At 37.0% G+C, this 144,179-nt stretch overlaps 5 protein-coding genes across 5 annotated transcripts; 4 read left to right on the top strand and 1 right to left on the bottom strand.

Annotated features, from left to right (window-relative positions):
* The first annotated feature begins 37,777 nt into the window (after positions 1–37,777).
* hsf2 (heat shock transcription factor 2) lies at positions 37,778–51,260 on the top strand. Its single transcript, XM_067417956.1, has 12 exons — positions 37,778–38,009; positions 41,712–41,820; positions 41,927–42,054; positions 42,208–42,332; positions 44,227–44,302; positions 45,651–45,712; positions 46,440–46,518; positions 46,859–46,974; positions 47,060–47,311; positions 50,079–50,181; positions 50,355–50,409; positions 50,505–51,260. The coding sequence occupies exons 1-12, from the start codon at positions 37,917–37,919 to the stop codon at positions 50,789–50,791; spliced, it is 1,485 nt and encodes a 494-aa protein (XP_067274057.1). The 5' UTR covers positions 37,778–37,916; the 3' UTR covers positions 50,792–51,260.
* Positions 51,261–51,977: 717 nt separating this feature from the next.
* On the bottom strand, positions 51,978–60,539 carry serinc1 (serine incorporator 1). Its single transcript, XM_067417957.1, has 10 exons — positions 60,392–60,539; positions 57,952–58,113; positions 57,623–57,816; positions 57,374–57,453; positions 56,007–56,144; positions 55,236–55,405; positions 53,943–54,033; positions 53,715–53,856; positions 53,399–53,623; positions 51,978–52,899 (listed from the first exon to the last, which is right to left on the bottom strand). Exons 1-10 carry the CDS (start codon positions 60,428–60,430, stop codon positions 52,761–52,763), a joined length of 1,380 nt encoding a protein of 459 aa, XP_067274058.1. The 5' UTR covers positions 60,431–60,539; the 3' UTR covers positions 51,978–52,760.
* A 3,584-nt stretch (positions 60,540–64,123) lies between these two features.
* On the top strand, positions 64,124–111,622 carry pkib (protein kinase (cAMP-dependent, catalytic) inhibitor beta). Its single transcript, XM_067418681.1, has 3 exons — positions 64,124–64,284; positions 105,481–105,649; positions 110,564–111,622. The coding sequence occupies exons 2-3, from the start codon at positions 105,505–105,507 to the stop codon at positions 110,647–110,649; spliced, it is 231 nt and encodes a 76-aa protein (XP_067274782.1). The 5' UTR covers positions 64,124–64,284; positions 105,481–105,504; the 3' UTR covers positions 110,650–111,622.
* A 451-nt stretch (positions 111,623–112,073) lies between these two features.
* Positions 112,074–113,440, top strand: fabp7b (fatty acid binding protein 7, brain, b). The gene is made up of 4 exons (XM_067418680.1): positions 112,074–112,221; positions 112,628–112,800; positions 112,939–113,040; positions 113,166–113,440. Exons 1-4 carry the CDS (start codon positions 112,149–112,151, stop codon positions 113,214–113,216), a joined length of 399 nt encoding a protein of 132 aa, XP_067274781.1. The 5' UTR covers positions 112,074–112,148; the 3' UTR covers positions 113,217–113,440.
* A 1,393-nt stretch (positions 113,441–114,833) lies between these two features.
* On the top strand, positions 114,834–123,672 carry smpdl3a (sphingomyelin phosphodiesterase acid like 3A). The gene is made up of 8 exons (XM_067418679.1): positions 114,834–115,029; positions 116,687–116,900; positions 117,072–117,216; positions 118,440–118,536; positions 120,111–120,274; positions 120,464–120,644; positions 120,864–120,988; positions 122,592–123,672. Exons 1-8 carry the CDS (start codon positions 114,930–114,932, stop codon positions 122,904–122,906), a joined length of 1,341 nt encoding a protein of 446 aa, XP_067274780.1. The 5' UTR covers positions 114,834–114,929; the 3' UTR covers positions 122,907–123,672.
* Positions 123,673–144,179: the final 20,507 nt, after the last annotated feature.

Raw genomic sequence — 144,179 nt, 5'->3', positions numbered from 1 at the left:
CTTTAAATGCTTCTCAAAGTTGAAAAGAATTAAAAATATTACCACATAAATCTTTTACAACCAATCAAACTCTATTCTAAATACTATTACCAGGGATTTAATCTGGTTCTACATTTAGCATATGATCACAAAATCTTTGAAGTTCCTTACAATAAGCGTAATACTTCCATCTGATCAGTTCCAGAAACTGACAGCGTAACAATAGACCTAAACATGTCTTGTTGCCGACACCAGAATTACTACCTGACTTCCAAAATGCCAAGTAAACCCGAAGATAAGACAGGAACACTTTCATTATATTTAAATGCTGTCCAAAAAAATGTCAAAATTCCATGTCAGCAATAAAACTGTGTTGGTATTTATTATCCATGAGCCCTTTTGTTCCAACTCTCACCTGACCTGTACATGGTGTCATGAGGTTCAGTCAGGAAGGAATCATGTTGGAAACTTTACTTTGTGTTCCCAGGATGAATTTTCCATTTCAAACTGAATATGTGTTATTATTATTATTCAATTATATGCTGTATAAAATGTGAACCACCTGCCACAAAGCCTTCGGGTAGGAGAAGGGGAACGTCTGTTCTCAGTGAACGGATTGATGCCCGTTCCCTCCTCCAGCTCCCAACTAAAACCACATCTCCTTCTTCAGTAATCATTTGGAATCCATATTAATAAATACCTTATGTTTGCTACAGGGCCTGTCCAAAGGCATTAAGAGCTCTGTTTGTATGGCCTGATACAATTACAAAGATAGCCTCAAAAAAAAAAAGAGATAAACCTTCCTTTTCCCAAGAGTTGATGGCATCACACTGCACTTTGCTGCCGATTCTTGCCGCATTCAAGAAAAGATTCCTTATCATAAACTCCCATTTGTGAATAACACAATATCACTGAAATTAAAGTGTTAACAGACCACCTGAGCATCAGACATGCACTATATTGCCAAAAGTTTTGGGTTGCCTGCCTTTACATACACATGAACTTTAATGACATTTCATTCTTAACCTGTAGGGTTTAATATGGAGATGGCCCACTCTTTGTAGCTATACCAGCTTCAACTCTTCTGGGGAGGCTTTCCACAAGGTTTAGGAGTACTGGACGAGAAGGCCTGGCTCGCAGTCTCCACTCCAATTAATCTCAAAGGTGTTCTATCGGTGTAGGTCAGGCCAGACAAGTTCCTCCACAACAAACTCGCTCATCCATGTCTTTATGGGCCTTGCTTTGCACACTGGTGTGCAGTCATGATGGAACAGGAAGGGGCCCTTCCCAAACTGTTCCCAGTTGGGAGCATAAAATTGTCCAAAATGTCTTGATATGCTGAAGCATTAAGAATTTCTTTCACTGGAACTAAGGGGTCAAGCCACACCATAATCCCCCTCCACCAAACTTTACACTTGGCACAATGCAGTCAGGCAAGTACCGTTCTCCTTCCACTGCTCTAGAGGCGCTGCTATACACCACTGCATCTGACGCTTTGCACTGCACTTGGTGATGTAAGGCTTGGATGCAGCTGCTCAGCCACGGAAACCTATTCCATGAATCTCTCTACACCCTGTTCTTGAGCTAATCTGAAGGCCACTCAAAGTTTGGAGGTCTAGCTATTGATTCTGCAGAAAGTTGGCGACTTCTGCACCCCGCTCTGTGATCTTATGTGGCCTTGACCTTGAGATGCATTTCTTCCAAATTGCTTCCATTTTGTTATAATGCCACTAACAGTTGACCGTGGAATATTTAGTTGTGAGGAAAGTCGTCGCCCCTCTCTTTTTCCTTCCAATCTCCTCCATGAGAGGATTCAAGACCAGTGTGATGTGTAGGATGTGCGAGTTTGACAATCATCTTCAATCACGCTACCAAACTCCCACCACTGTCACAGCTCTCGCCTGTCTTGCTTGTCACAGACCCCTTTTTTCACAAATGTTTGTAGAAGCGTCTGTATGCCAAGGTGCTTGATTTCATATACCTGTGGCCATGGAAGTGATTGGAACATCTGAATTCAATGATTTGGAGGGGTGTCCCAATACTTCTGGAAATATAGTGTATATTAGTACTTAAACAACAACTCTACCACAGCCATTGTTTCCTGTTCACGTTTTACTGTGATCAATTTGGGTCTATATGCTGAATACTGCTCTGGAAGCAATTTGCTGAACTCACACATGACTAATGCTATTACACATCATCAGTGTCCATCAACTCAGTAGGCTAAAAAAACAATTTTATAAGCAGATGAAAGAATTGGTTCTATGCACTTACACATTACAGATTATAATATCTGATTATTGAGGTTTAGCTCAATGAATGAAAAGTGGAAAAAATGTGATGCATTTGCGATTACTAAGACAGCTTTCCAAAAAAAAAAAAACACCTTGTCTACATCAATAAAAGCAAATCTTTACAATTATTCTGGAATGGAAATCGTAATGTTATATCTCATATCTGATTTCTATGAAAGCAAACAATTTAAAAGCAGCAATTGCAAGTAAAAAGACGCTATTGTGCAATATGAAGTTGCAATTATGAGAAATAAAGTCAGAATTACAAGAAATAGTCACAATGGTGAGTTATAAAGTCCCAATTGTTAGAAAATAAGAATTTCTTAATTTATCAACTGTCCACTTTGATAAACAATAATACAAAAAAATGTCACGAGCAGCAAATCAGCATATCAGAATGATTTCTGAAGGATCATGTGACACTGGGGACTGGAATAATGATGTTGAAAATTCAGCATTGCATCACAGGAGTAAATTACATTTTCTAATACTAAAAACCCAAAATGTAATGTAATATAACAATTCACAATATTGCTGTTTTTACTGTAATTGCATCATATAGATTGAGCCTTAAAAGAAAAAGAGGCTTCTTTCAAAAACATTTTTAAAACATCTTACCGAACGGTAGTGTACATATAGCTATTCATATCAAGTAATCATCTTTATCCCTATGGCAAAACATTCCACCCACCACTGCCAAAGTAAGCTAAGGTGTTATTGCCAACTATTGGGAAATCCAGAGACCCTTGGCCTGACTTCACAGGGATTGTTGTTGTCAGATTTTCACCAAAGTAACTGGATATCTAGCTTCACAAATGTGCAAGACAAGACCAAATAACTTCAAAAAGCTCCTTAAAGACCTCTTCTGTTGTCAGACAAGGGTGTGAAGCTTTTCCTGTACCCCTTACTCCTAAAAGTTCACTACGTTCTGTTTTTAAAGATCTTTTCACATGACAAAACATAACAAACACAGCATAGACCAGTTATCTGATCTTATCGGATCTGAACAAAGGAACAAAAAAAAAACAAAAAAAAAACAGATCACCATAGAGGTCACTCTCTTTAAAACAGCCCAACAAAAAATTAATGTCTACATGATTAGTAAGCTTGCTGAATAGCAACGTTTACTTTAAATTAAAGTTTGGTATTGTGTTGGTTTAGACTTGTGTTTATCATGCGCATTCTATCCTAATCAAGATTATTTTATGAAGTAACCAACTGTCTTCTTCAAGTAACATCATTGCTTGATTTGTGTCCTGTGTGCTGCAGAGGTTTACACTTGAATACAGAATAAATACACACGTGTCTGATATTATCATAATTTAGTTCATTTAGACATTCGTTTATGCCTCAAAGCACAAAAAAGTCCTTAATTAGACATGCATCACCCACATTACTTCAGCTAATGATTGGATTTAATGCCCTGCGAGATGTTAAACACTATTCCTGTGGTTTTGCCTCAGTTCTGAGTAATCTCAATTTATCAGGTAAGATATTTCCACATGACTCATGATTATCCACATTGGGCTCAACAGATGAAGCCGAGGTGATGATGACTTGGGGGATTTTTAAGCAGATTTTGTTTAAGAAAAGGCCAGTTACTTCTGGCTTTATTTACACCTGAAATTAACATCTGTCTCAGGGGCCGTTTACAGGACACAGTTTTCAACAAAAAGCATAAAACTTTTTTAAATGCCGTTCATTTACATGACATTGGCTATTTGTGGCCCTGAAAATGCAAACGGGTTCCAAAGTCAACACACTCACACCCAACTCGTCACATATGGACGCTTGATCAGGACCCATTGTCGTCACTTTTCAACGAACTGGGCGTACCTTTATCGTCAATTTTCGACGCACTGGGTGCTCCATTCATTTCGATGAGAAACCTTTGGCGTCATACACAGACGCACTGGGAATGGGAATATTATCGTCATGGTGAAATTTATTAATCAGCAAGCATAATTTCATTTACATTTATTTTATTTACGCTATTTAGACACATTTTAACATGATTTAATTTTCCCTTTTTTTTTTACGCTATTTAGACACACTTTAACATGATTTCATTTACATTTATTTTATTTACGCTATTTAGACACATTTTAACATGTAACCCAACCCCACCCCATCCCTAAACCTACCTATTTGTGTGAACATGATATAAAACACAGGATATAACATACGACTGCATCCACGAGTTATTCCAAAAAGGTAATAATCCAAGTTTTCCGAGGCCAAACGACTGATTTGTTCGACGTTTCGGCTCTCACAGTAAGAATCAATGGGTGTGTTTACATGCACGTTCTTAAGCCAATTTTGCCTAATAAGCCGACAATGAACATGGTCATGCAAACGTGGTAACCCATTTTCTTTCATCGAGGTTGGTCATAAACGCTGTAAGAATAAACCGGTCAGGACAGGTAGTTTTTTGCCTCTTACCCTGATTTCACGCTGCATGTAAATGTATTACACTGCTTTCTGGTGGATTATTGAAGTGTGCATGTGTGATAGGTGAGAAAAATGCAAACTTAGAGCAGATTTAAATGCACTCAGACAGAGAGAGCGAGCGTTTTGCATGAAATAAGGACATATATCACAAGGACATATATATGTTTAAAACGCTGCATCTGTAACCAGATGAGAATAATTTGAGCCGTAAATCTCCCACTGACACAGTGCACGCTTTATTTAATATCACAACTGACATAACATTAGAAAAAGAGTCAAGTACAAACATTATTAGCCTGGATGCCAGCCGAACTTAGCCCCGTCCACAAATTGTTTAGGTCGGGCGGTTCGGTCTTGCCTCGATCCATAGAGGAGTAATTATCGCCGAACAGAAACTGTTTGGACCAATGAAATCATCAGGGCGGGCTTTAGACGATGACGGACAGATGATCAACAGTAACGTAATCATGCACGTCATCAAAGGGGCTTGGATTATATTTGTTCGAATCCTAAACGGAGAGCTTCTTTGTATATGCATTCACCTTCACAACTCTGTGTATCATTAAATTATTACATTTTTTTACAACACCGGCAAAGATCGTTTATTCCAGCACGCGTGCAAACAGGGTTGCCAAGTTTTTACAACAAAACCCGCCAACTACTAGCCCTAAACAATAGCTTCTCGGGGGGTTCTCCGGGGAAAAAAATGGCGTTTGGGGGGTAAAATGTGTGTTATTTTGGCAAGGTTGCCAGCTAAAATTCGCACTCATGGGTCTATATATCACATAATAGTCGCTTCAACCCGCAGACATAGAAAACAACCCGCGGAAAAAAAACGCAGACTTGGCAATACAGTGCAGTTGAACTCTGTTGACATTTGACAATGCGTCGCTTCGTTGCTCTGATTGGTTGTAGGTCTATCCAATTGAGGTCTTTCCTGGTTCGGTTGAAACACGCCCCATAATCACAGCCCAATGGAGCAGTTTCAGACTCATATTCTAACTGAATTGAGTATGACCACGTCAGGCTAAAACATTATTATTTTTGACGTCACTACAAGGAAATAACCCGGTTTATTAATAAAGGCATGTAAATGTGGTTTACTTTCATTGTCAGTTTACTGGTTTGCATGCAAATGGGGAAACCTGATTATTTCAATAAGCTATTTTTTTTGAGTTATGGTGTGCATGTAGACGCACCCATTGATGCCACAACATTGCATAGCTTTGGTTGTGGAATTGCCGAGATTTAAATTCCCGACGAAATGGGATAACTTTTCACAGGTGTGTTGGTTTGTGTTTTTATATGTATTCACTCAATATGACATGTTTTTACTATGGTACTTTTAATGTTTTTACTTTTAACTATGGTAACTTTTTAATGTTGTGTATTGTTAGTTTAGAAAAATCCTCTGCTGTAGTCTATTTCATGTATAGACTTCATACATGCGTCCAACTACGATTGTAGACGCTCATTCAACTTGCTCTCGAATTATCAAGGATCGGCTTTGACCGTTCCAATATGCCGGACGACTTACATATAGCAGCCCACTGAAACGGCCACTAATGAAGCATCTATGAATGCATGTGTATCTGCTCATGGCTACTTGAGCATGCTAACGTTAAACACCATATGGGACTGTGCAAAAAACCTGTGCTTGCCTGGGATATAAGAAGAATCCTGTGAATGCTGCTTTTGTTTCAATGACACTTTGATCCATTTGTGCCAACTCGGACCACCTTGATTGAAGAGAGGGGTCAAAACATAGTCACATGCTTGCTCCTCACATAGTTTGGATCCAGCTCCCCTTTTCTGCTTCTTTATCCATGGTCCACAGAGGCTTTAGTCCTCACAACACATAATGATGGTTTTCTAGCAACTGGCCAAAACAGTGTTATAAAGCTGGGCAGACCAGAGGTACGCTCTTGCATGTTGAGAGAGTCTCCAGTGGAGAGCCTGGGGAACAGTTTGCACATTTCTGTGTGGGTGAAGGCCTGAGCTTAGCAACAGCTTTGTCCTCCGCAAAAAAAAATCTACCAGTAAGAAACTTTTTCATGAATTAAACATGTGGAACACAAGGTGCTAGAAATGTCCAAACATTATTTACTGATGCTGTGTTATATAACCTGAGACAAAAAGCCACTCTAATGAAATTGAACTCCTGCCAGGGGCTCTGAAAAACAATGACAGAAAGTAAAGACCCTGAAAGATCAGTTTAACTATGTAATATCACATTGGATGCATAAACAGCACACTAATATACTAAGTTACATAATGGTCAAAATGTTATAATATAATAGATTTTATTAAATCAACATGATTTCAGAAGGATCATGTGACTCTGAAGACTGGAGTAATGTCTGCTGAAAATTCAGCTTTGTTATCACAGGAATAAATTACATTTTAAAATATATGAAACTGTAATATTTCCCAATGTAAGCGTATTTACTGTATTTTTGATCAAATAATTGCAGCCTTGGTTGGACCCTTTTGCCTTCAGAATTCTTCTTGGCATAGATTCAACAATGTGCCGGAAACATTCCTCAGAGATTTTGGTCATTATTGCATTATGCTTTTTCTGCAGATTTGTCATCTGCAAATCAATTATGCAAAAATCTTGTTCCCTCACATATAGGGTTAGGCATTGTTTTAATTTGAACGATTCTGATTCTGATTCTTACTTTCGATTCGGTCTGCTCTATTGGATTGAGATCTGGTGACTGTGGAGCGTTTGAGTAGTGAAGTCATTATCATGTTCAAGTAAGAAGTTTGAGATTATTTGAACTTTGAGACACAGCGTAGCCATGAGAAGATGGTCAGCAACAAAACTCTGTGGAGTGTGTATAAATGGCTGTGGAGCATAAATGATGCTTAGTTGGTATTAAGGGACCCAACGTGTGCCAATAAAAGATCCTCCACTTCATTACACCACCACCAGCCGGAACCATTGATACAGGGCAGGCTGAATCAATGCTTTCATGTTGTTTATGTCAAATTCTGACCCTACTATCTGAATGTCAAAGCAGAAATTGAGACTTATTAGACCATACAGGCAACATTTTTCTTCTAATCTTCTAATGTCCAATTTTGGTGATAATATGAGAATTGAAGCCTCTGTTTCCTGTTATTATCTAATAGGAGTGTCACCGGTGTGTCCTCTACTTCTGTAGCAGTAGTACCATCTGCTTCAAGGTTTGACGTGTTGAGCATTCAGGGATGCTCTTTTGTAGACCTTGGTTGTAACGAGTGGTTATTTACTGTTGCCTTTCTATCAGCTGGAACCAGTTTGTCCGTTCTACTCTAACCTCTTGCATCAACAAGGAATTTTCGCCCACAGAACTGCTGCTCACTGGATATTTGCTCTTTTTCAGACCATTCTCTGTAAAAACCCTAGAGATCGTGGTTTGTAAAAACCCAGTACATCACCAGTTTCTGAAATACTCAAATCATCCCATCTGGCACCAACAATCCACGTTAAAAGTCACTTATATCACCTTTGTTCCTTATTATGATGCTCAGTTTGAACTTTGAACTCAACCATGTCTACATGCCATAATGCATTGAGTTGCTGCCATGTGATGTCCAATTAGATAGTTGCGTTAACGAACAGTTGTATGTTTATCTAATAAAGTAGCTCAAACAGAAGGCTGCTTCCTACAAAGGCTGCCACATTATCAGATGTTGCCAAAGGCCATCACAATTTGAAGGATTCTTGGAAGGAAGCCTTCGTTTCGCGTCCTTCATTCGGCCTGTTTTTAAGGACGCATCAGATGTATCCTTCGCGGCCTTAAATCACTCACAATCAAACACATTCCAATTCATGAAAATAAACTGACAGAACAGTTGTTGGTACTAGAGTTTATTTATTATGAAATGTAAGACAAAAAATATTTTTGGACATAGATGTTATCTTTTGCTTTGCTGTAAATTAATCACTAAGACTAAACTGACAATAACACAACCCACTGGGAGACTGCAGACACTATTGTATTAATAGAAAGCCAGTTAATATAAAGATTTGTAATAAATAATTTTTCCAAAATTAAGTTCTAAAGACATCATGAACTGGCTTTTTTATTTTTTTATACCGTTGTCTGAGGTCAACTAATGACGTAAGTGTGGTTTTTACATTCAAAAACATCATAACCAATAAGTAATAGGCTATTTTCTCGATCACAGGGCTCGTAAACCTCTTTATCAAACAAACACAATGATTTATCTCTCACCAACCTACAATTGATTGGACTATTATTTTTATATTACACATAGCCCACAATATCGGTCAATATAAGCGCGAACCGCCCACACACACATACGTGCGCGTGCGCATGCACATGCACATGCGCCGGCCTTCAAATGTCAAGTCAAGACTCAAGAGACAACAGATCAAGAATGGCATATTATGAGATTCATTGGCCTGCCAGGCTTTGCAAGCCCTGGCCCATACATGTCTGCGTCCAGCGTGCTAAAGGTGTGCTCTGTTAGACACGTACACATAAGCAAATTGATCTATAACAATACAATACTATTACATATAAAACATGTTTTACTCACATAAGTGTGTTGCACCATTCCTGTCGGATCCAAATCCAGCATCAACTGGAGATTTGTTTACAAACGATCCCGCAGTGAAATGAACAGTGAACATGTCTACCCCACGTGAGCTGGAACTTCATTAAAAATAAAGTTCAACCACACATTCCTAATTTTAGGATCTGAAGGAAGGCTACTGGATTAGACACGCTGTAGAGGCGGTGTTTCGTCACGCGATGATATAAGGATGAAGCACATGACCGTCTGCTGGGCCTGGTTTCTATAAAAAGCTTTTCTTGGATTAATAAGGAAGTTTTCAGCTCTGAAACTTAGAGGGTATTCTTACATTACCATGACCTTTTATGTATCAAAAGCTCAAGGGAAAGTTGATTTCTCGATTCATCACCCCTTTAATAGTATTTTCGCTATGGCTGTGGCGGCAGGAACGTGTGTGATGTGTAGATGTGCACTTATAAGACTTATACTTTTAATTGCTGAGGAGGACACTAGACTCAAGCCTCAGAAGGACTGGACTAGGAAGGACACAGTCTTGGTAGGATGCAGCCTTCCGTTTGAAGAGCACCCATGGTATCATAGATCCTAGCAAATACCAACAGATAAAACAAATCGAAATTTGATTGCCTCTGCCAGAAATCTTATAATGGGCTATGGTTGGATCTTCCATCAGGACAATTATCCACAACAAACATCAAAATCAACACACAAATGTGTCGCTAAGCACAAAATGAAGCTTCTGCCATGACCATCCCAGTTCCTGACCTGAACCCTATAGAAAATGAGAGGAGTGGACTGAAGAGAAGAGCTGGGAATCTGAAGGATCTGGAGGGAGTAATAGGCTCTGATCTCTTGTCAGGTGTTCTCCAAACTCATCAGTCAGTCATTATAGGAGAAGACTATTATCTTGGCAAAAGTGGGTTGGAAAAAGTATTTCATAAAGGGTGCCAATAATTATGGCCAACGTGTTTGAGAAAAGCATTTATCTCATAATGTGATGTACCCCCCACTTCCAATTATTTTACTTCAATGAAAGGTTTAATGGGGGGGGGGGTCAAATTTAGTTAAATAAAAGATAAAAATATTTATTTTTACAGCCATATTTAATAATATTTACCAGGGGTGCCAATAATTCTGACCATGACTGTACTACTATATAATCATTAAAATACTGTACAACAAAAAACTGCTCTTCTTGTTGTTGAGGCATGCGAACCTACCCTCTGGTTTCATCCTATGGTCCTTCCTTTTAAAGTGTGGCAGCTTTGATGTTTATCACACAGGGTTATTTTGCTCTTATTGAATTTGTGAGGAATCCCAGCATGGTCCTCGACAGGAAATTAAAAAACAGGTACCCATCGGCTCAAACTTTTTGTAGAACATGGAAACTTGGCAGACCTGGAAGACATTGAAGAACATTAGAATGGATCATTTATTGATGAGTTTTTCTGTCATGGTTAAAGACAATAATACTGTTGTTTTGTCATGCAACATAATTGACTTGAGTGTTCAGCAAATCATTTATGAATAAAAAAGGATTCAGTGGGCCCCCTAGCAAAAATGCCTTTTTTATTACAAATATAATATAATAGCCATGTCATATTGCACCCGAAATGTAAGTTACTCAATAAAAACATTGTGTTTGTAAATCTCTTGTATAAAAGCCATATCAGCTCGCAAGTGTGCCTTTGCACTGAATAAAATATGTATTCCAGACAACATAAAACTTGTAATTCTCTCACCTTCTACTTAAAATGAACCACTGGAACAAAGCTTGAGGTCTGACATCGGAAAGCTAGGGTAGATCGATCTTCAGTGAGAAGTGTTGTCTGACATTTCAACTAATGTGAATGGCAGACAAAAAAAAAAGAAGTGTTAGAAAAAGTATTTGTAAGAAAAATCTGAAATCTGAAAATCACCACAAAGAAACAAAAGAGAAGAGTTTAAAATAAGTACAATGGTAAATTATTGTTACCTTGTTTTTCACTTTTCCGTGGCTGTTTTTAGACCAACTGTACAAATTTTGTGTTCCTGCTTTCTTAATAATTTCTAAGAGTTTTGCAGTCTTTTTCTTTTCATAAAGATCTTATAAAGGGCAGATGGGTAGAACATGTGTTTGTGCACTCTTATGTGGTATAAAAGATGTGCCGAAGTCCACAATAAAGCACTGAAGCAGTTTGTCCCAACACATGGTAACCTGTCACAATAAAACTGATAAAAGAAGGACCTCTGCTGGAAGCTCCTCATTTCTGTCCGCTTCTCGATGGACCTTTAAAACAAGGAAACAGGGAGTTGCTTCAGGACATTCTTGACTTGGACACCACAAACTAACAAAAGGGACACCAAGAAACGTGTGATAAATGGAAAACACGTGACAATGTCCACTGATGTTTGTGAGATCTCACATTTTGCTTTGCACCAGATCTCACTTAACTGTTCTCATATGAGATCAAAAAGTTAGCCCGTATACACAACAAGTTTTGGAAATTCAAATCAGTGACTTTCCAGTAAAAGCTTATTTTATCTTGAGAGCAGATGATAGTTACCATATTAATGTTTATCATACGAATATTAACACAAACTGTCTTCAACCCTAAATGCTGTTTTATGCCTCATTTGTCCCTCTGGCCATCATAAGGTGATGTTTTACTGTTGAAATTGTTCAAGACCTCCAAACACAACAGAGGAGCCAGATGTCTGTGTCTTTGAGTGTCAATCTTCTAACAGCACTGTTTTCAGTCATTTGTAGAGCTGTTTTGTCTTAGTTCTGCGCTCAAGATATTTCGATTTTGTCAGCAGTTCGGTTAATACAAGCGATGTGCGACAGCGGTAGAAACGTGGACCTTTAGAGATAAATATGGTCAAAGCTGTGACTGTATTTAAGGAAAACTACCTTGATTATAATCTCAAAGGATCTAAATTGCATAAGGAGACAATTCACTCTCCTAAATTACACCTTTGTCAACAGACACAACAGTGAGGAGGGCCAGCGTCTTATGCCATTGTCCAAAACATCACTTTACAGTGTAGACATGTCATTGGATGCAATGAAAACGTGGAATTTAGTGTGGTCCCACACAACCATGTGTGGGGTTTCTCCGCCGTTCAAAATTGCAAGTTAAATATGTTTTGTCCTCTAAGGATGCAGCCAGTGCATAATTAACATTCCCTGGCTGTTTACAGTTGATTATTTAACTCAGTGGTTTTCCCTGGGAGCTGGTGATTATGCTGCTGCTTGACTACTAATAAAGAAACCCCTTTGAAAGTCAAGGCTCATATCAGGGAGATTTGGTGAAGAGGAACCAGTTATTAAGACGGAGACCAAAAGATCTGCACCATCCTCACATTCAGCTTAGTGAACCAAGGCTAAACTAATAATTGGCACTGTAAGACAACATAAAAAAGACATTAAAGTACATCTTAAGTTTTTGTAAGCTCTTCAATTGTGGCAATGTGAAAGAGAAAATGATTTTATAGACAGAATCATAGACCGAATGATAGATGGACGGACAGACAGTTGGGCAGAACAATAGACAGAACGAAATATATACAGACAGACAGAACATTTAGAACGACGGATGTACAGACAGACAGACAGAATGACCGACAGAGAGTACAATAGACAAAATGACAGACAGAACGCTAGACAGAACGACAGATGGACAGACAGACAAAACAATAAACAGAACAATGGACGGATAGAATGATAGAAGGATGGACAGACAGAAAGACTGAACAATATATAGAATGGCAGATGAACAGACAGCGACAGATAGAACGACGGACAGACAGTACAATAGACAGAATGACAGACAGAATGATAGACAGAACGACAAATGGACAGGCAGACAAAACAATAAACAGAATGATGGACAGAAAGACAGACAGACAGACAGACAGACAGATAGAATGATAGAAGGACGGACAGAAGGATATATAGATAGACAGAAGCACAAAACTATATAGAATGATGGATGGACAGACAGAAAGAATGAAAAAATATAGAATGACAGATGAACAGTGACAGACAGAATGACTAACAGACAGTAGAATAAATAAAATGGCAGACAGAATGACAGACAGAACGACAGGTGGACAGACCGAACGACAGATAGACAGACAGACAAAACAATAAACAGAACGATGGAAAGACAAACATACAGATAGAATGATAGAAGGACAGACAGAATGACAAAACTAGAACGACGGATGGACAGACAGACAAACAGACTGAACAATATATAGAATGGCTGATGAACAGACAGTGACAGACAAAACAACGGACGGACAAAGACAGAACGATAAACAGAGCAATGGATGGATGGACAGAGCAACGGACGGACAGACAGACAGAATGACCGACAGACAGTACGATAGACAAAATGACAGATGGAATGACAGAGCGATAGACAGACAGACAGAACGACAGATGGACAGAGAGACAAAACAATAAACAGAATGATGGACAGAAAGACAGACGGACAGATAGAATGATAGAAGGACGGACAGACAGATAGACAGACAGACAGAAAGATGGATATGCTGCGCTCCATCTACCTATAGGATGTAGGAGCTGGGAATGACATTACAAACAGGTCAGGTCAGAACACTAAGATGAACGTGTCCAGGCAAACCTTAGTTGTGCTTGCTCTTTTGGAATGCAAACAAATAAAAAATAAGGTATTTTGCACAGATAATGACAAACAGAAGTGCTTATAATCACTATTTTCCTGTGGTTTCACTACGGTTGATGCTCAGAGCAGCCGTATTAGATTCGGAAATCTGAGTTCAAGTCAAATCCTACTGGAGGGTGCTGCAGTTAAAAGTTTCTCATGTTGGAGGACAAAAGGAATGCACCAATAGATAGATACAGACAAACAGACAGCGTCTCATAACACAATTTGGCCTCATATAAACACGGTTTACAGTTTGGTTGAAGTGTCTATATGTCAAAACATTATCACATCCAGATACAGAAATCTGGAGTTGGACAGCTTGTAGTCTCATGTTTGCTCTCCCCACAGTCTTGCCACATGAATATACAGGCTTGCTTGCCAGTGTTTACAATTCGATAAGTGCACACAAGTTAAAGGCTTGTGTGCATATCGGCTGGTTGGTATAAAACAAGCAAACCACACACAAAACTAAACAGGCACATAGTGCTACTTTTTGCCAGGAACATGCAATTACTTGTAGTTTTCAGATCCAAGCACTTCCTTTTTTTACACATTTTCTTTTCCTCTTTGAGAATTCCCATTCGGAGGAATAACCACATGTTGCACTGGATGTGTCTCAAATGTGGTGATGGGAACACAGTGGATGAACCATTAAAATTCCTCTGGGATCATATGGTTGTTATACACGAAAGCCGTAAGGATCAGTGTCAGTTTTCTTTAAGAAATACATGTTGTGTGGACTTCTGAACCCTGAGTGTTGAATACTTTATGCAATTTATATTTCAGCAACCAGTGTAACAAAAAGTCATAAATGGCCCTTTCAACAGTTCTTATTGTAGTCAAATAACTACTGCTATTTTAATTAGCCACTATTCCCATTATCACTATATTCACTGTTCTAACCTTCAAAAAATTGTGGTCAGAAAGTTTACATTTTTTAAAAGAATGGATGCATTAAACTGATCAAAAGTGACAGTAAATATTTGTTTTGAGAGGATTCTTAAGTGTGCAAAACTCAAGAGTCAGCACTGAACAAAAATTATAGCATTTTGAGTGATGAGTGGATTCTGATTAACTTAAACACCTCTAATTGGCCAATGTGTTCAAGAGATCAACAGACATGTTTGTGATTGGCTACAATTGTTCAACACTGCAAAAGCATGTTGCAAATACAAAACTTTGACACTCTCTGCAGAGCAAACAGCGTTTGCCAGATCTGTTTCTTAATTATTATTATTTATTTGTTTACCAGGGTAGTCACAGAAAGAGACAGTAGTCTCTTTTTCAAAGAGTTGTTTTTTTTTGTTTCACCAAAATACTAATTTCAAATGAGGTAGGGTAAGATAAAATTATCTTAAAATTATATAAAAAAGATTATCTTGCACTAAGATAAAACTCTTGCTTTCATTTGAGGGTGCTTAGCACCATAGAATTGGAGCTACAGAAACAGAAGTGCAATGTGCTACAAGCTTTTGATGGGAAATCGAAAAGCAACAAGTGTAAGAGTTTTCCTGTTGATTCTCACCAACTGAAATATATTATATTATATATATATATATATATATATATATATATATATATATATATATATATATATATATATATATATATATATATATATATATATACACACACACACACACAGTCAGAATTCATAGATATGAAGTCAGAATTGTGAGATATAAAGTCAGAATTGCAAGTTATAAAATCAGAATTGTGAGATAATCTGACTTGTTTTCTTGCAATACAGACTTCATAACTCGCAAATCTGACTTCTTTTCTCAGAATTGTGAGATATAAACTGGCAATTCTGAGTTATAAAGTCCAATTCGGGTTCCCACAATTCTGACTTTATATCTAGCAACTGCATGTTATAAAGTCAGAATTGCGAGATATAAACGTGCGACTTAATATCATGCAATTCTGAAAATTGCGAGAAAAAGTTAGAAATGTGAGATCAAAAGTTTTTTTTTTTTTTTTTTTTTTTTATTCTGCGGCGGAAAACAAGTTGGGGTCTACAACTGCTGAAATTAGCTCAAAACAAACCACATCATATCTACACAGCAACAGCTTTCGCTTCCAATATCTATGAAAGATTTTGATTAGCCTTGACCCTTTTTCAGGATATTTATAGAACAAATCACAATTATTTGACGTGCATCAGTGACATTTCAAAGCGTCAACAAGTTCACAGAAGGTGGTTGTAATTAACACAAGCTTGAGTTCAGATGCCACGGAATTAAAACCATTTATGAGAAATCACACTTGACATGGTTTATTTTTGCCATCTGGCAAACACAGCACGTTTGAAACAACCAACAAAGTAAAAATGCAGTGGGACTAATGGAAGCCATTGTGTCACATTGAGTTCATCATGAATTATATAACTTCCCCACTTATGGAAGATAAAAGACTTGAGAGTGAATTAAAAATCCTGTGACAAATTTATAGCGCTTATTTCCCGTTCATTTAATCCAGGAAATCTAACCTCTGCATCCATTTAATTCACTTAAGTTTTCTTTAGTCTCTCATCTCTTGCCTGACGTGTAAATGACTATTTTCTTAAAGCTAGTAAAACAATACAAAAAAAATATTTATGCCTAAATCTATGTATTTGGATACATATAATTTGAATATACAGTACATTTGAATTGCATATAATATATTTAACGAAAGCAATATTAAAAGTCATAGATAAACAGAACGGAACAACAAAAAAAAAAAGATTTCCCTTTCAGTCAGTCACATTCAACGTACACTCTAAAAACTTATACTATGATTTACTCAATTTTTTTGGTGAAACATTTTTACACTAAAAAAACTGAGTAAATTTTAAAGCAGTGAAATCAATTATAGACACCATATGAACTGAGTAAATGTAAGTAAAAAAATTAAGTAGATCTGAGTAACTGTATTTGTTACATTAACAAATTCAATTAAGTAGAAAAAAAATGGGTAAAAAGCATTTAAAAACCAATATTTATGACTAATATGAACAGCTTTTATTTATGAGTACTAACTTGTATAGTAAACCTTTGTAAAAAAAACTCCACAGTCCACACAAACACACTTATACATGACATGGCCTTTATTGTCGATGAGTACAGCAATAACATTGCAGCATATAACAGTTATTAGGCTACTGTTTTGACATGTAAAGAATAACAGTTATTTTACAACATTTAAACTCATGTAACAAACATTTTAGAAGTAAAAATTAAACATTTAAAAGTAATTCAAGTGTAATCAACCGGTCTGTTATCCCATTTCCACGGTATCAGCGCTGTTTCTCGAGCCTGAGATGGACTAACGTTAGCGGTCTGTGGGTGGACATTGAACTTGAGACCGCTGTCCTGCATTTCATTCGTAGCTGAAAGATGCTGCGAGGCGCCAGACTCCATAACCTGACAATAAACAAACAGTGCCCAGTTTTAATAAGATTTTATCATCCAAATTCATTATATTCATTATCTTTACGAATTAAAGTTGTGTGTTTTGAGCAACACAGCAGGCGTTTCAAAGACCAACGCCACACGCTAACTTAAGTTGACTCACACTGTCCCTGTATGTTGTTTTGAAATAAATAAAATGCCTTTTAGCACAGTAATGATTATATAGATAAAAAAAAACATACAAACCTGAATTTCACAGAGGAAATGCCCCAATTCTGCGACGCTGAGACGAAGAAACTGCTCTGGTGACTGAGGAGAATTCAAATATCCGCACTCACTCAACCGTGGAGCTGTCGTCGCGTCAGAGGGTGGGGGAGGGGCGCATTGTTTTAATCGAGTAAATTTACTCAATTTCTTCGTGTGTGTTAGATATTAATAATCTTGATTTTAATTAAGTAATATTTGTGGTTCTTGAAACAGATCGGTTTAATTCTCCATTCTCAAATATTTTGAAATAAATTTCACAAATGTATTAAGTATATTTAAAATAAATAATTGGTTATTTGAATACTAAATTATTTTAGTGAAAAAAACTTAAATATAACTATAAATTTTAGACAAAATTAACTGTTGGATTTTTAGTCAATTATTTTGGTATGTTTAACTAAAACCATCAAGTAAATGATATTGAGAGATTGTATTAAGTTAATAAAGTTAATTATTACTGTGATATTTACTAAGCCACTGAATTATTTTTTAGAGTGTATACGTCTCCGTTCCCTCTTTCAGGGAACGATACATAAACAAGACGGGAACCAATCACAGACTGGTTTATCCACCCGGCACACTATTGGCGGGTTTAACACAATGGCACCCTAAACCCTCACGGTGTCCGACGGCCAGGAAGAAGTCCGTTGCCTAACCAGTGTGGGCTTAGCAGAAGTGTGCATCGAGAGCGCATATCTACCTCAAAGGAGGCGCTATAGCAAGCACTCTTCTGAGACCTAAAATTACAAATGGGACACCATGCGGTCTTGTGGATTTAACGGACACGCCCACGCAGCGGCCATTGTAAGACCAATAGTGCTCATGAAGTGTGCTATTTGGGACAGGGCCAATGATGGATAAAGAAAGAATGGCTTGATGCCTGTTGCTCAGACCTCTTGTGGTCTGATTAGTTAAAGGACTATCCAAATGCATACAGAGTCATTTGAACTATGCTCATTGATCACGCTTCTTGTGCAGTTAAATTACAGAGCAGTCTCCCCAGACCAATGTTCAGTCTTATAAGATTGAGCTTGGTCAGGTGATAGCCAGACAACTTATTTATGCTGATTCGGAATAATGGAATAAATGCATTTGATTGCATAAAACACAAATACAGTGGATTTTCTTTTCTTTTTTCTTTTTGCATATGCATGACTGAAAAATATTCATTACATTAAGTGTATAAGTTCATGTTAAAACGGTGTAATCAAATGGATGGAAAATGTACTTGCAATTTAAATAAATTTAAAATTTAAAAACCATAGGCCTAAACAAATTGCAGAGATTGACCAATCACAGTCAAGTATTCAAGAGAGCCTCATTAAATTCATATTACAGTATATCCCCAAACACCATTATAACCGTGGATGGCACTTTAAATCAGGTAAATCAGTCAGGTGATCCTCACTGATTTTATTTTATTTATTTTTTAAACTTAAAGTAAGTGTTCATGCTGCCTTCAAATTTTAAGTTTAATCAACTTGAAATGTGAAATTGTCAAAACTTGGAGATTTGAGTTGCATAAACGTAACATTTTAAGGCAGTACAAACCTTTATTTTTTTTAAGCTGAACGGTCAGATCTTGGCCAGAAAAAGCTGCAAAGGATCAAACTTTTTCAAACATCTGGCTGAGTGAGACTCAGCTTGATTTAATATAGTAGGTCGTTGATTCAACATTTTTATAACTGATCAGCATTAGTCACCGCACTATAAAGAAAATAATGCGAGACAGAAGAAGGTGAGAATTAGACTATTTCAGTTTCAGTAAACAGTTGTGACAGTAAACACTCACTACCTAAATCCACATGCTTTGAAATACTTGACACCCTGCGATTAAGTGGTTGGCTCCAAAGCACATATCTTTAAATTTGGGAACAATTTTCTTTTCGTTCAAAACAGCATTGTTTGACATAAGCAGGCTTTTCTGACAAATACCAGATAATTGTCAAGAATTTTTAAAAATTTCTCCAAAAGCACAAAAACAAGTCATGAAGTCAGGGTGAATCATGGCTATTGACTCATAACCTCCACTTCACCACGATGTGAGCTAGAGGTTTAGTGTGTTGAATGCTTAACTATCTCCACAAGGGGGGAAGATGGGAAAGAACGTTGAGGGATTAGAGCACATCTTAAACCTAACTGCACCGGGGAACAAGGTCACTCTCCCCAGAGAGACATTCAGGGAGCTGATAAACAAGTATGTGGATAAGACCACCTGTGTGTTAAACAGTAAAAAGTATGAGATGTATTGCCAATTGTTCCTTTGCAAAGAGGCAGATGTGGTAATTATCGGCATTAACTCTCCGTAATACTTGATTCTGATTGATCAAATGCTTCATTACATTGAATTCCTCGGTCAGATGTTTTTGCATAATGATGCTATAACAATTATACATTTTAGAGTTCAACATAGCTGTGCTAGATTAATGTCTTGGGTATCACTCTGCAACCTCTTTGTGCTAAAATATGTATTTCTTGCCTATAAAGAAATAAGCAACTTATAAGAATGGTTTGCATTCATTTACTTCCCCCTCATGGCTCATGTTGTTCCAAATATGACTTTCCTGAAATAAAAGGAGATGTTTAGCCTAATGATGACACTGCCCTTTTCCATCAAAGAAAGTTGTTGCGCTCTTCAGTTGGAAAGATTCTCTTTTCTTTCAGGTGCGAGAAGGACAAGCAATTGAAAGCCATAAGCTTAATCCAATTATCACAATCATCAATTAACAGCAATCAAAATCGATTATCACGAGTGTCACAGCAAGAGTATTAAAGGCAACAAACACCCCAACTACATAAAATATACATTCAAAGAAATGAAAAAATCATTAAATGTAGATGACAAAAAAAAAAAAAAGTTCAAGTTCTTCATTCATCCATCAGGAAAGAAAGATTTGAGTTCAAAAATCCAAAATGCCTCCCTTTGCAGCAATTTCTTGTCTCTCAGTGAGACTAGGTACAAGCCTTTTGGACCATGGGACCAGTTGACTTATTTTTGGAAGAAAAAAAAACATGTTACAGTGTTGCAAAATTGATTCAGACCTGCTCTAAGCGCACATGTGCCATGCACTTCAGACCATGCGCTCAGATCCTTAAAATAGAGCCCTATATATCCTATACAACTCTTTTCAAGTCATATCATTTGTTGTTCACTAATCCTATATGGAAAGAGAAATTAAACTTTCTTTTGGTTTTATTCCATTAATGGTAATACATGTTTAATTTTGCCAATAAGATGTACTGGATTAAAAAGGTGTCTTCAGGCCTCTGAACTTTAGCCCATTTTTCAAACCAAATGTTTCAACAGTAATTTATCGCATTAGAAGAAACACTAACCTTGAGCTAATCAGTCTATGAAAATACTCCATCTGTGTATCTGTACTCACACAAAGAAGCCATACAGAACATATTCAGCTGTATCCATATCACCCTTTTTCAGAGATAATAGAAGGTAGCTACAAAGCAGATAACGACGGGACAAAGAACACTGTTTTTGAAATATCCAAATCAAATATTTTTGCATGTTCACCTGCTCAGAACCAAAATAACTGAACAACTGTGAGAAAATAAAGATAAACTGACAATGTCAATATCATGTTAAAACGTCATCATTAACATTTTTTTTTTAAATAATGTTGTGCTTTTGTTTAAATTTGTGTCCAATTACCGTGAAAAACTTCTGATGACATTCAATCAAACATTCTATTGTTCTCTGCAGGATGCAAGAAATCTGTGCAGAACAAAAGCATGATTCAGAGGCTTCTCCATCTGATCTGTAATCACACCAAGCTGTTTTGCAGTAGGATATAGTATACATTTGCTTAAGAAATGTAACTCTATAATAGGATACTATGATATAATCTAGACGCACCCTAGCGGCAGCAAATGTAATTTGCAGCCAGGGTCGTCTAGCAACTGTTTGAAAAAACAAACTCTAGTCAGGCTGATGAAGATGAAAATTCTTCTCTCAAGATGAAAACTATCCTGGTACCTGGTATGCAACTTCAAATATGCCATTATTGTTAATGGGCAGTCTCTGTACAATTACCCAAGCTATAAATGCTTAAAGACTAGCTTAAAATGATATCATGAAAGCACTGGCTGTCTAATTGCACCACAAAAACACGCACCCCCCCAAACCTGAGCCCTATAAAAATAATCTAACATAATATAATGAAATGGTTTGTGATATTGCACAGTAACATTTGAATAGCTGTCCATGTAGAAATATGCGTTTTGCTGCCAAATGATACAGCATCTACAACAATACACATTTTCAGCATTTGAACTAGACTAAAAATTGTTTAGGGAAGATATACACTACCATTCAAAAGTTTAAGCAGATGAAATTGTTCAAAAGTAAAGATATTTATAATGTTAAAATATTTATATTTGAAACAAATGCTGATCTTTTGAAGGGGGGTGAAACACTCAGTTTCAGTCAATCTCATGTCAATCTTGAGTACCTCTAGAGTAGCATTGCATCCTTCATATCTCCAAAAAGTCTTTAGTTTTATTATACTTATAAAAAGAAATAAAGGCTGTACCAAGTCTTTCAGTAAAAACCGAGCGGCTGGAGGCGTATAGTGTGGGCGGAGCTAAAGAATGATGAGCGCGCACAAAGCGGTGACGTCCTCAAGCGTGGAGAAGAAAACGGCTATCAATCCGATTCAACGAATACATATATGATCCAGAATCAGATCCGGAGGCTGAAATAAATTGAACAGGAGAAACAGCAACAGCAGGACGTCCGTCTCTGTGGTATGGACTGTATTTAGTGGCCTGTCAACATTTGTGAGTGTTTACTCGCAGTTTATGATGACATGATTCGGTTTATGGACTATTGTATGCGACTAAACCTTAGCAGTAGCAAGCAAAACGGTTTTGCACGTCAGACTAGTGTAACGTTATACATAGAACAGCAATGGAGTAACCGTTAGCGCATTTGAATGACGAAGCACGCTTTGTGAGAACGCTAGGTTTATGTTTGGGGGGTTTTACAATAAACAAACTGACACCTATATTGGTCAGCTAAACAAATGTATTTAAACACACACCATAGATCGCATGCTCCATTGATAAATTAACTAACATTATACACGATCGTGTTGTTTACTGATGTTTACTTACGCGATGATAGCCAACAACATAGACATTTAAAGCAGTTTTACTCATCGCTGGGACCGCTCCGTCAAAAACACACTTCTTTGGTAACATTGTTCTTTTCGTGAAGTCCTGACAGCAGTGACTGTGGTGATCCACTTTTGCGACGCGACTGAATCGTGATGTTATGAAGCTTCCCGTCATTTCTGCGTTCAAATTGGTTTAAATGCAGCGCTGCCTTCCCGGAATGCTGTGCGGACGCGTTGAAGTCGCATGATGTCACCCATAGGAATAAAGTGAGACCATAGGGTGTGTCAGAAGTGTTCACGGACAACTGGATTTGCACCTTGAGAGCAGTGTTTATGGGCGTGCATTTCCTCTCTCGCCTCTAGTCACGCGCGTGCGCACCCTTCCAGGAGAAGAGCCCATACGGCCTATACAAGGACCTTCCGCTCTATCGTCGTCAAGCCGGCCCATATTCGGAAAAAACTATCCGAAACTTGTGAGAAACCGGAAGGAGTATTTTTAACACAGAAATACTCCATCAAACGTCCAACATTAGTTTTTGAAACTTTGTCTATGTTTAGGATGGGAATCCAAGTCTTTAACAGTGTAAAAAGCTCAGTATGCATGAAACAGCATTTCACCCTCCCTTTAAACTTTTAATTCATCAAAGTATCCTGGGGAAAAAATAACTTTCATTCTTCTTTTTTTTACATATATCATTATATTTAGTTAGCAGCCAGCATCCGACTAATATTATAGTACTACATATACTAATGATTTTGGTTAGCCTAGAAATCTAGACGCACACTAGCGGCAGCAAATCTAATCTGCCGCGACTGTCGTCTAGCAACTCTCAATAAACTTCTGAGCTGTAAATGCCAAACTATGGTCGGGCCAATCACATTGTGTATAGAGTCGGTGGGCAGGGCTTAACATAATGACGGCCGAGTTGCGTTTGCGTGCTTCTATGCTTCTAGTAAACACAGAAACTGGCGAACGGAGGTCTTTCGAATCAGCTTTGACCGCGACTCTGGAAGACTTTGAGTTAAGCTTTTCTCTGAGAAAAGAACAAAGAACGGCACTGAAGTCATTCTTAAAAAGGGAAGATGTGTACTAAGTTTTGCCAACCGGATACGGCGAATGTTTAATCTATCAACACTCTGTTTCACCTTCATGGCTCTGGTTGGTTGTAGTGCTATCCTATCGCGTGCAGAGAGAGTTTGAAAGACAACCGTTTATCCCGCCCCTCGGATTGAGCCCTGTCAACGGTGAGTTTCCAGACCAAACATCTTGACGTGGGTCTGGCTTGTCAGGCTAAATATGGGTGGCACAAGATGACAAAAACTTTAAAAAATAATATAAAAAAAACACAAAATAAATGGATGATCACTGAAATAGATACTGTATCTGAATGGGTTAACAAATTCAAGGGTCTGGTAGCAAAAACTGGCTGGTTTTATATCTTCATGTTCAGCAGTGGCTGTATTTCTTGCAAACATAGAGGACACCCAAGTCGATGCCTCTAAAATGGTCACACTCAGTATCATATGCCAAAACAAGTCGTGGACCACGGGGGATAGAGTTGGATGTCAAATAGCCTGTATTAAAAACAGCTTTGCTCAGAAAGTAAATCCAGACAGTGGGTGGAGGACCAGACATGCCCAGATCAAGTGGCTGGAGCTTAACAACTCATTCCTGAACGAAAAGCATTAAACCTTCAAAAGCTTGAACAACGTGTTTAGTTCTTTATGTTGGATATGATAAGGGATGGTTGAGATGTTAGCGATGTGACTGTACACGTGTACCAGCGCCTGAGAGCTGACATTATATCCAAAAATGCAATGTGAAGATCAAACAGACAGCTAGTTTATTTCCATTTTAGGCCACAGATTGTTGAATTCCATTCTCAGTGGAACTGTTGTTAGTTCATTATAGCTACAATAAATATTATTCAATGTAACTGTTAGATTAGCAACAGCCAAGCAATAGTTTTTGGTCTCCACAGACCAAAACTATTGCTTGATTTTCTTTAGTTTTTTTTTTTTTTACATCTTATCAATTTTATTGCACCACTTTCATACACTTGCAAAATAAATGTTGTAACATATAAGAATCTCCTTAGTATTATTTAGCAGTAAGATGCAACCAAGTGGTCAGGGATTGACTAGTTAGCACGGCCCGTTTAGCCCCTTCTGGTAAATGCTGTAATTACACACTCTGCCCAGGAAAAAACATCTTTCTCCAATGACCATTCAATTGTAATTGCACTTTTTACCAGCAGCCATATAACCCTGTAGCCCACTGAAGCCAAGCAGGGTTGAGCCTGGTTAGTACCTGGATAAGACCACTTGGGAAGAGGTGTTAGTGAGGCTAGCAGGGGGTGCTCCTGTAGTCTGTGTGGGTCCTAACACCCCAGTACAGTGATGGGGACACTGTTAAAAAGAACCCTCCTTCAGATGAGACTTTAAAACAAGGTCCTGACTCTCTGAGGTCATTAAAACGGAGTTCTGCGAGTGTGTTTATTTGTTCCCGGTCAGGAGTCGAAACCGCAGGCGGTAAGTGTAACTGCATCAAATGTGTTTTGTTGGCAATCGGCACGCAAGTGCATATAATGTCAACAACACAAACGTAGAGTAAATTGAAAGTTATCCAGGGATAATGCCATGATGTAGTGTGTGTGTGCTCTTGACTCTTTAGCTCTGCCCCTGCACTCCAGCACAAGCTTGACTGTTTTTGGAAAGAATCGGAACAGCGTATCTATCTTTTATAAATATGATAAAACTAAAGACTCTTTTGGGATATAAAGGATGCAATAGTACTCTACAGATACTCAAGATTAACATGATATTGTAAGAAACTGTGTGTGTTATGTACCTTTTATGGGGTCTGAGGTGTTTCCTGGCCCTGGAGTTTTTTTGATATGCCCTGACAGTTTTGCTTATTTCCTTTACTTATAACATTTTCATGGCTAAAGTCTGATTACACAGTATTCAGAATTAAATCTGCTACAATAATATGTGAGCAACATGTATGTAAAAGTTTAATGTAAGCAAAAAATGTTTATGCATGGTTTGTGATATATACTTAAAATGTGTAATATTTAATATATAAAAATATATTTTATTAATCACTGAAATAAGGCCATAAAACCAATACTGATGCTTCCTCGCATTGGTTTAATACGGATTACAGAAATTATTTATTTTCAATATGATTTCATTTAAAATATACACTTTTCTCATATCTTTGTGGCAAGTATTTGCTGAGTTTCGATTCATTTTATGACCTGTTTCAGAAAGAAGTTCACAGAAATTGAGACTATGAGTGTATAACCATGTACAATTTTGAAATATGTATTCTGTATGACAAGATAAAACTTTTTTTTAGAGTATTTTAAGTATATTTTTCTGCTATGTGGGAAAAAAATCTACCAAAATGCGCCGGAACATTCGTCGACAACAGAGGGTTAAATCAAGACATTTCCTTAAAGGTGCACTATGCAACGTTTCCGTCTGCTAGAAGTCGCCTATTCAAAACAAAGAATCTTGAAACGTGGTTTTCACCTCACAGCCGGTGGAAAAGAATCGAGATAGGATTCGGGAAGAAATCAAGTTATTGGATGCAATTATTAATGTTACTGTAGTATGAAGCACAGCAGGACCGAGTGTTGAGGGAGCCGAGCAAGGCCACTGGAGTGATTGCTAGTAAGATGAACAACACATGCCTCGCGAGCAGTGGGACTTTTATTATGCCACAGTCCCTGGTGCCAGTCCTGTTTTTCCGGTCATGAGTACGAGATAACGCACCTCTGTTTATCATATTAGATTTACATTTTACATTTACATTTATGCATTTGGCAGACGCTATTATCCAAAGCGACTTACATTGCATTCAAGGTACACATTTTACATTTTGTCAGTTCTAGATAGATTAAAGTATGTTTAAAAATTATGTTATGATGTTACTCCGTGCGTTCGCTCAGTGGCTGCTGTGACACTTGTTCACACTGCTAAGAGTAAAGTATTTCTGCAAAATAAATCTGGAAACCAAGGATAATGCTGATATGATGCAATTGACAGGCGACTCCCTCACACATCCCGGCTCCTTGGTTAAAATAGCAATTGTCTAACGATTTAAGAAGCAATATCATTTAAGATATTATATCTTGTTTTCTGAAAACTGTGAAAAAAAACTGTCATTTACTTATTTGTTCTTACCCCATCGGCTGATATTTTTTCCTGGTTTAAACACAGCTAATTTTATTTATATATTTTTATAAAAAATATAGACATTTTATATATTACATACAATAGTTACTATTAAATGGATATTCTGAAAGACATGAGAACTTCGAACCTTCAGAAATCACACTCCCTCAGGCAAATCATTTTAAATTGTAATTCCCATGTAAAGTCATTCTCAGCACACACAGCTCGTCGAACCTCCTGGTTTGCGGTCTGCCAGGGATATTTTAGTGGTTACAACTTGTACACAGTTGGCTGTTCCTCCATATTTATTGCCTCTGTGTTTATGGGGAAGTGCTGAATATGCATATGAGACACAACGGGAGTCTTAAACCTGGCATCATCAAATACCTCCCTCTGAATCCACTCTTTGTACCAGGTCTTTCAATGAAGAGGGATTCACATTTCTTCACTATAACCAAAATGAGAAACACCTGGTAAGGTAAAGCCTCATAACTTGCTCTCTTGAGGGTAGTTAGCACTCCATCTGTCCAACATTTAAGCCTAGTGAGCTGACTCTCTCCCTACTGTATGTAGACAGTTGCATAGCAAGGCAGCATCATAGACACTGTGGAACGTTTTTCATAGACTGTGATGACATTTCCATTCTTGGGCCACTTTTATTCACCATTTATATAAACTGTATAGGGGAAAATGTCCAACATGCATTTTTCCATTTTTATGCGGATGATACAGTTATTTATTGTTTTGCAACTACCATTAAGAAGGCGTATGAATGCTTGCAAACTGCTTTCAATAGAGTGCAAGCTCAGCTTTATCAATTAAAGCTTGTGCTTAATGCAGAGAAGACCAAAGTAATGGTCTTTTCAAACGCAAGGAAATTGGAAAATGAGCCAGACCTGAATATTGTTACTGATCAGGGTAATAAACTTGAGGTAGTTTCATCTTATAAATATTTAGGATTTTTAATTGATGATGACCTTTCTTTTAAGCTTCATTTACAGAATCTAGTGAAAAAGTTGAAACTGAAGCTAGGTTTTTTCTTTAGAAACAAATCTTGTTTTACTTTTTCTGCCAGAAAAAGGCTAGTCCATGCCACATTTCTATCTATGATTGATTATGGTGATCTGCTGTATATGAATGCTCCATCAAAGTATCTTCAGATGTTGGATTCTGTGTTTCATGGCGCTTTAAGATTTATCTCGAATTGTAGACCCCTCACTCATCACTGTACACTTTACTCCTCGGTGAATTTGCCCTCTTTGTCAAGTCGCCGGCTTACTCACCTTTATATCTTTATATATAAGGGTATCATAGGCAGGCTACCAGGTTACATATCTGATTTACTTTCTTTTACACAGAGTACTTATGGTTTACGGTCCCAGAAAATTATTTCATTGAATGTACCTAAAGCCAGGACTGAGATGTTCAAAAAAGCTTTCATGTTTGTTGCACATTCAAATTGGAATGACCTACAGAAAATACTCAAACTACAGAGTCTAATTTCCTTAAATGAGTTTAAAGGTTATGTTAAATCTATAGAACATGACTCAATCCACACATGCAAATGTTTTACTTAATGTCATTTTTATTTAATTGAAATGCACTTGACTTTTGTGTTTTTGTGATTGTATGTTTTAATTTGTACTGCTATCTTGGCCAGGTCTCTCTTGAAAAAGAGATTCTATATCTCAATGAGACTAACCTGGTTAAATAAAGGTTAAATAAAATAAAAAAATTTCCACGGTTATTAATATCCTATGTCTAGCAATTTTCTTCTTTTTTAAATAATTATAAGTTATAAAACTATCCTTTTTGTTTTACTACCTTGGCATTAAATTAATGAAAACTACTACATGATTAACACTACACAGTGGGTGTTTGTTTATAATACAATCTTTTGACCAATATAATCAGTCATAATCAGATCTTTCAATATTTTTTCCCCCTTTTGGAAAGTCATATAAACGCTATTTTGGATTTCAAATGGGAATGCAAAAATTATAATTTGTTGTCATTTCCTTTTATAACTATAGAGGTTTACCCAACTGTGACGACTTAAACTTTGAAGAACCCCATTAATGTGAAAAGGATCTGTTTGAAATGCTACACATAGGTAGCTTGTCACAATGAATTATGGGATTGCTTTTGCAAGAAAGACGCATGTAATGCTGCTTTAGAATTTTTCTGAAACAATGCATTTTAGAATGCAACAAAATGAAGGCGCCTACATTTTGGAACTGCTTTTCACGTCAGAAATACACGCATGGTGCCTCGAAATGCTTCTGCAGGCAGCTACTAGGTTATGGAACAAAATATGTGTTTATCTGAACAGCTAGCAAATAAACCGCAATACCTGTCCTGTAGCGATATCCTCCTCTGCTCACAATGAAATTCCACCTGGGTCATGTGAAATGGCAGAATTCGGCCAATCACATCCCCATGGCCTAATGACACAGCGCTAAGTGTTTTCTGAGCAATAAAGCACAAAAAAATGTTAATACTGAAGCATATAAATGTACATGCCAGGTGGTTCAGAGAGCTTGGCTGCATTATTTATCTCTTTACTTTTATGACATTTGGCATGCTATGATACAAACCCCCGATGGAGTGAAAACAGAATACATGCTGACTAAATTGCTTCATTGCTTCATTATCATGGAGGTGAATCGGGAAAGAAGTTTTGAGAAAAGTGAAGTTATTTAAATGGAAACCAGGATTGTCAGGCGTACAAATTGTAAAAGCTTAAGGATTTCAAACAAAAGCCTGAAAGTCTTCAAGTTATGTAATAGGCTTACAAAAGTGAAGAAACAAAGGCCAGATGTTATCGTCTTTCCCCCTTTTTGATAGTGACTAATGCGTTAATGAGGTGGCAGAAGAGCTGAGTGCATTGGAAAAAAGCTAACATCATATTTATCATGAGATTTATCATGAGATCCTCCTTTTGGTATTCATGGACTAATATATCAAAGATAAAAATGACATATAACCAATGTTTGCGATATTGCATTTTTACACCCAGAGTCATAGTTTGTCAATGTTTTTTGCTACTAGCCTAATTATATTGTATTATTTGATGGAAATACTTGTGTCATTAAAACATTTTAACCTCCCTTATTAGAAAAAGAGAGAAAAATCATTTCTTCACCTAATTTAACCTTCTATTCTGAGCTTCGTGGGGTCATACGTTGCGACTCCTTGATGCTGAGGCTAAATGTGAAAACATATCTTTTTTTTTTTTTTGCCCCTGGCTAGCATCTCGTCTATAACCATTTCCAAGTCTCACCGGGCTGAAAGAAACAAAATGGATTTTATGTTCTCTTTAAAAAGAACTTCCTCAAAGTAAAGAAAAAAGCTTTTCTCCCTGACATCCAACTGCTAAGGTGTGTTTTATTGTTGCAGTTTAAAACATTGGCTCTAAAACAGGAACTAGTTCTATGATGAGATCATTTGATTTCAATTTGTGTGGTGGAATATGGAAATACTGCACCAATTAATACAGAGAGGCAAAACCATTCAGCTTCACTTAATCAAAGATGTTTCGAACAGCAATAAAAATGGTCTCCTTGGCAGCTCTGCGTGGCGTAATCCACACTTATTTATTCATTAGGTAAAAAATAAATCTGCTGAGCTCAGCACTAATATATTTTTCTGTTTCATTTCGGTTCTCTTAGACTTAAGGATTAATCAAATAATGAGAGGGAACAACAACTATAAAACAGAGGTCCAAGTTCTACATCCAATGGAAAATATCAATTCCTTCCAGGCTTTTTGGTCCAACTCTGTTGGAAAAAAAAGAAGAAAAAAAGAAAGAAAAGAAAATGAAAGACAAAAAGAGAGGGCAAGGGCAAGGGAAAGTGAGTGTACTGCTTCACAACCAGTGCCTACCTGAAGACATCAAGCCTGTCCACACGAACGGGTTCAATGATACAGTATGCCAGTCCACCTCGGATGACTCCGGCATCTGTTTTTTGTTTATGATTGTTTGTTTGTTTATATTATGAACCTTACCTTCGAGAAATTTGGCATCATTTTGCAATTATGCATGGCATGTCTTTGCACACAACACTCAAAATACAAAATATCTAACAAAATGTGCTCTTGTGTTTTTCAAGTGCGTCTGCTTTTTTGAAAATGACGTCTTCGTGCAGTGTTCAATATAGCTTCTTGTTAATGTAAAATGTCTGCAAAGTTTTAAAGATCAAAGTGCATGACAAATAAAGTTATTGTCTCCTAAAAGAAAGAATCGATTTTGAACTGCTGAAATTCATCAGCAATTCCAGTCTCACTTCCTGCTACATAACTACAAAAAAGTGTTACATTTGCATAAAGCCAGCTTTATTGGCTGCCAGCGAACATCGTCTACTTTGACCCGCCCTCAAACACTAGTTTAGCTGAGGCCTAGAAGAGGTTGGTGACATGTCGAGCGCTGCAAATCCACTTTGCATGCACTTCTAAAGGATGAGGATGAGCACTGGAATTGATGCGATAATACTGACGCTATCGTTATTGGGTCTCATTCATGAAACACGAGCAGAACGAATGTGTGTGTAAATCGTTCATAAAGCTGCTCTGACGTAAAATTTTCGGATTCACGAAAATGTGCGTATTTTCAAAATGTTGAAACTTACACCTGCTCTCTACCACGTGTAAATGTTGCGAAAAGATTTGAACGTTCTGTGTTCTAATTTAGGCAAACTGATAGATAGAATTGCATTTTGATGCACTATGTACCATAATAATATTTCAAGAGTTGATTTGCTTTTTTACTGTTCAACATTAGGTAATAGGCATAGACTGTTAAAAAATATGGATGTAGTGTCCATGACGTCACCCATAGGATTCCAAAGAGCAGTTCTGGACCATGTAGAGACGAGCTGGCCGTTGCTATCTTGCCAGCGAATCACGCCCGGATAACAGAAAACGGGCAAAGAGGCGGGGCTTAGGTGGAGCTGAGGTGACGCGATGACTAACAGACATCGCGTGTCTGTAGTGGCTATCCACCGGTCACTCAAAGTGGCCACGCCCCTTAACTATGCAGAACTTTAAGGCTTTATATAATGTAAACGAATGAGTTATAAAAAAAATTCACCCCCTCACAGTTGTCATGAAGGACAAAATTTGGCGTATAGACCAAAACTACAATTTGTTCCAGGCTGTAAATATGTATTTTTCTGCTGTAGGGAATTTTAACATGGGGCTCAATGAGATCTTGCGCCATTATTCAGCCTGTCACTAGTGGCCAGTCAATAAATTCCAGTTTAAGGTACTTCCGTATTGGCCCCGTAATTCCGTAATAGGCAACGCCTGTCACTGTAACTTTTTAACAGGCTGTCCAATCACAGTGGGGGAGGGGCGGGAAAAAAAACAGACACCGACCAATCATCCCACTTGTACACCAACTGTACAACAACAACAATAGTGGAGAAGTTAAAGGTGCCAAAAACCACTAGGCCAGGGTTATATATTTTGTTTAGTTGAGTACTTACAATATCTCAAATGAATCCAACTATTTGTAAATTGTGAGAAAATTGCTATTTTAACCAAGGAGCCGGGATGTCTTAGCATAGCGTCTGAGGGAGTCACCTCAATTGCGTCATATCTGCGTTACCCTCGGTTTCCGTTTTTATTTTACAGAAACCTTTACTCTTAGCATTGTTAAAAAGTGTCACAGCAGCTGCTGAGCGAACACACAGAGCAACGTCATAACAATTTTCAACACACTCAAATGTCTCTAATATGATAAACAGAGCTGTGTTACCTCATACTCGTGACCAGAAAAGCGGAAATAGCGCTGGCGCCTGGCAACTGTGTCCCGTCATAATAAAAGTCACGATGCTTGCTCTGCTTCATAATACAGTAACGTTAATAATTACATTCATGAACATGATTTCTGCCCGAGTCCTATTTTCCACCGGCTGTGAGCTGAAGACCACATGTCCCAAGTGTTGTTCTGCGCTCAAACCTGGCATCATCAAATTACGCCTTTGTTTTGAATAGGCGCCCTCTAGCGGATGTAAAAGTTGCATAGTGCACCTTAAATACTTCCTTTTTCTGCCTTTTTTACATTCAGTAATATTCTTCAAAATGAGATACTAGTAACACATTGCTCTCATGGATATTCTGTATTATAGCAACCAATAGTATCTCAGCTAGAAAAACGCTGCCCTTGCAAAGAGCTTTCTAGCGCTACTAGCTGGCCATTTTCAGAAGAGTACCAGGCGTTTTGTAGCTGGCTAAAAAAATTTTGGTGGACACACAATAACTGAATATGTATTGCTAGGCATATGTTCAGTTAGTCTCTTTAGCAGTTATGCAAAATACTGGAGCCAAACCTGAGAAAGAATTCCAGAAGGTTCCACAGCGTTCCTAGACACGCCATTTGCAGTTGTAACTCATGGGCAGGGATTATGCTAATTTTGAATGAGCGTGCACATATGTCTTATTTACAAATGTTTGGAATTCATTAATATACACACATTTAACTACTGAATCCTTGGTATAGGAAGCATTTATGAATCCGGAGGAGAGTTTTCGTAAAGGTTAATTTTACGCGCCAATTAATCTGAATATGCATATATTCACGAAAGTTTCATGAATGAAGCCCATTGTTCACTGTATCACTGTGTATCAAGTGTGGAGGAATCAGAGCTGAAATTCAGATATGGTAATAGGCGTTTAGTTTCTGACACACATTGTAAGTGGTAGACTAATCACAACAGACTGGGCCGTCTGACCAATCAGAGTGAAGTAGTATTGCTGAAAGGAAATGTGCAATGAATATTGTGAGGGAAAAACAAGTGTCCTCCAAAACAAAATTAGGAATCTTTAAAATAGTATAATACATTTAAATCTTTAACCCTCATCCTCAACTTGGGTCATTTTGACCAGATTTTTTTTGTTTTTTTTTATTTGTTTTTTTTTATTGAGTGTTCATCGGAGTGGTCTGAGAACCTAGGACTTTTGTTGCACTTGAGCCACGAATACACACAAAAATTAACTGACTGGATTTGAGGAGTTTTGTGTTTGAAATGTAAAAAATGTTTTAAAAAAATGGATAAATGAATGAATGGAATGTGAGCAATGATTCCAAAAGAAAAACCTAAAAATGCTGAAAATTCAAACTAAAAATGGGACACATGGAAACTGCTCATTTCCTCCATATAAGGCTATAGGGCCATCTTGTGGCAAGTGTCATTAAATATAATGTTATCTATAGCAAAGAAAGACACCCAATGTAAATTATTTTATGATGAATTAAAAGAGTTATGCGTGAAATGGATATATTTTGAATTTAAGTTAAAAAAAATGAAGAATGTGCTTAAATTACTATTTATTTATTTATTATTTATTGATAAAATTGTAATTAAAGGTAAATAAAATAACAAAAAAAATCTCTAGAAAAAAAATTGCATGAAAACATTATCAAACTGAAATGAAATATGCTTTCTGGACCAAAAAAGAAGAAGAAGAAGAAGAAGAAGAAGAAGAAGAAGAAGAAGAAGAAGAAGAAGAAGAAGAAGAAGAAGAAGAAGAAGAAGAAGAAGAAGAAGAAGAAGAAGAAGAAGAAGAAGAAGAAGAAGAAGAAGAAGAAGAAGAAGAAGAATTTTGACCCACGATAAGTATGTTGCTGCACTTTCAAAATGTTACTGTTTGAGTATCCTGATATAGCAACAATGGCTCAACCAATGGAGTTTGCTGATGGAATTACATTAGCCATTAAAAAAAAAACACTATAATAATTCTCATTTAAAATTCGACGTATTTATTTTTGCTAATCTGTTTGGTAGTGGCAATATAGCTTCAGCATTAATGTAAATCGCACCAATCTACAGTAGAGCTGCTAAACAGTTATTATCTAGAATTGGTCATATTTCATATCAGATAAATACATTTCTTCAAAATCATTTATCCAAATATTTACTTTTCCTTTATTATGATAACAGTTATACTTCCCTAGTCCTATCAAGAGATTGTCATAAAAGAAAGAAAGAAAGAAAGAAAGAAAGAAAGAAAGAAAGAAAGAAAGAAAGAAAGAAAGAAAGAAAGAAAGAAAGAAAGAAAGAAAGAAAGAAAGAAAGAAAGAAAGAAAGAAAGAAAGAAAGAAAGAAAGAAAGAAAGAGAGCAAAGTTCAAATGATATATTGCAATTTTCTATACAGTGACTTTCCTATCACCTGTCTAACAATAATTTGCACTGAATTTTGCCATCTCCATAATCTCTCTTGCCAAGAATCAAAGAATGTTCTAATTACGGCTATTAGGAAAGACTCTTTGATGTAACCGTTTGATGTGATATTACTGTCTGCTCTCATTAGTCAGGCTTGTCAAGTTCATTCTCTGTTACGCTCACCTTAATGTCCGTCTCATAGTGTTGTTAGTCCACTTACAGTTACTCATGTCCAACATCAGGTCTGGTTAATTAAATACAGACTTTTATTTCTCTCAGAAGGCAATTTGTTTTGCAGCTGGCTTGACAAATTAAATCAAGTGCTAAGCATTTAAAAAGCACAATATTCTTTTATTTATAACATCAGGTAAAACTGAAACTGCTGTCACATGTGTGTATGTGTAGGATAGAGAGCTAATCTTTGGAGGGCAGCATCTGAAGCAGCTGCATAGATCAAATCTTCTTCAGAGCAGACTAAAGGAGGAGGACAACAGTTGAATCTCAACATGGTTTTACCCACAGGTGATGATTAGGTTTGAAAAATGCTGCCCTTTTAACCCCTCAGTTATAACGTCTTACATTATGCTCTATATCAAGACATGTTTAGCATGCATTTGTTATTTAATGTACTATACTTGAACAATCTGAATGTCCTGGACAAGTGTACTGACACCAAATAATCACTGAACTGTTCAGACCAGGTTGATTTCAGAACACGCACTGTTATGTAATGCTGACCTCTAGTGTTAGATTATGGCACTGGCATTCTGATTAGGCATGAATAAGTGCCAACAGGCTCTTTATACTGTTCAATGCATTATAAATTTAATTCAATTCCCTAATAGTCATTCAAAATACTTTTCTGTGTACTCCACTGTTATACATGTTGATGGCAATTATTTTGACTTAACTTTGTTAACATAACAGTGGCTTTATATAATAGCAAAATGTAAACTAATGCCAAATGGTTTACTATAAGAACTTAAAAGTGACATCTAAAAATAATCATACTCACATGCTGCCTTTGTGCAAACGGTATGATCTGAAACTGCAATGTGTCAAACTGGATCTGCTGTAAAGATAAGAGACAGAGGTTAGTTGACACACTTTTGTTCCAATAGACATTTATCTGGATACACGTTTATTTTAAGTCCATTTTTTTTTTTTACAGGTACACATCATTAAGATGCACTTTTGTTTGTTTGTGTGTGTGTGTCCTTGTTTATATTACATTGTGGGGACCAAATGTCCCCATAAGGATAGTAAAACCTGAGATCACCTATATTGTGGAGACCAGCCAGCGGTCCCCACTTTTCAAAGGCTTATAAATCATACTGGATAAGATTTTTTGAAAATGTAAAAATGCAGAATGTTTCCCGTGATGGGTAGGTTTAGGGGCAGGGGCAGTGTAGGGGAGAGAATGTACAGTTTGTATGGTATAAAAACCATTACGTCTATGGAGAGTCCCCACAAAGATAGTGAATCAGACGTGTGTGTGTGTGTGTGTGTGTGTGTGTGTGTGTGTGTGTGTGTGTGTGTGTGTGTGTGTGTGTGTGTGTGTATGATAGGTCTACTTGGACTAGCCACATAGATTCAGAATCTTGCAAAAGCAAGATGCCATTGATGAAATAGCTTGCAATGTAAAATAAACTTGTATGCAACAAATATGACTTGTCTCATCTCATGAACATGTTTTTTTCTTCTTTTTTTCAGTTTTATTGTAAAGCACTGGTCATGTATACCTTCTCAATAAGGCAACATTTATGAATGCACATTTTAAGTCTTGGCTGGTGGCTTCAAGGAAGATGTTTATATACCATTATTGCCCTTCGTTGCCATTTTACTGAATATACACTACGATACATTTCGTGGGGAACTATAGGCACCTGGCAATGGCATTAAGTTGCCACAAACAGCATATTTACTAAAGAATTAGCAAATATAAAAACGATCAATATCACAAGCAAAAGTGGGTATCTGCTGCTATTTCTGCGCAGCACAGGTGTGATTCAGATGTTGCCATGAGGCCGCAAGCCGAAGCAAGTGTGTTCATGGACTGTATTTGCTATACATATGTAAATAATATAAAATAACTTACGTTGTAGACAAAAATGGCCATTTAAGTTTGTATGTTTCTTCTTCGTCAACAAAATTGGTTCCAAAACAAGTCAATGCATCAAGCTTTTTGAGCCTCAACAAGCAAACCACACACCAAAATACGTTATGGAAAATCGTCCACTAGTGGAACGGAGCGAGACTGATTTCTCTCACTGCGTTCTGTAATCACTCTCCTGCAGATGCACTCCGGGTTTTCCTATTCACGTTCCACGCAGACTCCAACAAATGTAGATCAGTTGGATCTACCTTAATTATAAACTTGAATACTCTGAATGTAATCTGGTTTTATTGTGCTTATTTAACTGAGAATTATTTCAAACAATTGTGATTTTGTTTGAAAAGCCATGTTTTCTGAGATTTAATATAGTGGTTTTTGCAAGACAGCCATAACAAACGAACACTACGCAGTTCATTTTTGAGCGCTGTTGTCGTTTTATTTATCTTTGGTGAAAATGTAGCCAATCAGACCCCTCTCCTCCTAGCGGAGGGTTTTCATTGGCTAACACCAACACACAGATGTCCATACACGTGAGTAAACTTACGTAAGGCCGCAACGGACCAATCAGCGCTCTCAAATCCTACAGGAAGTTGTGTAGCTGCGTCGCTATTTTTCACTGGTACTCGTGTTTTGTCTAACCCAAAGGGAAAAACATCTGACTGACTTTACAATATTTATACTTTGCAACGTTTTATTTTCATTCCTGCAAAATGAAACACAACTCCAACGTCCCCGCATTTCTCACCAAGCTTTGGACCCTCGTCGAGGATGCGGATACAAATGAATTTATTTGCTGGAGCCAGGTAAATAAAAGAAAACGACCTAACAGTAAACGTTAGCATTCTAGCTTAGCTTTCAGTGACACAGTTATTTGTTATCCGGGTCTTTTGTGAGCAGTTGTGTATTTTTATGATGCATGCGTGTCAGATCATAGTTTTGATATAGAGTGACAAATGTTTAGGATCGTACCATTTATTGGTTTCAGTCCATTTTTTTTCACTCATTGACCAGTCGTTCTTTAGACGATTGTCAATGTTATTTGCAATTAAATTAATCATATATTGCGTATATATGAAAACAGCAGTAGATCATCCTGGTAATGACAGACAGTTACGTTTCAATGGTAACGTTATGTAAACGTTACATTTTTTTAATATGGAGATTTGTATAAATTCTTGTGGAGTAACGTTATATGTAAACATCTATTATGTGAATAGCTTATTCAGGACAGTACTAAATAATAGTAACATGTCATTTGTATGTTTGAATTAAATAAGTTACATTAAAATTAAAAGTAATCACTTTGGAAATCTAAAATACCTTTCGGGGTGTAACAATAATTTTGTGATTACCATCGATTGTTTGATTACCACATAACTAATGAAACTCTGGTTACTCAAATTGAGTTTTAAATACAACTGAGTTACATGTATTTCATTACTCCCCAACCCTATATATATATATATATATATATATATATATATATATATATATATATATATATATATATATATATATAAAAGGGATGGTCATTTTCCCAAAATATTGAATTTGAATATTTGGTCTCATAGAAATCGAATATTCGTTTATTTGAACTAGGCATTTTGAAAGAATGAGAGGGACGTTTTTGTTTTGTTTTATCAACATGTCACAATTTCTGAGCAAACTTTTGATTAGGCAATGTACACAACACGCTTACGTTATATCTTAAATCTTGTTTTAAAACATTAACAGTATGTGTAATATATATGCCTAAAGAGCAAAAACATATCAAGCTCAAGCAGCGCAAGCGCTAAGAAAATCAGAGCGTGCCATGTTATTTTGCAGAACGTACACTTTTTTTTTTTACGGCCTATGGTACACACACACACACACACACACACACACACACACACACACACACACACACACACACACACGAGTCGGTATATGGTTGTCTTGTTTGTATTGTTTCTTATTTTCATGTTGAGAGAAACAATTATATTATTATTGGGTGAGAAAACGTGCCACTGACAGACGTTGCAGAGACAAAGATAGCGGTTACGTGAAGTTTAAAGGTGCACTATGCAGCTTTTGTCCACTGGAGGGCGCCTATGCAAAACAAATGCGTAGTTTGATGACGCAAAGTGTGAGCGCAGCATCTTGGGAGATGTGGTCTTCTCATCACAGCCGGTGAAAAATAGGACTCGGGCAGAAATCACTTTCATGCATGCGGTTATTAACGTTACTGTAGTCTAAAGCAGAGCAGGACTGAGTGTTGTGGACCTGAGCAAAGCTGCTGGAGCGATTGTTAAACAAATACCCGCCTCGCGAATACCGGGACTTTTATTATGACGGGATGAGACTCATTTGCCGGGCACCTGCACAGATCCGCTCTTCCGGTTATGATTTTGAGGTAATGGAGCTCTGTTTATCATATTAGATACATTTAAGTGTGTTTAAAACGATGTTATGACGTTACTCCGTGCGTTCAGTTGTTCACACTGCTAAGAGTAAAGCGCTCATGCCAAATAAAAGCCGAAATCGAGGGTAACGCAGATATGACGCAATTGACAGGCGACTCCCTCAAATGCAATGCTCAACGTCCTTGTCCTTAGTTAAAATAGCAATTTTCTCACAATTTACAAATAGTTGGAAACATTTGGGATATTGTAAGAACTCAACTGAACAAAATATATAACACTGGCCTAGTGGTTTTTGGATATTTTACTGCAAAAATACTACATAGTTCACCTTTAAGTGAAGCACTTTGTGTTTTCTGTTCTTAAACCCTTGACGAAACTTAAACGAAGCATTTGTCTCGAATATTTTTGCTATCATGTTTTCTCGCGCTCACTCGCACTTGTGATGCAGTGATGGACTCTTTCCTCATTCAGCTGCTGTTTGGATCGCATGTGATTCTCGTTGTTCTGGTGATATTATGATAACTGTTTCATTAACTGATTTTTATTAAAGGTAACTCCATTTTGTTAGATCATTTTCAGTTGTCATAGTAATTCCAAACATCGCGAGGCAGACGACGACATTGTGATCAAATACACTTAGCTTATTTACAACACAGTAAAATTTGATTATTTTTTTTTTAGCTTTGAATATTAATTACAGCTAGAATATTCGAATATTCATGCACACCCATATATATATATATTAGGGCTGTCAATCAATTAAAATATTTAAACAAGATTCATTTACATATTGAGTTGGCTCGCGATTAATCACACATTTTTATCAGTTCTAAATGTACTTTAAATTTATATGTTTTTAAGTTTTTAATACTCTAATCAACATGGGTATGAAGGACAAATATGCATGCTTTATGCAAATGTTAGTTTAGTGAAACCATACTAGACTGGACGTATCAAAGGTCATAGTTTTTTTTTTCAAAGAACTAGTTCATGTCTCTTAAGCCTAAACTTAAAAATTCAGAATAAGCAGTGATTTCTTTCATTTTAAGAATATAAAGGGAGTTTTTACACTGGCAGTTTAATTCAGAGCAGGGCACAGTTCGTATGAAAAATTGGTAATGTGAAAGCTGTCATGTGAACCTGAGAGCGCACCAGTACCACACTATACCTGGAGGAGGTCCATATTCCACGAGTAGGAATATAGTGTGGCCCCTTTAAGAGATGCGCATTATTGAACTGCAGGTATTGTGTGTGTGTGTGCCGAACTGTGCCGCGATTCACGAGAACAGTGTGAAGAACATGGACTGGGGAACGCTCTTGTTCAGAAAAGTAAGCTGCGTATTCGTTTAGGCCGATTGTAATGTATTTAGTTCAATAAAACACATGTACTGTAAGCGGTGATAATGTTTATGATTTATCCGAGCGAGAGGGAGCTTGCAGTACATCGCGCTCGGACTGCAGAGAATGTGCTCAGTGAAAAAACGCACTTTTCTTTCAACATGGAGTCTAATAAAAGTTAAAGGGATAGTTCAATTTAAAATGAAAATTCTGTCATCCTTTACTCACCCTCAAGTTGTTTCAAACCTGTATGAACCAAACAGTTAACTGGAGCCATTGACTTCCATAGGATTTTTTTTCTACTATGGAAGTCAATGGCTCCAGTTAACTGTTTGGTTACTGACATTCTTCAAAATATCTTCCCTTGTGTTCAGCTGAAGAAAGAAATTCATACAGGTTTGAAACAACTTGAGGATGAGTAAAGGATGACAGAATTTTCATTTTAAAGTGAACTATCCCTTTAAGCAGAAAATTTGGTAGCTTATGTAGGCTATAACTGCACTTGTTTCAGAGTAATGCTAATGTTAACCCTTTTCTTTCCCTCTTAATGTTTGCTGCTGTATCCTTTACGTCTATGGCTGATCTCAATTTCTCCAACTACGGGCCATGGATCAAACAAAAAATGCACGCTGCGTTAATAAAATTAGTGCCGTTAAATGAAGCACAAAGAAAAAGATAATAGCATAAACCTTAAATTATATTATATTTATGCAATTTTGATTTTCTTTGTAAAGTTTCCTTTATTTCTATTTCTATTCATAGGAAGGGAACAGTTTCCTTGTGCTGGATGAGCAAAGGTTTGCAAAAGAGATTCTCCCAAAGTTTTTTAAGCACAACAACATGGCCAGTTTTGTCCGACAGCTCAACATGTGTAAGTGATTTATCAAAAAAAATTATCCTCCTTCCTCCATTGTTTGTCTGAAATCTCATATCAATGGTCATTTCTTTGTCTCGTCGTTCATTTCCCTTACAAACAGATGGTTTTCGAAAAGTGATGCACATTGATACGGGCATAGTGAAGCAAGAGCGGGATGGACCAGTTGAATTCCAGCATCCATACTTCAAACATGGGCAAGATGACCTGCTAGAGAACATCAAAAGAAAGGCAAGGCATCTTTGTTGAAATAAATGAAGAAATTAAAAAATACCTCATTAGCAAATGTAAATATTTTAAGAGAATTTTGGTCGGCATGGTTTGATTAAAAAATGTATCGTTGGTTAAAAGGTTAATTGATGTACATTGTTATTTTTGATATAGGTGTCCAATGCACGGCCTGAAGAGGGCAAAATAAGACAAGATGATCTTTCTAAAATTCTGACGAGTGTTCAGAATGTCCATGAGCAGCAAGAAAACATGGATGCTCGACTTGCCACCCTGAAAAGGTAAAGAAATACTCTTTTAGAAGCATAATCTATCCTTATGCCTTAAAGGAACATATCCCCTAGAGTTAGATAAGTTCATACATATCATTCTCATCTCTGTGTGTGCCATTAAGCTGTAAAATGCACCCACAGCTAGCCTACTGCTCAATAAGTGACAAAAAAAAAACACCAATATTTTTCTATTTACATACATTACTAGTACTAAGGCTGACGAGAAATTTAAAGTTGCAATTTTCTAGACTGATATGGCTAGGAAATATACTCTCATTCCTGCGTAATAATCAAGGAACTTTGCTGCCGTACCATGGCAGCGGTCAGCACAATGATATTACACAGCGCTTGAAAATAGACTACCTTCCGTCAAAATAACAAACGTGACAACCTGTTTGCCCAGAGTGCATGCTGGGGACTAATGAAACTTTTAATTTTCCGTCAGTCTTCGTACACAATGTAACTATACACATCACAACATGTATATGGAAAAATGTTGGTGTTATTTTGTCACATATTGAGCAGTAGGCTAGATGGAGCCATTTACCTCCAGTCTTTGTGCTAAGCTAGGCTAGCGGTGGGTGCGTCAGACAGAGTTATAGCATGCACAGAGAGAAACGTTGTATGTATGGACTAGGGTTGGGTACTGAAATATAAGCACCGGTACCTATACAACTGGTATGTACCGGACCGAAACGTGCTTCCGCGCTTTGGCTGGCACTGAGCCAGAGAGAGACGCGCTCAGCACTCGTCACATATCACAGCGATTCATTGTTTTCACCAGATCATGTTCATTTTAGGTTTCAGACATTTAAATGCACATAAGTAGCAGCAAAAACATACTGATGTCTATGGAAGTGGCAATAACAATCCTTTCTCACACTTATAATTTGACTGTGTTTTATTCATATCAGAATATCAGACCCACATTATATAAGTTACTTTATAGTTTACTCTATTCTTCTCCGAGTTCACCGGTCAGTTACTTTCATGTATTTCTTGAGACGAGGATGAATTTATGTGTTCCGACAGATCTGTCGTTTTGTGGCTCTTTTTTTTATTTTTTATTTTTTTCTTTTCTTTTTTTTTAGTATCGGTTCAGGCACCAGTACCATTTTTAAAGTACCGTTTTGGCAACAGAATCATAAAAAATCCAAACGATACCCGACCCTAGTATGGACTTATCTAACTCTAGGGGATACAGTGAATAAGCTGAAGTCCCAAAAAGTCAGCGTGTTCCTTTAAATTATCCTGTATTATCTCATCTTATCAGTGTACATTTATCCAAAAGTTAAGGGAACAGACAAATGAATCACTAGTTGTGCTTGAAGGGTTAGTTCACCCAAAAATTAAATTGATGTCATTAATGACTCACCCTAATGTTGTTCCACATCCATAAGACCTCCGTTCATCTTCAGAACACAGTTTAAGATATTTTAGATTTAGTCAGAAAGTGGATGCACACTTTACTCTCCATGTCCAGAAAGTGAATAAAAACATCATCAGTAATCCATATGTGACATCAGTTAGTTCATTAGAATCTCTTGAAGCATCGGATTTTTGGACCAAAATGTATTTTCGATGCTTCAAGAGATTCTAATGAACTAACTGATGTCACATATGGACTACTCTGATGATGTTTTTATTCCCTTTCTGAACATGGAGAGTAAAGTGTGAATACACTTGGATACGCTCTCTGACTAAATACAAAATATCTTAAACTGTATTCCGAAGATGAACGGAGGACTTACATGTGTGGAACAACATTAGGGTGAGTCATTAATGACATTAATTTCATTTTTGGGGGAACTAACCCTTTAATAATGCCCTGGTCACATGCTACAACCTGCTAAACAAGACACTCTTAGCAACTGCAAAATCTTTTCTATTGCATTTTCCTCAGAGAGAATGAGGCTCTTTGGACGGAGCTGTCTGACCTCAGACAGAAACATGCACAGCAACAGCAGGTCATAAAGGAGGTACGTTCCACCTGTGCGCACCAGTTTTGCAACCAGTGCAATAGGCCCTTTTCACACGATGTCACGCAACTTCCATTTTGACACGAATCGTTGTATTCTCACTTCCGTCAGCATAGTGGAGCACTAGCACCACTCAAATGGAGTACACTCAGTATTTGTATATCTGTCACAAATACAGTGCGATGATGACGTCAGCTGCCTACTTTTGTCTACATTCAAGGCGAGGCGTTTGGCAGATCTCAAAAGAACTTACCGATCGCCAAGATTTGCCGCTTGAAGTCGAGGGAACAGTTGAAAATGGAGCACTGAATTCGTACAGCCAATTTTTCTTACACCATGTTTGCTGTCTTTATTTCAGATGAAGATGTATTTGTCAAATAAACTGACGTTTTAGATGTTTATATGCAGCAACAGAAATAGTTTTTATTCAAAACTTTATGTACTGCTTAATTCAGCACTTGTATGTACAAGAATACCATATAAGTCTATATTTTTTCAGTTTTATTATGATAAACATGACAACGTAATAAATCAATATTGATATATTTAGTGTTATGATATACATAAGGAACTTGCTATAACTAATGTTATAAAAACTGACTTGCTGAATAAGAAACACCATATACCATAGTGCAAAACGAACATAAAATATGAAGAGGACATGCATGTATATTTGAATTAAAAGGAGGGATTAAAGTAATTGTAGATGTCCATAGCACTATGGCTTGAAAGTCCTTGCATTGTTTCAAAATGAAGTTTAACTTTAGTCATCAATTGTATAATACTGGGTCAAACTACTTGCATTAATGGATGTAAAATGTTCTGTGTAAGCTTCCGTGTAACATGAGTATACTTAATGTAAATAAAATATGACTCCTGTCCAAGTCATTTTTCCCATATAAAAAACATATATATCTTTGACTTTTTATTGCAGAACAAGAATGTTGCATACACAGAAATATACAGAGGCTGTACACGCTGTTACATTCATAGCAGCATCAAATGAAATACTCCAAACAAATTATCCATGGAATAACATTAAATTAACTAACACGTATTCTATACTTTCATTTTGTCTTTTCTATTTCTTGGGTATGTAAAATTATCTAAAATCTTAAAGGGATAGTTCACCCAAAAATGTTAAATCTGTAATAATTTACTCGCCCTCAAGTTTTTCCTAACCTGTGTGAATTTCTTTCTTCTGCTCAAAAGAAGATATTTTTTAACAATTTGGGTAACCCATATGGGCCCCTTTGACTTCCATTATATGGAGATCGGGCACAGTATCAGCATGAAACTAATGTACAGGCTTGAATTCTAATGGCACTTTTTGCATTGCCCCTTCTAGCTGGTGCAGTTCATCTTCTCATTGGCTCAGAACAATCGTTTGTTAAATTTGAAACGCAAAAGGTAAGACCAAGAAGTATGTGCCTGCATCCAATAGAAGTATGCTACCACTGTTCAAAAGTCTGGGGTCAGGGAGAGAGAAATTAATACTTTTATTCAGCAAGGATGCAAGTATCCTGGAAAAAAAATCACGGTTTTACAAAAAATAAATAAAAAAAAACAGTATGTTATTAACACAATGTTAATAAAATGGTATATTCATATTACAATGATTTCTGTACGATCGTGTGGCATTGAAGACTGGGAAAAATGTAGCTTTTCCATCACTAATAAATTACATTTTAAAATATATTCAAATAGAAAGCTTTTATTTTATATGGTAATGACATTTTATAATTGAAAAAATCCCACAAACCCCAAACGTTTGAACAGTAATAGTGTAAATAAAAGGAATATTGTTGGCATTTGCTATTTTTCACACAGGGTTATTTTTAATATTTTAGTTTTGGACTATTTTTACTACATTAAAAACATGCTAATGTACTCTTTACCTTATTATTAATATGCACCTTTCTTGCTGTCTTATAAACATGTTTTTGTGTAATATTTTGGAATGTGTCCCCTGAATATATTTTTGGTTTTCTATCTTAAGTTGAAATGTTTTTTATAATTTTTTCCATTTTAGGGATTGTGATATTGACCTTGTGTTTGCCATGTAAATAACCTCGATAAGAACATGATGTTGAGAAAATTAAATAATCAAACAAACAAACTTGCTGTCTGATTACAGGCCGCTTGCTCTGAACAGTAATGGAAAGAAGTCCAAATTCATCCACCAGTTCTTTGATGAAACCATGGACCACAACAAAGTATGTGTAGAAGCATCCGGGAGTGATTAGCTTCCGTTCACTTTATCTTACTTGAAGGAACTCTTCTTACTTGAAGGAAACGTGGTGTTGTCGGTTATTTTGTTACCGTAATGTTGCCATTCATTATCTTGCGTTTTTCTCTCTTAATGAGATTTAAGGCAGGGTTCACTTTGTGTGAAAGTGTCCTGCCCCTGAATATGAACCTTAAATTGTGAGAGTCACCGTCAGTTAAATTCACATTGGTGGGGGACCGATTTATTTATATAAATATGATATTCCCATTAATATTGTAACTTGAAGATCTGTTTATCAGAGACTTATCCCGTGCCTTCTCTGTTAGTCCACAGTGAATGGACTAAAGAACAATTCCGACATTTCTGATGACGTCATAATCTGTGACATCACAGATGAAGATCCAGAATTTACAGATGGTGTATCTGTACCTGTTGACCAAGGGTAAGCATTTAGGGGCTGATTCAAACCTCTTTAGTCTTTTGCAGGAGGCAAAATAGAAACGAGTGCTCTTTTCGATTTCCTACAGGGATGCTGAAACCATGGAAGTCGCGAATGAAAGCAGCCCACCTATGCAAAATGACAGCACAAACGGCAGTGTAACAGATTCAACCACCCAGCAAGAAGCAGAACCCAAATGCAGCCCTGACATTTCACCGACTAACAGCGCCCTGCAACTGAACAAGCCTTCAGGTCTAAGTTTAGAAGATCCAGTAAAGCTGATGGACTCCATTCTCAGTGAAAATGGTGCCATTTCACAAAACATCAACCTTCTTGGCAAGTAAGTCGGCTTAAGTTACGCATATAAAATAAGAGGCAGCTAAGATTTAAAGTGTCCCTCTTATGCTTGTTCCAATATTCCCTTTAAAGGGTTAGTTCACCCAGAATTTAAAATTCTATCAATAATTGCTCACCCTAATGTCGTTCGACACCCGTAAGACCTCCGTTCATCTTTGAAAAACAAATGAAGATATTTTTGTTGAAATCCGATGGCTCAGACCGGCTCAGAAAGGCCTTCATTGACACCAATGTCATTTCCTCTCTCAAGACACATTTAAGGCACTAGAGACGTCGATACAAAGCCCATCTCACTACAGTGGCTCTACAATCATTTAACGAAGCCACAAGAATAGTTTTCGTGTGCAAAAAAAAACTAAATAATGACTAGTGATGGGCCGATTTCAAAACAAAGTTTTGAACGTTATGAATCAGCGTATCGATTGATGATTCGGATCGCCAATGTCACGTCATTTCAGCAGTTTGGCAGTTTAACACGCGATCCGATTTATGAATCCATATGCTGATTCATAACCGTTCAAAACTTTTTGAATTTGAAAAAACTATTCTTGTCGCTTCATAAAAGTATTGTAGAACCACTGTAGTGAGATGGAATTTTTACTTATCTTAAGTGCCTTTTATGGGTCCTGAGAGAGGAAATGACATTGGTGTCAATGAAGGCCTTTCTGAGCCATCGGATTTCAACAAAAATATTTTCAATTGTGTTCCGAAGATCTTACGGGTGTCGATCGACATTAGGGTAAGTAATTAATGGCTAAATTTTCATTTTTGGGTGAACTAACCCTTAATACAGTGTGTGATATTGCTGTCTATGAATGTGAAATCAAATTTCTGCAATGTTTAAAAAAATCAAAAATCAAAAGTTATCGTCTCCTAAAATAAATAATCTATTCTGAACTGCTGAAACGAATCATCAGCAATTCCAGTTGAATTTTCTGTCACATACCTATGTAACAATGTAAGAAATTTGCATTATGCCTGCCTATGGTCTTCACTGTCTGCCTGCAAACGTCTACTTTGACCCGCCCTCAAACACTGTATTTTAAACTGAGGCCTAGAAGAGGTTAGTGTCGACATGTCGAGAAAAATGCACTTCAACAAGATGACTTGAGGACTTGATACGGAAAAACCAATGCATTATTTGTTTCTGACATGCACTGTAAGCTGTAGATCTTTACAGCAATCTATGGCACATTTGTCAATGGCATTTTACAATAGCTAAAGAGGAGTATGGATTTAGTCCCTCAAACTTGCATATAGAAGTACATTCCTCATAGTCACACAGCCTGTTTTATTAAGTAAGGTGCTGTAAATACTAATAACGTCAGAGATTTTAACCTACGCTAGTGCCGAGATCTGACAAACCATTCGCATCATTGATTATCCGACCGCTGCCGTAGACCAATCACAACAGACTGGGCCATCTAACCAATCGGAGATAAAGAAGGCTTGCAGAAAGGAGAGGTTTAATTAGTGAAACCTCTCCTAAAAAAACTAAGTTAATTAGTTTTTTTTAGACTCTTTGAGAAGGTGATGTGCAATGTATATTAGTATATTTTGATCTTGGAAGCATGTAAACCTACTGCAGGAGACCTCCAAAACTAAATTAAGAAGCTTTAAAATGACATAGTTGGGACACTTTAAAGGGATAGTTCACCCAAAAATTTAAATTATCCCATGATTTACTCAAGCCATCCTAGGTGTAAATGACATTCTTCTTTCAGACGAATAAAATCAGAGTTATAATAAAAAATGTCCTGGCTCTTCCAAGCATTATAATTGCAGTGAATGGTTGTTTCTGTTTTGAAGTCCATAGAAGTGCATCTATCCGTTATAAAAGTACTCCACACGGCTCCAGGAGGTTAATAAAGGCAAATTATCCATATTTAAAACTTTATAGACTAAAATAACTAAAATCCGGCGGACATGCTTCAAGAGTTACTCTTTCGCCGTAAATCAATGCATACGGCGGTCCGCCGGAAGTTAGTTATTTTAATCTATGAAGTTTTAAATATGGATATTTTTCTCACACAAATGCATCACTTCTCTTCAGAAGGCCGGTTTTATTATAGATAGATGCACGTTTAGGGGCTTCAAAACAGAAACATCCATTCACTGCCCTTATAATGACTCGATTAGCCAGGACATTTTTAAATATAACTGTATATATTATATTATATATTATAAATTGTAATATAAATATATATCATATTTTAAATATGATTGTATTGGTCTGAAAGAAGAATGTCATAAACACCTAGGATGACTTGAGGGTGAGTAAATCGTGGTCTGATTTTCATTTTTGAGTGAACTAACCCTTTTTTATTTTAATCATGATGAGCTTCTAATTTTGCTTTTGCTTTTTTTTCTGTACTTTCGAGTAAAAAAACTTGGAGAGCAAATTTATGGAAGCCTATTTCTGCCACAAAAATATGCTTTGTAAAGTCATAATCATAATTAACATTTTGTTAATTTTAATCTCATAATTAGGATTTAGTATCTGTAATTTGACTTTTTACCTCAATTTGAACTTTCTCATAATGACTTTATCATATTTATGATTTATTAAAGAATCATTTTTCCCCTTAAGTGGTAGACTATGGGATTCTGTTCAAATTAACCGACTAAACAAATAAATTTGTTTTTAAAGTCTCTCTCGCGCGCTCTCTAATTTTTGTATTATTTTTTGACAGATACTTCTGCTTTAAGCATATTTAATTTATATTTCATTGTAAATTATATCACTACAGAGTAGAGTTGATGGACTATCTGGACAGTATTGACTGTAGTCTGGAAGACTTCCAGGCCATGCTGTATGGAAAACAGTTCAGCATTGACACAGATCTCTTTGAGGTATGTTTGGAGATTCTGTTATCTCTTTGTGACTTGTGTACTTTTTTGGGGGCTGAACGTATCGAAAATTATTCGGTGATGCATCGCTCAGCTGCTATGGTTTAACAAGTCATGAATTTTATTCTGTCATTTTTGATAAAGCTTGATTTTTTTTTTTCTTTTACTGTTGGCAGAACACCGTAACAAAAGAGACCATCAACAAAGAGAAGTCTATGCCTGGAAACACAGGTAATTGTTGCATGTTTCTCTGTAAATCAATAGCCACTGTCATTTGTGTGCCATCTCTGTGCAGCATTTACTAGCGTGTCGGTTCCTTTATTCAGACAAGCAGCTGATCCAGTACACGACCTGCCCTCTGCTGGCCTTCCTGGATGGATGCACCCCTCTGGCCCCATCAGATTCTTCAACTGAAAATCTGAGCCAGCCTTTAATGCCCCAAAGCCCCGGAGAACCCACAGACCTGTTGGACGAGGTCCTGGAGACGCCTCGCAGCTCTCTGATCCGTCTGGAACCGCTCACAGAGGCAGAGGCGAACGAGGCCACGCTGTTTTACCTGTGCGAACTGAACTCTGACCTCCCATCTGCTGACACGCCACAGCTTGATATCTGAAAGCGAATCAGCATGGGAAACAGAGAGACTGGACCTTTTTGTAAATATTCATCAAAATAATGATGATATTTATTTGCCAGAATGTTTTTGGTACCATCTGTCCATGAGTTTGACATTCCTTCATTTTTGTTTTACTGTTCACTACCTGATAGATACTGTGTTTACTAGCTAGTGTCCTTTCCACCATCTCCATCAGGAGATTGGTATGTGATTATGTTGCTGGTTTACATTGCAGCTGTTTTGTGAAGCACGTGTTTTCCCGTGTTGTTATTGAGCAGTTCAGAAGATGTCACAACTATCCTTTATGTATGGTATAGAAGTGCCTGCCTGATATCCTAATGGCACTGTAAATATATGTGAAGACTTATGCTTAGTTACATAATGTTGGGCAATACACAGTGATTTCTTGTTACCGTGAGCTTTTTCATTATTAGCTTTGCAGTAGCATTAAAGGGACTCAAAACATCAATCCTGGTGTTTTTTGGTTTTCAAAATGGGTTCAATGAGTTGAAAATATCAATTTTAGAGAAACAATATTGGTTCTGTTCTTTAGCCTGTTTACAGTTGATGCATGAATAGAACTTAAAAGGATTACTTTACTTTAAAAGGAAAATTACCCCATGACCCTCAAGCCATCCTAGGTCACTTTTCTTCTTTCTGGTAAAGTTATATTAATAAATATCCTGAAGCTTCCAAGCTTTATTATGGCAGTGACAGGGTCCATTGAATCCATTTATTAAAAATTTATTCCACACAGCTCTGGGGGTTAATAAGGACCTTCTGAAGTGAATCGGTGAAAAAATATTCATATTTAAAACTTTACAAAGTAAAATATCTCTTCCACCTGACCGCCTTCCACGCAGTTCAAAACGTTCAAAAGTTACTAGTTCCAGCGATTCATCACTAGAATACCTTTTTTTTGCATTCATATTACATCGTTTTGACGTTCCTAAATGTGGCATCAGATTTTTGTAGCTGCTTCAGTTCTAGTGAAGAAGCATCACGGAGCAAACCTGATCATTTTTTATTTACAACTAGCTATAGCACAAAATAATCATCAGATGGTATGTTGAAAGATACTGAACAACTTGTGGAAAGACCATAAAACAGCTTGTAAACAATGTCATGTAATACCTCAGGGAAGACATTCTCGTTAGTTGGCTATTTTAATAAAATGGACATAATCTGGGTTTTAAACCTTTAATAGGATGAAGTTGGGTGCTTACAATGTCAAAAGGCAAATAACACTGACAACCAAAAAAAATAAGTCTGCAACTACTGGCATCAATAAAATCACCACTGTGCCTAATACAATGGAGGAAAAAATAGTCTATGAAGGTTTTATCAGCAAGGATAAATTCAGTGCAAAACATTGTTCAACACACACATTGGCTACAAGCATAAAATTAATATTGAGCCAAACAGCTAACATGTGCAAGTTGCAAAGGGTTAGCACAGCTAAAGTCAGTATTACAGTCATATGTTCATGGTGCAAATCATCGAGAAGCGGAAAGTATGCCAAAATCTACGATTGCCTGTAAATTTTTCACATGCTTATGCAACACTATGTTGTGTTCGATAGGAAACTAAATGTCATGACTTATGGGAAAACATGACCTGCCTTTTCACTACTTTCCACAAATAACTTAAAGTACATTTGATTTTTTTTTTTTTAAACCATACAAAGATTATTAATCAAGGTTACATTAGCCTTGGTATTGAAGAGCACACGTTCTTGAAGGAAATATTAACATCACATCACAGGCAACTTAAGCCGTGTTCTTTTTACATTAAACAAAAAACACCTACATAAAAGCATGCAAGATTAAAAAACAAAAAAAAACATGTAGGGTTATTTGAATGAACAAAGCACTCACAGTATTTACATTTAAACCCTCTTATCCCTATACATGTGGATATTCACAAAAGTAATGGCGGATTCTAATTGCAAGCTTTCTTTTCCATCCTCTCAGTCGAAGTCACGGTTGGTGAGGACTAGCGGAGCCACCAGGGTCCATACGTACAACGAGATGCAGATCCAGCTAGAACTGATCTTCACCCACACAGAGGGCCACTTGCTGGTCATGGTCTCATAGGTGGAGTCAGGGCTATTCAAATTACAGAAAAAGAAAAAGAGTTTGAGAAAAAAAGAGAACTTTGCCATTCATAACCATTTCAATATAAATAGTGACAAACCAAAATGGCGGATAGCAATAACTAACCATTGTTGATATTGCATTTACAAATGGATTTATTAATAGAACAGTTTTCATTCAATTTATTAATTTTAGTTAAAGTAAATAAAATTGGTTTTAAAAAAAATATACAAAAAAAAAAAAAACACTACCGCTCAAATATGTATATTTTTCCCCCAGGATTTTTTGATAAGAAGCTCAAAAGAAGAGTTCTTGCTGAATTAAAATATTATTTTCTTTTATATCTTAGTGACCCTAAACTTGTGTATTGGTAGTGTATTGTGAATGGTAGGGAATATTTAAATATAAATAGAATTATACAATTATACAGTCATGAATATGACTATAGAAAAGAAAAGTTAATATACATATAAATAAGTGATAATTAAAAATACGGCCCACGGACACATACCTGTACCAGTTGGTCAGTGTCATCATGATGTACAGGGAAGCCAAGAAGAGCATGAAGTGGAAGAAAGAATAGCTGTAGGTGACTCCATCCTTCTCGTTGTCAATGGCACGGTTGGAGCCGTCGCCCACTTCAAAGTTCTCTGGAGCGGGACCATCCTCGATCAGAGCGGACTCGTCGCTGGTGAGCGTCAGTTTGTTCACCTGAGCGTTGCTGGAGTTGCGGATGCTGAGAAAATAAAAAGACAAATTTGACTGCAGTGATGAAAAATAGCTGCAAAAACAGGAAACATCTTTTAACAAATGTCAAACCCTTTTACCTGGAGTACAGCACACACATCAGGAACAAGATCAACCCCACAATGCCCTGAGCATCCCACCACTGAACGACACGATCCTGACCAGCAGGGCTGGTGCTGTTGAGGCCAATAATGCCAAGCAAACTGGGGTTGCATCTGCGTTCTTTGGGGAAAAGGAAATTATTATTTTAAAATGATTTTATGAACAACCAAATGTCTTCTTTAAGATAAATCTTTCACAATGCTTACCAGGTTCATTGGTCATGGCAGACCAGGTCAGATACATGGTGTACAAGGTAACAATTGAGGACTGTAAGAGACCAGACCTGGGCTGGGACTCCTGGAAGAGAGGAAAGAAAAGGATGTGAAGAAATGAAATTAATTTTGATGTTCATATGAAGCATGTATTCAAAACGTTAACCAATATTAAAGGGATAATTCATCCAAAAATTAAAATTTGCTGTTAATTTACTCACCCTTCCATACAAGGTGTAGGTGTCTTTTTTTTACTTCAATAGGTAAAAAATGGTAGCCTAGAAATCTAGACGCACCCTAGAGGCAGCAAATCTAATCTGCCGCGAGTGTCCTCTAGCAACTCTCAATACACTTCTGAGCTGTAAACACCAAACTCTGGTCGGGCCAATCATTTCGTGTATAGAGTCGGTGGGCGGGGGGGCGGCCGAGTTGCGCTTGCGTGCTACTAGTAAACACAGAAACTGGCGAACGGCGGTCTTTCGGATCAGCTTTGACCGCGACTCTGGAAGACTTGGAGTTAAGCTTTTCTCTGAGAAAAGAACAAAGAACGGTACTGAAGTCATTCTTAAGAAGGGAAGATGTGTTCGGAGTTTTGCCGACCGGATACGGAGAAAGTTTAATCTGTCAACGAGCTCTGCTTCACCTTCGTTGCTCTGGTTGGTTGTAGCGCTATCCAATTGAGTGCACGCCGTGCAGAGGGAGTTTGAAAGACAACAGTTTATCCCGCCCCTCGGATTGAGCCCTGTCAATGGTGAGTTTCCAGACCAAACATCTTGATGTGGGTCTGGCTTGTCAGGCTAAAAAAATGGTCCTTGGTAATTCATATAATGCAAATAGCTTACCATCACTTCCAGGCAAAACCAACTGAATACCCTGTGGCTTCTGATGATATGACGAATACCTGTGGCGCATACGCCATAATGCGTCAGGAAGCTCATGTTTCAGACTGCCATGCCGAGGCTGTAGATCGCACGTAATAATGTTGTAAATAACGCTCAGTTTTTTACACAGACAGCTCGTCTCGCTTCATAAGAACCCAATGTATCATCAGGAGCCATGGGTATTTATTTTGCTTTGCCTGTCTATGTTTTTTGACTTTAGCCATTGACTTGTATTAAATGAATGACACAGACCATAGTTTCAGCTAAAACTTTTTTTTTTTCCGTGTTCTTCTGAATAAAAAACATAATTTAAAAAAGTCACCTACATCTTGAATGGCCTGAGGGTGAGTAAATGTAAATTTGACACAAAAAAAACAAACTCTCTCAGATGTGTTGTATTCATTACCTGGATTTTAGGCAAGACGGACAAGACAGATGCACCAACGCACAGCAGCATATTGATGCTGATGAAGACTTTGTTCTCAGTGCATCCATCAGAGTGAGTGTAATACACATAGAACAAGACCAGAGACATCAGGGAAAGAGCGTAGTTGATGGCTGTGGCAGACAGAAGAGCTAAACACGGTAGAAAAAGAAGAAAAAAAGTGTTAGAACAATGCAATCAATCTTCTTTGTGACTGCATATACACCGGAACCGCAATAAATGTCTAAACATAAATGAGGCAAAATCTTAAATATTAAATATTATATTTAATAATATTAAATATAATATTATTATATAAATATAATGTGGTTTGTTTGTTTATTTATTTAGGTATTTATGTAAAAGATTCACTATCTTTTAAAGGTTTGGAGTCAGTCACTTTTTTAAAGAAATGACTTGTATTCAGCAAGGATACCTTAAATTGATAAGAAGTCACTGTACAGATATTAATAATGTTACAAAAGTTTTCCATTTAAACAAAATGCTGTTCTTGTGCTTACTATTCATCAAAAAGTCACAGGGGAAAAATGTATCATTAAAATTACAGCATAACATTGATAATAATAAGAAATGTTTCTTGAGCACCAGCATTTTAAAAGACATTTTTGCATTCTGTTCACATTGAGTCGCTTTGTTGCTCTGATTGGCTGTAGGTCTGTCCAATTGATGCCTTTTCTGGTTCGGTTGAAACATGCCCCATAATTACAGCCCAAATCAGGTTCTAATACATACCTGCATACCAGCAGCGAGAGTTTCCCTCCTCCATTTTCTCCACCCAGGACTCATTCCAAGAATGAGCAAAGTCGATCAGGAGCACCAGCTGGATGAGGATAAAACAGAATGCTCCAGCCATGCCTAGGTAAAACCAGACTGGAAGAGACCCAGCAAGAAGATCGTCATTAGATCATCACAAATAAATTCTGTTTGTGGATGTGAACTCTGACTAATCTCATTCTTAAGTGAGCTTTACGATAAAGTCCACTGCAGACTTTAATATGCATGTATATTAGGGTGGCCCACAATGTAATGTAAAAAATTAAATGATTAAAACTTTGCATGGTACCCCTTAGTTCTTTTACCCATCATATAACAAAGACTCCGATTTCGATTCATAAGCTTGCAATTCGATAGATATACCAGTATATCGAATTGCAAGTTTGTGAATCGAAATCGAACACCCAGCCCCACTAACCAGTCATATTGCATCATACTGAACAATGATTTGTAAACCCTTATGAGGATGTACTGTATATCAGGTACAGTACATGGTAAATTCTCCCAAGAAAAACAAATCTCTTAACTAATGCTGTAAACTATGGAGTCAGTTTTAGCCTATAGGCTACATTAGCTTACTATAATATTGAAGGTAAAAATGAACTGATTTCTACAAAAACACTTAAATTACACTCAATGATGATTTTTTTAAAAATAATAATACAGTTATAATATTAAATTTACAATTACATAATCATATTTCTACTCCAATTCGGTATTTTGAAATATAAACATTTAAATGGTGGCTGTCATAAAAACATGCTAGATTAATTTTAAACATGCAATAAATATTAATTAATATTTAATTAATGAATATAATAGCAGGTAATTAATTTTTGTCCCCAGCAGTTAATTAATTTAATATTAATTTAATTAACAGTTAATTTAATTATATATATATATATATATATATATATATATATATATATATATATATATATATATATATATATATATATATATATATATATATATATATATATATATATATATATATATATAGCATTTGCCAACTACTTATCTGATGTGTTTAACTTTACCTTCCAAATAAACAAACTTGAGAACACTGAGCAACCTCTAAATGTAAGTCAATTAAACCCAAATTATTTTGCAGCATAATTTAATTAGGGCTAGTAACAAACTGAGAGAGTACCATGGCTGAAATTACATGAAATTACTTTCATTTTTGTGGACCACCCTAATTTAATCTACAGCTAAATCATATTTTTTTTTTTTTTTGGTCACTACTACTGACAATAGTGAGTGGCATACATTGTATTTATGCAAGTATATTTCATATTTAAGGTGATAATGTAAGACTTTACCGGTAGTAAAAGGGCCTTCAGGAATAAAGAAGGCTCCGACTGTAATAGCAGTGGCGGCAGCAAACTTGAAGAACCAAAACCTGGAGAAGATCAGAATATTTTGAAGAATTTATAAAGTTCAGTTAAACATTTCTGAAATTAGTTTGCATGTTCTACCTGTCTTCTTCAAGAACACAGGGATAGTTCTTGGTTTCAAACCTGCAACCTTTCGGTTACAGGTCAAGACTTTAAGCACTAGGTCACACTAACCCGTTATGCACAGCGGCTCTTGGGTCCTGGCTGCTCCTGACCTTTACCATGATGAGAGAGAAGAGCAGGAAGAACATGGCCATTCCAAAGCACACACGATACACGGCCTTATACCCAACCAACACGTCGCAGTTCACGTGACCTTCGACTCCCGGGATGGACGACCCCATTCCTCCTTCACAAAAGCCTGGAATCTGCAGTGACATAAAAAATAAGAAAAAAAAACATACAAATGACCAAACTGCTTTAGTCGCAGCCCTGATCATCAACAAAGACATATGTACAACAAATTTAAACTTGTTTAGAATAAAGGAAGCACTCGGTTTCACCTTCTTCAGATGCCCCTCCATGCCTGGCATGAGCATGATGCAAGCAATGCCCACACCCATCAGCATGAAGAAGGCATAGATCAGCCGAGTGACAGTGGAGTTGTTTCCACTAGGGCAGCATCCGCACAGCAGGCAAGGAGCGCTGCCACAGAGACAAGGAATCTACAGAGGAGACAAACACACATTAAAGGTGATGTAAGCGGTTTTGCTAAATTCAACCACATACTCTCTATTCAGATCCTACTCCCCCTTTCAAATTAATTAAGACATTACAACAATATAATAGCGGATAAGCCAATAATAATGGCTATTGCTGTGCGTTTAGCTAGAATGCCATACAAAACCAACCCATTGGGCCACTGAATCTGCATTAACGACAACAGTTGGGGCAACAGCCTTAGTCCTAATGGGTTGTTATCGTGGCTATCAAAATCCAGTGTTCTGTATTTTACGTACGTGAGTTTTTGTTGTAGGTGGCTATTGTAGATGGCTATTGTAGATGGCTATAAAAAAAATAAAAAATAAAAAAACTGTGTACTGTGCTAATTAATTGAGACTTCTTACAGCTCTTACAGGTTGTTGGCCTTGTTTGTTTCGTTGCTTCTATTGCTCTCCCCTTTTTTGTGAGTCGCTTTGGATAAAAGCGTCTGCTAAATAATTAAATGTAAGCCATATAATGGCGATATATATTCCCCATCTATAAACAGCTTTATTCTGCAAAATGAGCAGGGCTGGTGATGCATAAACATGGTGACTTTGAAAGTGACTCATATCAGTACATGTATTACACATAATATTAGAATATTATCTTGATAGGAAATAACATTAACAACAGATATAAAGGCTGAGTGTTATTGCATACAGGTTGAATCTAGATATGAATGAAATGGCAAAAATTAAGTAAGGAAAAAAATAAAATATGCCAGGAGTGAAGAAGCTGTGTGTGTGTGTGTGTGTGTGTGTGTGTGTGTGTGTGTGTGTGTGTGTGTGTGTGTGTGTGTGTGTGTGTTTGGGTGGGGGGGGAAGAACTGTAAAAAGGTGAGCTGAAATTCAGCTTTTTACAGTTCTTAAAAAAAATGTTTGACTAAATAAAGAGGCCTCATCCCTCACTTGAACACAGGGTACAAAACACACAAAGCTTGTGCCAAATTTGTCTAGCTTTACGTAACAAACGTTTGATGTGATTAGTTCAAACAGGACATTAAATCCTTCCTAAAATAAATTCCTGGATAAAAACACTGTACAAAAAAAAGTTTACATCCCTAAAGTTTGGAATACTTAAAATTAAGAACATTAAGCCTTTTTAAGGTTTTTGCAAGAAGTCTCTTGCTCACCCAGGCTGCATTTATGAAGTCAAAAAATTCAATAAAACAGCAATACTGTAAATACATATTAAACATTTTAATAAGTGCTTATTAAAAATATCTATTTTAAATTGTGACTTATTCTTGTGATGGCAAAGCTAATTTTCAGTATCATTATTCCAGTCATTAGAAATCATTCTATGCTGATTTGCTGCACAGGAAACATTTCTTATAATTATTAATGCTAAAAACAGTTCAAAACTGCTTAATATTTTTGAAACATGATAGATGTTGTCAAGATTGTTTGATGAATGGAAAGTTAATGTTGTTATTATTATTTTAAATCTAATCTCTGACCCCAAACATTTTATTTATAATTTATACATAACATAGATATGCCTACATACATATGTCATCAAGCTATTATTGTGTGTGTGTGTGTGTGTGTGTGTGTGTGTGTGTGTGTGTGTTATGAGCTGTTATTTGATCGGTGTTTTGATGTCGCAACACCTGACATCCTAACAAACATGTGACCTTCTTTGAAAACTGCATGATATGATGTCAGATCATCTGTAAGTGTGTTGTAGTCCCATTTAAACCCCCAAATCGCACGTGTGGTGGGGACATAACGTGTCAAAAACATTCATATCAAACAATGAACAGCTGTCCTGATTACAAGAACCTTGTACAAAACAATTTAATCTACAATATTTTGCCTGCAATTGTGTAAAAAAAAAACAGTAATAGATACGTTTGGTGATCCAGCATCACGCATAAAGCAAATGAATTAGCACAAATATTGTCTGCTTCATCACAACAAGGGAACCACCCAATATGACATTGCAGATTTAGAAAAGCAGAAACAACTGATTTGAACCACACTTAAAACATAAATAAATTTAAAAAAAAACATGATTTTATGTGTCATTCTTCGTAATACTCTACAGATGCAGACCAGTGGGTTTTATGAATTTAGGAAATCGCGAAAGGCCCAGACACCATTTTCTCGTGTCTCTGCCGATGCGGATGCCATCAGCATCATATGATAAAATCGCTGGAAACACAATAATTATTTTACTTCGCACCCCTATAATATTATATTTAGATTTCAGCAGTATATTAACATATATACTCACCCAACTGGCCATGGAACAAAGCCCAAGAACGGCCCCCATGTTCAGGCGGTGATATGCGACGTTTCTAAGGACTGGTTTGAAAATGGACGCGGTGTGTTTACAATGTAGCTCCGCGGTCTGATGAAGCCGGAAACCACAGGTTAGTTTCTTTCACATTCACTTTTCAAAATAAAACAACGTTTTATTTTTCTCGCTGACAAAATAATGGGGGGAAATGTTAAAAAGTTGCTGGGAAAAAACGTAGCAAAATAAACGTCTCAAAGTGATTAAATGAAATAAAGTAAGAAAGTAAAAAAACAGGTAGGCCTACGTTGGGGATCCAAATCACGCACATGCGTTGCCATATAAACAAAAGCATCCAAAATAACACAAACATGTATGTATATATTTAAGAAAATATGTTATTTTATGACAAAATTATATTTATATATAAGATAAATTATACCCTATATGCGCACACACACACACACACACACACACACACACACACACACACACACACACACACACACACACACACACACACACACACACACACACACACACACACACACACACACACACACACACACACACACACACACACACACAAAATGAACAGCTCCCTTCACAGACCAAATCTTATTTTTGTGTGGCCCTTTAAAAATAGAAACCGCTATCATTTTTGTTTCTTGCTTCATAGTCTTTGTTTATGTTCTTCTGTTTTGCACGTTTTGCAGGCTGCTCATTAATCTGCTATAAATTATTCTATTTATATTGTTCGTAATTGTGTTTATTTAAAAAATATATATATTAAATGGCCTTATTAATTACATATTCACACAAAAGAACACACTTTTGTTGTCTTCATGGAAACATGATTAGGCCCTACAGAAGAATATAAGAAAATAATAGAATTAGACTGATTTCCAAGTCTGTTGTACACATCGTGAATGTTCATTAAAGAACAACAACACTCCAAATAAATGCTAATTCAAAAAAGAATTCTACATTTGTAAACAGTAAAAATTGTGTTATTTTATAACATCTGTTCACTGCATCTTCTGGTGCTGTTGGGTCATTTTAATAAATTATTATTTATTAAAAACATTTATACAATAAATTTAAACACATTAATAAAATAAATGTTTTCTTTATTTATTTTAGAATTCTTTACTTCATCTGAATGGTATGACATTTGGTAAATGTTTAGGTATTTGCTGTGTGAAAAAAAAAATCCTGGATATGATTCGAAAAGGTTAAATGGCCCTGAAAACAAAAAGTCACGCTTGTATTGTTAGCGGTCAAAAATGACTGCACTGGAAATTAATGGGAGACTAATTTCTTCTATTGGAAATGTTTGGTATTGCGCACAAACAAATTCTTACTGAAAGCTAATTTTTTGAGATGTCAACCTCAAATTTGAAACATAACGTGTTTAGATTTTTTGCTTTGATTTTCTATTGTTTTTTAAGGAAAACATGTTTGGGAATTTGTATATATATATATATATTGAAAATGGTATTTATATGCATTTTTTATTCAAAATAAATAAATATATTGGTCAGATTTACATTTAATGTTCTTATGGTGAAATCAAACATCCTTAATGCAAGAAAAAAATATTCAGTATTGAAATAGAAACCATGCAAGGAAATCTTTAGTCAGTTCATGGAAACAGCTGCACAGTCATGGAAATCAATCTGTTGCTAATTCCAGGTAATTGGCACTGAGGCAAAGGGAAGTCTAGAATATCTGTGTTCTGAGAAATTTGCTCAGGGATATGTTTATGGTCATGGTGTGAATGTCAGATTTGCTATTATTTGGAACAGCACATCATTTTAAATGGCTGTAAAATTCTTCCACAGAGATCAAGTCAGTATAATCTTGTTTAGTATCTAGTTATTTGTAAGGAAAAACATATTTTCCTTATTAATTTTCATGCAGCCAATTGACTTCCAAAAATGACTTCTATCTCTAGGCTTATTTGTGAGATGAAGCAGAAGTGATACTTTACATAAGAGCTGTAATTGGCCCAGAATGTCTTATGAAAGGGCCACCGTTCTGTGATACCAGTCATTTCCCCATCCCAGGGACAGTGACAAGTGGCAAATCTGATCATTTTCATTTTCATTTTAAAATGTATATTCATTACGTACAAAGTTTTCAGGCCTTCCACGTCTCCTTGTATTCCAAGTAGATGATACTAATTATATTAATGGGTCTCAGGGAGGATTAAGGACACTGTATTCTAATTCTATCAAGCCACTGTTTATGTCACATCACATCAGATCCCACAAGTGATAGTTAAAGCAGAGTAGTGTTAAACAAAACAAGCATCAGTGTTTTAGTTTGAGCATCTAAGTACTTTGCCTTTGGCTTGAAAGCTCTGGTTGGGCTTCACCCTGTTGTTTTTCTGACAATAGGTAAAATTACCAGCATGCAAACCAAACAAATCAGGATTATGTGAAGCAATATGACGTGATGTAGTCATTGCTTTAATAGTCAAATTAAGATTGGAACTGTAATTTCTCCTTCTAGTTCTTCCACCATCTGCTCTTTCTCAAGAGAGTTGGGTTGCCTTTTTTACAGTTAATCACCCCTTCATACATTTTTCAGAAAATAATCTCTTTTTGTCACTCTTTTAGATCAATACTCTTTTGGTCTACAGACATTCTCTATCACTTCATAATTAAACATGCCTTTGGGCCACCACAGTTCATTTTATTTTTGGAATTGACAAATGGGATGAAGTCGCTGCCATGTGGTCGCGTGAAGAGGTGACTATCCTCAGCCAGTTCGGAGAGTTATCGTTTTGTTTGTTAAAGGGGATGATTGTGATTGCATAAAGCGATTAATGTAGTAGTAAGAGACAGATTAAATTTGACCCGCAGAGCGGTATAGGTCAGAGAGTTTGAGTCTGGTAAAAATAGATCATGAAGTGTCAACTTTGATTATGAAAGGAGTCGGACTATAAACGAGAGCCATGTGCGAATGGGAATATATTATTATTATATAGTAATATATTATATAGCCTAGTAGAATTATTATATATAATTATGCAGACTAAGTATGCAAAAAAATGTATTGCCTCTATTATATTATATTACAAATATTATATTATATTATATTATATTATATTATATTATATTATATTATATTATATTATATTATATTATATTATATTATATTACTTACATTACTTACATTAATTATATTATATTATATTATATTATATTATATTATATTATATTATATTATATTATATTATATTATATTATATTATTAAAACGGGACACTTTTGCCATTGAGTCCAATTATCCTGAATTAACCCTGTGTAATACATTTATACGTAATAATTATTCCTTTTCACATATTAAATATATAATTATGTAGCCTACTATTATATTATATTAATTATATTATTGTTAAAGAGGTTGAATTTAGTTAAATTGGGACAAATCTGCCACCAATTATCCTGAATTAACCCTATATGAATATATCATAATTATTCCTGTTCACATATTAAATATATAATTATGTAAGTGTGCACAAATTATAGCTTCATATTAATTATATTATATTATATTATATTATATTATATTATATTATATTATATTATATTATATTATATTATATTATATTATATTATATTATATTATATTATAGACATATAAACACACTTTTCTGTGTCTGTCAGTGTCAGGCAGTGTTTGCCTATGCGCGCTCTCGCGTGATATCAGCGGCGCGCGAGGTAGTTGTGCTCGCTCGCGCTGGACTCAGTGTCAGAGAAGGAGATTCACGACGAACATGGTCTCAATATGCGGAGTTCCCCTCGCGGATAGCCTCTGTTGGTACTGATTCGGAGTGTTCTCCCGGATAACTCTGCTTCGAGGAGTTGCTTCGTGTTCGGAGTGAGTAAAAGCTCTGTTGCAGGACTGTCATGAGAGAGACAGAGAGGGTTAGAGATGTGCCAGAATCGTATGTGGAGAGCATCACTGCGCGCTTTGAAGTTCTTTATGTGCGCTGGTCTGTCCAGATGCTCACTGATGCATTACAGCTGTCCGTTCATTTACATGCCGCTTATACGACAGGGCAGTAAGCAAATGAATGAACCACGTGTTATTAATGTGTATGGGTAGTAGTTAAATAATCCCAGCTGTCGTATGGAAAATCTATTGTTCCTGTTCGAGTGTCATCTGCCGAGTTCAAATTCACTGTGACCATGCAATATACCCTGCGCGTCTAACACATGAAGGAATGGACTATATCAAGAGAAATGTTCTTTTTTATTTAGATCTTTTTATTGAAGGAATGCGTTAATGGAAGGTTTCCATGATGACAAAAGGTTATGCTAGAACAGAACTATGATTTGTTTTCTTTTTCATTTGACTTCCATTTTAATTTATGGTGTATACGTGTCTGAAATCACACTGACCTTGGATATGATATGTAAACCAGAGGGGAAACGTATGATAGCTGGTTTCGAACTGATCTGAGATGGTCTGCTGATAGATCTTATTGGACCATGCAGCAACAAACTGGTTGTCAGCTGGTTTCTCCCTCAGATCGTTTTTTTTAGAACATGATTGCTGGTAAACCAGCTAGAAACACGTTTCAAAATGATCTTAAACTGGATTTGCCAGTAGGATTATTACAGTTGTAATATATCAATTTGAATGTAAATGATTAATCTATGTCTCCAGTTATGCTTCATGGATCTAAATGAATGCACATAACAAAAATCCAATATGAAGTTAGTGAAGTGTCCTTCTAAAAGTTGTTATTTTACCACTTTATTAGAATAGTTAATCATCATTACAATTTATTTTTTATTTCAGTTTTTTTCCATCTTTAATTAAATTTATAGCATGTTTAAAAGCCCTGGAGAGTATGAGCAGAAGTGATATTGTGACATTTGTGATCATTTAGTTGCTAAGTTAAAGGTGGTTAAAGTTGCCTAGGAGACAGCAGTTTCATTATCTTCTCATCTAGAAGCATTTACTCAAACGGGCACTGTGTCCTTTCCACTATAACGAGTTTTTGCATTTACATTCGGGAAAGTACCCTTTGTTCGTTGCTATGGATGCTGCCTTTTTTTGTATACTATATTGGTTGTTGGTAACAAAAAAAAAAGTCATATTTCTGCACTGTGATAATGGATGAGCCTCCAGCAGGGTTAAATCACACATGAAATTACACATTGATAAGTCTCATCTTTCCCCAGAACAGTTCAATGACCCTCACAAGATTTATAGAGCAGGATCTGGTTTTCAAAAGGCTGTATTTTTTTTTACCAGCACACTTAATGATATAATAATAACCTGTATGATAAGAATCAATGCTATCTTATGTTTTCTAGATCCAAGTGGTAGACGGATTTTTAATTGTTTGGGCAGTTTTGTCTGTATTATGCTGAAAACAGATAGACGTTTCTTTGCAGCGCATCAAATCTCATGATAAATTGCTGTGATCTAGAAGCCGCCCTTCCACATCCATCAATCTCGGCGGGAGAATGTGTCTCGTCACAAAGGGGTGTGTGCATGTTGTGCCGTGGTACAGTAGAGCATCTCCTGCTGGGTGCCGCCCATGGAGAATCTATTTTTAATTGGCCTTGTTGATGATAACAGAAACTTTGCAGCGGTGTCTGCCTGCTCACGAAGTTAATTGTGCTCACGGGACTAGAAAGTATCGTTTGGCACAGTTTATTTTCTCCATTACCGCTGGTGCTGCACGTTCACACTTGCTCGTCTGCTTTCACACATATGTCAGAAGACCGGCAATTAGACAAGAAAAGCAGATTTGATGCCCAGATCTGTTGTTTTATTTCTTGCGGCTATTTTAACACGAAAAGTTATTACTTTGACAAAAAGCAGTTCGAAAATCACAAGTCAGAAATAGTTTAATACGAAAGGACTGTGACAGTGATATACGTTTTTCATGGCTAAAGCATTTTTGAAGGTGAAATATCTTGAAAATCATAGTACTGTAAGAGAGTGATGAAACTGAGCCGTCATGCAATTGCAGTAAGCGCCCAGATTTTATAGATGTGTCTGCTATTAAACTTGAATAACTGAAAATATTTTTAAGCCAATCATAGGTTGATTCCCCCAAGAAGAGTTTCAAAATATGTCTCTGTTCCCATCCAGCCACGGCAACAAAATCTCGCCCAATGGTGCGAGTTTGGAGGCGGGTCTGTCTGTTCGTTGGCCAGTGGCAGGCAGGGGGAGTGTTCTGGGAAAAATACTCATAATGACACACTTCACCTTTACATTTGTCTGTTGTTTCACATTACCTCGGGAGTTTAAGAGGATTAAAGAACAAATTCAACAAGTAAATTGAAAGGCAAAGCATTGTGAGCTATAGGTGTGTATTTGTAACCAAAGACTTTATAGTCTTTTAGAGGAGGCATTTAAAAAGATTACATTTATTCAAACTGACAGTATGCAACAGATCAAAATTTGGCCTTGAAGAAGCGCAGCCTCTCTTTTCTCTTTTAACAGCTGATACTCATTCTGTTTCAGCCTCCCTCAGAGTATCATCAAGGCTCTAGTGAAAGGCATGACAGCTTCTGTTCAAGTGTTTCACTGGCAAGATCCCAAGAGAGCTCAACTCTCCATTCATTCCACCAATTGGTTCATGCATTACATAAATATTGTCCTGTAAACAAACAATAGAATGCATCGCAGCATACTACATGAACAATAACGCATAATTATTACTTAAAAGTATCTTTTTACACAGTGAAACTTACAATACTACCACAGTTCCCCGGGATTTACTGAATAATAGTCATTAACTTGTAATGGTTTTTTTTCTTCTTATAGTCTTTTTGGACTAAATTTATCAGACCCATTTGAAAACAATCATTATTTTTGCTGTTCAACTAGTTACTGCTAGTGGCACAGAAATTCTCAGAAATTTACTTACATAATGCCGAGTTCACACTGCACACTTTTCAAACTCTTTTCCCGCTGCATGACTATCTGGGGTGACGTTCAATTGCTGAGGCGCTCTCACTGCACGATGGATCGGCGACAGGAGGTTTCCCTTACGGAACAAAAATATATGGAACTATCCTGCAAAATAGAATGAGATATATTACATAATACATTTCCATATGGTGCTTATATTTTTTCTTTATATTGCAATGTTGACCATGCATGGCTATATATTGATGCATATAAAATATTTAGAAATGACAAAAATAGCATAACATGTAATATTCATATAATTTTATCCGCTTTTCCAGCCAGCTTAAAGTATGATCTTTTATTGTGTACATATATTTCACAAACATGTTCCCATATACATGTGAATGTATGTACACACATACATACATTAGCAGAATGAGTTACAGCATATTTCTAGTTCCCAGCATCCTTTGCTTCTGACTGTTAAAACACAGTAAATGTTCAAATGAAGTGTTATTTCTCAAGTTCTGCGTTATATTAAAATAGATGGAGGTCTGTTATTGTTTTCAATTGTATTATTTTGTAATTCAAACGGTTTTCTGGTGTGTGTGAGTGAGTTTTTGGGGTGACCATTGTGCTGGTTAGGATGATGATTGCTAAACACTTAGTGCACGAAACACTAGCTTGAAAATATGAAACATTTATGAAATGGAAGTAAGTATAAGAAATAGTTTCCATTATATATTTCATCTGTGTTTCTTGCATGAGTAAATACGTATATCTGCAATATATTATACACATGCAATACCAAATCACATATTATGCAATGTATTACTGAATATAAAATTACATACGTAATTATGATATATTAGTTAATATAGTCACACATTTTTCAAAGGGTTCACACTGCTTGACTTTACAGTAGGAAAAATCGCGCGCAAACTTTGCCCGGTCTTGCGCAAGACTGGAATTATTATTAAAAATGTTAGCCTGCAGAAAATTGTCTGTGTGCTGATTTGCAGCAAAAAAGAGAAAAAGGAAAAAATTATGGAGGAGGAAATGGTTGGGGAGACGCAGGGATCTAGGATTGTGTTCTGTAATGAGAGTTGGAGGCAAATAAGTAATTTAGCAATTTGCAATGTGCTGCTGTTGCGGCCGGTCAAGCAAATGTCTGTGCTTTGTTTCTGTTTGAAATAATTGTAAATATATCAAACTATATTCTAACAGCCCTGTATCTTGCTCTCTCATTGGCTGTAGGTCATTGCAGATGTCATTTTCAGTCAGAACTAATTTCACACAGCAGGATTTGACAGTTTCAGATATTTAGCATTCCAAATGTCTCACAGGCATCTGTGATTCTCTCGGATTGCGTCTTTGATAATTCACACTGCGTGATTGTCACTCGTGGGATTTGCCTATGATTTGTCGGCAAGTTTGCAAAAACCTGTCAGCGAGTCAAAATTGGGGTTAAAATTGTGCAGTGTGAACTTTGCATAATATAATTTGAAATTAAACTAGTGGCCAAACTGTTCCATCAATTTTTTATTTTATTTTATTTTATTTTATTTTATTTTATTTTATTTTATTTTATTTTATTTTATTTTATTTTATTTTATTTTATTTTATTTTATTTTATTTTATTTTATTTTATTTTATTTTATTGAGTAATTAAGTCTTGGCACCAAACTAAGTAAAATAATGCATTAAACTTAAATTCATTATATTATGTTGTTTTATAGCTGGTTTACATGGGAAATTATGATTTAAAAAAAAAAAAACTACTTCAATATTTCAAATTCTGAAATACAGAACATCTTTTGCTAGCAAAATTAAATGAAATATATTTAAGTTTTTTACTGTATATATTGGGGAACTTAGGGTTACATTCTATTTTAATGTGTCATTGATGTTACAGTGTAATTATATATTTAAGTACTAAGTAATAATAATGAATAACATGTAATAGGGTTATGCCAGGATTAGGGTTTGGTGCAGGATTAGTTGCATGTAATTATGCATAATTTACTTTTATGGTAAATACATGTAACATACAAGGACGCTGTAAAATAAAGGGTTAGGGTTACCGGGAACTACTGTTAACCAATTTACAGGTTTTTACCATAGTCTTTTACCATTAAAATTATAATAATTTTTGCTAATTTTGAATTTACATTTTTTGTATTACCCTTTTTCCGTGACTGCATGGGTGTATTCTGCAGGAGACACTGATGAATCAGCTGTAGTTTGCAGAGGTGCACATTGCTAACGACATGTGGGATTTTATGCATCTCACCATATGGGGTACATCATGTTGTGTTCCTCCTTCAGTAAGGAGTTAAAGACCACACAGTGTTCTAGTGATAAGGCCTGATCCTAGGCTATTGCAGGGCTTGTTGTATAAAAATCTGGCACCGGAGGGTTATAAAGTGCCAGAGGTCTCACTCTTATCTGTTATTTGTAATCTTAAATCGCAGGATTTGAGCGCATATCGGACCTGAAAATACACTGCAACAATCTAGGGACCAATGGCTTTGAGTTTGATCCTACCCTGCTAACTGTCTAAATGTCTTGCACCAAGACAACAGCTTATTTTATTGTCTGCTCTGAGCTGTATGTACCATATGTCAAGTAAATAAAACATATTGTTGAATGTTGTGAAGCTTTACAACTCTCACTTTCTGTCAAATAAAGTCTTTTCCTGTGTTTGCGCTGGATAAATTGTCTGTGACGGGAGAATAGGGGAACGCATTCACAAGAAGCTCTTATCGATCTTACACTAGAACCCTCGCAGATGTGAATTATTTATGAAAGCACAGTGACTTCATGCATGGCACACTATGTGTCTCACAAGCCTAGACTGTAAGTGTACGGAAAAGTGTTGTAAATTACGATCAATGCTGTTTTTAAAAAAAGCTGTCTTGTATTTTGAATTTCGTGTTTGGCTAAATGCAGCATTTATAAACCCAATGATTCCTGTGTTAAACCACATACACTCCACATTCTGACAGCAATTTGTCATTCATGTCACCAAAAATGTTGCTTGTTGTGTCACTAGAAATCATCTATTATTCTATACTAAAAAATAGAGATAGGAATACATAGCTTGCCATTAATGATTAGTAGAAATAAGAACTATGAAGAGCTATAAGAAATACGTATTTGTAAATTGTACATTTGTAAAAAACAAACAAAAAAACATTAAATCTACACAGGCTTTTCAGTCTTATTAAAGACATATAAATGCAGTACACTAACTGGCCTTAACTATATTTTACAAATTCTAAGCAAACAAACCATGTGGTAACTGTATCCATGGCAAAACTCATAATTGCCTCAAAAATCTCAAAGGTAGTTCTATGTTTGATTTCAGACTTTACTGGTTGTGTTGTTTTTGATTCATTAAAAATGACCGACTCATGAGAATAATTTGTCCACAAGTCATATTTGCACTGTATGATTTTGATTCATTAGAAGAAAGAACCGGCTCATAATAGTCAAGAGTATGGTTGAGTTTATTTACTAAAAAGAACCTCTATGCCATTTTATGAAGTCTAGATTTTTTTTTTTTTTGTGGGGGGAGAGAGAGAGACAGAGAGAGAGAGAGAGAGAGAGAGAGAGAGAGAGAGAGAGAGAGAGAGAGAGAGAGAGAGAGAGAGAGAGAGAGAGAGAGAGAGAGACTAGAATATGGTTTCATACTGGATTGTTAAAAGAAAATTGCATATTTTTCACTTATTTAACATTATTACAGCACCTCTCTCCCCATGACTCAAACACACCGATTTCAATGAAGCCCCTCCTTCTGAAATGTGCTGTGATTGTTTAGCTGGCCCAGTGTATTGTGATTGGCAACACATAGCACGTGTTCAGGAAATGTTCTTCAGAGTATATATTAAAGGTCCCGTTGTTCGCGTGTTTTCGAAGCTTTGATTATGTTTACAGTGTGCAATATAACATGAGTTCATGTTTCGCGTGTAAAAACAGTATTTTTTCACACGATTGACTTATCTGTACAGCGCTGTTTCCTCTGTCCTAAAAACGGCCTGATGAGTTCCTTGTTCTATGAAGTCCCTCCTTCAGAAACACGTAACGAGTTCTGATTGGGCCCAGAGCTTCCCGTGTTGTGATTGGACAGCAGCTTAGCGCACTTTGCCTGGAAAGGTCCCGCCTCTTTACCGTAACGGGGAGATGCAAGCACTGAATGCGCGCTCTTTTCCACTTGAGAGAGCAACAAGTTCACACCCCCTATTTTGCGTGTTCTTGTAGGCGGAGGGTTAGTCAACAAACGGTTCTAGTGACGTCATTCCTGCCAGGAAGTGCAGAGGTGTAGTCCAAACCGGCCGTTTGCTGTAGGCTTTGAAAGGGAACTTCTGTTAAATAAAATATCTCGCTTGGCATTGAACTTCGAGCTTTATAATTTATAATTTATAATTTTACAGGTATTATTTATGCTTTAACAGCAACATTACACACTAACTAAAGTTTGAAAGATGGAATCGCGAAGAACGGGACCTTTAATGTAAACGAACCAGTGGATCGTGCGCAGACTTTGCAAGCACAGAGTTCACAGGACTTTTCAGATCGTTTTTTTGTAATTTCCTCATACATTATAGATGCAATGTTATCCACACTATTAGTTCGTCAGCCCCAGGAAGGTCAAAGAAATTATTTTTGGAAATGGAGTGGACAAAACATCATCTCTTTGACATAGCAACAACACCGTCTTCTCTAACGCAGCTCAACCTAGGCCTCGTCTCCTTTAAATTAGTAATATTGTAACTGTAAGTTCTGTAAAAATCGCATCGTAGTCCAAACTAGTCGTTCTTTGTAGTCCTTGAAAAATGGATTCTGTTAAATAAAATATCTCCCTTTGGAGTGGAATTTGAGCTTTGTAACCTTGAAAATCTTTTTATACTCAAACAACAACATTACACACAAACTAAAATTGAAAAGGTGAAAGAGCATGGGACCCCTTTAAAAATAAAAGTCCCAAAAAGTTAATTTTCACAGTAATTCCATATAAGAACCGTGTTGGCTTTCCCAACGAACCTTTCAGTGAACCATTCTCTCTTTCCATAGTGTGAATAATATTTTAATAGAGCCACTATTAAGAACCTTTTGTGAATTTTATATATGCATTTTTTTTATCATTTGAAAGGATAAGCGTCACTAAGTTCTCTCTTCCCAATCATAATAATTATTTATTTATGGTCTTTTTGCTGTGCAAGTTGCTGTCAGTATGAACAGAACTTTTGCGTTGCTATAGTATGTGGCTCTCAAAGTTAAGGATTTAAGAACCATCATAGCTAACTCAAAAAGTGCATCCATAATAGCAAACATTTGCAGATTTGTGTATTTAGGTGTAAGGTTATCTGATAATATTTGTTATCTAATGGAACAATTTTAGAACTCTAGATTGAATGTCAAGTGGGAGTAAGTTCCTTATGACTGCATTGATCATTGTTAGTTTGTTTCTCTCCTTTCTTGCCATTTTTTATACAGCCTGTCATAAATCTTTTAAAGGTGTTTTAATACTGTATAGGGGAAGCAGCATCAAAATCTGGCAAGCAACAGTGAAAAAGAGCTCTTGAATGGTGAATTGTTAAGCTAGCATGGACATTTTTTTTGCACTGATTAGCAAAATAAAGCTTTAGGTAAATTAACCTGATTTAATTTGTGAAATCTCTCCGATGCAGGTTCAACTAAGATGTTCTGTGAAGGAAAGAAAGTCTATTTGCTTTATTGCTCTGCCTGTTTTTTCTTCTTCTTTTTACCGCATATAAAAATCATACTTTGGAGTCAGCAAAATGGTGTGTTGAAGCCAGTTAAAAGAAGCTACAGCAAAGCAAACCCCTAATATGCAAGGCAATTGTTCTACAAAAAGGGATCAAAGAAAAATATATTTTTTTTCACATTGGAATATCCCCATGAGACTGTTCTAATGCTTTATAATAGGCTACTGCACTGTTTTGTAGGCCACATCTATTTTAACCTTTTTTATAAAGAAGATGTGAGTGATGCTTGTTAGCCCCTGTTCTATTTGCTAATCAATTGTTTAATGGTTGCTAGGCAGTTGCTATGGTGTTTGGAGTGTTTGTTAGGTCTTTGCCAGGTGGTTTGTTATAGTCTATGTTAAATCAAAAGAGCCCATCTTCTCTAAAATGTTCTGATTTCTAGATCCTGCCAACAAGATTTTTGGCCCATTTTATCGTCATTCTATCGATTATCAAAGTAACAACACACGTCTTTACAACAAGCTGCACAATTTGAGATAGCATTCATGTTTGTAGCACAAATAAGTACAAAGACATCTAAATGTGATGCAGTGATGCTTGCCTTGGCAAATACCACTCATCACACCAAACAGCACTGCAATCAGTCCTTATTGAAATACAGATGCAAATCTTTGCCATTTCTGATATATTTGATTGATACAATTTTACAGATGAAAATATCGTATTGCAAAAGCCTAGAACTAATATGGAATGATATAGTTAAATGCTTGATGTTCTGTATCATCAGTCCAAATATAGATCTGGATAATGTCAGATCTGATTGATGCCACTTATGCCTTTCTTTGGTATTTCTGCAGCGTCCGGTGCACATTGGTCTTGCGTCATTGAGCACGATCTCTGTTTGGGGAGGCAGATAGCCAATGGGAAAATCATTCCCTGGGGATGCACTGTGCAGGAAACCAAGGTCTGCTTTTGAAACGTGAGAAGATGAATCACATGTAATCAGTGCTTTGTTCTTCTAGCCCACACGTATGGGCTTTGCCCTCAAGCGGCTGGCATCTGCTATTAATAGGCAAAGATTAAAACCTTTGTTGTCCAGCTAACCTACAGTTCATCTTCAATTTGCCTCTGCTAAGTATGTATCTGATCCTCAGTTGATGATTGGATGTGACTTGGCTTGTGTTATTTTTGGCCGTACATGTGATGTGATGGAGTAAACAGCTTTGATAGCTATGGGTATGACTGAAGACGTCGCTTTAGTGCAGCGCTAATTGGCTTTGTTCGCCATGCACAGATGTGTCGGAAGATGTTGGATTATTCGAACGAGTGACCTGACCAGTTGAACTGATTTAATCAGACCTCATTAAGACCTTGAAAATGAAATCAATTATGCTACAATGTAAAAAAATATTTATGCATTTGAGGCTTAGGGATGCTGCAGTCAAAACATTATTTACAAAGGTCTGAGGTGGAAAAAAGACCAGCAGATGAAAATAGCTCCAAGGGAATGCTTGGAGCCATTTCATCTGACACAGCTGGAGCTGTTTGATAGTTGTAATGCGGTGGCTGTTCCTCCAAGCATTAATGGCATTAAATCCTCCTTAATTCCTTCTGAAGAAATGTTTGCCATGAGTAACACAGCTGAAGATGCAAACTTAGACCAGTCTTCTTAGCTTTCTAGTTCCCAGTGCGGTGTTTAGCTGTTTTCATTATTCGCAGTATTCGTCCTTCACTTTCATGAAATTTCCCCTTTAAAACCCCTTTGAAAAAGTACTGATGACCATATAACATTATTGAAATTAAAACAAATATTGTTTTTTTCTAAGTCATGATCAGCACACACCAAAAAGGTACAGTGGAGGTACAATTTTGTTCCTTGGGGAACAAAACGCATAACTGTACCTTTAAAGGTACACAATTGGTCCTTAGGGTACAACTATGCCATTTTTTTCCTCAGTTCGGTCCTAGTGAGTCGTGATTCTGCAGAGTTGAAAGACATCTATAGAAGCTCTTATTGAGAATTAACAGGTTTAGAATTTGATTTTTTTATTGAAAAAGTTTGGTCACCATTATGGAGATCAGTGTTTGCTTTAGGTGGGCAGTTTGACTTGGAATTTTAAGTAAGTTTGTGATTTTTATTACGGTGTAAACAAAACACATTTAATAAAAACCAAAGAAGCCATCAACAAAATGAGTCATGAAGAATAATGTTTGACTAAACTCATCACTGAATAATAATTATAATAAAGAATATTCACCAACAAAACTTTCTTGCCACAGATCGGATATTCTAAATTAATCTCAACAATGGTGACATACTTAATGCTGCAATGCATGCTGGGAGCCATGAGTTGTATACTGTGGTGGCTAAGTTGGAGCTAAACTCTGGAGGACATCAAATCTCTAGGACTGAACTTGCCTACCTCTGACTTAGAGGTACAAAAATGAACCCTTCAGGGTACAGCCCCAGTGGCGGCCACTTTTACCTTAAAAGTTACAACTTCATACTCTTTTTTTGACAGTGTATGGATGAAAATAATGAAAAGAATACCTGCATGCGACTACAGCTGTAATTAATTTCTGTAATTACATCTGATAATTACACTGTTGAGCTGTACCTTACACCACCCTTAAACCTAGCTATACCACCAAATCTGTCCTTAACCTTACCCGTATCCAACCTCAATAGCAACAAAAGTGTTTTGCAATACAATATGAACACAATAAGTACATTGTACTTATTTTTTGATGGAAGTATATAGTAGTTAAGGACACCTAATATAAAGTGTGAACAAAGAATTATTTGCTTTCCTTTGATTTCTGGAGGGTTCCAATCACTTCCATGGCCACAGGTGTATAAAATCAAGCACCTATGCAGACACTTCTGCAAACATTTGTTCAAAGAATGATCTCTGGAAAAAAAGAAGTGTTGTTTTTTTTTTTATAGGGGTTGGGTTTGGTCCCTTAGTTCCAGTGAAAGGAACTCAGCATACAAATACATTTTATACAGTTTAATGCTCCCAACTTTGTGGAAACAGTTTGGGGATGGACCCTTCCTGTTCCAACATGTAAACCAGTGCACAAAGCAAGGTCCATAAAGATGTGGATGAGCGAGTTTGGTTTGGAGGAACTTGACTGGCCTGCACAGAGTCCTGACCTCAACATGATAGAACGTCTTTGGGATGAATTAGAGCATAGACTGGGAGCCAGGCCTTCTCGTCTAACAATGCCTGACCTCACAAAAGTGCTTTAGAAGAATGGTTAAAAATTCCCAGAAACACACTCCTAAACCTTATGTAAAACCTTCCCAGAAGTTGAAGCTGTTATAGCTGCAAAGGATGGGCCAACTCCATATTAAACGCTATGGATTAAGAACGGGATGTTATTAAATTTCAAGTGCAAAAAGGCATGCGTCCCAAAACTTTTGGCAATATAGTGTATCTCACTAGTGAAGCTGAGTTATAAAGGTAAAAAAAAAAAAAAAGTCATGCAGCTTTTCAAATATAGATATCACTTAGTGAATCAGCCAGAATCAGCTCGCAAATGCATTAAATCATTTAGAGTGGATTATCACTCATGAACTGAGAACAAAAACAGCGGCTAGTATTTAAGCTACAAATACCTGCATCATTTGTCAGCCCCTCAGTAGTGAAGATCGAAACACAGATTTAAGTCACTGCTGCTTGTTAACACTTTGTATGGCAACAAATGATGACCATGTAATTACCTTGTTTTTTGGACATGTGTTGTGACTTGTGCTAATACCATGGTATCCTTTAGTATACCTTGCAATACCATATAAATATAATAGTGGAAGATGTTTAAGTGTTCATGGAACTATATCGCTTCCCCACAGTCAAATAGTATAGGCTACATTGCATATATAAGAGAGATGTGCAGACTGACTTGATTAAGCAACCATTGTAATAGGTTCTTGGAAATCTAAGTAAAAAAATGTAGCTTTAAAATTGTCCTGCTGCTGTATATGATTTAATTGGTGTTTTGGACCACAGGCTTTGATAAATATTAAGATATTCAGTGTAAAATCTAACATTTTAATTAGTCATGAAACTCATGACAACCCGCAGCTCTAAACAGTGTGTGAATCATGGATATTTTACAGAAATCCTCTAGTTTGCCTACAGATATAAGATTTCAGTTCTTTAAAATAAGCATTTGTTGACTTATATACAATTTTGTTTGCAACCTGCGAAGGTAGCTGCTTATGTAGGCAATAAAGTGCAGGCAGCTCGCATATTTTCAAACAGAGCTGATATCATTTGACCTGGGAAAGTGTAGCTTTAATGGTTCAGATTCTGCTCAGGGAATAGCTGTCAAAAGCTTTATCATATCTGATACTGAAACTGCACAATAGAGCAGTGTCAAAACAGTTTGATCGCTCGCTTTGTGCACTTAGAATCAATCAAAAAGATGCCAGGACAGAGAACAACTCAAATATAGAAAATTGTTTTTGTGCTTTCATATTTATTATGAAGATCCTGAGAGACAATATTTTGATAATATTGTCAGCAAACAAGAATGACATAATATGCTTTCAAAGATGGATTTGTGAGTTATTTGCACACAGTGTTGATATATTTTCACAGCTGTATGACAGTTATGGGAATGACAAGTGAAGGTACAGTATGTTCAGCTGGATTTATTATGTACACCCACCACAAAGTTATGAGGTCTTGACCTACACCCCCTCAAAAATCAAAGAGCTAGTCCCATAGATAATTTATGTTGCAATAACATAGCATGATCATAAGTAAAATATTAAGCATGGGTGGTATGACCCAAAGCTGGTATATTGTAAGTGTAATATTTCCAAAGAGATAGTTATTTTTACTGGAACTCCAAAAAAAAGAAACAAAAACATATATGGTATATATGGTACACTACAATTTAAAAGTTGGGGGTCACTAAGATTTTTTAAAATGCTTTTGATAAAAATAAAATTAAAAAAAACTGTTGTGAAATATAAAATGTATTCCTGTGATGGCAACACTGAATTTCAGGATCATTACTCCAAGCTTCAGTGTCACATAATCCTTCAGAAAGTATTCTAATATGCTGATTTGTGACTCAAGAAACAGTTCTTTTTATATATTGCTGAAAACCCTTGTGCTGCTCTATATTTTTGTGGAAACCATGATAATTATTTTCTGAGTTCTTTGATAAATAGAAACTTTCAAAGAAGCAGCCTTTATTTAAATTAAATATTTTGCAGAAATGTAAAAGTCTTTACTGTCAATCTCACTTTTGATCCATTTATGTATCCTTTCTAAATTAAATCTTTTAAATAATGGTGTATATTAAATATTTTTAGATAGTGAAATGAAAGCATACAATGAATAACATGGTAATTTTCTCATTTGATTTGGACTTCATGCAAACCAAAAGATACAATTATAAACAAATGATTCAAAACAGTAAAACTATAAAATGCTGTGATTCATAAGGGTATATTTTCCATACAATTAAAAGTGAATGTCGAAGGACTGTCAAGCTCCAAAAATAAGTGCAAACTGAACTTGTGCTCTGTATCCTAAGTATTATGAATAAGCTTTGTGTGAGAAACAAACTAGAATTTAAATTGTTACTCACTGAAAATCTTCCCCATCCACCATAGCAATAGCAATTTTTTTTATTTTATTTTTTGTCGTTTTGTAATGCCAAATGACATTTGAGTCTGTGCCTATAATAGTTTGTATATGGCTTCAGAAGACTTGGAATATAGCACTCAATTCATATGGATTTTTGAGCTGGTATAAAGTCACCATGAAATCAAAATGGACAGATCTTGTTTTTTTAAAGGGGTGGTTCTGTGTTTTTTTTTTTTATCGGCTTGCTTGTGTTTATGGGGCGCAGTATAACATGTCTTAATACTTCTTTTATTTTTAAAAACGCCCTATTTTTCTTATATTTGACCTTTATTCCACACCGCTGTCTCCACTGTCCTTTGAACGGCTCATTTACTTCCTGCTTCTATGAAGCCCATCCCTCTGAAAAACTCAATGGTCTTAGATTTGTTAGATGGCCAAATGTAGTTTCATGTATTATTATTGGCTGAAGTGCCAAGCACAGGCTGTCTGGAAACGCCACGGCCCTTACCATTACGGGCAGAAGTCACATCTGTGGTGACTAGCGAGGGTTTATGATGTCACCAACCCAGGAAGGAGCTTGTTGTAGTCCAATCTGGCCATTTGTGTAGGCAATAAACTGCCATAACTTTAAAAGACAATCTCACTATCTCCTTTTGCATTGAACTTTCATCGATCTAACTTTGCAGATACTGTTTATGCTCAAGCAGCAACATTACACACTGACTAAAGTTAAAAAAGTGAAATCGCATACAACCACCCCTTTAAAAAAGTTGTTTTTTTCTGTTTATGGAATATTGCAGTATTATCATAAATTATTTATCCATGCTCATCTTTGTAATCTTTGATCAAAATAGCTCTCTCTTGCAGTGACATCTCTTCTCTTTCTCTTCTCTCTTCAACCTGTCACTCACATGACATCACAGCAAAAGCAAACCACAACCATCCAAAAACAATTCCTGATGGACAAAATCAAGTTCCATTCTACATTTCTTCTTTTATTGAGAAGTCGTTTCACTTGGATATAGTACGTCACAAAAGGGAAGAAAAGACAAGCAAGTTCTGTTTCATGTATACTTTAATGGTGACCTTGTTGTCTGTTTTGGAGTTTAACACCTCATTCACGTTCATCATACTGAAAAGATAAACAATCCGTGTCATACAGGCATGAAACACCCATATACCATCATACCCTCCAGCTCTGGTGAAGACCAGCAGTGCATGATGTATATGTGGCATTTATCATCAGGGTGGAAATAGGATAGTGAGGTCTCTGTAGTGACTGTGGTGTTGCAGATATACTTTTCACTGCTCATCCACTTATCTATGTCAGTGTAAGCCTCCTGAGAATGGAAACGTACAGTCATGACAGTCCTGCAGTAAGCTCGTTCAGAGGTCAGGGAGCTTTTTTTAAGGATCTGTGGTTCCGAGGTTGCTTGGCTTTATCTGGGTTTGACACGGATGCCCTAATCAATGTCCTATTAGCTGTTCTAGTTTGAATGGGTGACATGCTTAGGGCTGTCATCAGGAGTAGGACAACCACAAACCTCATCCTGGGCCCTGTGATAAGGGAGGACAAAAATATGTGTATATTGGCTAGTGTCCTGTCCACCCTTTTTTTACCCTGAGCCAGTGAATTGAAACCATGGGCCTGGTAAACACCTTTTCTTTCTTTTTTATGTTTTTGCTTAGGGTTAGAATCAGTCATGTTAGTTTGGACTCATTATGTTGTTGCTCTGTTCCTGCTCTTGTGGACTATCGTGTAGATTTATTAAATATTGCAGAGTTACCTTCATCTTCATCTTTGTGTGTGTTTATACAACCAGCCCTGTGACAGAACATCGGACCAAACAAAGTTGAACTTGTTTGTAAGATTTTCTTTTCTGTTTTTGAGTTCAGTGTTTTTGTTCTGTTTCCACCCCTGCTTGCACCATGGGCTTTCCAGCAGTAAAACTAATGTGCCTTGAGCAGGAAGAACGCTCCCTCAAAAACATTTAGAGGACTTTTTAAGGGTGCGTTCACACTTGTCATGTTTGGTTCGATTAAAACGAACCCTGGTGCGGTTGCTCGGTTAGTGCGGTTCATTTGAACATATGTGAACGCTGCCATCCGAACCCTGGTGCGCACCAAACAAGCGGACCGAGACCGCTAAAAAGATGGGTCTCGGTCCGCTTCCAAACGAACTCTGGTGCGGTTCGATTGATATATGAACGCAACACGGACCAAAGACATGTAAACGGACCAAAAACCGGACGTATAATGTCACAAGATGCCACGCATAATGCAGCTGATTTGACGACGCGGAAAGATCGGTGTACGTTATCCAAAATGAGTAACTTTAACGTTAGAGGGCAAACGTAGAGCAACGAGGAAGAGCCTCATCAATATTTGGTCTGACGAGCATGTTTCGAAAATGCTAGAAAAAACACACAAAAAGCATACCTGGCTCATCTCATCAAAGTTCCTGTGTTGCCCATTATTAGCAGGTACAGACGACAGAACGGCCGTTTCGTTTGCACAACGGAGGAAATCCTGCTGCTGTTTTGAATGTTTTGAACATTTTATGAGCTCTTCATGAGTTCTCAGCGGGTAAAAATAATGCCACATGTACACGCATAAAATGATCGCGTTTAATCCAGCACACAGCGTTGTTTGGAACATTTCATGAGCTCTTCATGAGTTCTCTGGTAAAAAATAATGCCATATGTTACACACACATAAAATGATCGCGTTTAATCCAGCACACAGCGTTGTTTTGAATGTTGTGAACATTTCATGAGCTCTTCATGAGTTCTCTGGTAAAAAATAATGCCATATGTACACGCATAAAATGCCCGCGCGTGTAATCCGCACACAGCATTGTTTTGCATGTTCGGTAAACGAGCTCCTACGTCATATAAACCGACCAATCAGGTTGTGAGCGTCTCCCTGTGCCTTTGGTTCGCTGTTAAAAATGCCCGTGTGAACGCTAAGCGGACCAGGACTATTATGTTTGTTTTTGTTTTTTGGTCCGGACCAAACTAACCAAACGAAACGAACTACAAGTGTGAACGCACCCTAAATCTCGCCCATCAAACCACCTTCTCAGACGACTGCCTGTGCATGTTCCTGCGTGTCAGTCTCAAGGCTGCCACACATATGTAACAGAGGCCAGCTAGTGAACCTCACTCCTTTGATCTGAAGAGACGCTCTAGCGACTGACGCTAGTGGATGCAGCTGAGCGTCTGCCTCTCATGCTGGCCAAACGGGGTTTGAGTCCCTTTTAGAGCAGGCGGTTCAAACTGAAAGGGTTACGCATGCACAGTTGTCCTGGGAGGTTCCTCTAGGGAGCTTCACATATGCGGAGCAGGTGCTGGCGTCCTGCGGATCAGCATTCACCGTAGAGGATGCAGCCAGTTCCACTCCCCATTCAGTGCCCAGCCAGAAACACCCAGCCTACGAGGATCGACAGCCTGAGCCCGCCGCAGGTAGAGCAAGGGAGACCGCTACAACATATGAGTCCACGGCAACAAGAGCGACCAAGGTTCACATCACCAGGGAGCCTGAGCAGCGCGCGCCTGACCAGGTGTGTGAGCCAGCTGTCCCGAGGGAGTGTTGGTGTACTTCAAGGGTTCAGAAGTGATCCACCCTACCTCTAGTCTCAGCCTAAGACATTCAGCTAACGGTCCGTGAGCGTGACGTCTGAGGCTGAGAATACAGGGTGGATCACTTCAGATATGGCTCATTTTTCTGGAAATACTTCTGGAGTTTTGAAGTCATCACCTGATTGGTTGAATTCTACAGGATGTCTATGAGATGTGTGTGTTGCGTTCTTTAATGTTCCGCCTGGAAACAAATGCAGTGACGCAAAATCCCCTTGTTAAAGGGGTGGTTCTGTGTTTTTTTTATAGGCTTGCTTGTGTTTATGGGGCGCAGTATAACATGTCTTAATACTTCTTCTTTTTTTAAAAACGCCCTATTTTTCTTATATTTGACCTTTATTCCACACCGCTGTCTCCACTGTCCTTTGAACGGCTCGTTTGCTTCCTGCTTTTATGAAGCTCATCCCTCTGAAAAACGCAATGGTCTTAGATTGGTTAGATGGCCAAATGTAGTTTCATGTATTTTTATTGGCTGAAGTACCAAGCACAGGTTGCCGGAAACACCACGCCCCTTACCATTACGGGTAGAAGTCACATCTGTGGTGACTAGCAAGGGTTTATGATGTCACCAACCCAGGAAGAAGCTCGTTGTAGTCCAAACCCGCCGTTTTTGTAGGCAATAAACTGCCATAACTTTAAAAGACAATATCTCCGTTTGCATTGAACTTTCAGCGCTGTAACTTTACAGATACTGTTTATGCTCAAGCAGCAACATTACACACTGACTAAAGTTAAAAAAGTGAAACCGCATGCGACCACCCCTTTAAAGAAGAACACGTTGTTTTTGCAACTGTGCCAATGAGCGCTTACTAGGATAAATTAAACGCTGGATTTTAAAAAGTATGTGAAGTTTGTGGCCTCATTGTTGCAGTGAACATGTATAACTGTCTTGAATGGATTATTTAGCCCGCTGGTCTGTTATTGCAGGGACATTTACTTTCACACTCTTAAACATGATGTGCAATAAAATTAACTGTGATTGTTTGCTTTACATGTCAGTTAAACTTCCTCTTGGGCTGTCCTTGACCATTGAAAGCTGTGAAAGGGTCCAGACCTTCTGCCGTCAGTCTGAAGTTCTGGCTACCCGATACTAGCTTACCTTAGGCTTCGCCTCTTCCTTTGGTCACTCCGAATCACCCTCAGTCCTCCGGATCCCCTCCTCGATCTCTTGAGGTCATCAAGTTTGCGACCACCAAGATCTTTGCCAACTCTCGACCTCCTCAGCTCATGTGTGCTGTGGTGGGCTCCATTCTCCCCCATTGTCTCTGGTCATCCCCATGGTGGCCCTCATCAGTGTTCCTCCATAGTTGCTTCCTCCATCAACGCCGCCGTGATGGGGCACTCTCCTGACTGTGGCCTAGATGAATAACCATCATCCCCTGCTCAATGTCATCTCTTGGCTCACAAAACAATAATCAACTTGGACTCTGTTGTCTGTTCTCCTCCCAGTAATCCGTCCACCTCCAGAACTTACTCCTGCCTGTGGGTGCCAGCCCTTTGCCAGCCCCCTTAACCATCCCCTCACCCTCTTCGTCTCCTGTTCTCCATGGCGCAAGGTCAGGCCTACTGGAAAGGAGCATTCTGTCACAATCACGTTAGTTTGGACTCATTTTGTTTTGTCATCATCTGCCTTTGTCACTCCTTTGTTGTCATGGACACTAATTATGTTCAGCTGTGCACTCATCAGCTGCTCAAAAGTGACAGCAAAAACATGTATAATTTTACAAAAATATTCTATTTCATATAAATGCTGTTCTTATTCATCAAATAAATTAGTTTCCTCAAAAATATTAAGCAGCAGATCTGTTTTCAACATTGATAAAAATCAGAAATATTTATTGAGCACTGAGCAGCAAATCATGGGATCGTGATACTGAAGTAATGATGCTGAAAATTCCGCTTAGCATCAAAGGAATGAATTCTGTTTTAGAATATATTAAAACAGAAAACAGTTATTTTTAATTTATTACAGTGTTTTTGATCAATTAAGTACAGCCTTGGTGAGCATAATACATTACTTTCAAAAACATTAAAACATCTTACGACCCTGAACTTTTGAACGGTGTAGTAGACGCAAGTAATTACGAGGGAACTCAATATTCACTCTTGCTTCATGCTTTGCTGATTCATTAATTAGAATAAATGATGATTACAGCGGTTTGACATGTATTGATACGTTTAATTTACAGTTGAAAGCTTTTAAACATGTTTCAGCTTCATTGTAAAAATTTCATTATGAGATGTGCATTATAGTCATACTTTTTTTGGTGATGTAATTGTAAGGCCGCCCAAATCGTCCCAATGGAGGCTAACGATCGGCGGGTGAAGTTCGCTGCGCGTTCGTCTTTTCAGCGGGGAAAAGGGGATTTTATTCCAATTCCTCGTTATCTGACTCCATTTAATTATAATTTAGAATTTGGGTTAGAATGCCAATTGTTTATTTGGTCATTCATTTTTAATAGTTTAAGTACACATTTAATTATTCCGTTTAACCCATTGTTGAAATTATACCCAACCTGAATAATTCCAGAGCAAGTCAGAATCAATAAAAGTGTAACAATTTATTAACAGTCAGGTAAATGTATAAAGCCAATTACATAGTCAATTCAAAGGTAATCCATATATAACATCAAATAGTCTGAAGTAAAGAATGAAATGTATACCTGACTTCTGAAAACTACATAATGCTGGCTATTTTGAGACATCCAACATTACGGGCTGACCGGTTTAAAGTGTCAAGCCTTGAGCTCTTTGCAACATTTCCTTAAATACCCAGAAACAAATGCACAAACTCTTTCAAATGTAAACACGAGTGCACAATGGGAATTTGCATTGATCAAGACTTGTATTGATCCAAAGGCCAAATGGCTGAAAGCCACACCCACCATACACCAAGGAAAGATATCTTTAAACTCTTAAAACATTGATTATCTTTCGGTTAACTTCTGTGGAGTTGAGATATTTGTACCAGTCGCACTGAGACATTTCAAACGATATCAAACACATATAATACTGTATCGTGTGGATTGACATTGTAATATAGAGATTTTGTGTGTATTTTCAGGTGATCTCAGCATGAGACAGGGAAGGAATTGGGGGAGACGGGGTATATAGGGAAAGATGTAGATTAGCTGATAGTGAGGTGAGACTTGCGTCTCCAGTGGTGTGTGAGGGACAGTTCAGATGTTAATTTCCTTTATTTTCTCAGAGAGTCCTTGTTCTTCATTCAGACATTTCGGCATATGCTAGTTTTTTCAGTCTTACAGTTCCACCTCTTGATCCCAATGGGTCAAACTCTGGTGGTCCTATGGGATCACTGTTAGACGTTGGTTAGATCCTTGAGATGAAGAAATTGTCTTAGCAGCTGCAGAGCCCTTTGGAAGGCTCTTTGTTCACCTGCAGGACACCGTCTCGCCAGGTTTGTGTAGCTTGAGTTTCAGCTGGTGGGTGAATGTGTTCAGGTGTTCTACCTGTGGTTCAGCACAGCATGTTCATAGAGTCAGTCTCGGACCTTGGTGAATGTTCAGTTAACGTGTCACTTCTTCATGGGGAAGCTTCTGCTTCTGCACCTTCCCGATAATCTGACTCTCCTTGTGTAATCCTCACACCTCCAATGGTGTGGTTCACTGGGTAGATTTCAATAGGTGGAAGGCTTCTCCGTAGTTGACACCTGAAAAGAGTCTTAATGTCCACTTAACGACTGAACACTGATGAACTTAAAACTGTAGAGAAATGCATAAGAACATATAATGCAAGAAAACATAAAAGAAAAAACAATGTGGGTTCATGTCAGCAGTGCGATTGGTACACCTTCTCTCAAGTGTTTTTCAAGGTCATAATTGGTGGGGTGGTATTTAATCACCTAATTCTTCACTATCACTGTGATAAAGTGACAGCGGTATTTAAGTATTCTTGGTCTGAATTACCTAAGGAAATGCAGCAAAAAGTCAGTGCAGTTTATATATTAAAATAGATGATATGCATATAATAATAACATCATCAATAATATTCAATATTCAATCACAATTATGAAGATATACATATATATATATAATAACCACTGTGTGTGTTCAGGAATCTTCCAATGCAATTAAGGCAGATCTAAATAAGTTTAGTCATTCAATAATGGAGATTGTGTATTCCTTGTCACAGTGTGTGTGTGTGTGTGTGTGTGTGTGTGTGTGTGTGTGTGTGTGTGTGTGTGTGAGAGTGAGTGTGAGTGTGTGAGTGTGTGTGTGTGTGTGTGTGTGTGTGTGTGTGTGTGTGTGTGTGTGTGTGTGTGTGTGTGTGTGTGTGTGTGTGTGTGTGTGTGTGTGTGTGTGTGTGAGTGTGTGAGTGCAGCAGGCAGGCTACATCAAAATCGATTACAGGATCAAATTTTAATTTTTGTAAATTGATTGAAGTGCTCACACTTCAGCTTTATCTACTTTGATAATATTTCTGTTATTAGTGATGTGTTGACAAATCAGGGGCCCTCTGACTTTCCAACCACATCAATAACAATCAGAAAGTTTAAAAATTTTGAATTTCCATAGCAGGTCTGTCTTTCTGCTTTAGAATTTGCCTCATCAATTTGTGATTAGCCTTGCACATGTGTAATACAGTGTTTTCCCATGAGGATGTTGTGAATAGCGTTTGCTATGTGTGTCTTTGTGATACTGTCATCATGTGACCAACTCTACTATCCTGTGTGTGTGAAGCTATTTGGATCTGTTGTTGTGAAAAGATGGACAATAGATCTTTAGTGAGGTAACACTTTTGGACTCTATGCCATCTTTTATGTGTAGTGTACAACCTGGATAGATTTGATCTGTTTCAGGTGAAATGAGGGTGTAGTGAAGGAGGTGTGTGTTCTGTGTGGAGATGGGTGGAGTCTTATCAATAACAATCTGTGTTGCAAAATTTAGTTCCAGTGCTACACTGGGAGATCATGTAATACATTTTGTGAAGTGTGAAGGACCCCATTAAGTGTTTTCGCACCCATCTCCATCATTCCAGGTTGTTCTGACAATTCCATTGTTCTGGCTCTGATGGGGGTATTAGCCCCATCCTGGTGTCCATCCTCCAAGGAATTGCAATTGTCAACCTGAGACAGAAATAATGCAAAGAGAATCACAGTTAATTCTGACATTATCAACAGCTTCAGTCAGATGTGGACTTATTTGACTGGCACTATTATGCCTGTTGCAATTTTCATCCTGGCTGCGGCCAGGTCTGAATTGTTGCTGTTGTTTTAGTAAAGTGTGTGACACCTTAAAACTGTTCTTACAGTCGAGCCTTCACAGTCTGCTGTTAGCATTAGAGACCCCAGTTCTGCTGAGGAATTTTTCTGGATTTACCAGAGCTTTTATCGCTCATACTGTCTCGAATTCCGATGGGTTGGTTCCCATGGCTTTATTTCCAGTTGCTCTCTTTACAGTCAGATCTGTGGGCAGAATTGATTCACCTGTTTTGGTGTTGTCTGCTTTGAATTTTGTTTTACGGTGTCGCACACACATTTGATTATTTGAGGTCTCTGTGACCTGTACAAAAAAATTGAGGTACTTCTGTGGTGAAGGGTGAATTGGTTTGCGATTATCAGTGCCACACATATAGCTGTGTTCTTGTAAAGGCAAAAGATAACAGCACAACCCCTCCCTTTTGGCACTGGGAATTAACCCAATGCAACACAAGATTAAAATCCAATACATTTCTATATGCATTACCTCAATATTTCATCTGACTCCATAAACTAAAAGGTTTCCAAAGATTTTTAATAATTTATACATTTGAGTACGTGTTTGATTAATCTATTTAACTCTTTTCTCTTATTGGACTTGTTTATTCGGTTCTCGCCGTCGCTTAGGGTCCTCGCACTGGCCATTTATTATGCGGGCCCTCGATCACAAACTCGCCAGTCTTAGTCATGTAGACAGAGGTAATTGACTATACTATTTAGAGGGTTGCCCACATGCTCACTCATTCTAAAAGTATTTTGTTTCGTCCCCATAGACTGTGTACACTTAAATTAAAGCAATGTTATCTCTAGTCAGAGGTCACGACCACTACTATAGCTATAAGTCGACCGATACTTTCTCTAATAGTTTTGGTATGATCGTGTCATGGTTTCCCATGTACACTTAGCTAGAGTAACTTTACTTTAAACAGAGGTAAGGCTCACCCTATTTAGGTTGGTCGAGCAACATTGTTGTCCTAAACGGAAATTCCCTTTTTAGCCTTCACAATCTAAGTACACTTGAACTAATGCTAAGCGTTAGACGGAGCTCTAAAATCTCAATTGGCGTGCCCCAATGCTCCACTCAAAAGTAGATTTAGTCCGTTTCTAACCTGACGCAGATTTGCGGTAACGAATGGATACAACGTAATCTACTAAAGTCCATAATTTCAGATTAAATTAGAATGAAATCAAATGTAACAATCCATACATAATTTGATCTTTCTCCTAATGCCCTGCTTGGCAATTATAATACAATGTATATTATGTTTTGATTTATAATACAATTATATTATATTAAAAACAATATAAATTAAATAATATTATTTCTGGTTCCTGAAGAGTCTGTGGAACAGCTCATTTGTGTTCTTTTCTTCAAAAGGCAATCATTGTTGCACCATCATGTTCACCACGTGCACAACAATGGTCAGGCTTAAAGCCAATGGGCGACTCTGTTGTTGTTAACACTGAAGGAACATGCTGAGTGCATCACCAAATCTCTGTTTGAATTCTGAAGAAGTTTTAGATTGCATCGCGTCAATACATTTGAATATGAAAAAGACTGTGGTTCAGGCTGATGCAAGCACATTCACTCATCTTTTGAGATTACAAATGCCTATTTGCTTGATTTAGTCTATTTAAAGACTAATCTGCATGGCGGCACAATGGTAATTTTAACTGTATTCACAAAATGTGATAGATTTAGTTTGTTACTTATTGGGCGAAATGCTCCCATTGAACAGGGAGAGAAAGTCTGTTCTCCGAGTGGGCGTGGTACGCCCCGTGGGCTCGCTGAGCCACTCAGAACATTAACATGCGGTTTCTTAACAAAAATAAAGTAACAACATCACTATTATTCTGTATGTCTCTTAGATTTAAATTCTTACCACCTCTTAATCATTTCTAGTCATGAGTAATTTGCTGCGTAGCAATAATATTTATAGCCAATTCTGATCAAACAAAAAGTTCTTAACTTTTAAATGTTACATCAGCCTGTTTTCCTACTTTGCTTTTCATAAACAAATATAAACATTGCTATTTATCAAATCACAAATGTATTCCAGTTGTTTACATACTTAGAGTTCTCATTCTATTGTTTGCTCGTTCTCACCGTGCGTTGCTAGTTTGTTGCAACAAAGCTAATAAAACAATAGAGAAAGCATTTAGCTGATTTAAAAAACGTTCTAATTTGCAACTCTACGCCGACAAGGAAATATTTTAAAATTCATAACACGAGTTTCAATTCCTCTACTGCGCTGTCGCTATCATGTCCCTGGTATGTGATTATATCTAAATTCTTAAATCCCACCGGATTGCGGTTCCGGTCTAACATTGGGTATTCCGACCCATTCTATTCATGTGTCTATATGGGATGCGTCTGTTTTTCCCTAAACATTTCTAAAAAGGCAAAAAGAATTTGACTTACCAGAACAGCTGAAGAAAGAGAAGTTCAAACCTCTTGTTGATTTTAAAATCGAATACTTCGCTGAAAAGACGTTGCTCGTAAGAGAGTTGCAACATCACGGAGGCTGGTCACCATTTTGTAAGGCCGCCCAAATCGTCCCAATGGAGGCTAACGATCGGCGGGTGAAGTTCGCTGCGCGTTCGTCTTTTCAGCGGGGAAAAGGGGATTTTATTCCAATTCCTCGTTATCTGACTCCATTTAATTATAATTTAGAATTTGGGTTAGAATGCCAATTGTTTATTTGGTCATTCATTTTTAATAGTTTAAGTACACATTTAATTATTCCGTTTAACCCATTGTTGAAATTATACCCAACCTGAATAATTCCAGAGCAAGTCAGAATCAATAAAAGTGTAACAATTTATTAACAGTCAGGTAAATGTATAAAGCCAATTACATAGTCAATTCAAAGGTAATCCATATATAACATCAAATAGTCTGAAGTAAAGAATGAAATGTATACCTGACTTCTGAAAACTACATAATGCTGGCTATTTTGAGACATCCAACATTACGGGCTGACCGGTTTAAAGTGTCAAGCCTTGAGCTCTTTGCAACATTTCCTTAAATACCCAGAAACAAATGCACAAACTCTTTCAAATGTAAACACGAGTGCACAATGGGAATTTGCATTGATCAAGACTTGTATTGATCCAAAGGCCAAATGGCTGAAAGCCACACCCACCATACACCAAGGAAAGATATCTTTAAACTCTTAAAACATTGATTATCTTTCGGTTAACTTCTGTGGAGTTGAGATATTTGTACCAGTCGCACTGAGACATTTCAAACGATATCAAACACATATAATACTGTATCGTGTGGATTGACATTGTAATATAGAGATTTTGTGTGTATTTTCAGGTGATCTCAGCATGAGACAGGGAAGGAATTGGGGGAGACGGGGTATATAGGGAAAGATGTAGATTAGCTGATAGTGAGGTGAGACTTGCGTCTCCAGTGGTGTGTGAGGGACAGTTCAGATGTTAATTTCCTTTATTTTCTCAGAGAGTCCTTGTTCTTCATTCAGACATTTCGGCATATGCTAGTTTTTTCAGTCTTACATAATCCAGCTGCAGTACTTTAAACCATCTAGGGCAGTGATTCTCAACAAAACTAGGTCGCATAATCATGAATAGTTGTGATAGCAAATAAATAGGCTTACAGTAGATAAAACAATCGTTGTTGTTAAAGGCTGTGTCCAATAAAACTACTGTATTTTGTCAGAGCTTTTGTATTTTAAATTGTGCAAGAGCTGTTGACTCATGGGAAACAGGTTGAAGTAAGGTTATGTCCTGATTTCATTCTATCTCTCTCACCTACAGCATACTTTAATCTTAAAAAAAAAAAATACACAAGGCAAAATAAAATGATTATATGATAATGTTTTTTTATACAGTGAATTATTGGCTGAAGACAGCATGAAACTATCATCCTGATGGAGTTTTTCAATAATAAAATATTATAAGCATTAGTGGAAGTCGGGGTTTGATCTTAAGTAAAAAATTTGCATATGTGATACAAGTTCATTTATCATTATGCAAAAGGATTCCCGACCAAGTATTGAGTGCATAACTGAACATAATTATTTGAAGGTTGACTTTTTTGTATTAAAAACACTTTTCTTTTATTGGTCGGATGAAATTTTTTGGGAATTTGGGGTTTTCATGAGCTGTATGCCAAAATCATCAGTATCAAAACAATAAAAGACCTGAAATATTTCAGTTGGTGTGCAATGAATCTAAAATATATGAAAGTTTAATTTGTATCATTACATTATGGAAAATAATGAACTTTATCACATATGCACATTTTTTGAGAAGGACCTGTATTTCTTTTTGTTTACTTTTGTGCATTGACACAATTTGTTCAGTATTGATTTGTTTCTTGATGCCAAAAAGTCCTACTCAAATAAATATTTAAAGCTAGATTTAAGATGTATGTATTTTAATTGCATAAATGTTACACAGTTTAAACATAAACAAATACATTTCATGTGATGCATATTTGTCAATCATCTATTTAACATGTTAACCACTTTATACAATTAAATTGTTTTCACAATAACTGGTTTGTGCTGATTCTAAGCTATTTGAATAAATGCAATTTAAAAAATATGATTTAATGATTTAAATACAATCAAAGAAAACAATACATGTTCCATGTATGCCTGATAATATACATCACATGAGGTTTATTCGTTTAACTGCGTAATCCAAATGGATGGATATTTTACTTGCAATTCAAATAGACATCCTAAATTTAGGCCTAAATATTTAAAGGGTTAGTTCACCCAAAAATGAAATTGATGTCATTAATGACTCACCCTAATGTTGTTCCACACCCGTAAGACCTTCGTTCATCTTCGGGATACAGTTTAAGATATTTTATATTTAGTCCGACAGCGTATATAAGTGTATGCACACTATACTGTCCATGTCCAGAAAGATCATACAAACATCATCAGTAGTCCATATGTGACATCAGTTAGTTAATTAGAAACTCTTGAACCATCAAAAATACATTTTGGTCCAAAAATAACAAAAACTACGACTTTATTCAGCATTGTCTTCTCTTCCGTGTTTGTTTTCAAACCTCAAATAAAGATTCAAACGGTAATGAATCAGCGGATTGATTCATGATTCGGATCGCGTGTCTGTCATGGTTCATGAATTCGTTGTCTCATTAGTGTGTAAGTGTGTGTCTGTGTTGGGGCGGAGCCGCTCCTTGGCTTATTATTGTTTCCACCTGCCGCTGCTGATCAGCGCACCAGCTGCTGATCATCTGCTCACCTATTTAGTCTCACTGCATTCTACCTGTATTTGTCAGAGCATTGTTTGGATGTTCTCTGAGTCCCGCCTGTTCCTGTGTTTCTCGTGCCGGTGCCGGTGCCGGTGCCGGTGCCGGTGCCAGTGCCTGTGCCTGTGCCTGTGTTCGTCGTCGTTGCCGTCTTCATCTTCATCATCCACCTTCTACATCCTCGTACCATAGGTCTAGGTTGTCTGCAGCGTCCCTGTGCTACCAAGCGTTTCCATTGCTCTGGATCTGCATCTCTCAGTCATCGTCTGTGCTGTTATTCTCAATAAAGAGACCTTTTACTTGCGGCTTCTAGTATCATTACAGTGCCAAATTGCTGAAATCACGTGACATTGGCAATCCGAATCATGAATCAATACGCTGATTCATTACCGTTTCAATCTTTATTTTGAGGTTTGAAAACAAACGCGGAAGAGAAGACAATGCTGAATAAAGCCAAAATGTATTTTCGATGCTTCAAGAGATTCTAATTAACCATCTGATGTCACAAATGGACTACTTTGATGTTTTTATTCCCTTTCTGGACATGGACAGTATAGTGTGCATACACTTGGATACGCTCTCGGACTAAATATGAAATATGTTAAACTGTGTTCCTTAAACTGGAATGCTTGATTTAAACTGTGACCAACAGAGGTCTTACAGGAGTCATTAATGACATAAATTTCATTTTTGGGTGAACTAACCATTTAACTACATGTGAACAACTGTTTTTTTTAATACATTACATTGTACCATAGATTGTTCCAACTTGTTCCAACCAATGCATTTGTGTTCCTCGTGCAAATGTCAACAGTCCTCCAGGCCTCAACACCTTTACGCTATAGCGTTATCCTCAGGTCATTGCTCTTGATAAATTGCTCGCTGTCCTGTCATGGCTTGACCTTACAAAATCCCAGAAAGGGGAAATGATTGAAAATAAACACCTCTGCACAACTGCAGAACCATCAAATCAGACAAGCTGCTTTCTTGCCGGCTTATCGCACTAGCCCATGCTGTTGTAGGTCATCTGCCACATTGTTCTCACTCTTATTGATTGGCAGTTAGTGTGCCATTACCATCATTAGCCAGGCTGAACATATGAGTATGTAAATAGGCAAGACCTTTAAATGCTAGGTGCTAGGAGACTTGCATGACGTCTCTCCTCCTCAAACACTTCCTCTGACTCAGTTTCTGTTGATTTCAGCCCTCAAAAGCCATGCTTTTTATTACATAACCATGTGCGAACAAGCTATTTATTTTCCACTGCCGTCACCGCGACAATGTCACTGAGAGCTGCTTCTTGTCAAGTCATGCTCTACAAGGTTGTGTTGTTTTGTTGCAGACGAGGCCGTGATGCAGAGTGGAAGATCAGATCAGGCCCTTGTCCTTGATCCTCAGAGCAGAGATTATTCAGAAAAATCCAGCTCTGTTTCCCCCACTCTTATATTGTTCTCCTGGGCAAAGGCCCAGAGGGGCCCATTTGGCCCAATAAACATGAGTTTTTTTTTTTTTTTCTGTGCTTTTATTCAATACCCGATGTAAGCGTTTAATCTGTTTAATTTTCATTATTATTTACATTTGTAATAATTCTTTAATCTAGAGATCCTCTAAACGTCAACCAAATGCACTTTTGATGAGCAATCGTAGTATTAAAGTGGTGCTTCATTATGCAAAGCAAGATGTTTCTCCTCTCTCATTTCTGTCAATAGGGGGGAGGGGAGATGTGAGGGAGGATTTTCCAGCCGGGACTTTTTACTGCGCCGAGTCGAAGTACTCTCAGAAGTGCTATTCCTCCATACATTATAGTTCTTCTTTTTAATCGGCTTAAAAAAGCACCACGTTTTATTTTGTCACCATACTTGATTGTTCAACTATTTGTGGAACTGTATTTAAATAGGGAAAATGTGGAAGTGTTTGGTCGCTTCTAACCTGATCTCTGTTTGGTACCATAGTGAATGAACTGGGCTAAGTGGGCTAAGCTAAATGCTATCAGATCGTCACCGCGCATCAGAGCGATTAAGACGAGACAGGTATGTGTCAACTCGTTTTAGTTAAGGGAATAACATAGTTTAATATGAAAAAGTGGTGAAGTATCCCTTTAACGCTTGTCCGGGACTAGTGTTTTTTTTGAAGGGGAAAGTAAAAGAGAATTTGACTTGCCTGCCCGGACAACTAGCCTGATTAAAACATCAATAATGAAAAAATAACTAACTAGGGAATCACCAAACCGCAAGAATGGGTCTGATTTCATTTCATTTAGTGCTTGATACTGAATAATAATGTATAACATACTGATGGTAAGGTTGCAGTCGAGCTGATGAGAATCTCGCAGCCGCATCTCAAGGAGAAATCGGGGGGAAAAATGAAGGAAGTACACACGAAGAAACTCAAAGTTCAATCAGGACCACTAAAAGATTCACTATGTAGTATTTTTGCAGTAAAATATCCAAAAACCTATAGGCCAATTATATTTTGTTCAGTTGAGTACTTACAATCTTCCAAATGTTTCCAACTATTTGTAAATTGTGAGAAAATTGCTATTTTAACAAAGGACCGGGATGTTTCAGCATAGCGTTTGAGCGAGTTGGCTGTCACTCACGTCATATCTGCTTTACCCTCAGTTTTATTCTGCAGAAGTGCTTTTCTCTTTTAGCAGTGTGAATATGTCACAGCAGCGCCGAGTGAACGGACAGAGGAACGTCATAACATCATTTAAAACACACTTAAATGTATCTAATATGATAAACAGAGCTGCTTTACCTTATAATCATGCGGAAAAAAAGGGGGAAAAAAGCGGAAGTGCGGACGCCCGGCGACTGTCCTGGACTGTCCCCAACACTCGGTCCTGCTCTGCTTCATACTACAGTAACGTTAATAACCGCATCCAAGAACATGATTTCTGCCCGAGTCCTATTTTCCACCGGCTGTGAGGTGAAGACCACATCTCCCAAGATGCTGCGCTCACACTTGGCGTGATCAAACTACACCTTTGTTTAGAATAGGCGCCCTCCAGTGGACGGAAAGTTGCATAGTGCACCTTTAAGTCAAAAACACCATAGACAAACTTTTAAGTGAACTTTTTATTGGCATCAGTGTTGCCAACTTAGCGACTTTGTCGCTATATTTTGCATCTTTTCAGACCCCTCTAGCGACTTTTTTTCAAAAAAACGACTAGCGAACAAATCTAGCGACTTTTTGGACAAACGTCAGCTACTTTAGTTTACAAATGTCGCCAGTACCGTCCTGCGAGCGCAAGGTCTTTTTTCCCCCCTGCCATCACACACACACACCTCTCTGCGTCTATCCTGTTCAGTGAATGGCTGAGAGAAGCTGCAGCGCATGCCGGTGAACACACACACACAGACAGCAGTTGACAGACATGAATGAGCGATCGAGCTACACATGAGCACACAGGGTTGTCACGGATTTCTCACTTAATGTTATGTGCCTCTTTTGTTTTATATTTAAAAAAACTAGTTATGATGAGTTCCATTCTTCTCTTGTGTTTATCAATTATATTACTCACTATCACAGAGCTAGTTCATCTGGTTTCTCAATTCAGATTTTACACATAAAAATGTTATAATTCATCATACTCCTATTGCATGATGCAAATATATAGGAAATTAAAACATTTATTGGACAGTCAGCTGTATTATATTATTTTAAAATACAGTAAATGAAAACACGTTAGGCAGGCTGAACGCAAGGACAGTGTGATGACGTCACGGATATGCTTGACGCGTGACGTCATTTAGCGACTTTTGAGGCAGGCTTTAGCTACTTTCCTTGGAAAATAGTTGGCAACACTGATTGGCATGCTTTTGCTAATGGAATGCTTGATTTAAAGTTGGGGCAAGTTTTATTCCAAAATTGTTTTACAGAACGGACTCAGGCCGAGTTCAATAACAAACTTGTAGCCAATCAGCAGGTAAGGGGCGTGTCTGCTAATGATGACGAGAAGAGAGAGCGCTCTGTGCAAGTCATTATTCAAAAACACGACACAGGACAAGCATTAGCTGAGAACTAACATATGCTGGCTTTTGCTTGAATATGCTTGTGTGTCATGTTCACTTGTTTGTCCATTTGCGATTGTATTGTGTCTCACTTCAGCGATGATAAAGACCTGTTCATTTCCACACCGTATGGAGCATCTAAATCTCCTCACTGTCTGTTTCAAGCGTCAGCTCACAAAATGTGTCCAACAAGTAAGATACTATACTCCTAATATATGTTTGTTTCTTATTTTCATTTTTTTTTTTATTCATCTTTCAAATCTCAAACCTGCAGACCCTAGAAGATTTGAAAATCCTGTCATCACACACTACAAGACATTCTTAAGATTATCATGCCAGATTTAGCGCCTCCCGTGATGGGGAAGCGAATGTAAACAAAATGGATACTGTGTTGTTGGAACTTGCTGTAGACATTATATGAGGAGACATTATAAAGGCAGTCACGTTGTTGCCACATTTTGATCATCTCCATTGTCAACTGGTCCCGTGCAGCTGCTTGTTGCTTCACGTTGCCATTTAAAAATGTCCGTCTCCTTGAAAACAAACAAAAGTCTCTTATTGGCTATGATGTCATCATAGTTGTAACCATCCTGATTTAAATTCATAAATGTCAAATATGATAAAATCATGTCGCCCCAATATGTTCTTGAGCAGATCGGGAGATTTGAGATTTGATCTATAAATGCCTCACTTGACCAAATAATCTGGGCTGAACAAAACAACAAAGAAAAGGGACGATGCTCTGGAAACGATTTTTGCTCCGAATGTTGGGAGGGGTCAATCAGGCATAAATCAGCCTGAAAATCCTGTAGTCTGAGCCTGGCTCTAGACTTTCAAATTGCAGTGAATAATCTCTTAAATATCAGTCACACAAAGCTATTGTATGGTTTTAGAAGACTCAGAAAATACATGAGTCTTATGGACTACATTTAGGATACTTATGATGCTTTTTTGGGATTATCTTAACAAACTCACCTTTTGTGTTCCACAGAGAGAAATTAATTTGAGTTTGGAATGACATAAAGTTGTCATAAAGAATAAACAAGCAAATAATGTTTTCCCTCATTATGTATAATCCCTCACATCCCACTTTCGCCATTATAAAAGGCTATTGCAAAGGCTAAGGCAATTGATTTTTTTTTTTTCAGTAACGTTTTTCATGCTTTTTGCAGTGTTGTCCATGAGAGGGTTGAGACTGAATATCTAAAGCAGGAAATTAATTCTAGGTGTGCAGAAAGGAATGTGGCAAACACCTCATCCCTTCTGTTAGGGCTATTTTAAAGCTTGTTACTGGGCTATACATGGATTAGGCCGGATTAACCTTGTTTATACTGACATTTAAAGTAATGCTTGTTTATATTTAGCACATTTTTGTGCATGAACTTCACATCTGGGGTACATGCTGATTACAAGCTTTTTTGCATAGTGCTGTATTTTTAATGTATATAGTTTTTTTTTAGAGAGAGAGAGAGAGAGAGAGAGAGAGAGAGAGAGAGAGAGAGAGAGAGAGAGAGAGAGAGAGAGAGAGATTTACCACTCGTTGCAGTACATGACTAAACAGACAGATTGTTTTGGACTTTTTCACCAGACAAAGACGTCTCTGTGGGCCTATTCTCTGACTGGTAAACATGGTAAATGCCTATTGAGACATGGGCACAGGTGTGCACAGTATATAACAGCTGCCCTGCTTTCGGTCCAAATCTCTGTTGCAGAGTTCACAAGAGGACTTGACCTCGTAGAGCAAGCTGCTGCCCTTGTTGCTCAGTTCTGGTGCTGGTTGCTAAGTGTTCTGGCTCAGGTGGCAGAGCTCTTCTCAGCCGAGAGAATCGTCCTGGAGCATACATCAGGGTTGTGCGATCCGTAGCTGCAAATGCTCTGTATATCCAAGCCAAACTATAAATTAATAAATTCCTGGACATTTGAGGTGTATCATAAAGCTTACATAATGAAAGGTTAATTTATTTGCCAAACGACGTCATTTAAAGAAATCTGTGCCAGAGATAAATCAGTGTTTTGCATTTTCCCAAGAAACTTTGCGTTCACTTGCAAAGAACAGAAGTATTGCGAGCGACTGCAAAAGTTTACGCGAGGGAATGCAAAGGTTTCCTAGGGGGACGCAAAACATTTGCGAGATAATGCAAAACCATTGACTACTTATTTTTCCATCCATCTCATATTTTTTTTGTACCAACATGTCCCCTTAGGGGCTCCTTATGTTTCTAGCGGATCCACAACAAAGTAAAAATACTTACTGTCCACCACTGCTATTTGGTGCAAATAACTTGTTCAACAGAAGAAATAATGATGATAGAATTTTCAGTTTTGGCTAAACTTTCTCTTTAATAATTCAATGTACTCATTATTTCATCTCAAATTGATAAATCCTTTAAAATAAAAGTTTTATATATAAGTAAATGTTAAATTTTTACATATGTTTTTGCATGGTTTGCAATCTATTTTCAACATTTTGTGGAAATGCCAATTTGGACAATATGACTGAAATGAAATGACAAAATATTGACCAAATTTAAAGGACATATTTGTTGAAACACAAAAACTAATCAAAACAAAAAATAAAACTGGAAAAAAATGGTATTGCCCAAAAGCCATCAACAGCATGCCGAGATCTTCTGGCGGTCTTGTTCGGCGGGGACTAGACCCACCAGCTGGTATCTTTTGTCAGGTACCAGATCAATTATCATAGCTGTGGCCTGTTGGTGAGGGGTGTCGTTTCACTGATAGCGCCTCATCACTGAGCATTAGGCACAGAGCTTACTTAAACATGATGCGTCTTTGTATAGTGTCATTGTAAGTCACAGTATGCGTCGGTTTTAGTGGCTTCTGATCCCGGGATTGAGTGAGACAGAAAAGAGTTAAGTGGCACAGGTAACAAGGTGATGCCATAAATAGCTATGGAAAAGCACTCTGAAAAAAGTACAGCACACTGGTGGTGTTTGATTAATTTCTTAATTTTGCTCCTCCTCTGGAGCACCTAGTGTGGGCTGCTTATGATGGGACACCATCTGTTTAGTCAGTCATGTCTTAGTGCAACAGAAACTAATCATTTGTGCATCTACTCCAGCTTACAGCACTTAAAACTTATTACACAGCTCTGTGGAATACTTGATTCTGATTGGCCAATCGTGCCATCCAGCGGTATGTTATTACCCGATAACAACTGGTAAAAACTCATAACACAGGCTCACCCGGGTAACTATAGTCAGCGCTCCATGCTTGCTAGAAACCAGCTTCTTTGTGGAAGTTTTGCATTTGGTGAGCTAATAAAATATTAAAATCTCTCCAGTTTTTAAACGTTTACCTTGATGTTCAAATTATATTGTCAGATTTGTGACATTCATTTTTGGTAAAATGGTGCTGGTCACTTTCAGAAGTTGTAGCTTTTAATTTGTAATTTTTAAGTTTATCTTGATCGTTATATCTTTGTGAGTACAGTTTATAGGGGGAAAAAAACGAACTGGATTGGTGCTTGCAACACAGAGTTATTACAGTTACCCCCCCCCCCCCCCCCCAGCTAAATCGGCAGCTTTTGGGGCTTAACGTAAAGGGTGTCTTTGTGCCTCTTAACAGACACAAAATGCAATTAAAATGTCTGTCCAACATGAACAGGTCCCTCACACGACAACGAGATGCGTTTAGCCACTTAGCCATTGTTTAAATTCACCTGTCTTAGGCGGCTAGCTGTGTCTCGAACAAAATAACAAAATAACTCCAAAATTTTCCTATTTACATGTTGAGATACATGTCAATAGGAAAATGTTGGTGTTATTTTGGCCCTTATTGAGCAGTAGGCTAGATGGAGCCGTTTACCTCCCGTCTTTGTGCTAGGCTAGCGGTATGTGGGTCAGACACAGTTATGGTATGCACAGAGATAAAAATGGTATGTATGGACTTATCTAACCTAGGGGTTACGTTGAATAAGCTTAAGTCCTAAAAAGTCAGCATGTTCTTTTAACCGATTTCTTTGAATTTAGCACTTATTTATATTTATTTTGTTGTGCTTTTCAGTATCATTGAGCTGGTGCAGTGGCAGGCGATGTATCTGATCATTTGGTGTCCCACATATCTCTCAGCATTAAGATCCGACCAAACAATTCACACTGAAGCATTTCCAGTCTGTCACATTTACAAGCAACATTTTCTTCATTATTAGGCCTCCAGCAAAGGCTTTTACCACTACTGACCCAGAAGCTTTAAAAGCATTCATTTGTCATTTCATATTTCAGTCTTACTACTATTTCATCTGTTCAAAATCAATAGCTTGATTTGGAAAGAGTAACAAAAAAATGGAAGAAATAGACATCAGAAGTGGTCTGTCCCTGTTACATTCAGGTTGAAAGAGAGAGTAGAATATGAATGGTGTATATAGTTTTGCAGAGCAGATGAAAAAATGAAGAAGCTGGAAAGATACAGTTTGATGGATGTTACATTTATTTCTCATGGCAGCATGCAGAGGCGTCATGCACATATTCATTTTTGAGAGGGAACCAGACCAGTGCAGACCTGGCACACATGGTGCCCTTGGCAAGACAAGACAAGACATGACTAAAGAGAAAACAGTTTTAACATCATAGTACTTCTATTCAGAAGTGGAAGGACATGCTGGTTTACTCAAGACTCTTTATGATGCTTTATGTTCTAATCCTGAACTGATGTATATATATATATATATATATATATATATATATATATATATATATATATATATATATATTAGTAATACATGATGTGTATTATATATATATATAAATCAAGCAAGATTGCAATAAACGTGATTGTGAGTGATCACCATGCAATAGCAGCTTTGGCATTTTTTTTTTTTGTATTTTTTTTTTTTTTTACCTGAAATAAAATAAAATAATTGCTTTGAATGACTAAAATGACTAAAACTAAAATAAAAATTAAATATACATGACATATATAAAAAATAAAACTAATAAAAATTACAAAAAGAATAAAAAATAAAGCCAATTAATTCAAAATATAAATAAATAAAATAATATGATTAATGCAAAAATAAAATGTTCTTTAGCTGTAAAATACATTTTCTCAGAAATTGTTGACACATTGTTGTACTCTATAACGGCCATGATAGTCCATCACTGATTTTATAAAATATCTAATAAAACAAAAGGCATTTTTGGCCTCCTGTGTGAAATCTCAGTTTACATAGATGCAATGCATGCCCTCTGCTGGTCAGATTGAATATGTAAATAAAATCCATCTTGAATCCTGCTAAATAGCTCTCATTAGCAAAAGTGATGTTTTGATTCCATTAAATTTAGCAGCAGTGAAGCAGGGATGGAAATCGATTGGAAATTTCAATGATTAAGCTGCAGTAGCGCCATCTAATTTGTAATAATGCTTTCAACCAGGCAGGACATCGATTTTTCTGGAAAGAGAAAAATACTGTCAATTGTGGAGAAATCATTTTTCAATTTATAAAGATATTGATTATTATCAGGAGGTTGCTCACAGAATCAATATATTGGCGCTGCTGCAGAGAAAGTGACCCAGATATTATAACTGTTTAATCTTATATTTTATCTAATAAGTAAAGCCATCTGTTTTTTGTGTTTTGTTTTTTAGGATGAGGATGAAATGTCATTTTGTTGGGCTGGCGGTGTAATTTATCAGTGTTTTCCCACATTCCCATCTGCCCTTTCTAGTAGAGAATTTTCCCTGCAGGCTGTACAGTCAGGTCTGATTTAATGATGCTCAGACTAAACAATCACTTAACTAAAGGCCAATCAAGTGTGTCTGCAGATTGAAGGCATTGCCAAACGGTTTGGGAAATCTGTCTTGTACTGCCAGCACAATGAATGTTATTTGCAATCCTCCTTGACACAGTGTATATCCCAGGAGGGATTCTGGCCAAATTCCTTCAAGCCACTCCATCTTGCGTGTGTTCGACTGAATGAGGCATAGAGAAAGGTAAATGTGAAACACAATGCCCCAAAAGGGCTTTTAGTGACAGTGCAATTAGGAAATTATGAGGGATGTTGTCATGCAGCCGATGGTACTGTAGACAGTGTGTGGGGAGATAAGGAGTAGTCAGCGAGTCGGTTCAGTCATTCCCTGGAGAGGAGAGCAGTCTCATTAGAGATGCGGCGGAGAACAAGCTCCACTTATTATATTGATGCTTCTTTTGTACTCTTGACTGATCAGCGATGATAGAGAACAGCTATAATCATGGCTCAAAATCATGCTGATTCACACCTACATGCCGTACTATTACTAAATGGATATTAAATTGTTTATATGAATATTAAAGGGGGTTTGAAACACTCAGTTTCAGTCAATCTCATGTCAATCTTGAGTACCTATAGAGTAGTATTGCATCCTTCATATCTCCGAAAAGTCTTTAGTTTTATTATATTTATAAAAGAAATATGGGCTGTACCGAGTCTTTCTGTAAAAAACCGAGCGCCTGGAGGCGTATCGTGTGGGCGGAGCTAAAGAATGACAAGCGCGCACAAAGTGGTGACGTCCTCAAGCGTGGAGAAGTCCATGGCTATCTAATAGATATATGATCCAGAATCATTCGGAGGCTGAAATAAATTGAACTGGAGAAACAGCAACAGCAGGATGTCGTCTCTGTGGTGTGTACTGTATTTAGTGGCCTGTCAACATTTGTGTGGGTTTACTCGCAGTTTATGATGACATGATTCGGTTTGTGGACTATTGTATGCGACTAAACCTTAGCAGTAGCAAGCAAAACGGTTTTGCACGTCAGACTAGTGTAACGTTATACATAGAACAACAATGGAGTAACCGTTAGCGCATTTGAATGACGAAGCACGCGATCATGTCGTTTACTGATGTTTACTCACGTGACGATAGCCAACAGCACAGACATTTGAAGCAGTTTTACTCACCGGCTGCTTCCAAAGCAGGACCGAACCTTTATCGCTGGGACCGCTCCGTCAAAAACACACTTCTTTGGTATGATTTGGTGAAGTCCTGACAGCAGTGACTGTGGAGAGCCACTTTGCGACGCGACTGAAGCGATGTTATGAAGCTTCCCGTCATTTTTGCGTTCAAATCGGTTCAAATGCAGCGCTGCCTTCCCGGAATGCTGTGCGGACGTGTTGAAGTCACTTGACGTCACCCATAGGAATAAAGTGGAGCGCAGCGCGGAGTGTTTATGGGTGTGCATTTCCTCTCTCGCTCACACGCGCGCGCGCACCCTTCCGGGAGAAGAGCCCGTACGGCCCAAACAAGGACCTTCCGCTCGCTTAACGTCAAGTCGACCCATACTCGAAAAAAACTCTCCGAAACTTGTGAGAAACTGGAAGGAGTATTTTTAACACAAAATTTAACACAAAAAATAACACAAAAACATCCAACATTAGTTTTTGAAACTTTGTCTATGTTTAGGATGGGAATCCAAGTCTTTAACAGTGTTAAAAGCTCAGTATGCATGAAACAGCATTCCCCCCCCCCCCCCCCCCCCCCTTTAATTTGTGATGTTTAGTTTGGTATTTTTCAAAACCAATGTCCAATGATGTCATTTCGAACAAAATCGAAATGCCATTTGAATTAAATGAGAATTAAATGCCATTTGACTACCATTGGACAGTGGCGATTACGTACTATCAGGTATGCATTGACGTCACTTTCCCCAGTAACACCCCCTCAGCTGGAATGAGTGACAAAAAAGAGCCTGCTGCATGTAAAACAAGCAAGTTTAAACTAAAGTTTGGACTCCAAATAGCATTTTTTACAACTTACTAAAGATCCAGTGATCCATGGATATTGACATTAAGTTAGAAAATATACCTCAAATTTCTTGTCAAATCTATTTTGTAGTCAATCTCAAAGCTCGTTCTCGTTTTACCTATTATTTTTGTTTTCCGCGGCATTCACACTGAAAACCAATGCTGCCGCTCAGACTTTTTGCCACTCAGTGGGCATAACCGCTAGCCTGGTGAAAACCAGACCATTTTCAGTAGTAACTGAGTTATATCTGGTAAACTTTATAGACAATTCATTTCCAAAGGGGCGTCACCAATGGACGTTGCTAAAATGCCTCTGGGCCCAACTGGATAGACCTAAAACCAATCAGAGTGATGAAGGAGATGACGATTCCAGAGCCACGGAGAAACATCAGAGACTCTGACAGCAATTCTCTGTTTGTGATTTTGAGGAAGATGTTGCAATGACTTCTGATGACTTTTGCCGTTGTTCTAAAAGAAATAGGATAATAGTTGGTGTCCACTCCATCAACATTTGTGAAAAATTTGGAAAACCTAGCATCTCAGACTGACTGAAACATCTCGGATTTACGTTCGAACAGAAAAGATCAAGCTCTGATTTTCCCCCCATTGTAAGTCATTTGTATTGTGATTATAACGCGATTCATCTGGTACATCTGGTAGCCGAGTGTTGTTCTTTGCTTGGGTTTTAACAAAAAGGAAAAGTTTAAATCACTTAAAACAGACGCGATAGCTGATTCGATATACAAAGGAACAGCTACTGGACAACTGAAATGCTTGTAAAATGTATTCCAATCTTTGTCTTATTTACAACTTTGACATTTTTTTTGTAAAGTGCACCTGCATCATCTTAGCTGCTCCATTATATCGACCAATTCTACAAACTTATTCCAAAGAGTTTATTAACTTAATAAGTTCCTTACTGTTATAATTTCATTTAACCCTCATATGTCACTAAGCGAGTGCTTTTCATTTCGATGGTTTCAGATGATGCTATGAAGACCACCAGAGATGACTGATGTGGAACCTGTTGTCACTGACTTTGCAGCCACGGGCAGGACTGGCCGGCGGAATGCACTGCCAGATATTCTAGGTTCCACGGCTGGTCCAGGAGCCGCCGAACTACCTGATAAACTAGCCGAGCTTTCAGTAGGAGGTACTGTATGTGGTCTTGCATTGTTTTTTTCTGTTTAACTGCGTTGTTTTAAAGATGTTCGTAGTTCAGGGAAGAAGGATGCAGGTACCGCAAACGACGAAAAAAGTTTAATCACAACAAAACGAAAGTAAGCAGCAGCCCCTCAGGGACGACTGATACATTTAAAAATAAAACAACATAATATCCAAGGCCTGGTCCTCTCTTATCTTCCACTGCCATCCCTCCTTTTATCCTTCTGGAGCTCCTCCGTGGGATTCGAGACAGGTGTGTTGCTCATTAACATCCGCTCCACCCCAGTCCCGTCCCGCCCCAGCCTTCTTCATGCTAGTTACATGTCCATTTGTCTCAATGTAAGGATCATGCAGAGTAATTAAACTTTTCCATCAGATTAATTAAATTAATTGTTATTTTATATTGTACTAATATTTCACAATTGTATTGTTTCTACTGCATTTTTTAATCAAATAAATGCTGCTTTGCTGAGCATAAATTACTTATTTGAAAAACAAACAAACAAACAAATGTTACGGACCTGAAACAGTGGTGTGTAATGCAAAAATGCCATTTATTTATAGCACAATACTATATCTTATCATGTAAGGGGCAATATAAAGAGAAAATATTAATAAAAACTGAAATTATTTCAGAACATAATAAGAAAAGAAACAATAGTTTCATCTAAAAATGAATAAATAAATGGTATGCAACTATGCATAAAATTACATAATGAAATACTGCAGTGTAATAAACAGCAAATTTATGTAAGGAGATTAAGAATTAAAGGGATAGTTCACTTTGAAATAAAATGTTGATATGTTTTAGCTTACCTCATGGGCATCCGAGATGTAGGAGTATTTGTTTCCCCAGTAGTTTCAATTTTGATCATTTTAGGTCAAACAGTTCTTGTCTGTGCCTCACATGATGCAGGTCTATGGTCACCACCTCAAAGAAGTCCAAATGAAACAATCCCCCATCGTAAGTACACACTGATGGCCCAAGACACGAAACGAGCGGTATGTGTGAGAAAACGAACAGTATTTATATCGTTTTTACCTCTTGCACACCACTACGTCCGACTGATCCGAGGGCGCGTTTCCTGTTGTGACATTCGCGCGTTCTGGCTTTAGTCTGCGCAAGCACGGAAAGCGCCGGAATTGGTATCACATTCTGGATCAGTGTATTCTGGTTCAAATAAATATGGTTGTGAGAAATTCAACGTTGTCTGTTAATATATCAATCTTCTTCCATTGCGATGTCCTGTACGTCTAAATATGTTCTTCACAGTGAAAGGTAACACTTCCCAAATTTCTGTGTAAACAATGAGAGACGTACACGCGCAAGAGATCCACTTCCGGCGCTTTCCGCGCTTGCGCAGACTAAAGCCAGAACGCGCGAATGTCACAACAGGAAACACGCACGCGCGCCCTCGGATCAGTCGGACGTAGTGGTGTGCAAGAGGTAAAAACGATATAAATACTGTTCGTTTTCTCACACAAACCGCTCGTTTCGTGTCTTAGGCCATCAGTGTGTACTTACGATGGGGGATTGTTTCATTTGGACTTCTCTGTGTATGCTCTTTGAGGTGGTGACCATAGACCTGCATCATGTGAGGCACAGACAAGAACGGTTTGACCTAAAATGATCAAAAACATATCAACATTTTATTTCAAAGTGAACTATCCCTTTAACAGGGCTGGAAACTAGATCAGTGCATAAGTTACCTGGGTAACTGGGTACCTAATTTAATCCACACAGTGTACCTCTGATAGGCCTATATAAAATCCCTGTAGAGTCCCTGTGCGAGACTGAGCTATGATTGACAAAAATACCTTTCTTTAAAAGGTGCTTTTCTACAGAAAAAGGAGGCACTTAAGTGCTTTTGTGTGATCGAGCTGTCATCACGGGCCGGCTGTAAATTGGAATGCCACCAGATGCTGTCAGAAAGTCATTCCTTAGTCTCGGGTCCTGTGGTTGCTGGTGAAAACCTGTGATTTTCAAAAAACTATGTAAAAAAGAGTGATATCAACAATTAAATGCCCTAGGCAATGACCTTGGTTCAAAGCACACATTTCTGATAAATATGAGTTTAAAAAGCCTCTTTAGGATTAGATGACTGAATCTGCTTCAATAATTGCCTGCAGTCTAACACTTTTGATCTGCTCTGTGCTCCTCAAAAGCATAAACAAATAATGTTCCATGAGCCGTTTGTGATGATGGTGGAGATTCTCAGCAGAAGAGTGATGAATACGGCCTGTTCAACATCATACATTATTTATCCTGTTTTTAAATAATAAACAGAATACTGTCAGTGTCTTAAAGGGATAGTTCACCCGAAAAAAGAAAAGTCCGTCATTATTTACTCACCCTCATTTTGTTCCCAACCTGTATGACTTTTTTTCCTTGCCATCAGAACAATGTGCTTTTACTGCATCCTGTTAAATAATAAACTACCTCTTCTGCCATCTAGTGGAGACTCTTATAATTGTCTTTTAGTACAAAGAACATCAGATCTGACGATCTGACATTTCAAGTTCAAAGGGTGAGGTCTTCCTCTCATTTAAAATGAAACTGGATGGGGATTAATACTGTGTGTCAAGCTTAAAAAAAGTAGTTTAGTTTCAAACTAAGAGCCACAAGGGTGTGCTAAGGGTTTATACAAAAGAATAAAGAGAATTAACAATAAAATATATATATTTTTTTAAATCAGGAGGATTATCTTATTCTACTTTAAACATTTTATTTATTTTTACCTTCAGAGATACAGAGTCAATAACTGAAAATGAATGTTCTCCTGGTAATGATTTTATTATACTAAACAAATATTTATGGTATAAAAGGGTCTGTATGCTTGACTTTGGTAAGGGGACTGGGCCATTAAAATGTTTGAAAAATCTTGGTTTATATGACTTGTGCAGAATGTGCACTATACAGTGTATCCTAAAAGTCTTTACAGCGCTTCACTTTTTCCACATTTTATGTTACAGCCTTATTCCAAAATTGATTAAAACAATTGATTAAAAACAATACCCCATAATGACAATGTCAAGGAGGTTGTTTTAATTTTTTGACAATTTATTAAAAGTACAACATTTTAAAAATCACATAGGTATTCACAGACTTTGCCATGACACTCAAAATTGAGCTCAGGTGCATCCTGTTTCCACTGATCATCCTTGAGACGTGTCTATACCTGACCTGTCTATAGTAGGTCCCACAGTTAACAGTGCATGTCAGGGCACAGACCTAGCCATGAAGTCCAAGGTATTGTCTGAAGACCTCTGAGGCAGTATTGTATCGAGGCACAGATCTGGGAAAGGGTACAGAAAAAGTTCTGCAGCATTGAAGGGCCCTTCATCACCTGGCCAATACCATACCTACATTTAAGCATGGTGGTGGCAGCATCATGCTGTGGGGATGTTTTTCAGTGGCAGACTAGTCTCCAGACTAGTCAGGATCGAGGGAAAGATGAATGCAGTAATACACGACATCCTTGATTAAAACCTGTTTGTTCCAGAGTGCTCTGGACCTCAGTCTAGGGTGAAGGTTCATCTCCCAACAGGTCAACAACCCTAAGCACATAGCCAAGATAACAAAGAAGTGGCTACGGGACAACTCTGTGAATGTCCTTGAGTGGCCCAGCCAGAGCCCAGACTTGAACCGATTGAACATCTCTGGAGAGGTCTGAAAATGGCTGTGCACCAATGGTCCCCATCTAACCTGATGGAGCTTGAGAGGTCCTACAAAGACGAATTGGAGAAACTCTCCTAAAAAAGTTGTTCTAAGCGTGTAGCATCACACTGAAAAAGACTTGAGGCTGTAATTGGTGCCAAAAGTGCTTCAACAAATTATTGATTAAAGGCTGTAAATACCTATGTATATGTGATTTATTATTTATTTATTTATTTTATACATTTGCAAAGATTTCAAACAATCTTTATTCACGTTGTCATTATGGGGTATTGTTTGTAGAATTGAGGGGGGAAATTCTTCTCAACCCAAGCTCTCAAATCTGCCGTTGGTTCTGGCATGTTATATGATCAGGTGACATATAGCGAGATTTGAGAGCTACAGAGAAGATTACTAGTGGGAAAACTACTTAAAGTTACCATGAAACCAATAATTAAACCATAATTCTTTTTTTAATGGAATATTGCAGTGTTTTATGAATTATTTATCCATGCACATCATTAAAAATGAATGTGGCCTTGCTTGTAATCTGTGATTAAAATAGCCCCCTCTTGCAGTGGCATCTCTTTTCTGATGAAGTGTTTACTGGCACGAGGGCGGGACAACCTGTCACTCACATGACATCACAGTAATAGCAAACCACAACCATTTAATCAATTCCTGATGGACAAAATCTAGTCCCGTCCTACTTTTTTTTCCTTCTTGTTCTTGTTCAAGAAGCGGTTTAATTTCATCACAATAAGGAAGAAAATACCAAATCTTCGCAATGCCATAAGATAATTTTATGTGAGAAACTAATTCTTTGTATAAATAATTTTTATTATATATATATATATATATATATATATATATATGAAGGATGCAATACTACTCTATAGGTACCCCCCCCCCCCCCTTTAAGTTAGTAAGTTCATAAAACTCAAACCAATGAAACAATTCAGATTTGAGAACTCAAAAGAAAAAGAAAGTTCTAAATATTCATAAAAGTGAATTAGTTTGAATTAATTTGTTTATTTTGAGTTGGTTCTACTCACACCAATTCATTATTTTGACTGTTAGGGTTGACAGTGGAGAGTATACAGTTAACCACCATCTACTTTCCTTGTGAATTTCTTTTGAATTTGCTTAATGTGGGACACTAATGTCGCTCCTTGTGTTTGAATTGCTTTGAATGAAGACATCTGCTTAAAAAGCAAAAATTCATGTACCGCATTTACCTTTGCACAGATGATGGCGAACAGGGCGGAGAGGGCTCATCCTCGGCCGACCCACCTAAAGAAACCACAGGGGAGACGAAGACAGAGGGGTCGTAACTCGACACCAACACCGCAGTGATCGGACCTCCTGAGAGACTCACGCATGACCTGCCTCTACTCTTGGCCCACTGACCAAACAACTGTTACACTCTGTGCTATGCAACATCAAGACCACCTATGATTGGCATTCAGGCATGGGTCAGCAGGAAACAGCTCATTCCTATTAGAGGAAGTCATGTTTTTCAAATAGCTACGATTGGACATTTCCACGTCAATGACTTTGACTTCTTTTCCCAAAGACTCTCTGTCATGATTTTCTTAACGACCGGCTGTTTTGTGTGTCTTATGAAAACAGATGTGACCTGCTTTCCCATTTTAAATGAACATTTTGATTAGTTTTCAGACTTTCCATAATGGCATTTTCTCTGAATGTTGACATGTAGTGGCAAAAATGTCTCTTTTTGCACAAAAAAAGTAAATACATTCCATTTGGTGATGTAAGTAAAGTTTTTTATCTTACAATATCCATCCGTCCTTGTACATCTTCTGTGTTTTGTATTGTAAAGATATGCATTGTTAACATTCTAGCCAGAGGGTAAGAAACAGTGCTGAATAACACGGAATATGATATTTTCTTCTTGTAAATACAGAATTGTACATTATATTTGCTAGTTTTGTTTAAAAGCCTTCCTCTGTGTGCTGTCAGTGTTGCCCTGCGTGAGCTGGAATTGGATTGTTAGCTGTCTGGTGTATCGCCGCGAACATCTGTGTCATTCGGACGTCATCTTAAGTGCTTGCCTCAGATATTTCTTTACTGTTGTCAATGGCAAAGGAAAAATATGATTGTGGAGACGTGTTGTTCTTCCTCCCTTTCATCATGCTTCCGTCAGAGAGTTGCGTTTTAGTTGGTTTTATTTGTATTTATTTTTTTACCTGCCCATAAATCTTGTGTTATTTTGTCTGTTGTAAGCATATGAAATGCCATTATGCTATGTTTAAAAATGTCAATAAATCCCGTGCTTAGTTTTAATAGTTTTATTTTTTGGGACCAGCAGAGGACACCAAAGGTATCTTTTATAATGTGTGGGCACAAAATAATAAACCATATCCTATTAGAAAATATGAATAATAATAGGCCTAATATCATTACAAAACAAGTTTAAAAACAAGAAATATCTAATATTTGTGCAATATGTACTTTTTTATTTATTTATTTTTTAACTGAACTAAAAAAGCATTTGATGTCATCTATAAAACTAGCATTGTAAGTGTAAACTTTTGAAAATAAATATATCAATATTTATCTAGAATATAATGCATATGCCTTTATTTAGGTTATACAAACTTTTACAAACCCTACAGTCAATCAAACGGTTCACTTTCGACCAACAGCCAATAGGAATGCTGACTCCTCCCACTCCTGTTTAATCATTTTCATGCAGTTGAAAAAAAACTATTTAAGATCCTTTGCAAAGGGAAAATGCATCTACATTTTCTACTGAGCATTAATATAAAGTTTAGTGTTGCTTATTGATCAGAAAAGATTGGTTTTGAAAATGGTAGATGCTTTCTGTGGCACATGGAAACTGGTCGACAGTGAGAACTTTGATGAGTATTTGAAAGCTCTAGGTAAGTTTTATGATAATAACAATAATATTGATAATAATAATATAGTTTATTATATCTGATCGTTTTTATTTGTATGGTTTCGTTTGTTAACATAGGTTAATGTAAAAACTTGCATAACCTAACAATGAGCAATATACTTTAAAGCCTTTAACTTTGTTAATGTTAGTTAATAAAAATGCTATCAGTGCATTAATGTAGGCAGATACAATTTTTCATTTTAAAATGTGCAGTAGGCTAAACGTTGAGATTAACATTAACTAAGATGTATTTTTTCATTATTAGTTTGTTAATTAATGTAGTTTACTAATGTTAACAAATGAAACCTTATTGTAAAGTGTTACCATCATTAAAAAAATGATAAGCCTGGTTTTATTGTGCACATTTCAATGAATGTGATTCCTTCTAGGTGTTGGGTTTGCAATAAGACAAGTTGGAAATGTGACTAAACCGACCGTCATCATCTCGAAAGAGGGGGATAAAGTGGTCCAAAAAACACAGAGTACTTTTAAGAATGCTGAGATCTCATTCACACTGGGTGAGGAGTTTGATGAGATCACCGCAGATGACCGACACTGTAAAGTAGGTTCGGGGAAAAAATCTCTTTAATAACATGGTATAATGGGAACTGTTACAACTGGGAACAATTTCAGAGGAGATGTGTTCTGTCTGAAGCTTTCTGTCTGAGATGAATGAACACTAATGTGTTATCTTTACCAGTCCACGGTGGTAATGGATGGAGACCAGCTTGTTCATGTTCAGAAGTGGGATGGAAAAGAGACCACCTTTGTCCGGGAGATCAAGGATGGGAAGATGGTGATGGTAAGGCTCACATATACTCAATGTTCTCAACTTTTGCTATTTACTAGGCTATATTCATAAACTGATATGTGATGTTGATAATTTGCACTATATTGCAATTTTTGCTTATTTCAATTTTGTTTCAGAAACTCACCCTTGGTGACGTGGTGGCTGTGCGTACCTATGAAAAAGCATAATTTTTATGGGAATATTATCAGGATTTGTTCTTCTTCACTGGGCAGCGACAGATGTGATGTGCTTTATATGCTTCATTGAAAGCACAACTTGCACTTCATTCCTTCAAATTTTATCTATGAAAGAACGGACTACAAATATTTTTGATCATTGTAAAAAAAATATATCTTTCAGTCAATATGAATCATTTAATAAATAGCCAGTAAAAAAATAATGACTTGTGTGTTCATTCATAAGATTAATGTAGGCTACCTAAGATGGCTGACAAAAAAAGTGAATTCAGTAATGTGAGGTTTGGGAAATGTTTTATAGTTTTACCACGTCCCCTCACATCTCGGTCATGTGGTGGCTGTGCGCATCTATGAAAAAGCATAGATTTGGGGAATATTAACAGGATTTGTTCCTCTTAGGCAGTGACAGATATGGCATGCTTTGATGTTTTACTGAAAGCACAACCTGCACTTCATTCCTTTAAATCCCTTTTAGTCAATACAAATCATTTAATCAATAAACAGTCAAAAATTTTGACTTGTGTGTTATTCATAAACCTAAGATGGCTGACAAAAGTGAATTCAGTACTTATGTCAGGTTCAGGAAATGTATTTTGTAATTTTACCTTTGTAGGCCTAATTGTAATATTAACACCTCCCCTCACCCCTCAATGTGGTCACGTGGTGGCTGTGCACGCCTATGAAAAATAATACATTTTGGGAATATGATCAGGATTTGTTCTTCTTCACTGGACTTCACTTCCTTGCACTTTTGCACAGATGTAAAAATGGACAAATATTTTTGATAATTAAAATAAAGAATGCAGTTCAATCTGTCTTAATTATTTAATAAATAACCAGTCAAAAATACCCTTATGAAAAATAACCACAGTTTAATTATAGTAAAAGTGTAATAACCATGTTTTTTTGGCTAATTGATTACCATTTAGCCTATATAACCACAAAAACCATGGTTAAACTAGCAAAACAATGGTTATTTTGTGGATACCATGGTTACCATGTTTTTATTTTTATTTTTTATTTGTAGTAAAACCATGGTTCATTTTCGTAAGGGCATGAATCGTGTGTTCATTCATCTGATTAATGTAGCCTATATTAAGATGGCTGACAAAAGTTAATTCAGCCGTCAGGTTCGGGAAAGTTGTTTTGTAATTTTACAATGTAATCGTAATTTTACAATATAATTGTAATTTTAACACATTTCCGATTCGATTTAAGAATATAATAAGGATTTGTTTGTTCTTCTTCACATGGGTAGCAAATATGACATATTTTGGTGCTTTATTGAAAGCACAACTTGCACTTCGTTCCTGAAGATCTATGAAAGAATGGACTACAAAACATTGACTTTTAAAAATCCCATTCAGTCAGTATGAATCATTTAATAAATAAGCAGATTAGCCTAAAGTATAGCCTAGCCTATATCAGAGGGCTGATGACAAAAAGTCAATGTCAGGAAAGTTGTTTTGTACATTTTACAATGTACAATTTCTGTTGAACAAAACAATATTCTATTTTTTATAAGCGTTTACCTTTATGCAAATATATAGCCCTAGGTAAGGCGATGGCCAATCGGTGATGACCAATCAGTGCGCGTGACCGCAGAAGGTTGCGCAAACAAAATGTCACGTGAGAGCCGCTGTTTTTCCTGTTTTGGTTTACTCTAGAAGGGTTTAAGAATATATAAAACAGCCACGCGCAGGAATGAATTTACTTTTTCTATTATTTGTGTTTGGTAATGTTTTTTACCAGCAGGTTTCTGCTGCGCCGGTTAATAATGTCTTCAAACACCTGCAGAGCACATGTAAGTGTTTCAGACGCTGTCTCCTCCTGAAGCTGGCGTTATGCATTAGTTTGCATTAGTTTGCTCTGTGGCGCGCACACTTTACATATGTTTTGGCTTTTGCTGGTGTGTTAATGGTGGTTTAACGGACATACCTTGTCATTTCTTGTGCAGAATCATATTCTTGTATATTTAGCTGTTGAGGTTGTCCATGTTTGCAGTGTGTTCTGTTTGGAACGTTGATAGTAGAATCTCCTCGCACCTTACATGTATTCAGTATCCTGTGTTCACGACAGTCGGTGTTGCATCTTGTGATACTGTTGGTACAGCACTAAAAGTATTATGTAAAGATCAATAAGGTGTCTAAACACTCTTTTTTTAAATGACAGTCATTTAGTGATTTAGTTAATGATTTAGTCAGGTTAGTTCATTTCAAAGTACACTAATTACAGGAAATGCATCTAAAAATATGACTTAAATTAATTTTAAAAAGCATAGCTGAGCAATAAATGTGCGATTGTGCCAAAATTAGATTTTCCTTGATTTATTAAAAAATTAAAAGTTAATTTATATTTAACTTAAATATAGAATTAGGCTGATGCACTATTTTTTTTTCCTGCCACAATATTATGAGCACACACACACACACACACACACACACACACACACACATATATATATATAATTTTAACTAGGAGAGATCATGCAAAATGCTATTGCTATGTTATTTTATTATTTAGTGTTTTGCCGAATTAAGATATTTCACATAAAAATAAATAAATAAATAAAATAAAATAAAATTCAGGCAAGTCAATAAGTTTATGAACCGTTGATTCTTAATACTTTGTGAAAACTTTTGAAAAATAATAAAAAATAATATATATATATATATATATATATATATATATATATATATATATATATATATATATATATATCTCATCAACTGCAAGATGCTATCCTATCAATATGGGCCAACATTTCCAAAGAATGCTTTTAGCACCTTGTTGAATCAATGCCATGTAGATGGTGTGTGTATGTATATGTATGTATGTATGTATGTATATATATATATACATTTAGTAAATTTAGTACTGCCCTTCAGAAACAACAGAATATATTTACTTGTTTTCCAGAAGACAAATTAAGCGCAATTTACCTTGATCTTCAAATTCAATACTTTTTCACCCCTTATACATCTTATATATATTTTATTTTGTTACAATTATTCACAGATTCTGCAAGCAAGCGGTTTATTTTGTTATACACACAAATTATCATCTGTTGCAAAGATTTTTAAAATAGTTTATTACATTTAAATTATATAAACCTTATCCGTCCAGTTGTCTCTAAACAAAAAATCTATATTATTATTATGCTGGAAAACAAAAATGGTCAAATAAAATTAATGGATAGAAGTTCAACGGTATCTACAATGGGTCAAAAAAGAAACAAGATTCTTTTTGAAATATTTGCATAAGGAATTTAAGAATTAATTAAGAAGAATAGATTTATTTCAGTGCTCTTTGAAAACATGCCAAGCTTTAGCATTGGGCCTGATTTGTTGTGAAATTGCTTCTGAATGACCTCAAAATATTTGACACACAGTGCCAGTATTTAAGGTGAGTTTTTTGCATATTTGTCAAATGGCTTTTAACTTAAGCATTTTAAATTACAGCTAAATTCTGGCATATCTCAGACCTGCACTTGGATCCAACCTACCATGTCACAGAAGACCACACCAAAGTGTGTTTTTCCTCCAAGGGTGTTCCTGCATTGGACCCAGGGGTGTTTGGAGATTTCCTGTGTGACTCTCCATACCAGCTCATTCTCTCAGCGTTCAGTTACATGAAACAAGTGGACCTGCAGCCTGAGTTCATTATATGGACGGGGTATGAAGCAATTTATTTTTTTTGTCTTGTATCTGTTCTGTGTAACCAAATATTGGGCATCATTTTTCTACTTGAGAGTGAGAGATCAAATTTGAGAGCTAATGAACACATGGTTTTAGTCTTCAATCCTTCTCATTAACTTTTATTTAAATGTTGTGCCCCTCACTGCAGAGACAGCCCACCACACGTCCCTAAAGATGAGCTTTCCACTGATGTAGTGATCAATGTTATTGCCAATATGACTCACACCATACGTCAGTTCTTCCCACAGCTGCCAGTTTACCCTGCCCTGGGCAACCACGACTACTGGCCACAGGTATTTAAAATCCGAGGGCAACTAGTGCTCTAGGAGTTATAGCCAAGGCAACAATGCTGGGTCGAATAAAGGACAGACATTTTAGGTTGTTTGAATGGAATATTTGCATACTGCTTGCTGAAAAGAATACACTGAAAATGATACATTGTACGGCCAAAGAAAAAGTGACTGTTTAGAACAGTCCTTCTAACCCTACTTGATGGAGTGTTTGGCTTTTCATTTCTTAAACAATCATATAGAAATACACATCATCGCCAAATTGGCCATATTCCAGGATGACAATGTCAAGATTCATCAGGCTCTAACTGCGAAAGAATGGTTGGGAGGGAGAATGAATAATCATTTTCACACATGAATTGGCCCCTCTGAGTCCAGACCTTAAATCCATTGAAAGTCTTTGGGATGTGCTGGAGGAGACTTCAGAGAGTGCTGGACTCTTAATACAAACTATTGAGCAACAATTGATGCACCTCTTTATAGAAATAAATGTTGTGATGTTCCATTACATTTAGGGTTAGAAGAACTGTTGCTAAACATATAACATGCTAGAAACAAAATAATCACTGTAATAATTATCCAATCATAGACCCTTAAGCATTTGCCTATTTAAATCCAAACAGTGACTTTTTTTCTTTTTTTTGGCAGGCTACAATTATGTGACCAAAAACAAAAAACTAAAAAACTTTTAAACATTGCCATCACTTTATTGGGGGCATTGAGTGGCATCCAGTTTAGCATTTTTAATTTATTTTTACATTATCAAGAAAAGATGTTAAATTCAGTATTAATATTACCATTAGTTCCTTTATGAAAATGGAAATGGTGAGTGCATTGCGGTATTTGAAGCAGTGTACTCTGCTGTGTACGGCTCAGTTTTGCACAGTATGCTTTCTGCATACTGTTGAAATATTAATACTATACTCTTAGGAAAAAAGGTTCAGGGGTGGTCTATAGAATCATAGAGTTCTTGACTGAAACACTGTATGCCAAAACTATTCTTAGAAATGCCTTAAATGATTGCATAATACTTTCATGTTTAACAGGGGGGTTTTTCTAGTGATAAATTATGTTTATTAGCTGTTCAATTAATTAAATATAATTAATTAAAAATTAATCAAATTATTTCAATAAAACTAAATCCTTAAAATTAGCCATTTAGGTTAACTATATGAAGCGCCCGACAGAACCTTTTAAAGTTATGCAGTTTTTTTTCCCCATCTTAGGATCAGTTGCCAACGTCTGCAAATGCAATTTACGATGCTGTAGCCAAACTTTGGTCTCCGTGGTTGAACCCAGCAGCTGTAGCTACTTTGCAAAAAGGTAATTGCTGATAAGGAAGACATGAATGAAAACATTTAAACTGCTAGATTATTTGAGATAATGGATGCTAATTGGATGATACAAAGTTTAAGCCCTTCTAAAATACTTGGATGCATATGACAGTATGATGCAAAATCCTTGATCAGCTAGCCTCTGTAACTTATGTCTAGGACTATTTATACAAGGAGAATGTATATGGTGCTCTGTGGAAATGCTATATGCAGTATATTGCCAAAAGTATTGGGACACCCCTCCAAATCATTGAGTTCCAATCACTTCCAAGACAACAGATGTATAGAATCAAGCACCTAGGCATGCAGATGCTTCTACAAACATTTGTGAAAAAATGGGTCGCTCTCAGTAGCTCAGTGAATTCAAGTGTGTACCGTGATTGCCACTTGTGCAATAAGTCGATTTGTGAAGTGTCTTCACTACTAAATATTGAAAGCTCAACTCTTATTGGTATTATAACAAAGTGGAAGCAATTGGGAACAACAGCAACTCAGCCACGAAGTAGTAGGTCACATAAAATTGCAGAGAAAATCGGGGTCAGCGCATGCTGAGGCTACACAATGCATAAAAGTCGGCAACTTTCTGCAGAGTCGATAGGTACAGATCTCCAAACTTTGTGTGGCCTTCAGATTAGCTCAAGAAAAGCGTGAAGAGAGCTTAATGGAAAGGGTTTCCATGGCTGAGCAGCTGCATCCAAGTCTTACATCACTAAGTGCGATGCAAAGCATCAGAGGCAGTGGTGTAAAGCACGCCACCACTGGGCTCTAGAGCAGAGATGTGTTCTCTGGAGTGACGAATCACGCTACTCTCTGTCTGGCAATCCGATGAACGAGTCTAGGTTTGGCGGTTGCCAGGAATACGGTATTTGCCTGACTACAAGTGTAAAGTTTGGTGGAGGGGCGATTATAGTATGTTTTTTTTTTTTTTTTTTTTTTTTTTTTTTTTTTTTTTTTTAGGGGTTGGGCTTGGTCCCTTAGTTCCAGTGAAAGGAACTCTTAATGCTTCAGCATACCAAGATATTTTGTACAATTTCATGCTCCCAACTTTGTGGGAACAGTTCGGGGATGTCCCCGTCCTTTTCCAACATGAGTGCGCACCAGTGCACAAAGCAAGGTTAATAAAGACATGTATGATTGAGTTTGGTGTGGAGGAACTTGACTGGCCTGATCCACACCAATAGACCACCTTTAGGATGAATTAGAGCAAAGACTGTGAGCCAGGCCTTCTCGTCCAACATCAGTGCTTGACCTCGCAAATATGCTTTTAGAAGAATGGTCAAAAATTCCCATAATCACACTCCTAAACCTTGTGAAAATTATTCCCAGAAGAGTTGAAGCTGTTTTTGCTGCAAAGGGAGGGCCAACACCATATCAAACGCTACGGATTAATGTGTATGTAAAGGCAGCTGTCCCAAAACTTTTGGTAATATAGTTTATTTTATATAAATATATAACCCTTGATATTATTTCACTATGTTACTGTGGTGCATTATGCCTAACAGTGCATTTTAGCTGTGACAATATACTGAGGTAATACTGCATATATCACTTGTTTGCATGAAGGTGGCTATTACGCTCTTTTGATCAAACCCGGACTCCGTCTGGTGAGTCTCAACACTAACCTGTACTACAGTCCTAATGAAGTGACCGTAAATATGTCTGACCCTGCTGGGCAGTTCCAGTGGCTGCAGGAAACGCTTGAGCTTTCAAGGAAAAACATGGAGAAGGTGAGTGAATATATCTCTGATTTTACAAGAATTTTAATTTTAGAAAGAGCCCTCTGCACTGATCATACGAGGCCATTTTGTCATAAGGCTGTGAATTAAGAGTTGCATAGTGGTATGTCCATGTAAAATGACATCAGCAGTGTGCGAGTGACTGCTGACCTTAATTTCACTGTCATCTGTTCCTTTGAGGTCTATGTAATTGCTCACGTCCCCATCGGTTACCTACCCTTTGCTATAAATACAACAGCCATCCGAGAAAGCTTCAATGAACAACTGGTCAAAATATTTCGCAACTACAGTGATGTCGTTCAGGGTCAATTCTACGGTCACACTCATCGAGACAGCATAATGGTTATGCTTGATCACAAAGGTAACATAACCCGCCTCAGTACATGAATATTTTTAATAACAAGTTCAAATGATTTTTTTTAACGTAATTACAGTTGAATGGTATTCAGATTAAGCTGTTTGAAAAATAAAAACTTTGTGAATGAATGCATCGTGGTATGCAGTTACATGCACTGCTGTATATAGCTCAGTTTGGATACACTGAGGTTACAGATCATCGACTGATTTATATTTGTTCAAGGGAATCCTGTGAACTCTATATTTGTCACACCTGCTGTTACACCTATCAAAAGTCTATGGGAGCCATTTTCAAACAATCCTGGCCTCCGTGCATATCTGTACCACCCTGAGAATTATGGTTTACTGGTAAGTCACCACCTACTAGTAAGTTTAAGCAGTGATTTATTTTTCTCATAATTGTAATCCTAATTATTAGTACATACTTATAATTATTAGTATTGAAGTAGAGTTTATAAAGGCCCGTTCATACCAGGAACCATGACTATAAAGACAACTAGCGACAACTATATTGGTGTCCACTAGCCTGACAAGCCGAACCCACATCAAAATCTTGGGTCCGGGAACACACCATTGGCAGAGCTCAATCTGAGAGGCGGGATAGACGGTTTTCTTACAAATTCCCTTTGCACGCATAATGCTACAACCAACCAGGGTTCCCATACAACCACATTACTCACCGCTTAACTACCATAGCACGATGCATCGTTGAAGAAATCAACTAGCTAGTCACGACTGTTACCCGAAACCGTATTGTCGTAAATCTGTCGTTCAACCACGTTGGTTAATGATGTCACACAGGTGGTGGAGTAATAACTGCTTTTTATTAGTTATTTTGAGATCAAATTCATGCTAGATTTTTTTTGCTTTAATTTATGGACATGGCTCCTGAGGACTAACTCTTATTTTTCTCACATATTTTGCTTTATTTTCAGATTCAGTCATAGGCTCGTTCTTGCATAGTAGAGCACTTCCGCACATGCACACTCTTCAAAAACGGTGCTTTCAATCTCTTGACAAATTTAAGACATACATTACCTTTTTATGTATTCAAAATAAAATATATAGATTGTACTAAATATCAGCTTGTTTATTTTGCTCAAGATAAGTAGATAAGTATTTATTAAGTCCACACGTCATGCAAACAAGAAACTGTGCTTCTAACCACAGGTCAAGAGCTGTCGTTGCAACCGTGCAAGTTTGCGACGCTGTTTGCGAATGTTTGTTGGAACGATGGTTTCGGGAAACACCGACTGGTTGAACTATGTTGATAACAATGGAACTTGCGACCAAAGTTGGCTAACGATGCTTTTGGGAAAGGCACCCCAGAGCAATGACGAAGGTGACGCTGAGCTAGTTGATAGATTAACGTTTGATGTATCCAGTCTGCAAAACTTTAAGAGTGACTTCAGTGCCGTTCTTTTCTCAAAGAAAAGCTTAACTCAAAGTCTTCCTTAGTCACGGCCAAAGCCGTTTCGAAAGACCGCCGTTCACCTTGGTGTATATGACATTCTTCTTTCAGACTAACTCGATCGGATATAAATAAAAAAAGTTTAAAGCTAATCCAAGCATTATAATGGCAGTGAAGAAAGTCAGATGTTTGAGGAAAAAGTCGCAATTACTTTTTTATATTTTATTTTGAGGCAGAAAAAAGCACCTTTGCTTGTGTTAAAATATCTTTTTAGTTCTGATATTTTGAGTTGTTTAAAGCCAAATGTTAATGTAAATAAACAACTTAATTCTAAAAAAATGGGGGAAATGTTTTTTTTGTGTGTGAGGTCATTCCTGCACGACCAACGTGTCTCTTCTTAAAGCAGTTCCTGTTTCTGAATGATTAATGGTAGTGTCAGTTTTAATTACATGGTGTGTTTTAATCAAGGTGTCAGCTCAAAGCGTGGGTCTTCCATTGCATCTCTTGTAATAATCATTCTCTCTTTTTCCCCCCCTCAAGGATATTTGGCAGTTCTATTTAAATCTCACTGAAGCAAACCTGGAACAAAGGTCAGGGTGGAAGCTGGAATACATTATGACTGAGGCTTTTGATATCAAAGACATTCAGCCCCACAACTTGCATCAACTTGCTCTTAGGTTCGAGCAGCCACAGAGCAAAGCCTTTGAAAAGTATTTTAACCATTTTATGGTGAGCTACAACTTAAACATCACATGCGAGGGTTCCTGCAAAATGTTACAGGTGTGTGCTGTGCACTTTTTGGACCGAGAGACCTACTCGCAGTGTATTGCGAGTACCGGGAGACAGAAAGATTGAGCGGATGTTACAGGTCTGGAGTAGATACTTTATTTTACTTCAAACTCTCTAAAAATGTTTCATTAAAAAAAAATCAGGGAACTTTTTAATTTTAATAATAATAATAAAAAGGTCAACCTCAGGACATGTTTCACTTCACCCAAAAAACAAAAGGGTGGGGAAAAGCAATTCCAAATTTATGTAAGGGAAAATAAGCCTAATTTGGACTATTCAGTACTTCTTCTTTTTTTTTTTTTTTTCATTTATTTTAATTTACAGTCATGACCATTTAACCATAATCATTCTCAAATCATCTTAAATGCTTGGACGCATTATATTATTATTATTATTAGTAGTAGTAGTATTGGTAAATGTCATTATTTTTAATGGTATCTTTGCTGTAATATAGTAAAAATGTTATTTAAATAATTAATAATTTAATAATTAATGGTGATTCAGTTCTTATTTTAAGCAAAATATAATGTATTAATTCTGATTCATTTTGGAGTGAAACATTACATAGTTTTTGAGATTTATTTGTGAAAACTGATACAGATTCTTAGGCATTATAAATAAATTTGTATAATTGTAATTTATTTTTTAATTGAATCATAGTGACTAAATAATTACACATCCTTTTCTAGAGTCTTTTAATAAAACTTTTTTTACTTTAAATATGCAGCTACAAATAAAAGAGAAGAGTGGTCCAATCAAATAAAAATATTTTTCTGTGTAGCGAAAAGTAGCCATAGTCTTCCTTGCACAATAAATATAATTTTGCAAGCTATTTATTGTTTTTGTCCTCCTTTTGTCCTAATTCTGATTTAGAAAATTAGTTATAACTTGTCAATTTTTACTACACCACACTAGTCTCCTGTTAACCTTTTAAACCGAAAACCTTGCGTAAAATCCAGTCCAAGCCTCAATCCCTATACCCCACTCAGAGGGGCCCCATTCACACTCAGACCCCTCGCAGAGCTACTGTCTGCTCACTGCCTCCACTGAGGTTCTCTAGTTCATTTGTCTGGACCCCTCCTCATGTGGTCACTGGCATTCAAGTACTTCGCTGCCTTTGATGACTCACAATGGCTCACAATGGTTTGTGGAAAGGATTGTGGAGCCAGAAAATTGACACTGAGATAAAGGGGGCGCCGTGGTGACTCTGGCAGGTTGTTTTAATGACTGGCTAAGATGCCCTAATCAGTGTTCATCAGTGGTCTGCCAATCGTGTTCTTCAGAGTTCCCCATAGAGACTCATCTGTAAAAGGGATGGGTCAATATTTGCCCTGCTGCACTGGCGACACTAAAGGAGAGATGGCTTTCTTTCTTTAAGGGCGGGCCACACAGGGCTGTACCGAGGGGGGCCAGAGTTTGTCAGGCACATAAATCTCAGAGAGCTTTGTCTCCCCTCTTGGATTGGTGAGCAGATGTTATCCTGCAACAGAGTATTTCAAATGCTAGGTTTAGTTCGGTCCATAATTAGTTTTGATTCGTGAAAAAATAATATGCTAATGGCAGGGTTAAGAAGAGGCGTTAAGAATACTGCCTTAAAAGTGAGCAAGATAAAGGGGACTATAGTAAGAAAAATCTCACTAGAAAGATACAAAGTAAACGTATACAATTCTGGAAAGTATGTATATGGCATGAAAGGAGAAAAACATTTAGAAATTAAATAATTAGAATGTTCTGTAGATGCAATCCATTTTTTGCTTATTTTTACTCTCTGAAATTTTTTGGGGACCCTTTAAAACCTTCTGGAGGACCCCTGGGTAGTTTGAAAACCCCTGACCTAGAGAGTATTTCAAATGCTGGGTTCAGTTCTGTCCACAAGTTTTGTTCTGTTTTCGTGAAAAAAAAAAAAAAAAAAAAAAATACAGTTGGTACGGAAAGTATTTAGATCCCCTTAAATGTTTCACTCTCTGTTATATTTGTTATATGGCAGCCATTTTATAAAATCATTTAAGTTTATTTTTTGCTCATTAATATACACCCAGTACCACATATTGACAACAACAAAAAAATTAAAAAAGAAAAACTGAAATATCACATGGTCCTAGCTATTCAGACCCTTGGCTGTGGCACTCATATTTAACTCAGGTGCTGTCCATTTCTTCTGATCTTCCTTGAGATGGTTCTACACATTCATTTGAGTCCAGCTGTGTTTGATTTTACTGGACTTGATTAGGAAAGCCACACACCTGTCTATATAAGACCTTACAACTCACAGTGCATGTCAGAGCAAATGAAAATCATGAGGCCAAAAGAACTGCCGGAAGACCTCAGAGACAAAATTGTGAGTGTGGCGTGATGAGACGTCATTCTCGGCCAGCAGATTCGTCTGAAACTCGTGGCTCTTCGGTTGCGGAGCCACACGCAAATTTACGAAATTTGATGTGCACATGCATAAAGCCAAGTAAAATGGGGTCTTGCGCACTTCGCGACGACGTCATTTTTGCCGCGCGCACCCTCATGCTCGAGCGAACGCGTTGTGAATAAACAAGGCTTAAAGTTACACTGAAGTTTGATAAAGGCAAGTTAATTCTTCAGTTCAATCTTTGTGTGCTAAAAAGACACATTAGTTCCTGTAGAGATAGCAACACCATGTCATGTCATTATTTTAGATGAAAATGGTCTTAGAACGACAATATTATCGTTTATCGCAATAATTTCTTGGCCAATTTATCGTCCAGTAAAATTTGTTATCTTGAGAGGCCTAGAGGTAAAGAATAACCCAAAGATCACTGTGGCTGAGCTCCAGAGATTCAGTCGGGAGATGGGAGAAAGTTATAGAAAGTGAACCTCCACCAGTTGGGGCTTTATGGCAGAGTGGTCCGATGGAAGCCACTACTAAGTACAAGACACAATAACGTTTGCTATAAAAAAAAACACCTGAAGCACTCCAAGATGGTAAGAAATAAGATTCTCTGGTCTGATGAGACCAAAATATAACTGTTAGGCTTTAATTCTAGTGGTATGTGTGGAGAAAAATATTACACGTGCAATACAGTCCCAAGACCCCAAAACAGTGAAGCATAGTGGCGGCAGCATCATGCTGTGGGTGTGTTTTACAGCTGCTTGGACAGGACGACTAGTTGCAATCAAGGGAAAGATGAATGTGGCCAAGTACAGGGATAAAACCTTCTCCAGAGTGCTCAAAACCTCAGACTGGGCTGAAGGTTCACCTTCCAACAAGACAATGACCATAAGTGCAAAACTAAAAACAACAACAACAACAAAAACTATTGTAGTGGGGTTGTTGCATAGCCTGCAGCGTATTTCAAATATTGGGTTTAGTTTTGTCCATAGGTATTTTTGTGTGTGTTTTGTTTTGTTTTGCTAAAAGTTGAACTAAAGTTACTGGGGGGTTTTGTGTTCAGAAAAAAAACTTTATTAACACAGTTATAAACAACATGTATATAAGGTAGAAACTAATGTCAGACATTTTGTAAAATTACCCTTATATTACATAAAAATGTAGCTGTTTGGGAATCATCCCAGAATGCATTGCTTACTACAAATCTCTTTTTTAACGTCAAATGTCCTTTGTTGTAAACATATGAGACCCCAGGGTCTAATCAAAACAGATTACGCTCTGGCCGATTAGCTAGTTATTGCTGTCACATATATTCAGCTCGGCTGGCAGTCCTGTGTCTACTTTAAAAGTTAAAGAGCTGTAACAGGGAAGGTCAATGCTAGAGACCGGCATGGGTCAAGTCCGCACTGATTACAGGGCCTCATTATGCTTGAGCAAACCCTCATCAGAGCCTGTTCGGTCCTCAAACTACTGCTTTGATGGGCATGTTTAACCTACTGCACTATTTAAGCTGTGGATTACTGTCGTGATTGTGTAACCATGGCAGCCCCCGGGGAATTGGAATTCATGGAATATACTGGTTAATTTTATGAGCTGAGGCAGCGGCAGCATGAACGTTTGGGATTACATACCAGTTGATTAAGTTCAGGACAGAAATTATTACAAAGCCCTTGACCCGATTTTATGTATCTTAGATCTACTGCCCTGTGTGTTTTGTCTATTTCTTTTATATATTTAAGTTACAGGGTTTAGGAAAGTAATAATTTAAACTAGTATGTATTTGAATATTGTACTAGGTCTAGTTCTGCAGGCATGACACCACCCTAGCGCAAACGAGGAAAACCCAATCGTTTTTTGTTTTTTTCAATTGGCCTTTGAATGATTACAAAATTTATAATCTCTGCATGTAACCAATAAGTTTAGGATTCTTACCCTTTTTGTTTCGTCATGATAATCTTCACAAATTATCACAATTACTATGAATTTTAAATCTTAAGTACAATCGGCAGAAATAAAAGGCTAAACGTAGGCAAATAAATAAACAACACCACAGTTGCTTGACCAACTCTTGTAGTCTTTAAAAAAAAACTTTTTCCCTGGATTTTGAGTTGGTATACACTGTAAACCCAAAGGTGGAACCATAAAAAAAAAAAAAAAAAAAAAAAAAATGAGGTAGTCAGTTATATATAATTTATCATGTTAAGTAATTGAAAGTTAATAAGTTTAAGCTGAATGAGTATGATGATAACTTTTAGATAATATGATAAAGGCCTGTCTGTTCTCAAACCCAGCTCATGCTCCACTCATCACCATGATGGTACACCCCTGGAAAAAAGACCTGCCACATAACAGAAACTCTTCTAGCTGTAAACCCTAACACTTAAAATAATTCATTGGTTTGAGTAGAGCCAACTCAAATTAAACATTGGTTTCATTTAAAGAACTTTTATAAATATTTAGAACTTTTGTGTTCTTTTGAGTTCTCAAAACTGACACATTTTAAGTAATCTGAAATGTTTCATTGTGTTGAGTTTTATGAACTTGTTTCTTTTCGTTTAGACTAACTTAAATTATACCCAAACTGGGCTGGATTTCTATTTCCCAGCATGCTTTTGCCATGACACTCAAAAGGGACAGTAAATGCCAAAATTAAGTTTTTTTGTTTTTGTTTTTTTGTGCAAGGTTAAGTGGGAGATTGTTCAAAACAAATTTAACAAATCAGATTACTTAAAGCTGTAGCAACGTTTTTTGGTTAAACATTATCTACAATCATTTTTTGAGCAAGTACATAACCAGCCCGTGTTAAAAAATATCTCCTTAGCTCTTTAATAATGTGTTCTAATTTGAATGTAGCTTTCTACTGGAAGTTCAAGCATGCCACCGTTCGTCATTGCGTCACGTTTGCATACATGAAGGAGTCTAACTAGTAGACTATCGCATGTGAGGATTCTGCAGGTGGCGGATCATTTATAACCATTTCTCACAGCAGCTGGAATAATTAAATGTATTATGATTGCAAATTGAAATCCACAAAGGTCCAAAAGACAATCATCAGTGACATCTGGAGATTCCCCCACAGTAAAAAGCAAAAGATTAGATTGTAGAGAAATGAATATCTACAGGTGACGCTAATACTCGTAGTCACCCAATGCTGATGTTGTTAATATTAACAATTTGAGAACAAATTATAACAATAGTAATTTGCACGATTTGATGTAATATGAACTAAGCAATCATTAGATTTAGTCACTTTTGGTAGTGCGATTTATTGTAATGCTTTTTTCTCAGTTGCTCAGAACAAAATTACCAGACATTTTCCACACCAGTGGAATGACAGCCTTCTCAACATACACATACTCCTCAAAACATTAGATTAAATTTTTTAACATTAGAGTTTACCGGTTCAGCTGATGTTGAATGTCCCTGACAACCTGTAGTCTCATTTAACCACTTGTTAACTGCCTTATTGCCTTTTGCCTATAGCCTCAATAATGTATTACTGGGCATTGGAACTGGAAGTGGTAAAATGCTATCTCATTCCCAGGATTTGGCCTAAAAAAATCTCTGCTCCACACACTCTGTTCACTTACACTGTACTAAAAGTACGTATTTTGCTAGATGTGTCTCAGTTTGCATACGTATATGTTTTGATAGTGTGTAAATGGCTAGATACTACAGATTTTTGAGTGACATTCCTTTAGCTTTAAGGGATAGTTCACCCAAAAAGTTAACATTCGGTCATCTATAACTTACCCTCAAGTTCCTGTATGTAGAACCTGTATGAATTTCTTTCTTCTGCTCAACACAATGGAAGAATGTTTGTAACCAAGCAGATCTCGGCAGCCATTGACTATATCAGTGCTTTAACATGTCAAGACTGTGCTTTAATCACATTTTTAACACTCATTTTAGTACCCAAGGACAGATGTCTTGTATTAATAATTGGCATCATCTAACATCGAAACAAAACAGAAACGTATATTTCTGAATAGCTTGTTTCTCCAGTAAAAAGTATGTAGCTGTTCATAACAAATATATCAATAAATTATAGTACACTTCATAGGTAAAAAAAAAAAAATTGCTAACTTGTCTTAACCACACATTATTAGTCAGGACATTAACAACATTCAAGCAAATGCCCTATAAAAAGCCATTGCTGTCTTAGAAGAATGTCAACTACAGAATAACGTTTTTGGCAGAATATGGGAAGTTGATGAATCACAAGGAAACACGAGTTGCATGGTGATGCTCCAGAGCGTTGTCTTAGAAAATCTGTTGAGGAATATATAAAAAATGCTTCTCTAGCACAGTGAAGCATGGAGGAAGAGGAAGAGGTGTCATGATGTGGGGAACCTTTTAGCTGCTGGTCTTGGTTAGCCACTTCACTGTGAAAGATCATTTAATGCTTTGGAGCACAGGAGAATGTTGCAGAATGGCTGGCTTCAAACAAATGAAAAGTTGTTATCCAAAGAGGAATGGTCAGATCTCTTTTTCAACAAGACAATGCTCCTTCACAGATTACAGTGACAACCAAGAATTAGTTCAAGAAGTCCATCAGCCTCTTGTTTTGGCCTTGTCAGAGTCCAGATTTAAACCATATAGATTATTTGGTCTCAATAAGATCAAATGAGCTGAGATGCATTACCACATGGCTTAAATGTTTAAAACAAAAATAAAGGGCATGGCTATTCCGTGCTAAGTTACTTTGTATTTGTGCAATTCTTGCAAGTTATTGCCTGTGCATTGTGATTAAAATGGTTAAGACCATAAAACAACAACAACAAAAAAAAACACATTTGCAATTTTTGGCCTAACCGTTTCTTTTTCTCATTTTTTGCTCAGGAGTGTATGGTTTGCCATTGGCAATGTTTCTGAGGGCTCTTGGCAGTAAATAATGACAAAAGTGTTCTTTTTGTGGTTTTAAGATGTGACTTATTGTGTGTGCACTCTCAGCACTGAATGCCGTAACTTCCACTTTCCTTTGTAGCTCTTATAGCTCTTTTGTCTGGTGCAATGCAGAAGTTTGCATTCAGAGTCACTCAGAATGGCTCCGAGATCTGACACCATTTCAGTGATTGTTCAAACCCACAAACATAAGTCCTGGGAAAAGTTACTTTCTGTTTGAAAGCTGAGGAACAGTAAACGGACTGTAGCTTCCCTTTGTGGCATGCATTGTCTCACTTACCATGATCATGTGCTTATAAAGGCTCTGCTGTGAAGGACAACCGATTGATTGAACTGAAAATGCATTGCTTGCTGGATCAGGATTAGTAGGCACTCTTGTGTTATTTCATGTTTAGACATTGATGGGCCTATGAGAATTTGACACTATGTAAATAATGTAAGTGTAATTTATATAAAAGTAGAATAATTTATATAATCTAAACGCGTTTTATGTGTAAATAGTGTTTTCTATTTTAATAGATTTTAAAAAGGCTATTTATTTCTGACATTTTCAGTAGTCACATGATCTCACATGATATTTCAGAAATCATACCCTGATTTGCTGTGCAAGAAAAAGCAACAAAGCAGCATATTAGGATAAAGTATCATGTGACACTGAAGACATGACATGCAGCTAAAAAAAAAAAATGTTAAAAATAATATATATACTCTTTTAGTAACTGTAAGTGTTTTGATTTGTTTTAGTTTTAAAATTATTATATTTCTCTTTGTATTTTTTTATCAATATGATACAATCCTATTCAATTCAATGTGATAAGCGATTAGCTCAAATGTATTCTTAAAGGTGCACTATGTAGGATTTTTGCAGTAAAGTATCCAAAAACCCAAAGTGTTATATATTTTGTTCAGTTCAGTTCTTACAATATCCCACATGTTTCCAGCTATTTGTAAATTGTTACAATATTGCTATTTTAACCAAGGACCCAGGAAGTCTGAGGGAGTCGCCTGTCAAATGCTTCATATCTGCGTTACCCTCGGTTTTATTCTGTAGAAACGCTTAACTCTTAGCAGTGTGAACAAGTTTCACAGCAGCCGCTGAGTGAACGCACAGAGTAACGTCATAACATCATTTTAATGTATCTAATACGATAAACAGAGCTGTGTTACCTCATAATCATGACCGGAAAAGCAGAAATAGTGCTTTTTGCCCTTTTATCCCTCCAGCGGCCTTGTTCAGCTCCCTCAACACTCGGTCCTGCTCTGCTTCATACTACAGTAACGTTAATAATCGCATCCATGACCATGATTTCTGCGTCCTATCCCGATTATTTTCCACCGGCTGTGAGGTGAAGACCACATGTCCCGAGATTCTGTGCTCAAACTTGGCGTCATCAAACTACGCCTTTGTTTTGAATAAGCGCCTTCTAGCGGAAGGAAAAGCTACATAGTGCAGTTTTAAAGTAGGCCTAATTAAAGTACTTTATTAATATAAAGTAGTCAGATTATATTACATTAAATGTTTAATGTAATGGATTATATTACTAAAACATTTTTCATGTAATTTGGAATCAGCGACGGACTATAATCTACCCAGCAAATCCAGTCACTTTGTTATAGTTGACCTGTTTAACTGCTCCTTAATGCAAACATCTAATCAGCCAATCACATGGCAGCAACTCAATGCATTTAGATATGTAGACATGGGCAGGACGATCTGCTGACGTTCAAACTGAGCATCAGATAGGGGAAGAAAGTTGATTTAAGTGACTTTGAACATGTTTTTTTTTTTTTTTTTTTTTGCTGACAGACGGGCTAATCTGAGTATTTCAGAAACTGCTGATCTGCTGGAATGTTTACACGCAGCCATCTCTAGGGTTTACAGAGAATTGTCCAAAAAAGAGAACATATTCAGTGGGCGGCAGTTCTGTGGGTGAAAATGCCTTGTTGATGCAAGGGGCCAGACTGGTTCCAGCTGATAGAAAGGCAACAGTTACAAATAACTACTCGTTACAACCGAGGTCTGCAGAAGAGCGTCTCTGAACATGTTGAACCTTGAAGCAGATGAGCTACAGCAGCAGAAGACACACCAAAATTGCACAATAGAAGATTAGAACATGTTGCTTTGTCTGATGAGTTTTAATTTCTGCCGCAACATTCAGATGGTAGGGTCAAAATTTGACGTAAAAAACATTGATCCGTCCTGCCCTGTATAAATGGTTCAGGCTGGTGGTGGTGTAATGACGTGGAGGATCTTTTCTTGGCACATTCTGGCCCCCTTAATACATCATTTAAATGCCACAACCTACTGGAGTATTATTATTAACCATGTCCATCCCTTTATGACCACAGTGTTCCCATCCTCTGATGGCTACTTCCAGCAGGATAACGCATCATGTCTCAAAGCTCAGATCATCTCAAACTGGTTTTTTCAACGTGACAATGAGTTCCCTACTCAAACGGCTTCCACAGTCACCAGATCTCAACCCAATAGAGCAGCTTTGGGATGTGCTGGAATTGCAGATTTACATCATGGATGTGCAGACGATAAATCTGCAATGTGTGACGCTATCATGTCAATATGGACCAAAATCTCTGAGAAATGTTTCCAGCACATTGTTGAATCTATGCCAAGAAGAATTAAGGCAGTTTTGAAGGCAAAAGGGCATCCAACCCGGTACAAGGAAGGTGTACTTAATAAAGTGGCCAGTGAGTGTGTATAAATTATAATATAAATATCTGGTCTCATTATAGTTTATAGTTCACAATAGTCCAATTCTCAACAAAAAATGTTTTGCCTCAATAAACATCTAATTACTCCTTATTAATAGTTAGTAAGGTAGTTGTTAAATGATATAATAAGGTCATGCTGAATATGCCATTAATATGTGCTTTATAAGTACTAATAAACCAGCCAATATCATAGTAATATGCATGCTAATAAGGAACTAGCTAATAATGAGAATTGTGCCCTAAAGTATTGCCTAATATATTTTAGAATAATTTAGGTGATTTTACACATTTGAAGGCATTTCTCATAAAATCATGTGATATTCTTCCATCTGAATTGATATATATATATAAAAAAATGGATTTATGAAAACATTATAGATATAATTTAGGTTGCTAGGGTATTGCTATGAAGTTTCTATAGATTTTTTGTGTAGTTGTTAGTTCCTGGCTGTGTGGTACCACTAATAGTACGAAGGGCAATGATCCACGCGCAGTGTAATTTTGGGAAAAACCTTAATGATTGTGTAATTCCCTTACAAAACGAGGGTTTTAGGAAGAGGGAGGGGAGACTTCCTTTAATGAAAGCAGGGAAGCACACCCAACTGCGGCTTTCCTTTGGTTTCATGCTTGAGTGGCATTTCTTCCCTTATTAATCCATATGAAGGCATCAGTAGGGTTTCAAACTTTATTGAATCCTAAGCTGACTGTTCTCATGTCTTTGTGAGGCAAGAACAGGCCATCGTCTCTACAGCCAATGGCCTTTCACTTTGGGTGTGACATCAGTCTCAATCGATGCCCATGCAAGACTCACCCTGATGTTATGCTTTTGACTGCAGAAAGGAATTATGGCAAAGAATGGAACTGCAACAAAGTCTTCATTAGACCTTCAGAGATGGCGCCTAGAAATACAATGTGCAAAAAGGAATCTGTCTGACATGGAATGTAGCTTTTAAAGGTGCCCTAGAATGAGTTAAAACAATATCTTAAATTGTTCTCTGATATCTAGGGTGTGTGGCTTATTTAAGGGCAAAAATTGTCCAGATACAGTTTTACAGGTCCATTTACAACCCTATAAATTGTCCCTAGGATGTAACGCTCTGTTTTTGCCTTATTTGGAAGAGTCATGAATATTAATGCCGAGCTCTGCTCTGATTGGCTTATTTCAGCAACTCACAGCACACAGCAGTTCAGCTGTTCAGCAAAGCGGCTCGTGAATCCTGACCGTCCTGACAGAACACAGACCGACTGAATGACACTTTAAGCAGAACATCTCAAATGGAGATTGATAAAATACAGCATACTTGATTATTGGTGTTTTCAGCGCGCGCGAGAGAGAGAGAGAGCGTGCATATGGTTGCCAGATTGTATATGTTTAGGTAAAACACTGGATAGTATATGTGTTCTTTTCACACAAAAGCTCTGATTGGGGGATTTAAATTACTAAAATCTGGCAACCACAAGCACAAACGCTCTTCTTTCCCCGTGACAAAACCAAAACCAGTATACTATCCAGTGTTTTGGTTATAAATGGTACTATACTATTGTTACTGTACTAGCATCTTGTGTTATCTAGACAATGCTGTCTCTCTAAGAAACTTTCAGTTTAAACAGAAATTGTTTAAACAGTCAATAAGTGGATGAATCACTACTTACTGCTAACAGAAATAGTCGTAATTGCCCCTTTCTTCAGTTTAAGACGCTGAGCGAAGCTTGCTTGAAATGGGCCGGGCAAATTAACGATTTTTTATTAAATTGTTGCGGTATCCGATTATAATAAACATCAACCATGACTGTTGACATTTTTTATCTGTGGGAAGGGTATGAAAAGTCCTCACGTCCCCTGCACAGCCTGGAACATAACATTTGTGTCCATGAGAGCTGCCGTTTTCGCTATCCTCGAGTGTCGCTTGTTTACCTGCAGTCCTGTTGATTCGGCTCCGTCAGTTCTGCCTGACAATGGGCACGTTCGGACAGATGCAAATATACAAACATATTGGGGGTGTACATATTAATTATCCCAGCGATTGCGTCACAGTTGGTGTTATGGTGAAAATCACTTATTTTTCCGTGGGTTTTTTCATGCACAAGATTTACATAAAAAGAAGGAGGCAATGGTGTTTGAGACTGAACTCTTATTATTTCACTATGGCAAGGTTAATTACATTTTTTATTCTAGGGCACCTTTAAGGAATGTTGAAATGTTGGAAGTAATTGTGTAGTTTGAATGAATTTTGAATATAAAGCATGCAGTAGGTATTAAACAAATTTTTTTTTGTTCTAATATAAAACAGTGGTTTTCAACTGATGGGTTGCAAATCCAAAATTTGATCCATTCCCACATCTTTGGTTGTTGACGTCAAAAGTGTTGTGCGTAACAGGTTGTGACTTTGCCACAATGTTGTGCACAATTCATGGAAAATCTTTGTCTTAATTATGTATGATGCACTTCAGTGTTGTGTTGCATTACCACTTTATCTCCAATGTAAAATATTGTGTCGAGATCCACATTTTTTTGCATGCTATTTAAAAATTAGAAACTACTACTTAAACTACTAGAAATAATAAACATTTTTGCTGTATGTTGATGTCTCAGATGTGATAGTCCACCATTTTAACTGTAAACACAACCGGACAAGGGCATGACCTCTCCTATCATAGCAGAGCTGTGGGTCACAATGATGTTGGCTTATTCCACATGGTCAGCTCTGCATTCACCCATCACCTTCTCCAGAGGTGATCTAGAGTTGAAGGTTACACTGATATGAAGGGGCAGTTTGACTCATTTCACTCTCTTATTTTATTACTTGACAGCCCGTACTCTTGCGGGCGGCAGTGGCTCAGTGGTTCATGTAGGTTGTCTGCAAACCAGAAGGTTGGTGGTTCAATCCCCGGTTCCACCTGACCAAGTGTCGAAGTGTCCATGAGCAAGACACCTAACCCCAGCTGCTCCCGACGAGTTGGATGGCGCCTTACATGGCTGACATCGCCGTCGGTGTATGAATGGGTGAATGTGAGGCAAAAATGTAAAGCGCTTTGGATAAAAGCGCTATATAAATGCAGTCCATTTACTTCCAGAAACTGCAATCAATGTATTTCCTGTTAGTAATTCACAAAAAAAAAAAAAAATTCAAATGTAGCATGATTAGCAGCAATATCATAAAGGGTATACTATGTTTATAACTCGAGTGGCATTGTCTTGTTAAAGAATGAAGAGGTTCATTGTGAGTTGTATTATTTAATGTCATATATGTCAGCTGATTCATGGAGCAAATACAAAGTGAAGGCATATTACATGCACCCATTTGTTGGCCACACGTAATGTTAATCCACAGCTGTAGCATAATGCTGCCATCATCTGGACAAGTAGACAATAATCATGCAAAATATTATACAGCAAGATAAATTATTTTGCAGTCTGTTCTAGATATATCCAAAGGCTATGTAACGCGGACACAGATCTCAGATTTATTGAATATAGAATCACAATATAATGTCACTAGATATACAAAACTGACTTTATGAACATGGTATTTGTACTGTAAAACAGTACTATAGTAATATTTGTACATAAAAAAGTAATACTTTAAAAGTAATACGTGCACAACATACATGCAACATTCTTGCATGTACATAAAACAGATTATGTAGTGCAAGAACATAATATTTCTCTCTTTCTGCTTAGAATTTACAAGTAACACATTGAATGAAATGTGAAATTTGATTGTAATTATTTGTGAAAATTTAAATGGTTTTCTGCATCATACAGATAAAATGTTCTGTAGCTTAGCCATGTTTCTGTGGCTGAAGAAGGCTGTTTTTAACATGATAATTTATTTTCAAAAGACAAGTTGCTGTCTATAACACCCAGGTCTTTAAGAAGTATCTATTTATTATTGATTTGATTTCGCCCTGCAGCTCAGGCTGGAAACCTTTACATATTTCTATCCTGCTTCTGTTACAAATTTGCAGGAACCAATCACAAACCAGTTTATCCACCAGGTGCGCTATTGGCGGGTTTAACAGAATGACGGATAGAGATGCGATAGATTGTTGGTTTTAAAATGACTAGCCATTTTTCATACAGAGTCATTTGAACTATGCTTGTTGATCATGCCTCTTGTGCAGTAGAAAACTCCCCCGACCAATGTTCAATCTTAAGAGATTGAGCTTGGTCTGGTGATAGCCAGACAAAGAAGTATCAGTATATCCTTCTAAATGCAAATTGGATTCTAAGAGAATCTGTGTACAAGTTTTTGGTTTAATTCAATTTGGATATTCATTTTAAATTTAACATCCGAATTGAATAGGAAAAATTTACTGGCCATACAATAATTTTTATCTTTAAAGCAGCACTTGGCAACTTTTGCTCTCGGGGTCCCCCTACAGTTAGGAAAAAATAATGTCCTCAACTACTGTCGTAAGCTCTGTCATCCTACAACAGGGGATGTCATCGTGCGTGCTTTTGTTGACATGACAACCCTGATAGCCCTGAACTAGTAATGCGCGGGTCATCTCATAACCCGCGGACCCCGTATGTCTATTTAATGGTCGCAGGTGCGGGGCGGGTTGTAAAAATATATACAGTGGTGCAGGGCGGGCCAAATAACTTCATAAAAGCGGCCCGCGGGTTGGTGCAGCACTAACAGTTACCCTGAACACTGCAGGAGGAGTTTACATGCAGGTGTTCTTCTGCCGTCACGTGTGAAATATCTTCATCCCAGGTACAGTCAGTGGCATATGTTTCAGCATGTCATATGAATATAATTTCATGGGTTTTATTTTTTTCAAACGCCAAATAATCACGATGCTCACGTTTACAAGCCAGCGTCATTATAGTAGTCTATTGGTTACCGTTTTACAGAATCTATATGATACTTCAGTTCAATGTTTTAGTGGTAGGTAATCACCATAACAAGCATCACAGCATCGGTCGGGCACGCCTCCTTCAGCTCACGCCAACGAGCAAACGCTGGTCACATGTTGATCCTCGTCCTGCCTTTAATCCCATCACTTTTTCGTTTCCTCTTATTGCTTTCCTCCAACAAAACCTTTTCTTTCTTATTTGTCTGGACATGACTATATTATCCAACGAACAAAGTTGGGCTCGCACGTCCGAATTTAAGGAAGTATGGGTGTTGGTGGAAGTGACGTATATGCCGTAAAGCAGTCGAATTTTGTAGTTCTTTTTGTTCTCGGGTTACTACCCGAAACCCGAAGTTTAAAAGTACGATTAAAAACGATACAGACCCATCAAGCTATGGCAGACAATTCAATTGTGTCATTCAACCTATTTTAAGTCGATGTATCATCACAAGAGTCTTGAAAATATATTATGAAGGTTGAAAAGTTACCTAGTGCTGCTTTAACATAGATAATTTAATATGGAATATTTAGAGATTTTATTTGGTTGTGATAAAATGTATAACTGAAAATTGCAGAGGGCCTAAAACAGAGGGCCTCCATAATTTATTGACGTTAACTTGGATAATTCCCTGTTTAAATAAAATGTTAAGCATCAGATAGGTACAATCTAAACCACCTTAATGCCTGACCCTGAATACCATTATAATTTTGTAATAGATCTAAGAGTGTCATGATCTAGCGTTAAACCCAACACTAAGATCAAGTAAATACAGCCTTGATCAGATGCTTTAAAGAAGTCATTTGTAATTTTAGCATGAATCCTGACTGAAATTTTTTTATGGAGATCATTGTTTTGCAAGAAGGAGCAAAATTGAGCAGACGCAGCCTTTTCTAATATTTGGACATTAAAACATTGATGGAAGATTTTAAATGGGCCTGTTATTTGCCAATTCGATGTAAAACAATGTAAAGCTCATTAAAAAACAATGTCATGGATTTTCTTGTTCTTTTTTAGCTGTATGGCAAAATGGTTGTATGGTTTTGATGGCTGGGTTAATTGTTTTGACAATATAATGCTAGAAGTGTGTTTACTTAGTGTGTCTAAATTAGTCTAAATTAAATATGTAATTATGTTTTGTCAAAAAACATGTTAGACTAATGAAATTATACATTTCTTTAAACGGCACTTATTCTCTAAATCCCCTCTCCTGTCTTTCAAGTTCATCATCCTGGGACGTGGACATCTTAAATTCTGAATTTTGCCCAATGTATATAACTTATTTATAAAGGTTAATTCATTCAAATCAAGGAGATCATTATATTGTGTTGAATGCCACACAAATACTAAAGCCACACTGGGGAAATAACCTCCACATATGCATGCAATAATTAAACATGACACTATTTGTCAACATATAATTGGCGTTTTGGATCAAGACCAGGTTTTTACAGTCTATTTATCACAAGTGTATAATTGAACTCGTCTCGCCACACAACGCTGTGTATGTCTGCTCAGATGTCACCATTAGGAGAACCAGCTCATGCCACTGCTAAGAGGCAGATGACCATCTGGTGTGTAATTTATGACGGGTTATGCCTGGAGTCATGGCCCAGGACTGTAATGTATTGCCCCATCAAAATATCATCGTACACAAATGACTAGTAGCAAATACTAACACAAGTGTAATTCAAGCAATTTAAATCACTGTCTGGATAAACAGGAAAAATGTTGCAGGGCTAGTTATGCTGCTTCCATAAAGGGCATCAGTTTATCCATCCAGGGGCCTATTGCACAAAACTAGGATAAGGGATTGAGCCAGGATATCTTGGTGATCTTGTCATCTGTATGCAAAATTTAGTACACCACTGTCATGTTAACGTATCCTGAAGACACACTCACACCAAGAACGATAATGATAAAGAAAGATAACTATATATTAGTGGATAAATTGAGCCAGGATCACCAATATAGCCTGGCTTAATCTCTTATCCTAGTTTTGTGCAATAGGCCCCTGCTCAGTGTTTTCTAACCCTGTTCCTGAAGACACACCAAAACCCATTTTCGAACTCATTCTAATCATACACACCTGATTCAATACATCAGCCCTTAGAAGAGACTCCAAAGCTGGGTTCAAAACTGGCTGCTGTACCACCATTCACTATTCAGGGAGCGCCGTCTTCTGGCGAGAAGTGGGAATTCATTTGTCACGACCCTCCGTGTATTATGGGTATTTTCTAGCCGTTTAGTGTAAGTCAGTTGTATACGTATTCTTGCAGTGCATTATGGGATTGGATGAGTGCACTCAATAATGTCCACTATGATCTCAGTCACCATTACAAATGGCTGTCACTTCAAATAGTTCCGTATTTAAGGGTATAGCGGGTGATTTGCCTGTTATATCCTGTGTTTAATGCACAAATGGGTAGGTTTAGGGATGTGATGGGGTTGGGTTACATGTTTAAATGCGTCTAACTAGCGTAAATAAAAATTAATGTAAATAAAAATATACTCTAGCATGTCATAATGGCAAAATCATAACCCAATATAATTTCATTATGATAATATGCCCAACGCGCCTGTATATGACAACAAAGGTTTCTCATTGAAATGAATGGAGCACCCTGCTCGTTGAAAAATGTTAAAATGTGACGCTGATGGGTCCTGAGCAAGCGTCAATATGTGACGAGTTGGGTGTAAGACTGTGTTGACCCTACACAATAGATGCTTTTATTATTAATAAACATTTCTTTAGGCACTTTATTCCCATATTTAGAACATTTTCTAAAAAAATTTAAAGTAAATTGACTGATGTGATATGTGACGGGAGAAGGGAGAAGAGTGAGCTAGGCAAAAGCGGATTCGAACCCCGGTCAATTGTGTCAAAACCTAGATCCTTAAGCCTTATGCTTTACTGACTACACTAAAGACATTTATGTAAATATAAATATATATCTTTGCCAAACCAGCTTGGTGTAAATCAACATTCCGCTAAAGGCAATGGGTTAGACATCCAAAATGTGTACTGTTAGTATGCTCCAAGAACAGGGTTGGGAAACACTGCCATAGCTGACATAGGCATATAGAAGTTCACATAACTGAAGCAATGACAAATATTTGTTATCAACTTAATTAAAACAGGATTCCAATTAATATGAGGGTGAGCTGTTGTAGAGTTGAATCATTGTTTATATATTGCAGAGAGTTACGGACTGAGGGCACATGCACCCACCATCTGGCCGGCACGAGATAAGCTCTTGGACGTTGCCTTGATATGTAGCATTTAATAACTGCCCCAGTGGTTTTCTCCCATGCTTATGTTACAGAGATTCTCAAAGGATTCTGAAATCATTTGAAGTATCATCTCATGGCCTATAACCCTACTAAATACTAAAATTACTTTTACGTCGGAATCTTGTTTCTGAATGTGTTGGATGAAACCCTCTGGATGGCACTTTAATTTCAAATAGCATTTCACATTTATCCTTGCATTGACCTTCAGTGTTGCAGTGGTTTCTATTGGATTCAATTATTTTGAACAAATGGGTTTATACAAGATAATCCGGTTATAATAATCTAATTTAAAGGATGCTCTAATGTGAAAATTCAAAAATGTTGCTCATATTCATGCATGTACTGTATATAAAATATTTAGTTTGACAAAATATTACTGTGTGATAAGGCTGGAGTTGTCTGTGTCAAGAGATACACCTCGATCAGCTCTCTAGCTAATGAATCAGTACTCTAAAGATGTAGATTTATTCAAAATACTGTTAAATTATCATCCATCTCGTGAGATACAGTGCATCGCCACACACCTGGTATTTTCAGACATTTTCGCCACACAATCACCTGTTGCTTAGCTTCTTAGAGAAATATTATATGTTTTGTGAGATAAACATATAATGCTAAAACCTCATCATTCCATCTTTCAAGCTCTGTGAAACATTGAATTGTCTTTTTTGAAATAGTGACATAACCCCGTAACTACTTCAGGTCCAAAGAAAGGCAAAATGGCCGGAGACCCATTTTAAGTGACAGCTGCTCTTTTGCAACAAAGGTAATTTCAAATGCAAGCAGGTCCATTCATTTGATTTCCTCCACATCTCCCAGAGTGCTGAATGTAATTATCGTCCCTCCATCTAGTCTCTAGGGAGCCCCTCCCCCTTCATGCTCAGCTGTGGCTGTCCCCCGTCCCCCGTCCCCCGTCCCCCGTCCCCCGTCCCCCGTCCCCCGTCCCCCGGCCCCCGTCCCCCGTCCCCCGTCCCCCGGCCCCCGGCCCTCCCCCCACCTGAGCATGTGACATGATCCTGTCCCGCCTGCCTGTTCCCACCCACCAGCACCTACCCAGCTGAATGACTTTTATAATCTCAACACAATGTCTAAACCATGCAGTATCAGCCACCATTGATTTTCATTATAGTCTTTAATTCTTATATATAATTATTTCTATTATTATATGTAATAGCAAGAAACAAGATTAGACCAATTTAGACAACCTGTCTGTCTGTTTGTCTGTCTGTCTGTCTGTCTGTCTGTCTGTCAGTCTGTCTGTCTGTCTATCTATCTATCTATCTATCTATCTATCTATCTATCTATCTATCTATCTATCTATCTATCTATCTATCTATCTATCTATCTATCTATCTATCTATCTGTCTGTCTGTCTGTCTGTCTGTCTGTCTGTCTGTCTGTCTGTCTGTCTGTCTGTCTATCAGTCTTTCTGTCTGTCTATCTATCTATCTATCTATCTATCTATCTATCTATCTATCTATCTATCTATCTATCTATCTATCTATCTATCTATCTATCTATCTATCTATCTATCTATCTATCTATCTATCTATCTATCTATCTGTCTGTCTGTCTGTCTATCAGTCTTTCTGTCTGTCTATCTATCTATCTATCTATCTATCTATCTATCTATCTATCTATCTATCTATCTATCTATCTATCTATCTATCTATCTATCTATCTATCTATCTATCTATCTATCTATCTATCTATCTATCTATCTGTCTATCTGTCTGTCTGTCTGTCTGTCTGTCTATCAGTCTTTCTGTCTATCTATCTATCTATCTATCTATCTATCTATCTATCTATCTATCTATCTATCTATCTATCTATCTATCTATCTATCTGTGGTTAAACTGTATTTTACAGTATGTGCACTTTCAATACTTACCGTTTACTTACACACCATAGTACTGAGTAATGTAACAGGTTAAATGTAGGTTAAGGGTTAGTAGTACCAGTTATTACCCAGTTAGTGTCATTACTACAATAACTTTATATCTACTTGCAAAAAGGGATTGTCAAATAAAGTTGTACCGAATATTTATATATCTACAGTATTTACATGTATCAACTCTCAGGGGCAATTTATACATCAGGAGGGAAACAGATTAAAGGTTAGTCTTTTTAAACGTAGATATCAGAAAATATGAAACCTAAATGAAAAGTGTATGTGTCCAGAAGTATGATCTTTGACTTAAGACTTAATTTGCATTCATATTTTAAGGATAATTCATTAGAATCCATAAAACAGTCTTATTACTGTGATTTTCATTATGAAATCATAGCCACAGGACAGAATCAATCCACTCAGAACAGAAAGAGACTGCATAGTCACAGATGGTGCTTGAGGGCTTTGCGCTCAGTCAAGTGCTTGTCTGTAAGTGTGTGTGCATGCTTTTGTTTGACCATATGCGAATATACATGTTGTCAGTGGTGTGTGCATTTCAATTTAACATGTGTTTGTATGCATGTGTTTTAGACAGACTGAGCGCTTTGCAGGCTTGAACTAGTGGATAGTCACGGATAGCCTAAAGGCCCGACCTCTGATTCTGAATGTGCTTTATTATTCAGACAGTTAATATGATTTGATTCACTGCTTTGGATGAAGCTAGTTTAACCTGCAATTCTGCTTGCAACTGCATTTGTTTAATTTATGGCATCACAACGAACACCTACTTAGACTGCATCTAATTTGAATACAAAGCCTCGTGGCCAAACTTAAGACATAGGCAACACCTCTTAATAACAATGCTTCCTTCACAAAAATAAAGAGAACAAGCATTTTTGCAGTAACAATACATTTATCAATTTTTCCAATGTGTTAGTGTAATTGAAGAGAATGTATATGATTGAGCTTTGATTGATATTACCAATTAAATGTTACCACATAAAACATATTTTTAAGCTAAATGTCAAGCATGTTTTCGCAAATGTTCGCTGTCACCGACGGAGGATTATTCTCGACATTTAATGAGTTTATTCTCAAGATTTTATTTAGACTTTTTTCTCGAAATATAACAAGTTTTTTCTCGAAACAGAACGACTTTATTCTCAATATTTAATGCGTTTATTCTCGAGATTGTATCTCAACTTTTTTTCTCGAAATTTAACGAGTTTAATCTCGCATTATAATGACTTTAATCTCGAGATGTTTTTTTTTTTTTTTTTTTTTTTTGCTTGGCCCTAA

The sequence above is a fragment of the Pseudorasbora parva genome, chromosome 15, assembly GCF_024679245.1.
Source record: "Pseudorasbora parva isolate DD20220531a chromosome 15, ASM2467924v1, whole genome shotgun sequence".
Lineage (NCBI taxonomy): Eukaryota > Metazoa > Chordata > Actinopteri > Cypriniformes > Gobionidae > Pseudorasbora > Pseudorasbora parva.
The sequence above is the reverse complement of the archived record's forward strand: the minus strand, read 5'-3'. Positions and strand labels throughout refer to the sequence as shown.

What these genes read in the sequence shown, in the direction of transcription:
- hsf2 (XM_067417956.1), top strand. Translation starts at nt 37,917, where the DNA reads ATGAAACACAACTCCAACGTCCCCGCATTTCTCACCAAGCTTTGGACC. An exon ending in TAGAGAACATCAAAAGAAAG is followed by an intron (nt 42,055 to 42,207) that starts GCAAGGCATCTT and finishes TTTTTGATATAG; the next exon opens with GTGTCCAATGCACGGCCTGA. An exon ending in GTCTATGCCTGGAAACACAG is followed by an intron (nt 50,410 to 50,504) that starts GTAATTGTTGCA and finishes TCCTTTATTCAG; the next exon opens with ACAAGCAGCTGATCCAGTAC.
- smpdl3a (XM_067418679.1), top strand. Translation starts at nt 114,930, where the DNA reads ATGAATTTACTTTTTCTATTATTTGTGTTTGGTAATGTTTTTTACCAG. An exon ending in CAAACACCTGCAGAGCACAT is followed by an intron (nt 115,030 to 116,686) that starts GTAAGTGTTTCA and finishes TTTAAATTACAG; the next exon opens with CTAAATTCTGGCATATCTCA. An exon ending in GGTTATGCTTGATCACAAAG is followed by an intron (nt 120,645 to 120,863) that starts GTAACATAACCC and finishes TATTTGTTCAAG; the next exon opens with GGAATCCTGTGAACTCTATA.
- fabp7b (XM_067418680.1), top strand. Translation starts at nt 112,149, where the DNA reads ATGGTAGATGCTTTCTGTGGCACATGGAAACTGGTCGACAGTGAGAAC. An exon ending in TGAGTATTTGAAAGCTCTAG is followed by an intron (nt 112,222 to 112,627) that starts GTAAGTTTTATG and finishes GATTCCTTCTAG; the next exon opens with GTGTTGGGTTTGCAATAAGA. An exon ending in AGGATGGGAAGATGGTGATG is followed by an intron (nt 113,041 to 113,165) that starts GTAAGGCTCACA and finishes ATTTTGTTTCAG; the next exon opens with AAACTCACCCTTGGTGACGT.
- serinc1 (XM_067417957.1), bottom strand. Translation starts at nt 60,430, where the DNA reads ATGGGGGCCGTTCTTGGGCTTTGTTCCATGGCCAGTTGG. An exon ending in TGGAGGGGCATCTGAAGAAG is followed by an intron (nt 57,817 to 57,951) that starts GTGAAACCGAGT and finishes ATGTCACTGCAG; the next exon opens with ATTCCAGGCTTTTGTGAAGG. An exon ending in CCGTCTTGCCTAAAATCCAG is followed by an intron (nt 54,034 to 55,235) that starts GTAATGAATACA and finishes CCTCTCTTCCAG; the next exon opens with GAGTCCCAGCCCAGGTCTGG.
- pkib (XM_067418681.1), top strand. Translation starts at nt 105,505, where the DNA reads ATGACTGATGTGGAACCTGTTGTCACTGACTTTGCAGCCACGGGCAGG. An exon ending in AGCCGAGCTTTCAGTAGGAG is followed by an intron (nt 105,650 to 110,563) that starts GTACTGTATGTG and finishes ACCTTTGCACAG; the next exon opens with ATGATGGCGAACAGGGCGGA.